A 121,610-nucleotide genomic window follows, 5' to 3' on the forward strand; every position below is an offset into this window, starting at 1 on the left:
TGCCAAAAAACGGGAGGAAGCAGGGTCTTTACAGGTCCTGAGGCCAGACTTACAAGATCATGACTACATCTTTTAAGACCAGAGTTTCTGATAAACAGATTTGGCCTAACATTACAGAGAAGATTCTAGCAGTTAATTCTGTCCAAAACCAGGGCAGGCTGCCTCACACCTTCCTCCAAGGGTGTGGAGGACACAAGCAGGGTATTTAGCCACTGGGATGAAACATTTTTATGGTTTCTTTCAACAGGAAGAGGCACTGAAACTTTGTTGCACGAAACTACTCAAGGCAGAGTCACCGCTCAAGGTGGAGCAGGTGGGAACACTCATCAGGTTCCACTTCCAGACCTGAATTCCAGAAATGAAGTGAGGACCCTTCCAGTTGTCCATTGGCACCCTTACTGAGAGCCTGCAGGAGATGACCCCCATCCCTCCTCTTGCCTCAATATTTTAGGAACTCTTTAGCACCCCATGGGAAACGCAAGAGAACACTTAGCTGAACTTGAAAAGGAATAAAGATAAGCTCTCCTTCTGTCACCTAATTCTGCTGTATTGGGGCTGCCAGAACACAGACAGAAGAGCTAAGGGTTTCACGGCTCTATCTATATCTCCTCTTTTGCATTCCTCTCATCTGAGACTTTCTGTTTAAATCAGCAGTCACGTGTGTCTAAAGCATATCTCACCTGTATCTCCAAATACAGAGCAGCCAGTGTTCGGGAGGCGTATCCTCAGTGTTCTCTCGCTCACCACTTCAGTCGATTAAGCCTTTCCCAGCCTCCTTTTCACTCCATCCTTCCACCAAACATGTCAGGGTGCCTTTAGGAAGACTATCCCTTGGCAAACCTATAAGGAACCCTTGCTGCAAGTGAGGCATCAAACACTGTTATGCTACCTCTGGGACCAAGGTAGCCTCCCTCCAGCCCATTTGTGGCCAGAGTAATCTTTTCATAATTTTTTTTTTTTTATGCTGGGGATGGAACAGGGCCTCATACATGCTAAGCAAGCACTGTAACACTGAATTGCACCCACCTTTTTTGACAGTGTCTTGCTGAGTTGCCCGTGCTGGCCTCAAACTTGCAATCCTCCTGCCTCAGCCTTCCCACTAGCTGGTGGGATTATAGGCGTGTGTCACTCTGCCCAGCTTATAAGACAACTGTGACCACGTCACTCCTAACAACAGCTCTAAGTAGCCTCCAAGGCCCTGCGCTAATTGTCCCTTGCTCACCCCCAACATATCTCCTACCAAGACCCCTTGCACTGAGCTCAGGCCGTATGGGCCTTCCATTTCTTCTAACTTGTCACACTCCTTCCAGACATAGAATCTGCACATATTCTTTCCCCTGCCTGGAAATTTCTACTTGTCCCATCCCTCCTTCCCACACTTCCTTTGGATCTAATGTTATGAGCTGAATCATGCTCTGTCTCCCCTTAAACTCATATGCTGAAGCTCTAATCCTCAGTGTGTCAGAAAGTGACTGCATTTGGAGATGAGGACTTAACAAGGTAATAAATTAAAATGAAATTGTCAAGCACCTGCATCCATAGTCCCAGCTACTCAGAGGATGTCTTGAGCCTAGGAGTTCAACACCAACTTAGGCAACATGGTGAGGCTCGGACTCAACAGAAAAAAGGAGAGATGTCAACAGAGTCTGATCTGACTGGTGTCCTTAGAAGAGATTAGGATACCAGTGAGACACCAAGGGTGTGAGTGCAAACACAGGAAAGACTGTGTGAGGACATGGCAAGAGGGTGGCTGACTGCAAGTCAAGGAGAGAGGCCTCGGGAGAAACCCCGCCTGCTGGCACCTTGATTGTGGACCTCAGCCTTCACACCTGTGAGGAACTAAGGATCTGTTGTTTAATTTGCCCAGTAGGAGGCACTTTGTTATGGTAGCCTGAGCAGAGTTCAGAAATCATTCTCTGAGGGAAGCTCTTCCCTATCCCTGGAGGCACTGTCTGCTTTTCCTTTATTACATGTGTCACAATTCATGAAGAGTCACTGATGCGGAGGACCGTGTGGCTGCAGCTGTCCCTTCCTTGGTGCGCAGACTCCAGGAAGCCAGGAATCAAGTGCACTTGATTATGGCTCCACAGCCATTACTGTGCTTGCTAGCCATGCGGGGAGATGCTCGAAAGAGCTGAACCAAAGGTGGAGGTATTATTTTACCCCTATTAAAAGTGAGGAAATTGAGGTTTGGGAAGGTTAAAAACACTTCTTAAAGTTCACAACTGGTAAAGGGCACTGGAACCCAAGCCCCTGATGCTTCTGCTCTTAACCCATTGATGAACCCCTGAATTTGAAAATGCATCCATTCTCTCTACAGATCCGTGTTGATCTTCTGTGATGTGCCAAGTTCTGGGTAGGAATTGAGGACATGACAATGACAAACCAACTCAGGCCTTCATTTTGAGAGGGAGATCAAATAAAATAAAGAAATAAATTGTATAGTATTCATATATGTAACACATTAAATATGTTATATTATATATAAATTATAACAATTAAAACACATTATATGTTTATATATAAAGTTACATATATATATATATATATATATATATATATATATATATATATATAAAATGATGGTCCCCTGAGACTTCGTCTAGTGGTGCCATAGCTGTCTTTGTGTAAGCACATTTTATGATGTTTGCTCACTGACAAAGTTGCTTAATGGTGCATTTTTCAGAACACATACCTTTTGTTTACTGACACAACTGTCTATATTATGCACAACATGTATAAAGCATATTTATGTGCAGGTGATAAACACAATGGAGCAAAAACGAAACAAATAGGCATATTGGCTTGAGGGAGTCAAATTTGCAACTTAAAAGCAAGAAATGTTTGAGCCAAGCCTTGAACTCAGTGATGGAAGGAGCCTGGGGGATACCAGAGAGTGAGTTCTATGCAGAGGTAAGAGTAAGTTCAGTGTCCTGGAGGCAGAAGAGAGTTTGGCAAATGGTCAGTGTGTCTGGACATTGATATTAGACAATCAAGGGAGCCAAGAATAGGAGAGGCTCAGCAAGGTTCTAGGAGCCTGGTCCTGTAGGACATTTCTAGATATGGTAAAATTTTGGCTTTTGGGGCTGGGGTTGTGGCTCAGCCGTAGAGTGCTCAGCTAGCACATACGAGGCCCTGGGTTTGATCCTCAGCACCACATATAAAATAAATAAAATAAAGATATTAAAAAAAAATTGGCTTTTACTTGAATAAGGTGGGAATCTTTGGAAGGTTTTTCTGAATAGGCACGTGATATAAACTGACTGAATTACTTAGGTTGTTATGTGAACACAAACTGAGGGGGTGTGAGGATGGCCTTGGGCCTAAGCCTAAGCAACTCCATTTTAAAAACTCCAGTTTGAAACCTGCAATCTCACCAGGCACACCTACCGGAGCCATCCAGTATGGCCCTCAGATACAAACAAGTCATTGGCTGTCCTCACCTGATAAGAGGGAAAGGCAAAAAGATCAGAGTGGGGACCACCAGACCAGATGTTTTAACCCCAGGGTAAATGATGTCACTGAGAAAGATGGTGGTAGCTGATAAGGACTGAAAGGGGGGGAGGCTGTCAAAAGACCCAAAACTTAGTATAAATAATAGGGCAAATAAATAGACATTCAGCAGCCGACACTGATGCACACAAGCCTGAGAGCCTGATGAGGACCTGGAATGACATCCCAGCTCTTCTCATCTGCCTAAACCTCTGTGTTGTTCTCACAGATCTCAAACTCTACAGCCACATCTTGGCCCTGGTGAGCACCGCAACTTCTCCCTAAGACCACCTCCTCAGCTGGCCGTCAGCTCCACCCCAGGAGAAACCTACCTTGGTTTCTGATCTATCACCACAGTCTGAGTGAATGTTTATCTGCTGGACTTAGAGCCTAAGGCTTAAGATTTTTGATGTGACACTTGAACTTGACATGTAGAGGGAATGTTTGTCATGATCCTGTCATGATTAAATGTGTTTGCAGTGCTTAGAATTAATCTAGAGTTTTTTGCAATGAATTGATTATGTCTATTGCAGTGCCTAGCAAAAAGGATTGTCATTTCCTTGATTAAGAACCTATAGAGTGAAATTGTATTGAGTGATTAAGTAAATAAAACTTGAAAAGGGCAGAAGCACATGGACATTCTTTTTATTTCTCCCCCTCGACTGCCTAAGTTGCACCTTTTGTGACAGGGGGAGAGGGTCAAGTGTAGAAGCAGGGAAACCAGTTAGGAGGCAATTACAATCACCTGGGTGAGAGATGATGTGGGCTTGTTCTAAGATGCTGTCAGGTGAGGCTGGCAGTGCTGGTGATCCAACCCAGGGTCTCATGCATGCTAGGAAAACACTCTACTGCTGAGCTACCCCCAACCTCTGGACAGCTTTTCAGAAAAAGCCAATAGGATTTGCTGACAGACTGGATATGGGACCAAGGAGCAGTCAAAGTTTGGAAGCTGAGAAGCTGGAAACATGGAAGAACCACTCTCAGAGGAAGCATTCCAAGCTGGAGGTAGACAGATGGGAACCATCAGCATATAGATATTGTCTTTAGAGCCACAAAGCAGGATGAGATTATCAGGAGATTAAGTGAAAAGAAAGAAAAGTCCAAGAAGCCAGTGCTGGGGGCATTGCTACATTTAGAGGTCAGGGGAAAGAGAGCAGTACATTAGACAGAGAAGCAGGGACCAGAGGTGGAAGAAGAAATCCAGAGCGTGCAACTCCAAAAACGAAGTGAAGAAAAGTTTAATGGAGGAGAGGATAAGAAACCGTATTAAATGTCGCTAATAGAGCAGGCAAGACCAGGATTGGGAACAGGCTGAAAGTGTGCCAGGAGCGGGTCAACACAGTGGGAAGGGAGAACTGGACAGGGAGTGCACTTTCAAGGACATTCAGGAAGAGAGAGATGGGTGGGGATGGAGTCATGAAAAGGGTCTCTTGGGAACACAAATAACATTTATATGCTGACAGGAATGATCATGAAGAAAATCGGACTCAAAAAAGTGAAGTTACCTCTGGCACTAGTCTGCTCTTCCTTCTTACCCCGGCGTTACCCAAGTGGTCAACTCAGTCTTATTGGGGCCTCCCGCCTCACACGGAATCCATCCTAGGGCTGTCTGAATTTTTATTTTAACGGAGTCTTGCGATATTCAGTACTTCAGGTCAGGAAGGCCCTCGCAATGACTCTGGGCTCTGACTTGGTTCTGGGGACTCACGCATCCCCGCAACAGCGCACGCCCCGCTCCCAGGGAAACCTCCCCGGACTACGCCGCCGCAGCGTCTCCCGCGCGCCTTGGAAAGCCACCGCGTCAGCTGACCAGTTCTTCTCCAATCCCGTGTCAAGGGCGGGGCTCGACGCGCCGTCTCCACAGCAACGTCTACGCCTGTCTGGGCTCGGGGTTTCTGCACCGCCGGAGGCGCTCACGGATGACGTCACGACCCGCTCCGTGGGCGTGAAGCAAGCCCCGCCCCAGCCGAGGCAGGTGTGAAGGGGCGCACGGCCTCCGACACCGCGCATGTGCACCCCCGGGCTGGCGCACGCGTGCACCTTCGGCTTGCAGTCTGCGGCGGGCGCCTTGTCGCCTGGGGTCGGGTGGGAAGCTGGCGGTAGCCCAGAGTCAGGTTACCCTCCCGTCCCTTTAGTAATGCCAGAGCTTATCCGAGAGGCGGCGGTTTCTGCCTGGTTCTCGGAGCAGTGGAGGAGCTGGAGCAGGCATTCGTTCCCTTCCGCCTGGCACATTCCCGCCTGCGCCCGAAAGGCCGCAAACCAGTCCGAACGTGCCCGTCGGGCTTACAGATCGCTGTGGCCCACGAGCTTCGTCTCGCAGGCTGTCTCCTTTCTGAACTGGTGCGCCTGGGTGCTGTATGCGGGAGAGATCAGTGACCATGCTTTTTAGCCCAGGTTGTGGAGTAGGTAACCAGACTCCGGCTGAGGACCTGAGTTCTGCTCCGAGCGTGCCAGGACCTGAGACTTCTGTTGGTTGCCTGTGGTGCTTTCTCCCCTATTTAAGATTTTGAGCTCGGATCCAGACAGTTGATCCTGCTAAGCAAAGGACCTGCAAAAAAAAAAAATGAGGTGGCTCTTCTAAAACTCAGAATTCCTTGGCTCAGTTGGTATTCATTCACTAACACTGAGCATCCATTCCTTGCCGGGCACTTGGTAGATTCCTGGGGCTGCTGCAATGAGAATGGCACAGTGTGCCACCAATGCCAAATACCACATTTCACTGAGTAATCCAAGAAGCATTTATTTAACACCAACAGCGTTCTGAGCACGGGTTATTACCGTTTATTGAAAGACTAGAGTGTGATTTAGGGCCTAGCAGGAATCAATTTTAATCTGAACCTTGGCCCTGCTTCTTACTTGCTGGGTGAGTTATAACTCCCTCTGTGTATCAATTTCATGATTCTTAACAATGGGCGTAATGCCTACCTCTTAAGAGTAATATGAGAGTTAAACCTCATGCCTTTTCTTTCCACTTCCTTATATTTCTTCCTGTTAGAAGATAGGGGGTTGGATGGAAAAATAAGCAGTCATCAAACTGTGTCTCACCGCTTGCATAGAGGACAGCATCACTAATGGTGCTCAGCCCCCCGACCAGCACAGGACCCCAGTGGTCACTCAGATTCTCTTGCAAATTGGTGTAAAAGCAGCTTTCATTCAGACACTGCTTTTTGGTATACATGCTGAGGCCATATTATGTTGAAGCAGAGCCCTCTCACTACATCCCCAGACAGCTCCTCTAAAACCACTGAAATCCAAAAGGAGAAGATCCCCCTTCTTCCAACTGCTCGGTGACTGGACTCTAACCATAGGCCTGATGTCGTGGAGCAGCCTGGATCAGATCCTGCCTGGGTTACTGTCTGGGGAGCTGGGCGTGCGGTGAGGGTTGGGGAGCCAGCATCTGACTTCCTTGTCACCACAAGGTCTGTGGTTTCTAACCCTGTCTGCATCCGAGTCCCACTAACCAACAGCAGGAGAGAAAACAGACGTGTACACAGGCAGCCACACACGCACCCAGACTTGCATAGCCTTCAGAGGAAGTGGAGCGCCAGATGTTCTGGGTTTCCTGTTCGATGCTTCCACAGCTGGTCGAGTCTGTGGCTGTGGTTTGTCTGTCTGGGGCTCATGTGAAAGACAAAAGCTGGGCTGACGGGAAACCTCCCAGCCCCCCCACCCGCCCCCCTCAGCTCTGACTGATCAGTTACATGGAAACCTGGCAGGTCAGATATTTCCTGAAACACTCAGAGCTGAATTCTCCCAGGAAGAGGCTGAATTCCCCTGTCCCCAAGGAGCATCTCCTAGACTGATGATTGACCCACATAGAACCTGGGGCTGATGGAAACCTCTTTAATATGCCATATATCTAGACTGCTGTCTCCAGTGAATGGAAGGATGCTGAGGCCAGTTTGCAATAGTGTAATTCAGAGGCTGACACTTGGAAACCCTCAAGGAGGCCAGGTGCAGTGGCATGCACTTGTAGTCCCAGCACTTGGGAGGCTGAGGTGGGAAGATCACTGGGGCCCCGGATCAAGGCCAGCTTGGGCAACACAGTGAGACCCTGTCTCAAACTCACACACACACACACACGAAGGAATGATAGGGAACTGTGTCTTTGGGAATTGGATGTAGAAGTCCCAGCTGAGCCTTGGATTCTAAGAGACAAGGGTTGGAAGCAGCACTATGCTGCTGATTTGCAATGTGCAAGTAATTTAACTTCTCTGGTCCTGGTTTCCTCATCTGTGAAACACAATAGCATCAACTTCACATGAAGGTCCCTTGAGACACAGTGCATAGATTTGCTTGATGGAGTCTCTTGCCCATAGTAACTGCACAGTAAATGGCTGGCTTCCATTTTCTCCATGCAACACTGAAGTCTATTGAGTGAGAAGCAAGACAAAGCAAAGGAGATCAAACAAGCATCAGCCAACACCCTGATCCAGGACAATTGCCTGCGACATGATACAGCAAGAGTGCTATATTCATGGTGGTGTCCAGAATGGGGTATGGGAAGAAGGGCCTGTGGTCATCCCTGGGTGTGGAGTAGGGTTTAGTGTCTTGGGGCGGAGGGGAGAACAGGCAGAATGGTCTCCTCTTTGCTCAGTGGTGGTCATAATAATTATGGCTCTCGTTCAGTCTGCATTGGGACCCACCCAGGTCACAGGTCACAGGGACCCCTGCCCAGGGCCCCATCCTCTAGCAAGCTCCACTTTGGTCCTTTTCTAGCTGCATCCCTTCTTATAAAGCGAGGCATCCGCAGGCACGAGCAAGCATTAGGGTCACTGTCTCTGATGTTCACATTGTCAGCTCTGTGCAACCTTGGGCAAGTTACTTTACCTTTCTGTGCCTCTTTTTTTTCATCGGTAAAACTGATAATAACCACATCCTATGGTGGCTGTGAAGATGATTTAATACTTGTAAAGCACTTAGAGCCTCTGCTGGCACGTAGTAGAAGATCAATAAGTGCTATTTCCAATATGAATGTGTTTGATTCTTACGGCAACCTACTTCTAGCTGTATTGAATGATGAGCTCTATTGAACAGATGAGAAAACTGAGGCACAGAGAGGCAATGTAATGCTTCAGGGTTGCACAGGAGGCTGAGACTTTACTGCAGTTCTGACTCTTTCTGGTGCATGAAGTCTGAGCTACAGTTCTGACTCTGGTGCATAAAGTCTGAGCTGCACTTCTTTCTGTCACCCGGGCGGCCTCCACCCCTACCCTGCTCTCTGCTCTACGATGCTTGGTTTCTTCCTCTGTCCAGGATCTCACCACCTGCAGCCCCAGCTGGACTCACTCGTCCAAATCCAGGTCTTGATTTTTGACTGTTTTCCCGACAAACCTTCCCTTACAGTTGTTCCTCACTGGGAAGAGCCCTAGTTAATTCACAAGAAGTCTCGAATATTCTGGGACTATTTGCAGTCTAACCAAAAGACGTGTCTCTTGTGGGGAATTTCAGCCACAAAGAGCAGTCTGGCCAGGGGGACATTTTTGTGTGCTGTATTCCACAAACACCCCCACCCTGGCTCTGGGGGTGGCTTCCTCTCCCCTGCTGTATGAAGCTGGCTGGTAGAAAGAAGAAGCAGGGTACGAGGTCCTCAAATTTAGCCTGATTATTGCCTGAGAAGCTTTAAAATGAGCACCTGAGGTGCTGGCCAGGTGTGTGCACTCCCTTTTGAGAATACTGAAACACAAGACTAAGTTCAAGCACTTGTATTAGCCATGTGACCTTGGACTTAGTCCTTCTGAGCCTCCATGCTCTTGTCTTTAACTAGAATCAAGCCTCTCTCCTGACCTATGAGGGCATCAGTGACAGCGCTTCCTGGCCTGTCGGTGCTGGGTGGGAGTGAGTGCCATGTTCAGGTTAGGGCTCCAGTACGTCAGGAACACCAAGGATGGCCCAGACCAGGCCTAGCCTCGGAGAAGTTCCTTAAATCTTTTGGGCTCTTGAACTTAAGCTGATGTCTTACTCTCCCTGTCTGTCCCAGCAGGTCGGCGGGCAATCCTCCTGCACAGACTCATGCAGGGACCCAGGCTGAGAGTTTGCCCATCTTGCGTCTGCACCTTCTGGAACACACACCTCCATAATTGCAGCACGTAGGAAAGAGCCCCTAGAGGACAGGACAGGGGCTTTTGTGGCTCAGTTCCATTGGTCAGCACGTGCCTCACGGCCCAGCGGGGACTGTGGGGGAGCACTGCTGTTTCTGCCATGGGAAGTGTCCAGGAGTCAGGAGGACTGAAAACTCTTGGTCCAGATTCCCAGCTTGGGCACACAGACATGGCTCATGAGAGAACGGGAAGCAGCGCTCTTTGCTTGCGTTGTTTTTTTGCCTCCTGCGTCCTGGGAGGCTCCGCTTTGCTCTCTCCTGTGAAGTGCAGTTTAATTTGTCTGGGCGTGTGTTTGCGTTTTCCTTTTTCTCCTTCTTGCCTACTCTTGAGACACAGGAAGAAAAGCAGTCTGCCTCAAACAGCCAACTGTCTGGCCCAGGCCCCCCCACGATGGACAGGAGCATTTCCCAGGAGGCCAAGGGCCCTCCCGGTTCCAAGGGACCCAGGAGCCTGGGCCCGGGAGGCTGCTGGACCCAGAGGGCCCTGGATAGGATGAGCAGAGGCGGAGGCCACGTTCCTGGTGCCCACACCACCGCTGGTCTAGGCACTTGGAGTAGAGCACAGCCAAGTGCAACCCAGATGTCTTTGGCAATGGAGAACACTAGACTGGAACCTGCCATCTGGGGCAGCAGTTTTTCTGGAGCACGCAGCTTGGGGATTTGCCCTGGGAAATCTTTTGTTCCTCGAGCTTCAGTGGAGAAATGGCACTTATTTGTTTAACCTCGAATCAAGCCGCAGCCCCCATTTCTGGGCTGTTTGGAGAGGGATTGTTTTAAATTAGCTGAACAAGCTGGAAAGCATGGGTCTAGGCTGCTGGAAGGCTCCGCACAGAGCAGCAGAGCTCAGGGAGTCCTTGTGACTGGCCGGGTCCGGAGTCGTGGGGGAAAGGCTGTGGCAGGAGCAGTGCCGGGCGCTTCTTCTGGAAGACTCCATATGGGCTGGGCTGCCTCTGCAGGGGTTCAGCCTTGTCTGATCAGGGTACCTTGGGCTCGGGGTAGAGGATATCCCGGTGGATTCTATTCTGAGATCCACTCTGGGCCATGTGCTCTCCAAGGGGTGCTTCTCTCAGTTGCTGTCAGCCTCCACCCCCCATTTTGGTAGAGAAATCTCTCCCCTGTTCATAGGTCCAGGCAGGGCCGACTCAGGGGTGTTTCACAGATGGCCCTTGGGGGGTGGGTGGAGAAGCCTGAATTAGCCTTTGTCTGTTTAGGAGACAGCTCAGAACATGGAGTTGGAAAGGAGATGGGCAAGCTAAGCCCTCCAGCACACCCCTGGCGTGGATCCTCCCTCATCCAGGAAGAGCATGACCGACAGGTGCCCTCCCAGGCTCTCAGGCTGGCAGAGAGGACTGCTTTAACTCCTTTGGTGTGGCTACCCAGGCAGGATGTCCGTTTCTGGCTGCTAGTGGCCATCTTGTTGGCCGTGAGGGGAGGATTTGTTTAAGTGAAGGGAAAAGGACACCCGCAACATCATTTGAGCCCCAGAATCCAGCTGTACCTAAATATTCCTAGACTTCCTGGTTACACAATACCAGGCCTAGCTGGAAGTTGAATTTCTGCCACCTGGGCATGGCTGGAATATGCCACAGATAGAATAAGTGGGTCACCATAGGATGCTGGTGGCATGGACCTGGCTTTGGCTTTGTTCTCATAGCTTCATGGTCCTCTGGGTCAATCATTGAAACTCTTTGCGTGTACCCAGTAAGTGGGTGAAGCTTATTATGTCTCAGTTAAGGTATTAAAATATACAGTAAATAGCCAGGCACTGTGGTGCACACCTGTAATCCCAGGAGCTCTGGAGGCTGAGGCAGGAGGCTGTCAAGTTCAAAACCAGCTTCAGCAAGTTAGTGAGGCCCTAAGCAACTTAGTAAGACCTTGTCTTAAAAGCAAATATAAAGAGGGCTGGGGATGTGGCTCAGTGGTGGAGCACCCCTGAGCTCAATCCCTGCTACCTAAATAGATAAATAAATAAAACAAATAGATTCGGGGTGTGTGGTTTGGGGGATTTTTTTTTCCCTATCTAATTCTGCTGAGCAAAGACGCAGACACAGGTTGGAAAACCACCTGAAAATAGAAGGATTGTTCTACCACCGACAGCCACTGGTACCTGCTTCAGCCTGCACCGGGTGTCTGTCCACCCACACATTTACTGCCAGGACTTCTTGGAGAAGACGGGGAGGAAGGAAGGCGGCTTCCTTGGAGGTGGGAGAAGCAGAGTCCTCAGCTGCAGGTGGGTGTCGTCTCCTCTGGGCAAGCCCTGGAAAGCAGCCAGAGCTGTTCATCCAGGAAAGATGGGCTTGCAGAGGGCTGATGCTCAGCCGGCATCAGGGCCAGGCCTCCTTGGGCAGGGCCCTGAAGTGCCCCTGCTGTGAACCCCATCTCCCTTCCTACCTCTGGGGTCTGGGGAATGAGACAGGGCAAGTCTGCCTCTGGCAAGGCCTCCTTTTCCCCGTTTAGCCCTGGCTCAGCGCTCCAAGGCTCTGGCCTCCATATTCCTCCCCTTAGCTTTGCTGAGGAGCAAGCCGGGTTCCCAGGGTGACACCTCGTCCCCTACACTGCCAACTTAGTTCCAGATGGAGCTGTGAAATAATACAGATGACAACAGCTATCCTTCCTGCTTTCCCAGGGGACCATTTAAGTGCCACTCTGTGCCTGGCTTATCAGCACGGGCTTGTATAATTTTCACAGTCCTGGAGGTGTGCTCTCTGATAATCTCTATCCTAAGAGAAAAATGAAGCTCAGAGAAGCTAAGTCACTTGTCCAAGGTCACACAGTGAAGGAGAGGCCTGGCTGGACCTCCGACTCAGTTCTCTCTGGCCCCAAACCTGGTTTTCCTGTTTGTATACTATATAAAGCAGACAGAGTTGCATTTATGGTTCTCACCCAGAGGCGCTGAGTTCATAATAAGCAGTCCCAAACAGGTGAGCTAATCTTGGCAAAGTGAATTTTAAATGCCTGATGCTAATATAGGAAGGCTCTGAGCACCGTGGCCAGGGGGAGACTTTCCCAACTGTGTTCTGATCTCCAGTGCTGGTAGGTGAACATGGTGAGGGGTCCCATGAGGCTGCCCCGGGCCGAGGACAAATGTCCAGGTGTGTCTGTGACCCAGGGAGCCGGGCAGGCCTTGGCCTGGTGTGTTTGGGCTTCAGTGTCCCTGGGGCACAGAGAACAGTGCAGGTCACTCAGCCTCCTTGGAGTCCCAGAGGCTGGAGCAAGGCAGGGTGGGGTGGCAGCTTGTCTGTGAGGGAGCTCTCTGCGGGTGACTCAGGAACAAGAATAGACTCCATCACTCTGGGACAAGCCCAAAGGTACCCCAGCCGTCTGAGGAACACTGGCAACCCTGCGCCCGAAGTTCTTCTGCTTGCCGGGCACTTACTCTCTGGGTGAACTGCTGGGCGTCAGCAGGGTCAGCGCTCAGAATGGTTCACATCTCACATCGTTTCGTTGCCAGTGCTCCTGTGAGGGAGGCGCTGTGCCTCAGACATGGACACCAAGGCTCAGGGTCTAGACTCATGGTAGGTAGCAGGGGGTGGGGATCTGGGACTCAGTGCTCCTCTGGGTGGAGCTAAGATATGAGAGTTAGGGGGTCTGGATCTCATTCAGATCCTGTCCCAGCCATCACAGAGGGGAGTAACAACTGTCAGGGGGTCTGCGGCCACGGGGGAGAAGGGAGGGAATGGCCAGGACCCTTGTATTGACACCGGGCCCCAGCTATCCCTCTGGTGAGGCCCTTGACCCTTTGCCAACCAGATTCTCCCTCTGGGTCACTGAGGGTGGGGCTGCCCTGAGCAAGTGCAGGTGAGTGTGAGTGTGTGAGTGTGAGCATGAGTGTGTGAGAGAAGCAAGTGTGAGTGTGCATATGCGAGTGGGTGCAGGTGTGTGTGGAGGTGTGCATGTGCGAGTATGTGTGCAGTTGTGAGTGTGTATGGGTGCGTGTGCGGGTGTGCAGGTATGAGTGTGTGCAAGTGTGTGTTTGAGTGTGTGCGGGTGTGTGAGTGTGTTTAGATGTGTGTGAGTGTGTATGGGTGTGTGGGTGTGTGCAGGTGTGTGGGTGTGTGCAGTTGTGCGAGTGTATGTAGGTGTGTGTGTGCAGGTGTGTGAGTGTGTGCGCAGGTGTGTGTGTGTGCTCCCAAGAGGGCACATCTCCCTGCAATGTCTGGTGGTCCTGACAGGAAGTCCTCCAGCCGTGGGTGCAAGGCAGCCTTCCCCATCTGGGACAGGACGCTGTGGTCGCCACAGAAAAACAGGAACCAGCAGGGAGTGGAAGGGAGGCCCAGGAAGGGTCGGGAAGGAGGAGACAGGTGTGGAACAGTGAAGGGCCCTTGAGTCCTTGGGGGTGAGGAGTGACCCAAGGGACTGGACGAGCAAAAGGTGAAGAAACCCAGGAGATGTTCCAAGATGATGACAGAGCATAGGGGGACTTTGCCTCCCGTTCCTGGGGACATTCTGGGGAGTAGGCAAATGTGTGCCCACCTGGAACTCACAGGACCCACCTGCAGCCTGGGGTCTTGTGGTTGTCCTCTCCTGGCTTCCTCTGGATGGACCCTAACTGCCCATCCAGGACCTGGTGCCCCTGTCCTGCTCTGTGGGACAAACCCCACCCATCTCTGAAGACACAGCTCAGCTGCACCTTCCCTGAGGGGCCTCCCAGCCCACGGTGCAGGGGCTTCTGTCCCTACTGATCCTGTTGCTCATTTGTGTAGGCCTTAGCTGGCCAACTGCACCTCCCGCCTCTTTCCCCTCAGGCCACTGGCCAGGGCTGGGCTCGCAGACAGAACTAGGGCAGATAGTAGGACTCTTCTCCATGCGGATGTTCACAGCTGTGTTACTTACAAAGGTGAAGAGCTAGAAATCACAGTGTCTACATACCCTAAAGTGGAAGAATGCCCAAACAAATAATGACATTATCTACTGAATAAATACCAGAAAGACACTTATGAAAAACAGTTGTGGCAACATAGAAAGTTGTGTAATAACACAAAATGCAGCACAATGATCGTGATGTTCAAAAACAACAAGCTCACAGCCAAGAGTATGCATAGGAGAAACAACGGCAGGAAACCCGGCAAAGTGTTCCTGGTCACCAGGACCATGGCTGATTTCTAACTCTCTTTCTACTTTTCTATAACAAGTGTGAATAACTCACATCAAGATTAATTATACTTTAAAATATCTTTTTTTTCCCTTATCTTGAAAGTCATATTTTTTGGTAAGACAAGATGAATAAGGAAAAGGAGAAAATAAACATGTTAACATTTCATGCATTTCCTTCCAGGCCTTTCTCCACGCATGTTTCCACATCTGTAATTAGGTACTCTTGGACTAGGGAAGAAAAACCCCAAGGAATTTTGGAGGCATTCTCCCTGGCTCAGAGGCCCCAGTTCCCTGGAAGTTCCCTGCAGCTCTGGGAAGAGCCGGGCTGCTGCCCAAGCTGGTGGGACTGGAGTGGTGGTCTGCTCAGGGTCCTGGGCCAGAGTGAATCCATCGCCTCACCATCCTCCAAGGGGACACTGCCCTCAGGCCCAGCTTCCCAGCCCAGCCTCCAGGCCCCATCCTGCCGCCCACAGCCTCTTTCCAGGGACCTCTGTGCAACCAGTTCGCTAACTCCTCTTGACCTTTCCAAAGTCCTCGCCTCCAACCAGTAGGACATGATCCTTTCAAGTGGTTTTGGCCCTTCTTGGTCCCGGTGGGGATTTTCTGGCTGGATGCTTTGGATTGGCCAATCAACAGCAGGCTGGGCCCTGAGGATGGTGGGCCTCCTGGCCTGGCCCTGTCTTGCCCTATTCAGATGAGGACATCTGCCCCAGGGCTCTGCCAAGACCGGGCAGCAGTGGCCCCTGAGAACCTGCTGGCACTATTCACCTTGTGTGGCCCTGCAGGGCCGATGACTCATTTGCCCCCCGTAGGCCTGGCCGGCTCACCCCCGGCTCTTCTAGGAAACGCCATGCACTTTAGGGGTGAGGTGGGGGTGGGGGACAGGGAAGACCTGGTCTGTGTGGCCTGTCCTCGGCCTGAGACTTCCTCTTCCCACCCCAGCCCCATCCCACCCTGTGGCCGCATCTGCCCCACGAGTAAGATTCGGTGATTCAGAGCTCCTCTGCCTCCGGGAATCCCTGCCCACCCGACAGCCTCCTGCTCTGGCTGGCCCTGGCCCCCAGCAGCTCTCTGATAACCACAGCTGATAACCACCTCCGTCAGAGGCGATGTGAATCAGGCGCCACGGGGTCTGCCCAGAGCTGGCGCTCTGTGGCAGCCTGTTTCTACTTCAGAGGCAGGACAGACCAGGCTGAGTCAGGAGGACCTGACTGAGGTGACAGAGGTGGAGGAGGCTGAGCTCCAGGCCAGCCAGGAGTGGGCCAGGATGAGAGTCTGCTCCAGTGCCCAGCACTGTGCAGGCCACACAGGCCGTGCTTGCAGCATTTGGTGGCTAGATGCTCTTCTCCAGGGCCCCAGGGAGATGGTGCAGAAGGATGGCCATGTTTTTATTTTGTGATGATGGAAAAACTTACTTCTAATCTCTACAAGCCTAAATCCATCCAAAATGTATCTGCTAAGCATTCACTATGTGCAAGGTACATGCTTTTATTTTTATTTATTTATTAAGTTTGTCTGTTTGTTTATTTATTTATTTATTTTTTATGTGGTGCTGAGGATCCAACCCAGGGCCTTGCATGTGCGAGGCGAGCGCTTTGCCGCTGAGCCATAACCCCACCCCTATTTTTATTTTTTAAAAGTGAGATATTTGTCACCCTAGCTCTCACATCTTAGCTCCACCCAGAGGAGCACTGCTGTGCACACCCAGCCTTGCAGCTGTGCCTGGTTGCTGGGGTGTAAGTGGCCCTTCTTTAGCAACTTTCTTTTCCATCAATTCAGCATTTATTTTAGGTTGGGATGGTACTTTTAAGGTCTTTAATGGTATGGAAGGCCTCCAGACACCAAGGTGCCCTGGAGTTAATGGCTGGAGCCACGGGGTCACTGTGTGTCAATAAAGCTGGAGGCTCCGGGGAGTGGGAAGGGCCTGAACCGTGTCCTGTGTTATAGTTGGACTCCTGACCTCAGGGACAGACAGGTGCACTCACAGCTTTGCAGAGAGGAGGATCCACAGGAGGAATAAATGTGGAGCTAAAGCCAAGTGGCCTCAGCCAGGGGACATGGCTGTTTCTGTGGGTCCAGCATCCCTCCCTGAGGGTCCCTCTTTCCAGCATTGCCAAGTCGGGCCTCCCTGTCCTTGGGGAGCGGGCCCCGGAGGCAGGGCTTGCCATGACAGTACCCAGCTACACTTCAGACTGCAGTGACTGGCTTAGGAGTCAGCTCATGACCCAAGCCGGCCATCAGGGCATCCCTGGGCACTTCTAGCCAGAGCTGCTGAGCACCTGCTCTCCGGGGGGTTGCTGAGGTGGGAGGTGGGGAAGCTTCAGATTTCAGATGCTGCTGCTGCTCTGCTGACGGAAAGGCTTTACCTTGAAGTTTTAGAGGAAGGCAGAAACCTGACGGCATCAAGGGAACTGCTGGGCCGTCTTGTTCCTGAGGCTGAAGCCCAGGGACAGAAGTCTGTGAACTTCTCTGGTCTAAGCTAGTAGATTTTCCCCATCATGCTGGATTGATTTTGGTATTTGAACTAAGTAAATACAATCTTTGGAGTTTATTGCTGTTGTATCTTGCTCATTCTGCCCCCAGGTGATTTTGGCTTGAGTGTCCTCGTGGGGGGAATCAGTTGAAACTGAGTTTTAAAAACTAAGCACAATGTACAAGGTACCATGATCTCAGAATCTTTGTATATCACATGCCCCCAGCTCCACCCAAGGCCCCAACACATTAACACCAACATACACAAGCCTCTCTTTGGCTGGACTCCGTGTGGCAGGAAGAATAACGGCACTCCAAAGATGCCCTTGGTGTAGTCCCAGAACCTGTCAATACACCAGAAACTTCATGGCTAAAGGGAGTTTGCAGGTGAAGTTCAAGTTAAGGACTTGGAGGTGGAGATTTCCCTGGATCACTGGGCAGGCTCAATGGAACTTCAAGGATCCTTCTAAGAGTTGAGGAGGGAAGGTTAGAGTCAGGGAGGAGATGTGACAGCCGGAGCAGGGGCCGAGGAGTGCAGTGGAGACAGAGGATTCTCCCCGAGGACCTCAGAGGGAACATTGTCCCCTGGTGTCATGGTTTGGATCTGGAATGTCTCCCAAAGACTCATGTACTTAAAAGCTTGGTCCCCAAGGCAGCAATGTCCTGAGGTGGGGCTTTTAGGCAATGATTGAATCATGGGGCTCTGACTTCATTAGTGGATTAATCCATCCAAGTGGGTCAATGGATTAATCCACTTAGAGCTGAGTGGACCATTGGGAAATAGGACGTAGTTGGTAGAAGCAAGTCACTTGGGGCCTTCCCTGGGAGGGTATCTTTGTGCTGACCCCTTCCTCCCAACATGACTGTGGTGAGCTGAGCAGATCTCCTCCACCATGTCCTTCTGCCATGATGTTCTTCTGGTCTCCGACCCAAAGTGACGGAGCCTGCTGACCATGGACTGAAACTTCTAAAGCCGTGAACCAAATCTCTCCTCCTCTAAGTTGTTTATGTTGGTCATTTTGGTCACAGTAATGAGAAGTTGACAAGGTAACACAGACTGTCACCTTGATCTTAACCTAGTGGGATGGATCTTTAACTTCCAGAATGACAAGACAGCAAACGTGTGTGTCATGCCACTTGGTTTGTGATGACTCATTGCAGTTGCGAGAGGAAGCTCAGTCGCTCGCGCAGCAGTGCCGGCTCACCTGAGCACCACCACAGTGCCCTGCTGGCCTGAGCTTTGTCATGCTCTCAGCCATCTGACTCCTGGCAGTCCTCCAGGGTTCAGCCCAGGTGTGCAGGGTGCCTTCCTCCGCCCGTACAAACACATGCGTTTCTCCTCCCCGTGCCCCCGCCAGGCTGGAAACTCCTATTATCCCGTTACTCCATTCGACGTGCTTATGGTCTATATTGAGCACTTCCTGGGGCTGTGCAAGACCCAGAATTCTTGCCCTCCCAGAGCTTTTGGTCCTTCAGGGTGGACAGAGGGCAGGATCTCCACCTTGCTCGCCCGGGTAAACCCAGCACCTGGCAGCATCAGGACATGGTGGACTCAGTATCCGCTAAATGCAAGAAAGGGAGAGAACGGGCGCTGGCCCGAAAGTGGTCCCAGTCCCAGGCCCTGCCCCACACAAATCCATGGGACTGCGGTTCCAGAGGCAGCCCTGACTTCGGGTCTCAGGCTGGAGAGTCAATCAGAGCGGCTTTGCAGCTCCTCCTGCATGTGCCGCAGCACTTGGCTCAACAGCATCCAAGGCCAATGTGGGGCCAAGGGCACGTGGAGCCCCGCTGCAGCCTGTGCCCCCCATGCATCTGCTCTGAGCTGTGCTCTTCCCTGTCCCTCTTTTCCTTGGCTCCACTGATCTCAACTGGGGTGACTTTGCACCTCTCCCCGCTGCAAGGGACATTTCACAATGTCCGGAGGCATTTCTGGTTGTCAAAACTCAGGTGGGAAGGGTGCTACTGGCGTCCTGTGGGAGGAGGCCAGGGAGCTGCTCAAGGTCCCGCAGAGCACAGGTGAGCCTCCCCTCCCCCAGCACGACGAAGAATGACCTGGCCCTATGTGTCCACAGTCCTGATGCTGAGAGCCCCTAGGCCTAGCCCCCACTGGTCAATGAATTTTCATCTGTAAAGTTTCAGGGTTCGGGTTGTGGCGGTTGAGGCCCTGTTTTAAGAAATCGATGGGCAGGTCTGCCCTGTACTTTGTTACTGTGGGGTCCCTGCCACTGTGTCACCACCTCCTTTTGCAGCCCTTTGTTGTCATTTTGCTCTGGTGTGACTGAGGCCAGTCTGGCAGAGAGGTGACCGTTTCCTGACCCAGATCCCCAAGCCTGCTGAAGCTCCGTCCTTACACACCGCTGCCCAGCTCAAGTGGCTGGAGCAGGACCCATGTCTCCCAGCACCAGACCCTCCTGGGCCCCAGCCTTGCTGCGTGGCCCGTGAGCCCCAGCTTCCTGGCTTAGAAAAAAGGGGAAATAAGTCCTCTCCTTTGGGGTTGTAGGAGAATGAGATGTGACTTTCCCTCCACACTTAAGGACGTCACATTGGTACCTTAAGATCAGCCTCGTTCCGAGTATTGACACCAAGAAACTGGCAAATGCTGCCAGTCAGGGATTGTCATTTTGCTGATTTTCTAGATTTAAGAAAATGAAAGAGAAAATATAAATGATGCAGAGTCTGTTTGAAAGCGAGTGGTAGTATTAGCCATTACATTGTGAGCAGAACAAAAAAAATAAGGAAATATTCTCCAAGTACTCAAAAAACTGTTGCCCAGTTAAGCAAAAAGGTGAATCTCCAATATTCACCTTCATCATTTTACTTTTCCTTGCTCATTAATATAAATGGAAATGTCTGCCGACTCTCACATCATCAGTCACATGAACGATCTTTCGCTGAGTCAGGTAGGAATCAAGCACTTACTTGTAGGATCGATGCTCCTATTTATGGACCCATATTTGTGGGTATTTTCCCCCTGCCCTGCCAAGAAAGCTGGTGGTGAAACATTTACCAGCAAGGCACAGAATGTGGCCTTGGATGTGAAAAATTCTTAAGCCAGTCAATTGACAATATCAGTTCACACAGTGGCCCTGCGGCCGGGGCCTTTGGGGAGGTGAGAACTGGTTCTTGTAATCCTGGCCTGTGGTGTCCCTGCCCATGAAGACACCTCAGATGGGCATCCTTGGGGATGTGGCACACACAGACCACATTCTGGGCACAGGTGAGAGGTTTGGAGCCCAAAGTGGGAGCCACCTGGTTGGTTCAGTGTCCACCCATCTCGAGAGATGATTCAGGACCCCGAGGTTGGCTGGGCTGGACAAGAGGGAAGGACTGGAGCAGGCCAAGGTGATTGCCTGGGGGTGGGGCAGGGCAGACTGAGGGGGCACAGAGTGAGTCCAGCCTCCAAGGCAGAGCACGGGGCACTGAGACACTCACTCACTCAAAAGCACTCCGTCCGTGTTATTGCTGGTGGGTGCTAGGCACCCAGCACTTTGTCTTTCTTAATAAATATGTATTGTTTATTTTCATCTTTACTGATCATTTATTGATATTAGAATTGATAATTCTTAATAAACACTACATACCAGGACCTACCCTGTGCTGAACGAGGTCCTCATGGAGTTGGTAGTCTAGTGAGAGACAATGAAGTAACCAAGACGTGACAATAATCTGGGGTCTATACATGGCCTGGGCGTGGGGGATGTCAGTAAATCCCTCGATCTGTGTGTGTGTGTGTGTGTGTGTGTGAGAGAGAGAGAGAGAGAGAGAGAGAGGAGGGGGCTCCAGACCATGACCCTCTCAACGCCCAGGCACAATGAGAAAACAATTCTTTAAAAATTCTAATTAGCTATACATGACGGTAGAATGCACTTTGACACATCATGCATAAATGGAGTTAACTTATTCTTCTGGTTGTACCTGATGTAGAATCATACTGGTCATGTATGTGCACATAGGGTAATAATGTCCGATTCATTCTACCACGCTTCCTACCTCCAAATCCCCTCCCTTCACTCCCCTCTGCATAATCCAAAGTAACTCTATTCTTCCCCCAGTATGAATTAGCATTCACATATCTGAGAAAACACTCAGCCTTTTGTTTTTTGGGATTGGCTTATTTCGCTTAGCATGATGTTCTCCAGCTCCATCCATTTACTGGCAAATGTCAAGATTTAATTTTTTTTAAGGCTGAGTAATATTCCATTGTGTATATATACCACATTTAAAAAATTATTTTGTATTAGTTTTATTCAGTTATACATGACAGCAGAAAGCTTTTTGATTCATTGTACACAAATGGAGCACAACTCTTCATTTCTCTGGTTGTTCAAGATGTAGAGTTGCACCACATGTGCAGTCATATACATGTACCTAGGGTAATGATGTTTGTCTCATTCTGCCATTTTTTCTACCCCCATGCCCCCTCCCCTTCTGTCCCTCCCCTTTGCCCAATCAAAGTTCCTCCACTCCCCACCCCCTGTTAAGGATCAGCATCCACTTATCAGAGAGAACATTTGGCTTTTGGTCTTTTGGGATTGGCTTACTTCACTTAGTATGATATTCTCCAACTCCATCCATTTACCTGCAAATGCCATAATTTCATTCTCTTTTAATGCTGAGTAATATTCCACTGTGTATATACCACAGTTTCTTTATCCACTCATCCATTGAAGGGCATCTAGGTTGGTTCCATAGTTTAGCTATTGTGAGTTGAGCTGCCATAAACATTGATGTGGTGTGTCCCTGTAGTGTGCTGATTTTAAGTCCTTTGGGTATAAACTGAGGAGTGGGAGAGCTGGGTCAAAGGGTGGTTCCATTCCAAGTTTCCTGAGGAAGGCATTTAAGAGGTGCAATGACAGAGGACATTCAGGGTGTACTGGGTGTCAGGGAGTTTCACCAGCAGAGTGGAGAGCAAGCAGGTCCTGGAAGCCCCAGAGCATGGCTGGAATTAGTGATGGTGGTGGTGGTGATGGCAGGGGTGACCACAGGTTTGGGGACAGACAAGTCCCTCTGGGAAGAGAGGTTCCAGGACAATTGTGGATAGTGCACCGGGAGCCCGGCTCACTAGTAAGTCATACAGGCAAGTGCTTGGTGGAGGGAAGATGGTCAGGAGTGGCATGTGGCCTTCTAGGGAGGAGGAATGAGATTCTGGGACATCCGAAAACCTGCATGAGCATAGTGTGTCTGAGGCCAGGACAGGCTGGGGGTTCAAAGCCGCACAAAGCAGAACTTACAGCTCTGCTCTGAGACCAAACTTCCTGGTCGATGACTGGTCCTAGAACATGTGCTTAGGACACAGTGACTGAGCTCTGATTCCCTGAGGGTGAGGCTTCCCCCGAGGGACGGGGCTCCAAACCCCCTGACTACCACCCACTGCAGGGTGGACTGGGACACAGGGCGGCTACAAGCCAAGAACTCAGGAGCATCGTCTCCAGGCCTGAGTCCACATCCTGACCCTGACCTTGCTATGACTTTGGGCAGGCACTTAGCTTCCTTCTCTGAGCCCTTGCCGTCCTCTGTCAAATAGGGATTAGTGTTACACAGGGGTGACTGTGAAGGGTATAGGGGACATAGGCACCCGGCACAGTGCCCATGCCTACCAAATGCTCAACAAATTGTTGGCACGATCGCACACTGACATATTACTGTACATCATTACATAATAGTTGGTTACCACAACAATAAGGTGCTTTTGTTTTGTTTTGTTTTTGGTACTGAGAATTGAACCAGGGCACTTAACCACTGAGCCAACCCTTTTTATGTTTTATTTTGAGACAGGTTCTTGCTAAGTTGCTGAGGCTGACCTCAAATTTGCAATCCTCCTGTCTCAGCCTCCCAAGTCACTGGGATTACAGGCATGAGCCTCTGTGCCCAGCAACAATTAGTTATAATTACTATATTTTTTTGTTTCCTGTTCCCTCTCCAGCATCAAGGACAGTGCCTGGACCACGGTAGCTCATTAATTAGGTGCCGAATGACTAAATAATGGCAGAGTGGGCTTAGACTGAAGGTAGCTGGTGATGGACCAGGTGTCCAGCAGCCCCAAGGCTGGCCCTCCCTCTGCAGCCTGACCAAGACACCTGACTGCCCTCGAGATAAATAAACACACATGGGGACTTAGAAATTCCAGGATGAAACGCATGGCTTCCTTTCAATCAAGTTCTGGGAAATTAGCCCCTTTCCAACCTGTGACTGGTGTCTTGGGTCAGCTCCAAAACCCGACTTCCATCAAGAGCTTATGAGGACAATGTCCTGATGGACGCACTGGGTCACATGGAGAGGAACCCAGGAAAACCAGTTCAGGGTGAGCAGAGACACGAGTTCAGGTGTGGATGTCACCTGGTCTGCCCTCACTGGGCTCACCTCTGCAGCGTCCAGCATGCCAGGCTGGCGTTGCCAAAGAACACCGTCCCCACGACCATGCCTGAGCTCAGAGTTCTGTTCCGCAGACGTTTGGGCAAATGCACTTTCCAATTCCTGGGACTCTGGGATGTCCCACTGCACAGCTCCTGAACTTCTAGCACTTCGAATCTGCTTCTCCGGTGGCCTTTTACCTAAGATGGTGTCCCCACTGTCCCCTAGATCTCAAGCAGAAGTCAGGATTCTCTCCTCCCACACCTTTTCTCCCACCTGAGATCCTGCACCGAGCCCTGCAACTTCTGTCTCCCAAGAACCTCTTGATCCTTTCCACACTCACCGTCACCCTCCTGGCCCCCAGGGGTGCCATCGCTGCCTGCTGGCTACCGACTGCCCAACTCCTCCTGCCCTCTTCCTCTGCTCCATTCTCTCTGCTTCTGTCTCAGCCCGCGGGTGCGGCCTCCTCCACCAAAGGCATCTGCAGACACGAGGTACCTTCTAGGACCCAGCACAGTGTCCTGCAGGACCTGAAGTCCACTTTCCTACCCGAGAATTTTACTTTGATGCAGGAATAGGAGCTGATATTCGGTCCATAATTACTTCTCCGAGACCCTGAAATGCGACACTGTCCTTATTCTGCTTTCACATGGGTTCCAGCTGGGACTCACTCGTGCAGTTGGTGGCTTGTGCTTTTAGTCTTTGTTAATCCCTCCAGCAGCCCCCAACTTCCCCAGGGGCACCCCAGTCCTGCTCTGTGGCGTGGCTTGTTGAGGGATCTGCTTTCCCTCTTGACTGCAGACTCCTGGAGAAGGGACCAACCTCCCTGAGCACGGTCACATCCCCAGAGTGCCTGGCGCAGAGGAAGCATGCAAAAGGCATTTGGTGGACGTGGAATGGAGGAGATGACACAAATCCTGTGGGCTCCTAGCCGTCCTTCCCTTCCATGATAAACTCTGTCGTCAGGCAAGGAGGGTGCAGTGGAGGAAATCCTAACTCCAGCTCCCCGACTCCCCCCGCACACAATGGCAAGCTTGCAGCTCGAAGGAGAGAAGTTAGTCTGTGACACGCTCCTGCAGGGGGAAGGGCAGGGCCAGTGCTGGGCACCTTTCTGGCTCTTTTCCAGTCAGGGCACCCCAGTGTTCTGCACTAGGGGTCGGGAGTTTGGCTAAAGCTGAACGCAGTCTAGATAAAGCAGCCGCTTTCTGGGTTATCAGCCTGCCGGGTGGTTCCGTTCCCCCAGGCCCTCTCTCTGGTTTAGGGACTCTCACGCTGGCTAGAATAACAACCGCCCGGGCAGGGTTTTGGAGGGGCAGGAAGGCCCAAATGGCCCTGCGAGACGGAGAGGTCACTCTGTGTCACCCATATTTATTGACACAGCCGTGACTGTTCCTGGGACAGCTGTGAATCAGAGGAACTGCCGGGAAAAGCATTCAAAGGCCAGACACGCACTGTCTGACCCGTGCCTGCCGTCTCTGCCTTGCCCGGCCCCTGCGCCAGTGGGGACCCCAGCGGTCAGGGTCTTCAGGGCTGTGCAGTCCTGGGGCCTGCGTGAGGCCTGGCGGGTACGAGTGAGAAGGCGGGCTGTCTGCTGGTTGTCACTTCTGCATGGAACAGAAGATACACTTCAGTCCTTTGTGCGCCAGACAGGGCCCTACTCGGTGACTTTGGTTATTCAGTCTACACTGAGCACCGACTGTGGGCGAGGCTTTATCCAGTGCTGCTGAATTCTTCACTCTTCTCTGGTTTCAGTACACTCACCCAGGGTCCCCCAGAACCCCCCAAGGCCACCCAGGGCCACCCAGAGTAGGGAGCACACAGTCTCATTCTGGCCTCAGTCCCTTTGTTCCTTGTAGTGCTGCCATGGGATGGGGGAGAGCAATGTGCCCTCCAGTCCCAGTAGGACCTGTGTCCCCCATGGTCAGCCTGGTGGAGGGGTCAGCCAGCAGGAATGAGCTGCCCTGCTCCAGCTCAGGATGGGCATTGGAGCCTGGCCGTTTGCAGGCCTTGTGGTAGGACTGGCTGTGGCTCTCCCTGGCTCTGGGATGCCCTTCCCATGAGAGGGGCCCTGTGCACAGTGTGGGAGACAAAACGTTGCTGGCTGCTTGGCAAACCTGGTGCAGCCCCCAGCCCCTTCGGCTATGCAAGGAGCCCAATGCCCCGATTAAACCCGGCCAGCACGGCCCCCACCCTCCCGGGCCCGAGCCTGACTTCAGTGGCCATAAAACTTGCAAACTCTTTCCTGTGGGCTCCCCCAGGATGCGGCCTGCAGGAGCCTTGAGAGCAAGTCACTTCCCCCCCGTCCAAGGCTGAGCAGGTGCAGCCGGGACTGTGGCCTCCAGAGCCACGGAGATGGGGGGGGAACTCGCTGCAGGACTGGCCCTGCTGGGGCCTGGCACCCCGTGGGCACGATGAAGGCACCCCAGTTCCACAGGGCGGCTGTCTGCCTCTGGGCTCTCCAGCATCCTCTGCTTCCTACAAGTCAGTTGGCCACACCCAGCTTGTCTCCTGCCGTTCCTGCCCCCAGGAGCCCTCCCAGTGACTCAGGGGCTGCTTCTCTGGACCTCTGCTGAACTGGCTCAGGTGCACCTTGGAGCTGGTGTTTCACCTGTCTGTTGGAACTGCTCCAAAGTGGGGCCTGCATTTCGTCTGTCTCTGTATCTCTGCACCCATCATGGGCTCGGCACAGAGCAGGGTTCAGGGAGGTGGCTGAGTCAGAGGTGCCAAAAGCTCTGGCAGGATGTACCCCGTCTCTCCCCTTCGGGAGCCTGAGATATGGAAGCCAAACTCCTTGTCCCTGTAGACCCCAGAGGCTGACGTGGCCTGGGCCATCCATGTCTCTGGTCAGGTGGGCTGAGCTGACTCCAGTGCAGACAGCAACTCCGGCCAAGCAGGGCAGAGGTTCCACTTGGAGAAGGGTTGGGCTGGCTGGGGACTCACTTGGAATCTCTGACGGATCCCAGTTGTCCAACATCCAGGTCCCCAGGTTCTCCTCAGCCCTGCCTGGGGAGGGTGGCTGGGGCCTGGGTTCTGAACTAGGCACCCTGAAGTTTTCTGGCCCCCTGCTGTACCCTAAAGGCCACATGGGTGTGCAGGAAGCAACAGTCCCAGTCCCAGAACTGTGTTCCGTGGCTTTCACAAGGGCAGGCCTGCTGAAAGATGGCTCCTCCTTGCTGGGTTTCACCCAGAGGCAGAGGGATTCCCTGGTGGGAGCCAGAGGGAAGGGCTGTCAGCTGAGACAGGGACTTCAGAGGGCTCCCGGGCTCCCTGCTTGGGCCTCCAACTCCAGGGTGGGTTGGGCTGCTAGGGGCAAAACGTGGCTTCGCTTCTCAAAGCAAGGAACAGCGAACGAGGAAGACTGGGAGCCACGGCAGCCCCCAGGTCCAGAGGAGCAATGACTGGAAGTGGGGGTCTGGGGGCGGTCTCAGGTGTAGGCACAGGCAGAGCCTGCCACAGCCCCTCCCGGGACAGAGCAGGATGGGCTCCCTGCACGATGAGGCCCTGGCCGTGTCTCAGTGGCCTCCTTGGGGGCAGGAAGCCAGCTTCTGCAGATGATGTAGTTCCTGGTTTGTGGGTGTCCTGCCCTGGGCCTACGGGGCAAGGTGGAGGCCCAGATAGGCCCTGTACAGTGATGCTGAGGAGAGGAAATGGGTATTTATTAAAGTCCGACTGTATACCTCTCTTGGTGCGGACGTTGGGGATGGCAGGAAGGAGGTTGCCACCCAGAAGCTGCAGGTGGGAGCAGCAGCGCCCAGGGGCAGGGTAGAGTTGGGGGATGTGAGTCCGGGCCGTGGCCTGCTCTGGGATGAGATGGGAATGAGGAGCCCAAGGGCCCCTGTCCTTGTGGGAGGGGCTGCCTAGTGTTTCCAGAGAGCGAGGTCTTTGGTGGGAGAGAGGAAGTGGTGTCTGGTCTGAGGCTGCAGCTGTATCCTCCCGCTGCCTCTCTCCAGCCTCCCCTGGCCCCGCGCGGCCCAGCTCCCCCCGTGCCCCAACTGTGACCCTGGCAGAGCTGTGCAAAGTCCCCCGCAGCCTCCCCACCTGCCTCCTGGTCTCAAACATTCCCAGGGGACTCAGGAGGGTGAGAAGCAGCCTGGATACTTCCTCCGTCGTCCCAGCTGGTGGCCACAATCCCCGCTTTCCTACGGGGCCCGGATGGGCTGCTGGGCTCCTTGGGCCTGTGGGGTGCCCAGGGCTTGAACTTGCTTCCACTCAGGAAAAACCTGGCTTGCCCAGGGTGTGGCTGCCCGGCCGTGGCCAGGGGCTCTGTGCCAACTGATTAGCTGCTGCAGAGGCCGGCCTGTAAACTGTGTCCAGGGGCCACTCTGAGCCCTCCCCGACTTAACCGACAAGTATTTTTAAATCTCTCCTGTGGCCGGGTCTTCAAGGCCAGGAGAGGGGACTGGGCTCTGGAATCCACCTCAGGGACAGACCTGCAGCAGACCCACCTCCAACCCCCAGACTCCCGGATTCTCATTTCTCCTGGAGGAAGTGGACCACAGTGACCGATTTGGGCAGAGGCCTCAGTTCACTGGGGTCTGGTTCAACAGGACTCAGGGAGACCTGGGCTTTTGTGGGGTGGCCGTTGAGGATGGCAAGCGGTAGACAGCCGCTGACCTTGGTTCCTACTGCACTGTGGGGCACACCCCTGTCTTCCTTGCCCCCCTGTCCATGTCTCCTTCCTGGGGGTTGCTGAGGCCATCCCAGGACGTGTGTGGCAGAACCAGCCCCTTGTCAGCGGAAGCCTCCTCTAGGGCCCACAAGGTGTTGGGCACTCCCCGGGTGCCAGCTCTGGAGGGGAAACCTGGGTCAGGATCCATGGTTCTTCTATCGTAAATCACTTATACTTTTTAATCTTTTAAAAAATATTTTTTAGTTGTTGTTGGACCTTGGTTTTATTCATTGATTTTTATGTGGTGCTGAGAATCAAACCCAGTGCCTCACACATGCCAGGCAAACGCTCGACCACTGAGCCCCAGCCCCAGCCCTATTTTTCTTTTTTAATCTTTTTTTTTAAATTTTTTTATTAGTTGCTCTTCTTTTTTAATCTTAAAGCTCTTTATTGGTTTGGAATATGTCAGTGCAAACTCTGCCGAGGGCCTGGTGAGGCTGTCTCTCAACTCGCGTCAGATCCTGACCCCAGTTGGATTTTGCTGTGACTTCCTGGTACTCTGAAACTATGAACAGTGACGGCATGATGTCCCCTTGTGTCTGGCCACTGAACCTCTGCTCTGCCATGTCCTGGTGCCTTTGGTGGGCTCTCTGTCTGCCACTGGCCTGAGTGCTGGGCCCTGTGTGCACAGGGAAGGTCAGGGGCAGCATTTGTGATGACAGGAGGCTAACTTTCTGGTGACCACGGAGGCAGGGCTGACCATTTCCCATCAGTCAGAGCGAGGGCTTGACTATAAGCCCATTTGTCTGATTATGAGAGGATGTGGTGGACAGAACATGGCCCCCTGAAGACACCCCCATCCTCATCACCAGAACCTGTGGGTCCTTCAAGAGACAGGCAGGAGGAGCAGAGACAAGGAGAGAGACAGACAGAGACCCACAGAGACAGATGCATAGAAAGGCACACAGAGAGAGAAAGGAAGAGACTTGAGACTCTGCCTTCTTCTGGCGTTGCAGATGGAGGAGGGGCAGCCAGCCCAGGAATGCAGGTGGCCTCTAGACTCTCCCTGGAGCCTCCAGAAAGAACCAGCACCGGCCTCTAGAACCAAGAGTAGCCCCTGTGTTGTCTTAAGCCACTGAGCCTGGCCGTTGGCCATGGCATCCGCAGGAAACCCGCCAGGGCCGTCTCTGGTCCTGTCCACTGCCTGGTGTCCCTCCCCTTCTCCTGGCAGAAGCTCCTGGATCTTCCTTTGCCCCCTCCCCTCTCAGTGCTGGGTCTGGGTAGAGCTGACCCCTCTCCGGCTCCTGGCTGGACCGTGTGACCAGAAAATTCAAACAAGCACAAGAGCTTCTCCTTGGCCTCAGGGCAGGAGGCCGTGTCCACAGGGCTCTGCTTTGGCTTGTGTGTGGACGTCGTGGGGAAGAGAGAGTCACCCTCCCTCTGAGGTGGCTGAGGGTCCAGGTAAGCCTGGAATGGCTGCAGCCATCAGGCCACTCAGGTGACAACTCACCTACCTCAAGATGGGGCTGTGTGGGAAATCCAGGGACCCTGTGCCTGGGAGGTGACAGGGTGCTCCCTGAGGACCCTGTCAAGACCCAATTCATCTGGTCCTGAACTTTTCTGATACAGGAGCCAATAAATCCCATTTTGCTCAAATCTGCGTGAGATGGGATTCAGTCCCTGAGAATGCCACTCCTGACCCTAGTATTGAGATGTTCCCTTGGGTGGGACAGAAGTGGGAGGAGTCCCAGCTGCAGTGCCTCGGCCCACTTTGTCTGCAGCCTGGTAAGTGTTTCCTGGGTGCTTATGAATTTCTGTGCAGTTTCACTGGGGAGCATCCATGAGACTCTGAGCATCGCCCGCGTGAGTGTCCTCCATCTGTGACGTGCAGTGTGTGTGTGTGTGTGTGTGTGTGTGTGTGTGTCGGGGTGCTGGAAGCCTGAGAGCCCTGAGCACAGTCTTTCCCTGGCACTTTGTGGTTAGGAAACGTGTGGGGACTCACTTTGGTCACTCAGTCCGGGGGCCTTGAAGCCAGTTTGGGGTGTGTGAGGGCTTCTGGGACCTGGAGCCTGGGGGTTAGGGGGCTGCTGTTTTCTCTGGGTGGAGGAGCTGGGGAAAGATGGAAGCGAAGCTCTCGAAACTCCTTTGGCCTTGCCCTTCTGCAGGGGACACCTGCCTGGGCCCCCTGCTGTGGATGGAAACCCTCTTTTCTGTCTTCTTCCCGGATGGTCCAGGGCAGAGGGCAGGTGGGCATGGGAGGGGAAGTGCAGCTGGATCTCTGGAGAAACTTCCTGGATGCCCATGTGACAAGCAGAGGGAGGAAATGGGCCCAGAGGCCAACACCACTCCTGACCCGGGGAGGTGGGTAGGCCTCCATCAAGGCCCCACCTCAGTGGGAACGGGAGAGCCACAGGTGTCTGGCGGGCATCTGGGTGGGGTGTCACTGGAACAGTAACTATCCCTGTCATCTTCTGGGCCCGGCCCCACCCTGGTCCTGCTTCCCGCCTCAGGCTGAGCTCTGTAGGCCCCACCTGGGCTCCCCTGACCTCCACCTTCTAGTTGGGAAGCCCCAGGACAGGCTAGAGAGAGGGAGGGGGCCGAGGACAGGGTACTCACCCACCTGGTCCCCTCCCCTGAGGTCTGCACTCCTGGAGCTGCCCTTATCACCAAGTGGAGCGGCTTAAGACAAGGCCCACTCACTCAGCCCAGGAGGCCAGCGGTCTCCAAAGTAGGGCCACACCCCTCCTGGGCTCTTCCAGCTTCGTGGCCCCAGCTCCCCTGGTTTGTGTCACATCACTGCCATCTCTGCCCCTGTCCTCACATGGCCGTCTGCTCTTCTTCTCTCAGTGTCCTCTCTTCTCGTAGGGCCAGCAGGGGTAACTTCAGCCTGGTCCCCACCGAGGCTCTCGTGTGCCGAACGAGCAGATTGGAACCCCGTCGAGCACATTCGGAGTCTTACCTAGTTGCATCTGCAAAGAGCCTATTTCTGAATAAGGTCACCTTCCAGAGTTTTGGGTGGACGAGACTCTCTGGGGTGTAGTTCAGCTCACTGAAAGGCCCTCTTGGGCTGGCCCTGTCCCTCGAGCACAGGTTGCTGCTGCCCTCGGGGCGTCCTCTGGCTCTGGATTTGGGTTATGGCTCTCCTCTGCCATTACCATCCCCAGGGTCCTTCTTTCTCCTGTGCCGGTTCCCCTCCACCCCCACCTTCAATAGACTCTTCTGGAATTGTCCCAAAGGTGCCATGCCTTTTTGTTGGGACACCAGTGGATACAGTGGCCACCACTGAGCACTCTCTCCATCTCCTTCCATCCACTGTCCTTGTCCCCATGTGCCATGAAGCAGTGGACCTCACTGCCAAAGCCATGCCACTGAGCTCCAGGACTATGCTCCTGGCCATAGGCAGTGTCCCCTCTTCAGGGTCCCAGGAAAAGCCAGCTCTGTCATGGAGGGAGGGACTTTGGGGTGTGACATAGGGAGAGTGGGCTCCAAACTCCTGAGCCACAGGTGACAGAACAGCCCCACTCAGCTTCTGCTGTACTGGCTCTGGTGCCCAGCATCTTGGGATGGCCTGGCCTGAGGTACCTCTGAATTCAGGTGTGCCGGTGACGGCTCAGGTGGGCAGGGTCCTCCTCTCTCAGGTACGGGCTTCTCTGGGCTGGGTTGTCCTCTGGCAGCTGGGCAGGGCAAGACCAAGATGGCGCCCAGCAGCTCCAAGCCCTGTCTGCTGGCTTCAGACCCCCAGCAGAGAGAGCGCTTCTCTCCCAGGGGGCCTGCAGAGTCTCAGGGAAGATGTTGGTGAGTTGGGTCACAGGCCTGGCAGGTGACGCAGATGGACCTCTGGCAGAGCCAGTGGCTACTTCCAAGTCTGCTCTTGTGGCCTCAGGAACGGTGGCCCCCGCACCCCCTGGGTCCCCTCCCAGGCTGGGTGTAGTGAATGAGTAGAAAGAAACCCCATCTAGCACATTCTTGGACATGGCCTGGGCCACCCTGTTCCCTCTGGGGGCCTCAACTTCTTCTCCTATGAAGAGGGAGCCTGCCCCTTTTTCTGAGTGGCTGTACTGGGGTTCAGGGTACCAGATGCTGTCCAGGCTCTGGAGACATCAGCAAGGGTTGTGTCCCAGCCTGGAATCCCAGCCTTGGGGTCTTGGCCCCAGGTGGCTATGGAGCTGGGAGCTCCACAATTAGGTCTTGTCCTTGGATGCCTCCCTTTTGTCTCCTCTGTGGTCAGCTTGTGCCCAGCCAGACTGGAGGCCCTGGAAGCCTGAGCGCTGGCCTGAGGCCACCTTGTCCTCCCCACCCCCCACAGACACTTGTTTGAGAGGCTGATGTGCAAGATGGAGAGCTGAGCCCGAGCCAGGCAGGGAGGGCTCTGCTCTCTCGGGTCCAGCACTGAGTAAACACGGCTGGTGCCAACACGGTGCCAGGCGGTACAGGACACAGAGGGGCTGAGGGGACGGGGCCGCTGGGAGTCAGAGCCACCTCTGTCTGGAGCGCTGGCCCTGCCCCCGACAGCTGCAGGGCCCGCTGAGGTCAGGCCTCCCCCACTCAGTGCCTCTGTTACCTCTTCTGTAAAACGCAGACAGGAGCCCGACGCCCTGGAAGCCCTCTGAGGCCAGAGGATGGACGGTTCCGCACAGGGTTGGGGCGCAGACAGGCCACTTGGTCCTAGCTTCAGTTGGTGGTTTATTGAGGAGCCGGGAGTGGCTGGACTTTGCCCCAGTCACTGTCTCCTCCCCAGTTGTGCTGGTCAAACCCCTCTTCCCTGGCTTTGGACACCCAGATTTTCCGTCACTTGTAGATTTAAAGGCACAGGCCTGTGTGTTCCAATGTCCTGGTCTCTGCTTGTCTCTTCCCTTCTGCTTCTGTGTAGCACCTCTGGTGTATTTGGGGACAGGAATGTGACAAGTCACGAGATGTGTGCATGGGCCTCACCCACCCTGGCCTTGATCTTCCCTAGGTGGCCATCTTCCCCACAGCCCCTGTCCCTGCGGAGGTGCCGCTGCGCCTGCTGCTGGCCCACCCTTACCCCACGGACCCTTCCCTGGGTCAGGACCAGAATGACACCAGCCACATCCTGTGGCATTTGTGTGTCCCTGGTGGGCCCCATCCCACCCACCATCTCCTCCTGACTCCCTTCTCCACCTTCAACAAGTCAAGCATGTGAGCAAATGTCCACCAAGGGACGTGTGGCTTCCTGCCACCTCCTCCCTCGTCCATAGCAGTCTGGGGACTCCCAACACTCCTGACTGTCTGGCCTGCAGACGGGTCAGGACACCCCTGGGTGGGGCAGGGGGTGGAGCAAAGCCAGCTCAGCTGCCCCAGGCAGGTGGGGGGACACTTGGCCTGATGATTGAGTCTTCTTTGTCACGAGGTGAACTTGTCCCAGGTCGGGACAGGATGTTTTCTCCTTTTGTGAATCTGACGGTGTAGGGAAGGGGGAGAAGGGGAGGAGGAAGGAACCTCAAGCATGTGCAGCCCCTTCCATGAGGCGGGAGCCCCTTGGCCAGGACGGCCGTGGCCGAGGCCAGTCTGCAGCCGGGGGTGCCTGGTGGGCAGTGGGGTGTGTCGTGCCTGGCAGTGGCCCTCCTGCCACCTGTGCTGCGTTTCCTCAGGCTTGGCTCTCGAGGGCCCTGCCCCATGCAGATGTGGGGGCAGGATTTGGGGACCCCATGGGAACAGTGAGCGAGTGGGGGGATTTACCAAGTCCCATGTGGCCGGGTGGCCGTGCTCTCCAGATTGAGCTGGAGCCCCGGGTTAGGAGCCCGAGGACTGCGATCTACTCTTGGCCTCCAGTAATGAAAACAGAAGCTCCACCCTATACGCAGGGCATGGGCCGTGTGCTGGGCACCATGCTGGCCCTTACACTTGTGTCCTCTCTGAACCTGGCTCATAGTCTCCCTTTCCACCACAAGCTGCAACCACGTTCCATCTTAAAGAATGTTCTTTGTTCTTTGTAAATCTTCTTTTGCTCTCTCACTGGGCCCCATGGCTCCCCCAGCCCATATTAGAGGCTAAAATGAAGACTCCACTGTCCACAAAGGAGCCAGGGTTTATTGCAGAGACTTGATCTGACTGGACCTAGGGGTGGGGGGAGGAGAAGTGGCATAGGGCTGCTTTATAGAGGCGTTCAGGTTGTGTATGCACAAGGGCACCTCACCTCTGAAGGTGCTGACATAAACTACTCTCTGTGAGAACATGTGGGGAAGCAGGGGACTTGGCTATGGCGGATCCCGGAGCAGCAAGCTTCTTTTACCTGACCCCACCCTACCCGGAGACACTCAGGGAGGCTCCTGCACACTCCAGGCACACCACAGTGTGTCAGCAGTGCCTGCCCACTGGGCTCAGGTGGCACCCTGAGCTCCCTCTGCCTGCCTGTTGCTCTCAGAGCTCAGCCCAGCCTCTCCTGGCTCCTGGAAAGCAGGCCCTGAACTGACGCTCTAGGAGACAGTGGGGAACAAGGCAGTAAGTGAGGGGCAGGGGGAGCCAGGGACCCACCATGTCCTTCTGTGGACAGGGACGGAAGGACATGTGACTGAAAATCCTGACCACGTGCCTTGGCCTCCAGTCTGGGCCTCTCTCATCCCAGGCCCGAGAGCAGTGGACAGAGCACTGACTGAGTCCAAGTTGAAGTCCTAACTGGCCACAGGGTCCAACTGCCCAGGTTGCCCCTGGGGGTCAGGTGGAGGGGAAGTGCCAAGGGGGGTGAGGTGCTTCGCCACCTTGGTCCTGTGAGGGCCACTCAGGACGACTAGGCCTCCTCCCTCACCGCCTCTGCGGACCACATGGGCTCTGCAGGGAGGTGGGCACGGGGCAGAACCAGGGCCTGCCAGGGGCTGGGAGAGGCCAGGCGCAGCCAGCCTGCGGGAGCTGCCCACCCCTCCCTGCTCTTTCCAAGGCCTGGGACACGGAGCTATTTTTATTTACGGCAGTGTCAGGGCGGCCTCTGTCTAGACAGCTGGTGTTACCGTCCGAGGCCATCCTGGAGTGCGCAGAGAAAGGGTACAGATTAAACAGCTCATAAAACTGAGCTGGCAACCGAAGCCGAGCCCCGAAGACCAAGGTAACCCCGGCTGGTGGGTTGTCCTCAGTGACTTGAGAACAGCTGGACTCGGGGATGTGTTCAGAGAAAACAGGGGTGTGCGGCCCTGGGGAGGCCAGCGTGATCCTGTTGACCCCCCTCGGCAGAGCAGCCCTCAGGGACTCCACAGAGCTTGCCCTCCTGGATGAGGCTGGCACAGGAAGGACGGAGGGACCTCCTTGCCTGGGTCAGGCCTTGCAGGACAGCTGGGACCCAATCTGCAAAAATCTGGGCCTCCTGGGGCCTGGGGGCCAGGGCTAGCAGCCAAGTCACACCTCTCTGTGGTCCCACCCTCATCAGGGTCACCTGATTCCCTGGGGGAGCCGGACCCTGGGGATCAACCAGCCAGGGTGGGGGCACACCCTGGTGGATGATTTATCCCTTGCTTGTTTGTCCATCCACTTGTGGGTTCACTGCTCCCTGAGGCTGCCAGCACTCACCAAGCGCTCACAGGTGCCAGGCAGGGGCTCCCATCGTGCCTGGGAGGCTTCCAGATGGAGACAGGGAAAAGGGACCTGGAAACGCAATGGACCAGAGTGAAACGTGGAGACCCTGCGACCTGCTCTGATCCCTCTCTCAGAGGACCGCGGGGCCCCCAGAGCACAGTGCACGAGGCCTCACGGCCACCCAGTTCCTGTCTCTGTGCGGGTCTGCATCTCCAGCCCCAGGAACACCTCTCTTTCCCCAGGGCCGGCTGTTACTCGCCCAAGCCTCCCCTTGGCCTCCTCCTGCTCCACAGCCTCTCTCCCCTGTCCCCACCTGGGACACTAGCCCAGACGTCCTGCTCCTGAAGCCCTGATGGCTGGTGCCCCAGCTGAAGCCTGCCGGCCGTGGAGACTCAGGGTTTCCGCCGTCCCTGGAGGTACTGGCAGGCAGGGCGGGGAGGCTCCTGGGCACGTGCCAGCCGGACGGACCTGCCGCTCTGGTCCAAGTGCCCCTGGATGATGCCCCCCAGCTGCCCGAGCCTCAGTGTCCTCTTCTTAAGGTGGGATGGCGGAGGACCCTCTGCCTGGGGAGGAGCAGAGAAGGACGGGAGTAAACAAGAGTGAAAAGCATGGCACATAGTAGGGCGTCACCAGTCACCCAGGTGGTGACTCCTTAGCTCCGTGGTTACTGTTTTTCTCTCTTCTACCTTCAGAGCCACGCGCCCTGCCTGACCCAAACCATGAGCTGAAAATGGTCACCGTGGCTGGCACAGAGCGCTGGGGGGGGGGCTGGCCGGGAAGTCCCCTCCCCACGGGCAAGCTCCAAACAGGAATGTCCATCCTGGAAAAGGGAAGGGATGGGAAGCAAAGCTTGAGCCAGGAGGAGCCTAAGACGTGTGGAGTGCTCGCTGGCCCCGTCAGGGCTGCGCCAGCGGAAGGGGGCGGCCCTAGGACACGCTGGCTTGGGAGGGTGGCTTGGAGGTGCCAGAGCTGGGGCTATTTTCCTGGGACCACATGAGTGGCAGGGTGGCAGTCGGGGCCCAGGTCTTCCACCTCAGTCCTTTTTGAATCCGTGGCCTGAGGAGGAGTCAGCCCCAGCGCCTGCTGGGCCTGGCCCAGGACGTGACTGTGGGAGGAAGTGGCTGCACCTACTTGTGGCTGTTCTGGAGCCTGGGGGTGCTGGGCCCTGACTCCCACCCCATCGAGGAGTGGTAGCATCACTGGGCTGGCCCACAGAACCCCACAGAGCACCCAGGTCCTGGTCACCAGGTGCAGAAAAGAGACCTTCCCAGGACAGTCCCAGCTGCCCAGCTGCACTGCGCCGAGAGGCTTCTCCCAGAAAACCCAGACCCCAAAACAGGGCTCAGGGAGCGGCACAGGCAGCCCTTCTCCCAGGAGGCTGGGCCCGACGCTCTGGGGAAACTGTCAGAACAGAGAGGGCCGTAGGGTTTGTAGCTGGAGCCCCCAGGGGGAATCCGGAGTAGACCTGGACCAGGGGCTGCTGGGAAGCAGAAAAATCCGGAATAAATGATCCCGAGTCCCTCAAGTTCTGGGTTTAGGGTTCCTTTGGGGGGGCTGTTGGTGGGAGGCAGAAAGGCTGGGAGCATGGTCTGCATATTATTATCACTGTGTCCACAAACCCTTAAATGGTGCTAATAGGCCAGATGCTGTCCCAGTAGCTCATGAAGAGCCACTCAGCAATGTCCCCATTTTACAGAGCAAGGTACACAAATGGGATCACTGTCCTCTCCTGGAAAACTCCTATTTATCCTTCAAAACCCTGCTAGGCCAGCCCTGCCCTGATTGCCCCGCAGAGCCCATGGCTCCTCCTTCTGCACCACTTGAGGCCCTGTCTCCTGTGTCTGCTGGTCTGTGCCCCCTGCCCCCTGCCCCCTGCTCCTCACTCAGGTTTCTGGCCCAGGGGTCAAGTCCTGTTTGCCAAAGGAGATGAGGGGGCCTCTGTTTCCAACCCCAGCAGGTTCTCCTGCACCTCACAGGTGGCCACGATGGCTGTCTCCACCTCCTGGCTTCTGCTGAGGGATGACATCCTCAACCCATCCTTCCAGGAAGCCAGGGTCAGGGCTACTCAGAGGGACCCCGGCTTCCAGGGATGGCTGCTGCGGACCCAGGAGAAGCGGACCCAGCCAGGTACAGAGCAAAGGGCTCTCTGGGCGGGGTTGGCACCCTAGGTGGCTCCCTTTGCTCTGTCCCATGGAGAAACGTCAGGATAACAGGCCTGGGGCAAGCGTGGGCTTTTCAGTGTTGGAGGGCTGCCCCACCCCCCGGCCTCATCCGACCTGGCGCACGAGGGCTTGGCTGGAAGCCGTCCCTGTTCCCAGTTGGTGGAGGAGGCGGTGACTGGTCCAGAGTCGTGGGCCTGGCCCTGGCTGGTGTTCTGAGTCCCAAGCCCAGACGCCCTCACCCCGGGCCTGGGCTGCTGCCCTTCCCCAGCGGCTTCACCCTGGCAGGGGCCCAGCCCAGGAACCTCCTAAATCCTGCCCTGGTCTCTGGGCTGCTAACTCTTGGGACAGGGCGAGCTGCGAGGACATGTTCCCTGATTCTCTGGAGGATTCGGAAGCAAAAGAGCAGGAGCAAAGTCGGAGGCGGGGGCGGAGGTGGAGCTCCTCAGGGCCCCCAAAATGCAGGCTGCAGGGGTCTCAGCCCTCAAGAGAGACAGGGTCCCCCCAGCCCCCGGGGCACGGAGCTCCATCCTCCCAACCCGGGCCCTCCGAGGCATCTCTGGCAAGGGAGAGGCGAACCCTCGCCTGCAGGCAAAGGGTGTTTTCCTTCCCAGAGGACAAGACACTTCTGGCCCGTTCAGGAGGGGACTGAACACTCTGTCCACTCTGGCGGCGTTGGGATTCCTGGACAACGCGAGTGTGCTTCCTCACGCAGCCAGACTGACCAGGGCCTCCGCCCGCAGCCCCGCCCTCCTCCCCAGCCCTTTCCCTGTCGCCTGTTCTGCTCCAAGCCAGGCTTTCTGAGGAGTCCATTCCAAGTGGCCTCAGGAAGTGACCATGGGCCCCGAGTCAGGCGCCTCCCTGACAGGCCTCCCCTGCAGGGGGAGGGGGCTGAGAAACACCCCTGGCTTCAAGTGAACCCCAACAATCAAGTGCTGAGGAAACCAGACCACTTGAAGGGGTGGCCTGGCCTAGGACAGTGGCCTTCATCCTCAGGTTGGTCCCACCGCTGCCTCCTACTGAGACTTCTTGAAGCCCCTCGCTGCGCTGTGGTCCCAGCCTTGGTCCCCTGTGGCCCCCCATAGTCCATTTTAAGAGGTTGGCAACAGCGGGCCAAAGTGAAGTGAGTGGGCAGGGCCACCCTCGGTTACATCCTCCAGGCCATGCCCAAGTACTTGGGGACAGCCCTGGAGAGTCATCCTGCTTTAGAGGTGCCTCATTGCCAAAGCTGTCTTGGGAGTTGGAGGGGTCCTGCCTCTCCCAGAGGGCCCGGCTGTGAACTCAGGATATTCCAGAGCATTCTCGGGGTGCCTGAAAGACATCCGAAGTCAGGGCTGTACTGACTCCGGGAAGATAAGAAGCTTTGGCAACTGGGCTCCCACGCTGGCTCCGCTTGAGGCTGAACAGGCCTGGGCTGAGAGGAGGGCCCACGAGGCTGCCGAGGAAAGGCCCATGGGCCCGTGCCAGGGCCCTGAACCCGCTGGGGCAAGCTGAACCCCAGTGGGAGGCAGGCTGCTAACCAGTAAGCAAGTTGTAAAAACCCAGCTCAGACACAACATCTGGCAGCTGCTTCAAATACTTCTCTGTCTGCAGTCGGAGCTGCTCGCGGCCTCCTGTAAATCAAACCATGTGCACAGAGGGCTCCTGGGCCGACCTAGGCACCCGGCCTGGCCCGGCCCCAGCTGCACCTATGGCCTCCGAGAGCTTTAAACAGCCTGGGACTCACATTCCACCTCCCTGTAGGATGAATTCAGAGCAGCTTGGCAGGAGAAGCTTCGGGTATCCGAGCTGCATCCCTCCATCCCAAAGTGAGAGGCAGAGAGATGACCTTGAACCTCCATGGCGAACTTGGCAGTTAGACTAAGCCTCAGCCCGGCCTCTCTTTCCAGTGTCCCCCAAGGCAAGGTCACTCTTCCAAGACCCAGGGACACACTCAGCTGGTCAGAGGGAAGACAGAGGCCAAGATCTATATCCAAAACAAATTCCTGGCCTGAGCCCACCCCTGTGGCTTCCTAGCCAACCCTAAGCACCCAACTGGTAGAACATCCATGGATCCTCCAGCAGATCTGGTGCTGTGGGACTGGCTGCAAGAGCCAGGGCAGGAGGCAGGTGGCTAATAATGGTGGGAGTCTGGTCTGTTGGCGGTACCTCCCTCAGGCCTGGCGCTGGACGGTGACTTGCTCCTCTATAGACTGGTCAATCCTCATGGCCACCCCAGGAGTGCCTACTGTTAGGAGCTCTATCCTGAAGATATGGGTAGAGGGTTGTGTGTCCACGTTCTCATCCTGGAACCCGTGGATGTGACACGACTCAGGAACAAGGTCTTAGTTGATGCCATTGAGTTGTGGACCCTGAAAGGAGATCATCTTAAGTCCAGTGGCAAGTGTCCTTTCAGGGCAGTCACAGAGCAGAGGAGGGAAGGCCATGGGGAGACAGACCCAGAAGTCAGGGGATTCCAGAAACTGGAAGAGGGCAGGAAATTTCCTCTCCGAGAACCCCAGAGGGGACACAGCCCTGCCTGGATCTTGATGTTGGATTTGTGACCTCCAGGGCTGTCAGAGAATAAACACATGGCATCTGTTTGAAGCCACCCAGTTTGTGGTATGTTGGCACAGCAGCCTCAGGAAGTGAACGCAATGGAGAGTCGGGGTCGGAGAGGCCGACGGGGACACAGCTCTTCCCGACACTGCGCTCCGCTGCCTGCTTATCAGATTGACTTGTAAAAGCGGGATCTCATTTCAAGCTCCAGGGCCCATGAAATTTCCCTGAAACTGCCCTCTTAGGAAAGGGCTGATTTGGGACACCCTGAGGGTACCTGGGCATCCCAGGGGGTGGGCAGAGAATCTTCCTATTGCTCTGCAGCCAGGGTTCTAAGTGCTTGGCCGACAATGGCTCACAAATTCTCAAACAACCCTCTGTGGGAATATTCTCCCCATTGGACAAGAGAGGAAGCCAAGGGAAGCCATGGGGGGTTGGTATCAGGAAATGTCCCCCTCAAATGCGAATCAGAAGTGAAAGAAGCCAGAAACAAAAGGCCACCTGACGCCTGATTCACTGGAAGGAAATGTCCAGAACAGACAAATTCACTGAGGCAGAAAGTAGATTCCTGGTTGTCACGGGCTGCAGGCAGGGGAAGTGGAGGGTGATTGTGTCAGGGGCGGGGGTGGGGGGGCAAAATGTTTTGGACCTAGATTGGGTTGGCCACAAGCATGCACTTGAAATGGTGAATTAAAAAAATTTTTTTTTTCTGTTTTAGTTTTGATACTGGGGATTGAACCCAGGGGTGCTTAACCACTGAGCCACATCCCCAGCCTTTCTTTATCTTTTATTTTGAGACAGGGTCTCTCTGAGTTGCTTAGGGCCTCTAAGTTGCTGAGGCTGGCTTTGAACTTGCGATCCTCCTGAGCCGCTGGGAAGATAGGGGTGTAGGGCCTCAGTGCTCCACCTGAAATGGTGAATTTGATGTCGTATGAATTTTATCCTCATTACAAATAAAAGGGCAGCTCCTGGGTGGACAGTCCTGCTAGACAGTCTGCTTGGGCAGCAGCTTGGAGACCTTATGGTGTCTCCCTGCTCCTGGTTTGGCTTCCTTGGACCATTTCCTGTGGTAAACGGGCTCAGGGGAAGAGTTCCTCACAGAGGCTTCTCTGCCTCTACCTCCCTGTGGACCTGCTTGGTTCATTTGAGAGCCAGCACTTCATGCTTGGGTTTGCTGTGTCGACCCCCCACTCCTGGGGCTCTGCTGCATGTTCTGAGACTCAGGGCAGACGGAGCCGGGTAAACCACACTAACCAACCGGTGGAATCTCTTGCACCAGAGGTTGCCAAGGTCTCTGGGCCTCAGCCCCATGCAGATCTGAAAGGACTGTGGAGGAATCTCAGAGGGATCTTTAGGGGCTCAACTCTGCAAATAATTCCAGACCCTCGGGGATCCTTGGGGCGATGTCATCAGAATCACCAGGTTTGGAAAGATGTAGATCTCCAGGCCCCACCTATGGTGTATCAAGCTTCCTGGGATTTTGCTTGGTCCCCAAATTTCCCTGTTGTTTCCAGTATGAGGGGTGTCTGGGAACTTCAGGCTGAAACCTCAAATAGGTCCCGTTACTTGTGTGTGTGTGTGTACAAAACACATGTTAAGCAATAACCGTGGGCCCACCCTCAAAAGCTGTCAGGGGAAGGGAGGAGGCTGAAGGAGGCTGTTCTGTCTCCAGAGTACATCCAGAAAAATCTGTAGGCAGGGCCAGGTGGAAAGACAGACCTAGGGCCCAGTCAGAGAGGTCACCTGCCCCCAGCCAGCTGCCCTCAGCCTGGACTTGTCCACTGAGAATATCCTAACTGTCCATTCATCCCTGGCCCAGGAAGAAGGATTCCCCAGAAGAGCTGGTTTTCTCTTTTCTTTAAATAAAAAAAAAAAAAAAAATCTGAGCTCAAAAGAGGACACCGAGGTCCAAGTGCACCAGGGGATCCAGGGGATGATCAGACCGAGTCCCGCCTGCCAGCATCCAAGTCCTGAGAAACCCCAGGAGAGCCATGAGCGGCTTCCTCAGGATTGCTGGGCCAGGATATCAGTTGTTGCTCCTCCAGCCCAATCCAAGCTCATGATTTCCTCCCCGGTTGCCATGGCCGCGGACAGAAAACACAGCAAACTCCTGGCCCTGGGCAGCTCATTTATTTCAAATATTCTTTGCAGCTGGAATCCAACCATGTTTGGGTGTCTGGACTGGAGCATGAACTAATTGCTTTGCCTTCGGCCCCCTCCCCAGCTCCCCCGGAATAGTTTATGGTTCAGTAAAGTCCACATTCCTCATCCCGCCGAGGAGCAGGAGGGAGGCTGTGGGCAGATGATAGAGACAGGAGTCTTCCCATCTATGGCCAAGCCCTGAGAGTCAGCTACCTGCGCGAAGGCAGGGGATTAATTGCAACCACATGGGCCAAGTCTGCACAGATGGTTTTATTAATACCGCTCCCTTCAGTGCAAAACTCTGCTCCCCAGAAGTCTCCCGGCAGCACAAACGCCCTTATTCCCCTTGTGCTCCCCCACCCCCATGCCTGACCCCACTCCTCCCCTGCCACCCCCTTCAAAGGAAGCCGGAGTTCTAACTGCAACCCAGACATGAACTCCGACCTAAAAATAATTCGAAACCACCTCTTTCCTCCACCCATAGCTGGGGCAGGCTTGTGGGGTTCCTTTCCCCAATACTCACCTTGATCTTTGGAGTCTTTACCTAGGAAAAAGAAGATTTATCAGGAATTTGGCTCAGGAGTGCTCGGTCCATCCTCGACGTCAAAGTCCCCATGCAGGAAGTGACATTTTTCCAGGACAGCATGAGCTTTTAAAACACTTGCTGGTGAATTTTCCAGCATCCTGGGTCCTGTTCACATCCCCCTTGTTACTTGCCTAGGAGACTGGGACACTGACAACTGCCATTTTTGTAGGAGGCTTGTCCAAGGCCACATAGCCAGTGTTTGAACCCAGGTCTGACTCAAGAGTTCATGTGCTTGTCCCTGAGCCAAGCCACCACCACACTGAAATAATTTCCCTTTACCCAGCAACTTTGCAAGAGAAAGAGCTGACACAGACACAAAGTGTGGTGTCCTGACAGTCTTGGGCAAGGTCACCTGGGGAGTTTGGGGACAGCACAGATTCCTGGGCCTGGCCCCAGAAACACTGAATCTGCCTGTCTCGGGTGGTGCCCTGGAATCTGCATTCTGACAACTTCCAGGCGGGCCTGAGGCCAGGGTTCTGAGGAAGGAGGCGCTCAGAGGAAGGGACAGAGCACTTTGGTCCTAGGGACCTTGGGCCCTTAGCCAGGCACTTCTCACAGCAGGTGAGAAGTCCCTGCAGTGAGTCCCTGCAGTGAGCTGAGGGGCTCTTGCTGGTTTTTTTTTGAAACAGTGACAACATGAGATCACATCTAGTACATTTTTTGACTGTTCACATATCACTCATTGAGCCTCCAAATAAGCCAGATTTCCTGACCTTCTAGAGAGGGCCCTGCCCACAGCATTGGCAGGATGGCTTCAACAGGCAAGAGCTTGGCGAGGGAGCGTCACTACACCTGACCCTGGGGACAGAGACAAGTAAGGATCCGCAGTTCTGCAGAGTGCTGAGCCTGGGTCTGAGGATGCCACACCGGGTCCCACTGGGGTCGTGACAGCTTCTCCCACGGGTGAGCTTCAGAACTGGGCAGCTGAGCCAGAGGCGCTTGCAGTGCATGGAATCGCTTTGTGGGCTCAGCAAGTGCCCTTCTGTTTGGCTGCCGGGCTACACACTCCTGAAAGGGGCTGGTGTGTCCTAGGGCTGTCGTCCAGGGCTCTCCTCCACCTGAGGCTCTGGTTGGCATCCCTCTCTTGCAGGTGGCAGGGAAAACCATGGGCAGCGTTGCGGGCTGGACCCGGGCGGGCTCTGCCATGCCTCTTTCCCCTCCCGCAAAGCACAAAGGAGGGATTCAGAAGTGGTTTCTTATTTTAACAAACTTTCTTTTATTAGGTTACTGGCTATTATGAACCATCATAAAATAGAACGGGAGTTTCAAAACTATACACGCCACAAGGCTCTGGGCTGAGAGGAGAGAAAGGTGGGTGGAGGGAGTGAAGGCCAGGGAGGCAGAGAGCCCGCATCCATCAGCACCCACGGGGGACACTGGTCAAGGAAGCAAGCTGGAGCCTGTACAAGTGAACCTCTGTCATGTGCAAGAGTGTCAGAATGTGACCCACCCTGAAACGAGAGCAATCTTCAAGAGCCCGACAGCTAAGGTCCCCTTCCCCAAAAGGAAAAAAAAAAAACCCTCAAATATTCAGGGGGTAATTTACATTCCTCACCCAGTCTTGGCACCAGTTTTGTGCTTTAAAAAATAAACTCCACTGGAAGAATTTTATTTTTTTAAAAAAAGGTACCCTACAGCAGCTGCTTAAAACATAATTCGTATGGACAAATATATATGCATATATATTAAACATTTAAAACAAATAAAGTCATCTATTGTACCTGTGCAGAAAGAACAGAGCTCAGACTCCCAGGGAGTTGGTTTCAAGACAAAAGGTGCTGGGACACCACACGGGGGCGTTGCTGGGGACAGGCACCCTGCTGCTGGCCACCCTTCACCACCCCTGGGGTCATGGGGGAGAGGAGCTCCTGCATGTGGGCCTGGAGCCCAGGCAGGTGCTGAGCAGAGGTTCACACTGGCTTCGTGAGGTGGACCCCGCGCCTGCTCTCCCCACCCTGCCCTGCCTGTGGCTTCTAAGGGGTGGGGACCCTCTCACTCCTTTTCTTTATTCTGGGGTCCTCTGGGACACAGAGCTTCTGAGGATGCACTTGGGAAATCTCATCTAGAAAAGCAGATGCAAAATCAAACCCACACCAAAAAAAAAAAAAAAAAAATCATAGACAACAAGAGAAATCCAAACATGTGCAACGATATATGAACTCAAGAGGTAAGTGGCTACCTGGGGACCTGGGGACCGGCACGGCCCTCTCAGGTGGGCTCCCTAAGACACTCCTATTGCACGTGAGGCTAAGTCTCTCTGAGGGGCCTGCTTGAGGACTCAGCGCGGAGCTTCAGGAAACGAGGGAACTACAACAGAGACACTCTGTGCCTGAGCACCAGGGCACCACGCCACGGGCACGGCCCAGGAAGGACAGGTGCGACACACACATCCTGGGGAGGCAGCAGCTGGGGGAAAGGCAACAGAACGCGCCAGAGAGGTGACCGAAACGAGGTTTCCTTTCCAAATGGAATAAATAAACGACCTTTGTTATGGTTAAAAGAATAAATACAGGGGACGGGTGCTGACAGGGATGGGTGCTGGGTGCTTATCTGCCTGTGGCAGGTCCGACCTCGGCTTCTGCCTCGGGTCCATGGCGTCTGGTATCCTGAGCTGCATGTGCAAGCCTGGCCCTGCCCTTCCCACTCCTGCTATCTGCCCTCGAGCCCTGGCACTTCCTGCCAGCTCCGCCACCTGGGACCCCCGGGGGCTGCAGCCTTTCCCCAGAGGTGTGGACAGCAAACCACGCCCCCCCAGCAGACAGGTGCTCCACGTGGCTTTCGTAGAGTTTATTCTCTGCGTCTGGATTCAAGGAGGGGCTGCGATCCTGCCTGCCGGGACGCTGCCCCCTGCCAGCCCCGGGGACGGGGAGAGGAGCCCCAGCTGGCATCTGTCCAGGTCTGGCAGAGGCAGCCAGGACGAGGAGGAAGAGTAGGCACTTCTGTCCGTGGCCGCAGGCTGCGGTCTCAGGCGCAGGGTGCGGTGGCCCCGGTGGCTCAGTGAGTTGGCACCAGGTGGCGGTCGGGCAGCAGTCCTGGGGCAGAGCGTCACTGGTAGAGGAGGTAGGCCTTGAGGGCGGCAGGCAGCGGCAGCGCAGGGATGGCACCCAGGCGCTCCTTCCCCAGGGCCAGGCGCACCGAGCGACGGCAGAGATCCATGAGCGGCAGGGGCTCGGCTGGGAAAAGCCAGAGAGAGAACCGGAGGTCAGTGACAGCGTCCACACGCACAAGGCCACCTTGGCTCACAGCATTGCAATGAGTGAATAGCAAGGCTGATTTCTAAGTGCATAGAAGCTTCCAAAGTCCTCTGCCCACACTGACTCATTCAGTGCCCTTGATGACTGCCATGAGTGATGCGATCAGAGATGCCATGATGATCATCCCCATTTTAGAGAAGAGGAAATGGACAGAGTCTAAATACCTTGCCTGGGTTGTCCAATACGGAGCTGGGACTTGAACCCAGGCCATCCCGGGGCTCCCCACTGGGTACTGTTCCTGTCTTTGATTTATGGCAGAGAACCACTGAGGTCTAGAAAGGGTCCCTAACATGCTAGGATACAGGCTGAACCTGAATTGGGTCAGACTGCTTCCAGCATCCACATTTGTAGCCACCAAACTGTAGCCCGTTAAGACATAAGAAACACCAGCCCAGAGCCACATTACAGGTGGTGGCGCTGAGGAGCCTTTCCAGCCAGCTGCCCCCACAGCCTGATAGCACAGGGTTTGGCCACTCCCACTGGCAGGTTGGAACCAGAGAAACTTCTTTCTGCCCTACAGAGTGGCTCAGGGAACCTGTAAATGCCCCAAGGACAGCGGGGGCCACTTCCCTGCACCGTCCCAGGCAGAGGCGCTACAGACACTCAGAAGAAAGGGAACCTACCCCTAAAGCCTTCGGAATCTTCTCCATTCAGTTCCCAAAGGGCCCAGGCCCTGCCTTGCTACAGAGGAGGACCTGGCCAGCTGGCATCTCAGGAGTTTGAAAATCACCCTTTCTCAGGCTTTGCAGCCCGCCCCCCCCCCCCCCCCACCGAGGCTGCTGAGACCGAACACAGCTCGGCTCACCCAGCCTCCCCAAGGCAGCCCCTCTCTGCTCTCTGCCCCAGAGCAACCACAGGTGAGCACACCTGGAACTGCTCGGCACCTGCTGGGTTCTGAGCGTGGAAAGAGCAGAAATGAATGGATTGAGCCTTCTTTGGGAGTAAAATAAAGTTCAGACCAAAAAAACTGGAAAAAAATTTCAATTCCATCGATTAAAAAGTGTATTCTGATTTTTAAAAGTCCTTTGATATTCACCAATGTGCCTCAAAAATATTAAGAAATAATATTAAAAGGGCTGGGGTGTAGCTCAGAACAGCATGTGCTTATTAGCATGTGCCAGGCTCTGGGTTCAGATCCCAGCTCTTCAAACAATAAATAAATGCAATTCAATTCAATTTTAAAGTGACATTAAAAGCCTTGAATGTTGAAAGGCAAATCTTATGGCTAGGGAAATGGGAGTAGTCTAGTGATGGGTAGGAGCTTCTTTTTGGGGTGAAGAGAATGTTCTGGAGCTGACTGTGGTCATGTTTGTACCCCTAGACACCATGATCGGAACACTCCAGTAGCCGGACTAGATGGCACCCAAATTATATCTCAATGAGGCTTTTATGGAAACAGAGTAAATCTTAGGCTGGATAATGCACTTACTAAATTCCAGACTTTGAAGGAAAGCCCTAGTTGCTCTTCTCCTTCCTGTAGCTACCGCTACAGCTAGACAGAAGAACCGAGATGGTAAACATTGTTGATGGAAAGCTTTGAACTGGGGCTTTTCCCGGACAGCTCAGGATGAAATCCGGGAGCCCTGCCCATACCAGGAGGTTGAACTAAGTGACCCTCTATCTTTCAGGACCAAGGACCCCTCCAACCTCACCTGCCTACTCAGTCTACACCAGGACACTCTGGACCTGGCTTCTCATTCCCCCCTGCACACAACATGACTTTCCCTGTCCCAGGACAGGGAATCCAGAGCAAAGCCTTGTCCAGCCAAGACCTTGAAAACCTGAAGTGCTTCGCGGCAGCTCTTGGCTGGGGCATGGCCATTGAGAGGAAGCCCTTCTGCATGGTGCAGGGTGCAACTCAAGAGTGCATACCCATGGCTGCCCAGAGCCTTCCATCTGCCCCTCGTGAGGTCCAAAGAGCCTGAGTCCCCTCCCTGGAGGATGCAGATTGGCTCCCACCCTTGATGCTCTGCTCAGTGTCCTAGGGACTGACCATGTACGTCTATGTTCCCATTTGGATCCTCCAGTCAACTGTGCCCAGACAGGATGGGGGAAGACAGGAAGCCAAAGGCCCTGGCAGTGCCTCAGTTTGCATCTGCATATGGGTAGGGGAGGCCTCCTCATCATTGACCAAGAGGGTCCTGGTGTGACGGTTGGAGTCTCCATGCAGATTCCAGCTCACAGGTATAGTACCCAACTACACATTCCCATCTCTCCTTCCCCCAATCCCTAGAATTTTTCAAACAAGAAAAATTACAAACATTTTCAACTTCCCAATAGATGCAGGATAAGCATCTCCTAGTCAGAGAACATGTGTCTGGGCCTCGGGGACTGTGTCAGCAGAACTCTGAGCTGTGCCTATATCACCAGGACTCATCGGCCCAGACCCCTCCCGGTGCTCCAGGTCTGTATTCTGTACTAATGCAAGGACACACAGACAGCAAAGCTGTGTGGCTCACAGGACTTGTGACAGTGTCGGCAGGCCTGTTTCCAGAGGGACCAATAGTCTTGGTGGCCAGGCTGTGATGGTAGGCTCATCAGTCCCCTCATCTGGTACAGAATGGACCTTAACCTCACTAGCTCCATGGCACCTCTCTGCTTGGAGGATGGAGACTGACCCAAGGGCCAGGGATCCCCAAGATCTTAGGTGCTGGCAGCATATGCCCAGGGCTCCCAATCCCTGCCCATCTCGGCTCCTGTACCGACACTCAGGGGACAAATTTGGTTGTGAACTTATGCTACTCATTTCTATCACCTGGGGAGATGGACTCACAGAACTCGCTCTCTTGGTTCCCTAGTGCAGGTCTCAGGTGAATTCCTCAGGAGCCACCTGCTGGATGCACACCTGGCCCCCCTGCTGGGAATGCCATGACCTCAGGGCACTGCCCAGGTGAGGATGGAGCAACTGGGAGCCTGCACGCAGACATGCTGCCCCATTTGGCTGTCAGCTCCCTGTCACTCCTCAGACAAAGCCAGAAGGGAGGATCCAGAGACAGAGCAGAGGGGAGGCTTTCAAAGAGAAAGCCTTCAGAGTTAGTTCACGCCTGACCACCCTCCATGTTTCAGTATTTTCCAAAGATTGGTGGCAGAGGGGGAGGAGGAGGACGATCAGGAGAACCTGCAGTTTTGGAGTCTGTGAGACGGTCAAGCAAATGCCCTTAACCTCAGGGGGGCCTTGCCCACTGCCCACTTGGCTTGTAGGGCAGGGCTAGGATTCAGGGTGTCAGACCAAACCTGCTCTTAAAGACAGTCAGCCCACGGGGCGGATGGAGCTTCCTGACCCACTCCTTTCCAGAGGTGGGATAGGCAGGCAGAAGGGACCTGTGAGGCAAAGAGCCCAGCGTGGGGCCCAGCAAGGGGCAGACAGTTCTGGAATGCCAGGACCTCCCGCTAGCCCAGGCACCTCGCCAGGCAGACACAGAGCCCTCCGCCTCCCAGCACACACAAACTATTTTCACACAGTCCAACAAAAGCCACTCCCCTTTCCAAAAGAGCAGGCAGAACTTGCTGTTGCTGCTGCCTGTTTCTAATCCACACACTCCTCCCCCAGTCTGCTGACACCGTGAATGAACACGCCACTCTTGGGACAGTGTCTGAAAGGAGCCTCTAGCAACAGGAGAGAAAAACCCAAAATTTGTCTGAAGAGTGACAGAGGCCAGTGGTTTTCATTTATCTGAGAGGGCCTAGCACCCCCAAGGCTGCAAATCCCAACTCAATAATATGCTGGCTACCATGCTGGAGTTTGGTCAACTGCAGGTCAAACCTGGAGGCAGGATAATCAGAGATAAACAAAGATCATTCATCCATCTATTTGTTCATCCATCACCCATCTATCTAGTCATCATCCATTCAACCAACCACCATCCATCCATCCATCCACGCATCCCATCCATTCACCTAACTATCTATACATCCCTTCATCCATCCATCCATCCACCCATTCATTCCATCCATCCATTTGTTCATGGACCCATCCATTCAGCCACTCATTCTATCTGTCCGTCCACCCATCCATCCATCCACCCACTCTTCATTCATTCATCCATCCAGCCATCCATCAAGCAATGCCAAATGATTTAGCAAACTCAGGCTAGAGTTTCTCATGGAACCAGATGCAGGTAAGAGCGGCCTTTGAGGGTCTGAATACATGAGGACATCTACTTAAAAACACTTTAGGTCCAACAGCTGCATAAACTTTAGCCCAAGCCCAGATGGGACCACAGGGACCCGGGGAGGGTACTGCCTCCTACAAAGCAGGCAACACTTACGATCGAGTCCGTTCAAGTAGCGCATACGGATCTCACAGTGGCCCCAGACGGCGCTCACTACGGGATACAGTTTTTTGCCCTTGAGTCCCCGAAAAGCCACTCCCATGTATTGTCCATCCACAATGAAGCTCAGGGTCCCGTCATCCATGTCCAAGGCCACAAGGAAGGAGTCAGGGACAATGAACGTCTCGTCCGGCTCCAGAAAGGCCGGGTACGTTTTGCTCGGCTGGTTCTTGCCATCATGGTAGAGCCGGTTCCGCCCCAAGTCCCAGCCCCAGGACTCGTGGTTATTCCCCACGAGGGTCGTGTACCCCACGGAGTGCAGGGGGGCGTCTGCTGTGGCCACCCCCACTACGGCATGTGTGCCCCGCTGTCTCATGGCCCACGTGATCTGCCACACGTGCAGCCCGCGCGTGTACCCGACTTTGCCCCTGATGGCATCTGTGCTCTGGGCCACCGGATGCCGGTGAAAGATCAGCTTGTCGTCCTCCTTCACAAAGACGTTGAGTGAGCGGTCGTTGTTGTTCCAGGAGTGGAGCAGCTGGACGTCGTAGGACACGGGGGGCATGTCCAGCAGCAGGTCCAGCCGGGTGGGCTTGCAGTAATCCAGGCCCTGGAGCTCCTGCTTCAGGGGCCGGTATGTGGGGTCCCGCATGTCCACAGTCTTGATCCCTCCGGTGACCTTCTGACCCATGTTCGCCTGGTTTCACCTTCTCGCTGGCTCCCAGGGCAAACTCATCAATCTCCGGGCCTCAGCTCACTCTCTAACCGGGGCCAGGCAGAATTCCTAAGGAAGGCTGCTAGGAGACCTCCGCACGTTGTGGAGCATTCCGTGGCGTCTAATGGATGGAAAGAAAAACAGGAGGCCGGGTGAGCAGCAGCACGGGGTGGAGGGAAAGCTACCTAGGAGAGCAGGGCTGCCCGTGCCAACGTGTCCCAGGGCCTGGCGCCGGGCTCCCCTCACACCTGACAAGGGGCAGCCTGGAGCCTTGGCACAAAATGAAATGTCCCCTGTTCCCCTGTTCCCCTGTTCCCGTGGCTATGCTGTCACAAAGGGAAGCGGCTCCGTGCCCTGCGGTCTGCATGGAGACTGGACTTGAAGGCCGACACCATTCTCAATGTGTTGGATCAGTCTGAGACAATCAGGGGACAGCAGAGCCCAAGGAGCAGCAGAGACTGTGGAAGACACCAGATCCCCGCCTTCCCCTCTCTCCTCCAATACAGCCAGCTGCCTTGGACGGACAGCCTGGGAAGGAACCAGGACGGAGACCGGAAACTCAACCTGGGGCCTGTGTGTGCACTGGGTGGGAAGGGCCCCAGAGGCTCCTGGCACCCCTAAGGTTGCAGCAACTCCCCCAACGGGTCTTGTCCCACCCAGAATGAGGAGCCAGCGATGCCCTTCTCAAGGGCCTGGGGCAGGTCCCCATTCAGCTGAGGGGCGGCCTTACTTCACCCCCCTCCCCCGAGTCTGGGGCTAACACCTGGAAGACCAGCTGCCTCTCTTGTCCGCCCGCCTGCCCTTCAGCTAGAAGCCAACAGGTCACACTTCAGGTCTCAATGGCCTACTGGGAGGAAGTCCGACCCCAGGGGCTCTCCTCCCTCTCGGGCTTCACTGTCCCTGGATTCCTGAGGGGACACAGAGATCTCACTGCATCTGTTCCTGTCATCCCCCCCACCCCGCAGCCCAGGAAGAGCAGCAGGAGGGCAGAATGTCCCCACCTCTCGGTGTCCGGCCTCAGATGAGGGCAGATCACCTGCGCTGCTGGGCTCCTGGGCCTCACTCGAGAACAAAGTTCTTTCTACCATCAAAACCGTCCTTGAGTTGAGGAGCATTCTGCTGCCAGGTATAACTGATTAGAATGAATGAATAAATGGATAAATAAGACCTCCCTGGCCTCTGGGAGGGACGTTTGCCACTGGGTTTGGGAGATGACCACAGAGGCACGGTCATCTCTTCAGGAGCCTAGGATCAACCGGACAAGGTGGGGAGGGAGGCTTCTGGATAAATAAACTTAACAACAAGAGTTCAAGGAAGCTGGGTGGAGGCCATTGAACTTGGCCCCTGGGGACAGGGTCACACTGGGTCATTTGTCCCAAGAAGCACTAAGGTTCCTGAAGATAGGGGACAAAGAGAACACAAAAGGTCTATGTCAAGGAGGCTGGCAGACACAGGGACATCTGGGTACCATACAGTAATGGCCTCCTGTTTAGCCCCAGAACGGCAGGGCCAGCAGGTGGGCAGGCTCTGTGGTGGGACCAAACTGAGCCGCCTTCCTCTCAGCTGGGGAGAGACGGGGTGGGGCCACAGCCTCAGGGTGGCCGGGCCTCCTGTAGACTCCCTCTCTGTAGAACATTCCATGTGAATGCTGGGTGCTCAGGGGCCCTTATCCTGTGAGCAGGTGGCATTTGTCACCTTCCTTTCTGGGTGTGAGACAGAGGGCTCCCTCCATGCTAGAGGCATGGTCATCTCTTCAGAGACAGGCTAGGGCCTGTGTCCAATATTGGCCAGGCCAGTACAGAGCTGAGATGTCCCTCTCTGCAGCCGGGGGACTGCCCTGTTCCAAAAGATCTGTGGACACTATGACTCTGCCTACTGAGTCTCCAAAGACAATCCCCATTCGAGCTTTCAGGGGGGAGACACTGGGTTTGGGTGCAGAAATGGGATTTTGCTGCCTAACACCTTGCTAGCTCCATCGTCACAGCAGGAAGGAACTTTCCGGCCAATCTCACTGATGGAGGACCCTGCAACACATACTCAGGGACAGGAGGGATTGAAGATGAGGCTGGGGGCAGCAAACTAGACCTCAGCCTTCCCTGAGTGCCCCCCACCCAACTCCTCCCCAGTCCCCACTGGAACAGGGTGCAGAGCTGGGGAGGCCATCAGAGGTGGCCTCAATAAGAGTCAGAGCTCAATAAGAAGGGCCCAGAGGTACCGCCCTAAAACTCTGTCTGGACAACTCTCTGATGGGTGGCCAGTGACCTCCATGTCCTTGGGTCAGCTCACCACGGAGGTCAGCTCCCTGGGAGGCGGCGGGGGAGGGAACTGATGTCCTAAGAGAGTGGATTTCACCACTTCTTGCAGCCAAGCAGCCCATGGCCTCTGCCAGCTCCATCGTCACAGCAGGAAGGAACTTTCTGGCAAATCTCATTGATGGGGACCCCGTCCCCCAACACCTACACAGGGACAGTGGGAGTGAAGAGGAGGCTGGGGTGTGGAGATGCTGGGAGAGGAAGTGAAGGGGAGAGGCCTCCCAACATGGCAGGGAAGTGGGTGGGGGGACGACCCGGGCCTGGGCGCACAGGGAACCCGGGTTTAGCTAGACCGGAGGCCAGCGAGTTTTCTCTGTCGGGCGAGATGTGCTCTCTGTGGGCCAGACCCTCTCCATGAGCTACCAGCTCTGCCACTGGAGCATGGAAGGGTCTGTGGAAGGTGTGGAAGTCAGAGCCTGGCCCAGCCCAATACAACTTGGACGCCCCCTTCCTGGGAGTCCCCAGGAGCGCAGCTCACCACTTGCCCCTCTCCCAGGACTGCAGGCTGGCAGGGCACCTCCCTGGCCCTGCCTCCCGAGGCTCCCAAAGCCATGCAGCACAATGGTGGTGGTCGCCAACTAGAATTCGCCTTTGACTTTTTTGAGCGTCCACTGGTTCACCTGTACTTTGGATGTCACCTGTAGGTCACAGGCTTGCCTAAAACTCAGCAGAGACAATGTTCCAGAGAGGGCCTGGTGCATTTTGCTTTTGTTCTTATTTTCTAGAATGTGCTCCATTCACTGAACAAAGACCACTGCTAACCGGTGTTCCTGGTCACCACACCTGGCCCAGCAGGCAGACACTGCCTTTTGGCCATGACCCAAGGCATGGAGTGCTGGGCTGGAACAGATCACGGTTAAGGTCTCTTCTAAATCAAGGCTCAGCAGACTCCCTCTGTGCATGGCCAGATTGCAACTATTTTGGGCTTTCCAGACAACATGTAAATAATGGTGTGGCCAGGTCCTAATAAAACTTTAAGAAAACACACAGCAGGCTGGATTTGGCCCAACGCTGTTCGCTGACTCCTGTTCTAAACCTGTGCTTAGCTTCTGACCCCTGCACCAAAACACTTGGATGTGGAGCTCAGGATGGGGGTGGGGTGGCAGCACCCACAGCTGCTGAGTGACAGGGATGTCACTGGGCCTTACAGCTCCTGCTCACACTGGGCCGAGATGGCTCCCCTGGGCCAGGAGAGAGTCCAGTGTGGGGACCAAACTGCTGTCAGGAAGGGGGCAACTCAGCCCTGGGATCACCTGTTTCCTGCTGTTCTGAGAAGCAAATGCAGAAGCACAAGCCTCACAGAACCTAGAGGTTCCAGAGGAGTGCCAGGACCTGGTCACCGAGCGAACCCATGACAAGTCTCCGAGAGGTGGGAGGACTCAGCCTCGTCCCCACCCTGGAGAAGCCAAACCACAAAGGGTGTGCAGTGTGCAGGGCTGGAATGTGAGAGCAGAGGACAGAGATGGCTGTGCTGTCACCTGACCTATGAGCTTTGTGCAACTGTGCATGCCTTCATGTACACACACACGCCGTGTGCCTGCACGTGCACCTGGTGGGCACATGTGTGCCACACAGACAGTGATGGGCAGTGGCTGTGGGGGCTGCTGGCCAGTGGCTCCTGCTCCTCACTCCCTTAGCAGAAGTTTTAAATCCCAGAAGGCACTCTCTCACAGTGACCAGCTGTCCCCTCAGAGGACACCTGCCCACTCCCCCTCTTTGCTGTCTCAGACCAAGATGATCAGATTCCCGGTGGGGTGTGTGTGAGTGTGAGTGTGTGTGTGTGTGTGAATGTGTGAGTGTGTGTGAGTGTGTGTGTGTGTGAGCGTGCAGGAGCTCTGACGGCAGGTCCGTCACACTTACGGGGTGGCAGGAAGATGGGCAGACATTCTGGGCCAGGAACTCCTACCAGCACTTTTCTACAGGTAAAATCAGATTAGAGCACAGATCAAAAGGGTCAGGGTAGAAAAATAGCCATCAAAGGATGGGCTGGAGCCTGAGAGAAAGGACACAATGGGCTGTCAGCCGTGAGTCATGACCCAGAGCTGCCTCTCCCTGGGGTCTACGTTCCGAAGCCAACGCCCGTCGTGGGACTGTGCTTCGGGAGAGTCACTCAGGCGATCCTTGGGGAGCCGGGGGCTGGCCGGCTTCCCCAATGAACCCGTGCGCCCTCTCCCCCTTGGCAATGCTGTGGGGTCGAGTTAGCGCACCTTGACGAGGGGCTGGGGGTGACCCCGGTCTACAGGTGGGATGTGCATGGGGCCTCTGCCTCTCACCCTCCCTGTCCCTCTGCTCTCTGGTCACAGCTCCCCCTTGACACCGGCTGCTGTGCCTGCCACCACAGCTGGGGGTGAAGAGGGGAGACAGGTCCCGTGTCGAAGGCGGGCACGGAGGGTGGGGCGGGGCAGGCGGGGGGCATGCACAATGGAATCGAGCTGGCTGCTTTCACCGGCCCACCTAGGCCCTGTGGCTGGCCTGCCCACACCCCCTGCCCCGGCCCCACACACTGTCTTTACTGGGGTCACAGGTGAGTTCATGATTTCGTGAAAGGGGTGCCTCTCAGGAGCAAAAGCCTTCAACCCATGTCCCCAGTGGTTGTCAGGGGTGGGGGTGGCGAGGTGCTAAGAACCCAGCAGAGCCACAAGCCCACAGTGGTAGACAGCCTGGCTTCTAAGGACGTGAGCTCCCCAGGGCCTTGTCCCCCCACTGCCGGCTGCAACAGCCACTTAAGATGGTCTCGGCCCGGGGGGCCCAGCACTGCTACCCAGGGGAGGCCTGCTTCAGAGAGGTTTGCTGGCCACAGCTCTCAGTGGGAAGGGAGAAGAGAAGGTCACAAGCCAACTCCTTCCAGTCTCTTGGGCTCCTCCAGGTGGGCTCCTCTTCCCCCAGGATGGGGGGGGGGTGCGACGAGCAAGTGACAGGTGAAAAGGAAGGAGGTGTGGAGGGCCAGGGGCACAAACATACCCAGAGAGCACTGTTGGGGGGTCCTAGACCTGCGCAGGCCAAGGGCACCGGTCCTACCCACAGCCTGGGATGGTCTAAGCCAGCCATCACATTGCAGAGGGAGGGGGCTGGGGACAGGAAAGACCACCTGGACATACGGTGGGGTACACTGGCTGGCTGCTTCACCCCAAGTTAGAGGGGGACGCGGAGCTTGGCATGGGACCACTGAGGGGTGAGCACACAGGGGGTGCTGTGAGTTAAACACCTGAGAGTCACAGGCTGTGGGGGAGCCTTCCTGCACAGGGGTAAGGAGCAGCCGTCTGGAACAAGCTTCTTGGTGCCCTGGTGCCCTGTGTCCAGATGTTGAATACCCAGCAGTCACTTTTCCCAGGATCTTGTCTACAAACCCCACAGGTCCGCACAAGGACACGTGGAGGAGGATGCTCAGAGCAGCGTGAGTCCCACCTCATCCACAGCGGGAACTGCACAGCCCAGGGGGACAACGAGGCAGCCCCTCATTCTCACCACTCAGGAGGCTGAGGCAGGAGGCTCTCAAGTTTGAGGCCAGCCTCAGCAACTAGTGAGATCCTGTCTCAAAATAAAAAATAAAAAGGACTGGGGGTGTAGCTCAGTGATAGAGCATCCCAGGGTCAATCCCCAGTGTAAATAAACAAATAAATAAGTGCATGCATTACTTTTGTCACAAAAATGATATTTCAGCAGAGGCTGAAAACGTTGACTTAATCCACTTTCTTTATAACAACAAGTTGTCCCCAAAGCAACTCCTAGACCCTCCATCTACGTCACCTCTTACAAAGCTAGCACAGGGTAGATGCTTAAGTGACCACCTTGCATGCTTCCCCAAGACCACACACAGCAGAGCCTGCCATGGGCAGAAGGGCATTTAAAGTAAAGGGGCAGAACCTTTGGAAAGCTGTGAGGCCAACCGAAGAGGAATGTTATTTCTACAATGATTTCTCCAAAGACTGAGGGTTGCACCATCTCAAAATGACAAACCTCATTTGTCCAGTACAGAGGGGGCAGCTGTCTGTCTCCATGGGCCCTAAACATAGCTGTTAGTCCCAGAGCCCAGCCAGGTGGCTGTACCTCAGCTTGGCACTGGGCGAAGGCCTGCCCAGGCTGCTCTGGCAGGGATGCCCGCTGCTCAGGTGCCACAGAAGATTGAGGGCCTGGAGAGAGGCTGGAGGGGGCCAGGCTTTCAACTTGCTCAGATAGGACAGTCTCCCAGCACCTGCTTCCACGAGGCCACAACCCTAGGACCTCAAGGTCCCCGATGGGTTTGTAGATCAACCGTCCCGGGAGCCCCACCTCTGCTGAAGATCACCCTTTCCTTTTGTCATTTGACGACTTGGTTGGAGACACCCAGGGTGAGGGGAAGCACTAGGCGGGGTAGGCAGGGGGTGCCCAGGAGGGCCACCAGAGAGCCGCAGACACATATCCACCTCCTGAACTCAGTTCCCCCTCGGTGCACCTGACCCCAGAACAGTGAAACCATTGTTTTGACACAAGAGGGGAAAGAATGAAATTCAGGATGTGGGACAAGGTGACCTACATAAGGCCTCCTTTCACCTGAAGATCAAAGACACTTCTCCGCCTCGCCTCTCGCAGCCGCGGTCGCAGCCAGGATTTTGCAAGAGAAACGTCCAGAGCAATCTGTTATTAGATCAGAGCGTAGCCCAGGCTCCGCCTGCTGATCAGGTCTCAGCACTCTCTCCGGCCTTCCTGGGAGTGCTCGGGGCTGCTCCATGCAAGCCAGAGCCCTGGCAAAGGGACCACCACCAGCAGGACTCTGCCACCTGGTTGCAAACCTCACTCGGCCCCAGCCACCCAGGAGATAAGTCTCTGCTCCCAGAATTAATGAAAAAAACAAAACAAAACAAAACAAAAACCTTGGACCCTTCTGGAAAGTTCTGACAAACGATTTTGGAGAGAAAATTCCACACGGTCCACAGCTCTAGCCTCTGACCTCAAAAGACCAAAAATGCACCTGCCACAAACACCTACAGAAGGACCCAGATTACTCACCGAACTTTCAGAAAGGGCTCGAATCGGTTGAGCCATGCCCATGGGAAACCAGCGTGAAATTCATACAGAGACTGATATTGAAATAAGACGCCACGGTGGCAACCTAGTTAGAGCCGGGGGGACACAGGCTGTGGCTCCTGCAGGCGAGAAGCCCATTCCTGAGGCCTCCCACCCTGCAGGAAGTTCACCTAGACAGCCGCAGGTGTGCCTCGAGGCTCAGGGAAGAGTCTAGACTGAGGACCACCTACCCCACCTGGCCAGGAGGCGGGTAGGTGTCTGTCACAGATTGGGCCTTCCTGGTCCACACGGGACCTGGACACCCCAAAGAGCAGAAGCAGGAAAGCTGGGAGCAGGTAGCTGACCTCCAGGAGCTGCTGGGGGTGGCTCCCTGGGGAAGCAGGTGCCCAGGAGACTTGGCCTCACTCCTGCCTGGCCTCCTGCCTGGCCTCCTGCAGGCCTTACTCTCAGAGCTGCCTGGCCAGAGAGGAGGAGGCCTGGGCAGGTGCCAGGTCAGCCACAGCCCCACATGAAGGCAGCCCCTGGCAAACAAGGTGCCTGACCAGTCCCAAGCTTTGGGCAGCTAAGCCTCTCACCATGATGAAGGTCACTTTTGGAAGTGGACTCTTGGATTACCCCACTCCAGGGAGAAGGAGCAGGAGAGAGAGGAGGAGGACACGGGGAGGACCAAAGCCCTTGGGAGCAACTAGCCCACACCTGGCTCTGAGGTGCACCTCACCCTCTGCACGCCCAGGCGGATACCCTCAAACCACCTGGGGGGCGCTAGAGGGAAGAAGCTTGGCATTCATGATTTCAGCACAGAGTTCGTAGCTAAAGCTCCTGACACAGGGTCAGGCATACAGCTGGAGCATAATGCATGCAGCTCCCTGCCCCCCTCCTCCCCCTTCATACCAGGGGTCACCTGAAAGCGTAGAACTTGAAAGCCAAGTGCCAGAGCACACTCAGCCGGGAAACACCAAGGCCCGCGTGGTCCTGTGATCTCAGGGGCAGCGGGAGTCACTCAGCCCCTCCGACGGCAGCTGGGAGGCAGTGGGCACAGTGGGCACGGGCAGGCGTCCCTCCACAGGGAAAAAGCCCCTGAAGCCACACACGCTCGAAACTCAAGATTCCATCAGGCTGACCCCTTAGGTTAGCGCAGGGGCAGGGGTCCCCTAACGCAGCCATGGTGGGAAGGGGCGCGGGCTGCTCCCCGGAGATCACACTTCCGGGAGCCGTTCTCAAAGTGAGGTCCTCAGACAGCAGCCGCCTCGCCTGGGAAGCAGCCAGAGAGGCAGACTCCCAGCCCCACCAGACCTCTGAACCAGAACCTGGGGCAGGGTGGGGCCGTCTGCAATCCGACAAGCCCTCCGGGGACTGGGAGACGGCTTCCATTGAGAATCACTGGTTTAAAGGAATCAGATCTCAGCATTTGGGGATGGCAAATCCATACTAAACGAGAACTACCAGGCTTGGACGTAATCCACGTTTTTTCTTTAAACTCCTTTTTTTATCTGGATATGAACTATTTCAGTGTCCTGCATGCTCATAAGAAATCTCAGTTCCCAAATGTACAAAGTGTCAATGAAAGTGCTCCCTCCCCCGCTCCCGCTGCCTACAGGGGAGACCAAGACAGGTGCAGGTGTCTCCCAGACCCTTCTGGCATGAATCCAAGTGCAGACCCAGGACAGCTGTCCCTTCATGGGCAGGGGCACAGCATGCCCAGCTCTTCTGTGTCATAATATATTGGTCACTTTTAAGCATGGTTAGTGGTTGCCTAGAAGTCCACCGTGGCTATTGGGCTCTTGGTAGTGTGCCTTCACAGAGGGACACCTGAGCTGTTAGACTCCAGGTGCAGGGAGTTAAGGATTTCCTGGTAACAGGAGGGCCTCGGAACTGTGTCTTTTATACAGCTCACAGCCACCCTCAAAATCTCAGACCTCAGGACTTCCACCCGCTGCCCACTTTAGTAGAATAAAATCAAACGTGCAGGGGACCTCCCTCCAAGCCTCCTGATCTTTGCAACTGAACGTGGCAGCCCCAAGGTTTTGGCAGCGCTAGTTGGACTGAAGTTGGTCAACTGGACCTGGACTGGACCACTGCCAATGACCTTGGAAAGGGTCCTAAAAGGAATCGGGCAGCCCGTTGGCTGGTGCTACCTGATCGCCACCCCCGGGATGGGGTTTCACGGAACTGAACCAGATGCCAAGGGAGAGGTCGATTCTGGGGCCTCACAGGCAGCTGGTAGAAGAAAGCACTTTAACTTACTCCTCAGCCACGACAGCATTCAGAACTTCTCCTGCTGTGTTCCTGGTCTTCCTCCTCCAACCCCATCAGCTTGGAAAGTCCTGAACACTCTAGGGGGGAGAGCCCCAGCAAGTCCAAAGGCAGCAAATAAGTTAATCCTAAACTTCCAGGCAAGATAAAGGGTGTTGGGGCACCAGCTTGTCATTTGCAGGATAAAGAAAGGAGAGAGCAGCTCATCAACAGAGTGTCACTCAGCTGTCAAAAATGCTAAAGAGACCGGGGTGGTGGTGGTGCATGACTGCCATCCCGGCAGCTCCAGAGGCCGAGGCAGGAGGATCCCAAATTCAAAGCCAGCCTCAGCAATTTAGTGAGGCTCTAAACAACTCAGCCAGACCCTGTCTTTAAATAAAAAATAAAAAGGGCTTAGGATGTGGCTCAGTGGTTAATTAAGCATCCCTGGGTTCAATCCCTGGTACCAAAAAAAAAAGATAGAAAGAAAAGAATCCTAAGGAGAAGGCTCACAGTAGAATAGGCCAGGGCAGAGGTTTGCTATGTCAGGTGACACAAAGGCACAACCTTACCTGTGCCAAGATTAAAGCCTAGAAAAAACACGCATCATGTGCAGGCAAAGAGGTAGAAAGGAACCCAGAAAAGAGCAAGTGCCCGCTTGTTTACAAACCCGAGTTTATGAGCTTCCCTTCCTTTTAAAATTTCTTCACTGTCATTTTTTATTGTTGCAAAAAAATAAATGGATGGACCCAAGTGTCCCTCAACGGATGAACGGGTCAGCGAGTTGTGGTCTACACACCGAGTGGGGTATCATGCAGCCACCAAGAGGGGAATAATCTGCCGGCACAGCAGGCAATGCGGGCCTTGCGAACGTTGGAGGTGAGAGGACCAGTCGTGGAAGGTCAGTACCCACGATTCCATTTCTGTGAAACAGGCAAATCCACAGAGACCGAACACAGGGCCAGGGGAGGGAGAGGAGCGACCGCCAAAGGACCGGGCCTCTTCTGGGGTGATGGAGTGTTTAGGACGGGACGGGTGGCGTTGCACAGAACTGGAGGCATGAAACGCCATTCCACAGGAATTTCACCTCAATAAATAAGAAAACATAAGTGGGTGAAAAATGTCCACCCTCCAAAACTCACGCGGACGGGAGGGTGTGGCCCGGGGTGCGGAGCTGAGAGAAGCACGGAGCTGGCTTCCAGAGACCTGGCCAGCCGCACGAGCTTGTTGGCCAGGGCTGCACCCAGGGACGGGGCTAACGATGTTCAGATGTGGAGAGCACAGAGCCTTCTAGAGTTGCTGCAATCCAGACCCCTCCTTCCACCTTCTCTCCAAAAGGAAGAGCCCAGAGCTCGGGTCTGGAGACTCTGGCGGCCTGGAGCCGGCACCTGTAGATCAGGTTTCTCCAGAGGAATCTGGTCGTGTGACTCAACCTGGGCTCAGAACGTGGTCTCTGGAGGGGGGGCAACGCATGCCAAGCCCCGAGTCTGGGGATGAGGATGGACACAAGGCCATGGGGAGGGGGCCCCCGGGGAGGAGGCCGGCTGGACCTCCTATGGAGCCTGCCAACACCTGGAGGCCACTGGCTTTGGCAAAGGCCCTGCTGTTTGGTATCAGGAAATAGTTCCAGCCACTGAGATCCCACTCACTGCCCCTGCCCATGTGTCAGGGCCTGGCTGCCAGCTCCGAGGCCACACCGTGGAGCTCCTGCCCACAGCTAGAGGCCCCAGGCTGACGCATAGGTGGCCTGGACTTGTTGCCACATGAAAGGCTGCCCAGCGGATGAGCCGAGACATTCCCAAGAGGATTATCACTCGTGGCCCTGGCGCAACCTGAGCGCCTCATGTCAGGTGCCACCGTTTCCCACACACCCCTCCAGGGCTGGCTCATGGGAACCTTGGAAAGCTGGCCTGGGGACCTGGCTCCGGGCCTGTGCTCCAAGCCCCCTCCTGGGCCACCACACCAGAAGGCCAGCGTGGGCTCCTGGAGACCCACATGCTCCCTAGTCCCAGAGCCCCTCCACAGGTGGGCCGTGCAGACATGCAGGCCGCAGAGGGTCCGCTCAGGAGAGGTGGACGGCGCTTCCCCACGTGACGGGAAGGCCAAAGCAGACCAGGCAGCCCACCCCAGAGACGACCGGCCACCACGTAGCTGATGAACACAGAAAATACCCACGTCCCAAAGTGGGGGCCTGGGGCGGCAGGCACACCCAAAGCATTTATTAGCTACCTACTATATACACAGACCTGGTAGAAATCTTGGGGGGTGGCAGATGACACAATCAAGTGAGCAATGGACGCAGCTTCAGGGAAGGGACTTCCCTCTGTGGGCTCAGAGGGTCGCCCCAGTTCCCAGAATATGGCAGGTGCCCAGAGGCAAGGGCTGAACGAATGAACAGCAAGTAAACAGGCGTCAAAGAGAAATAAATCCACGTGGGGAGGACAGGGCAAGTGTCAGGGGAGGGTGGGACGCTCGCGGACACCAGCAGAGACCCAGATGACGGAAGAGAGAGGGATGGGCCAGGCAACGGAGGACTGGACCTCATATAGGAGGGACCTAGGAGTGTACAGCAATGCTGCAGCAAGCAAGCCACGTGCTGCCAGCCATAGAGCACACGCCTGGGACTGGGCACAGCACCTGGGACTGTGCATAGCACCTGGGACTGTGCACAGCACTTAGGACTCAACAATGGTAATAAACAACCGTTACCTACTGGTGTACCTAGTGCACTGTTTATCGTTGCCACAGAGTGTGCTTCTTTTGCTAATAAAGCAAAGTTTTCTGTAAAGGGTTGTGCCAGGTTCTGCCAGAGACAACTCGCACTTCTGGTGTTCACGAGGTCTCAGAGAGGTCATGTGGCCTACCTGCCCTGCGTCATCTAGGTCTGGATCAGTGCACTCTCTGATGTTCCCATCATGACTAAACTGCCTAATGATGCATTTCTCAAAATGTGTCCTGTTGCTAAGAGCTGAATTTCCCCAGCAGAGTAGAGGGGGCAGGATATGCAAAGGCCCTGAGGCAAAATTATGCTTGGCACAATGGGAGAATACCAGCAAAGCCATGTGGCTGGAGCAAAGGGAGGGGGGCTGTGGAGGGGACAGGGTAAGAGACGGGCAGAAGGTAGGGGCCTGGTGAGCAACAATATGGACTTTGGATTTTATATTCAGTGTGTTGAGAAAGCAGGCATTTTTTAGCATCCATGGCCAGAGGCCACAGGCTGACTTTGTTGTAAGAGGATCCCTCTGTGTTGAGGATGGGCTTTTGGCAGCCAGGGTGGAGGCAGGGAGACCAGCAAGGAGGCAACGCAAGGATGAAGCTTGGACCCGGGCTGGCAGACAAAGCGGGATACAGGACGTAACCCAATCTAGCGCTCACCCTCTCGCTGACGTCACAACCCGCCCACGCAGAGTGCTGCTTAATCAAGGCGCTGGTGAGTGGGGCCTAGTAAAGGGGCCAGCAGGACGGTGGCTCAGGGAGATGGCAGCCCCATCCAGGAGGCTGGGGACTCAGCTCTTGTCAGGGCTACCCTGTGGGTACGGCGGAGACGTTGGGTTGCAAAACTCGAGGCACCTGTCATGACAGCCACTTGTTGGTACCCCTGAGACCTCATTCTGCACTGCCACCTTGAGCGGGGACATACATCTTCAGCACACCTGATTCTTCTACTCCTTGCTGCATGAGAACAAAGTGCCTCAGGTTTGTATGTCAGTCTCTTGTGAGTTTGGTCAATACCTCGAAGTTGCATCAACATTCCACACACCACGGGGGGGGGAAAAGCCTCCAGTCTCTCAATCTGCAAAATGTGGGTGGGTCATAATGTCCCCAGGGATCTAGATCACCTCCTTGGGATCCTTATCTAAGAATTCTTGAACCTGAAACAGGGTGAATTCAGGGAGACTCACTTAACAGGGTCTGCAGTCCGGAGTGGGGCGAGTTTCCTGGCTGAGCCTCAGGGCCCCCTCCCCTGAGATGTGGGTGGGTTGTGGATCGGTCTCACTGGTCTGCTTTAAGGGTGCGATGAAGATCCGTGGCGACCTCAGCCAGCAACACTGATGGTGCATGATTTAGTGGTGTGAAGAGAGGGAAAGCGGGGGTGGGGGGTTTCCTGAGATGGGGTTTCTGGGTGTCCCCCAGGGGGGAAGGCAGCTGGACCCCCTCCCTGCCCCAGACTCAGCCATCACTGCAAAGGACAGCTACCCCAAGGCGCTGTGACTTAGCGCTAGGCCCCCTCTTGCCATCTGCTGAGGGCGGGTCTGCAGCCGGCATGGTTTCCACCTCTGCCGGACTCTCCCACGGAACCTCCCCTGGTAACCACGTTCGCCAGGAAAGGGGGTGGCCCTGGGGACAGTGGGTCCGCAGCCTCCTGGGCAGGGACAGGGACGTGTTCCCCACTTGTCTGCTCTCTGAGGCCGGGTGGCCAGGGCCTGGGCATCAGAAGGGTTCCCCGGGAGAGCAGCCTGGATCGAGAGAGTCTGTTCCATTTCTCCGTCTTGAGAATCAGAAGGAAAACAGGGGAAGTGGAAAAAAGGGAAACTGGCCCAATGTCCATGTAATGGACTCACTGAGCGTGGCCATGGGCTGGGGGAAGGAGGAGCGGGGCCGGGGGAGCTGTCAGCCCAGCTTTGGAAACAGAAGCACACACCCCGGTGCCCCCCCAGGTACACAGAGAACAACCACTGGGCCTTCCTGTGCCCCCCACATGGCAGAGCTGCTCTGTGACATTAGACTGGTGCCTTCAGGTAGGCGCTCCCTCTGCCAGGGAGACCTTCCATAAAACAAGAGAGGTAGCACGTCACCTTCACAGACACGGCCTGCCCTGGGGACCGAGGACCTGCCACATCACAGCACAGAGGCTCAGGCCACAGGTCCAGGCGCAGGGACCCTTCCCCAGCCCCACGAGCTGCAGCCTCCCCCGGGCTGCAGTGTCCACAGCGGGAGGAGGACCAGGCGCTGTCCCGGGTTTCCGTTCCCATATCAAAAGCACCTCTGTTCCGCTGAGGCAGCAGGACCCGCCGGTAAAGCCAGCGGCCAGGACCACGTTCTCCTAACATGGTGCCGGCCTCACCTGGCGCGCGGGTGAATCACTGAGGTCCAAGGGGATCGCGGCTGGGCTGGTGGCAGGAAGCTGTCCAAAGTCCCCACACCCGCCTCTCCTGATTGACGCCCCCTCTCCAGGCCCCCAAACTGAAAACCAGATGGGACGGAGATGCCGCATGGGCAGCGGTCCCTGCGTGTCCCTCTCCTTCACAGTCCTCTAGGGCAAGGGACCAGTCACCCAGCGCCCCTGGGACAGCCCGCAGGAGCTGGTCAGAAGGGCAGAGCTTCAGGCCCCACCCCACTGCTGGACAGATCCCAGGTGACCTGCAGGTCCAGGAGACCCCGGGCTCTCAGTGTGGGTCATCTGCAAGCAGGAGGCTCAGAGGACACCCGTGCCAAGAAGATGGCAGATGAAGGGCTCGGCTCCCTGCAGCAGGCTGGTCCCGAAACCCCACAAACTTGCACAAGCCAAGCCAAGAGGCTGACCTGTGTGGCGAAAGTGGCAGGCAGGGTCCCCTGTCGGGATCAGGGCCCCGTCCTTCTATTAGACCCACTGGGGGGGAGGGGGGGCACAGGAACCAGCCGTGGCCTCCCTGGTGCAGTCCTTCAAGAAGCCCGGGCTCACTGGGCTCTGGGGAGAGGGTCACGGTCACACGGTCCTGAGTGCACCCCCTTCCCAACGCTCACGGCTCATCACGGCACCCCCTCTGCCAGCCCTTCAAGCTCTGACAAGCCCTCTTGGACACCAGCTAGCCAGGTCAGCCTTGCGGGCCCTAAGAGCCACACCGGCCCTGTCCTTTGCACTTCAAGCGACCCCACCCAGGTGGATCTGTCCGGATCTGCCGGGGGCTCCCTCCTCCACGGAGCCTTCCCTGCTTGGCCCCCCAAGGGCCTGCCTCTGCGCATGTCTCCTTCTCCCACCCCTGCCCCCGATTTCCTCCGGGCCCCAGGTCCTGCCAAAACCTAGGCTGGTGGTCACTCACAGACCCAAGTCCTGGCTGAAGTCCACAAGCCCGCCGAGACCCGCCCACACGCGGCTGGCCAGCGAGTGGCCTCACGCTCTCCCCAGTACCTACCAGAGGATCTGAAGTTCTGGAATGTTCCAGGCAAGTGCTGGGGAACAAGCCAGGAGGAGTCTGTGGGTCCCCACCACGGGGGCGGGGGATTAAGGAGTGAAGGCGGCAGCCGGTGCCCAGGACCAGGTGTCCTCCCCACCGAGGCCGCCCGCAGGGTCCCTGGGCCTGCCGAGCTGGGCTGGACCAGCCCTGGCCCGAGCGAGCTGCGCCGTCACCAAGGGGAAGCGGCCCTTGGTTACCACTGGCCTAACACAGGCAAAACAAACACTGGAGCCGCGGCCTGCTCCTCACTGCTGGGAACAATTACAGGGAGAAGCCCTCTGCGTGGGGGCTGCAGGCCCCACGGAAGGCCAGTCTGCAACTCGTTCCCGTCCTGCACTGCTGCTGTACCCCCAAACCCAGGGACCCCCCACCCCATTCAGGAAAGCAAGGGAAGCAAGTCTGGATCCCCAGAGACTGGGCCGGGGCAGACTCCCAGCCCCAGCCCAGCTTCCCCAACTACCCACCATCCCACCTGGAGGTGCAGAGGGGACACCCCCAGGAGACCTCTAAGGGGGTCACTGAAGGCCCAGCCCAGGGCGCTCAGGGACTCAGGGAGGGCACTACTCCCACAGCCCCTTTGCAGCCTCCCTGTCAGCAATGACCAACAACTGCCTGTCCCCAAGCAACTTGTCCTCAGCCAACAGGACTCACCAGCAAGGGGAATGCCCTCACTGTGGGCTGCAGCTGGGGCCGGCAGGACAGCGGCCAGGACCACACCACGCCGTGCCCCTCAAGAGCTCACGGGGGCTCAGGCACAGCTGGCACAGCCTGGGCACTGGTCCCCGGTCACCTTCTGTCCCAGCACACCTGGGACCCTCAGAGAGTCAGGCCCCTCCTCCTCTAGGTCAGGGCTTCTCCCACTCAGGGGACCCCATGACCAAGTCTTAAGGTCTCCATAAGCAGAGGGTAGGGAAAGAGCTGTGTCTCCAGGTGTGCCCCAGGCTATGGAGTGGGGACCGAGTGGCACATACAGGGGAGGCGTCTGCCCCCTCCCCACCTGGGCCCTCAATGTCTTCCAGGCACCCCTATGGGCACGGGGGTCCCTTGCCCCTCATCCTCGCTGCAGCCATGCTGGTCCAGGCTTCAAGGACCTGCTCAGGTGAGAGGGCAGGAGGGAGGCAGAATGAAGTCAGCTCAAGGCCCTTGGTGGCAGAGGAGAGGCCCGGTCAGGAGGGCGAGGCTGAGGTTCTGAGCACCCCAGAGCGGCTGTAGGCTAGGGATCTGGAGAGGAGGGAGCCAGTCGAGGGCTGGAGTCTGAGGCCAGCTGGGGCCAGTTGGGGTGTGTCTCCCCCCCCAGGAAGGATTCCTGTCCCAAACCAGGGAGGCCTTAGAGTTAAGGCAGGCAGGCTGGTAGCTGGCAGGGGAGATGCCTGCTCAGATCATACTCTGTGGGCACAGGGGTGTGCACGGGACCCTTCCTCCACTTTTAAAAACAAATCAGCTTCTTTGGAAGTAGAGGCCTGACCTCTCTGCAGTGTCAGGAGTCCATTCCTCAGGCCTCTGGCCTCAGCCCTGTCCTGGCCTCAGAGGGGCTCGAGGGCCCACCCCACCCAGCGCCCTGCCCGCCACGGGGAGGGGAAGGCTGAGCGGCTGGAGTTAACAGTGGGGTAGAGTCCTGACATGCTGGGACTCCAAAGAGCACGTTTCTAAGACAACGAGACAGAAACTACCAAAGCTCCCTGCCCCTTATATTTGCACCCCGCCCTCGAGTCGATGGAGAAGTTTCCAGAAGACCAGGACCATTGAGGGTAATAGTATGAGAGAGCTTGAAACATGGTCTGGAGCCAGACCCAGCCGGGGAGTTGAGACTGGGCACTGGGGGGACCGGTAGGGACCAGATGGGGAGGTGACACTGGAAGGTTTCCTGCACTGGGTCATCCACCTGCTAGGCTTCCAGATGGAACCAGAAAGAACTATAAATAGCAAGCAATGTCCTCCTGTTCCCAAGGAGCAAGCACAGTGTCACCACCTGACAAACCACAAGGCCACCAGCAGTGGTTCCACACACAGCAATGGATGCCCTCTTGATGTCCCAAACTGGGAGACCTGCCAGAGGCTGCCATGAGGGTCACATGGGAGGGGTCCCCAAACACGTCTCCTGAATGCTATCAGGACACCCAGGCTGACGGCCCGTACCCCTCCTCCTTCCTGCCCACCCTCCCTCCTTCCTTTCTTTCTCTTTCCCTTTAGGGGAGGCAGGAGAAGAACCAGGAAGAATTAGGAAATATCTCTTTTTTTTTTTTTTTTTGGTACTGGGGATTAAACTCAGGGGCACTCAACCACTGAGCCACATCCCCAGCCCTATTTTTTTTTTTTTAATTTAGAGACAGGGACTCACTGAGTTGTTTAGCACCTCACTTTTGCGGAGGCTGGCTTTGAACTTGTAATCCTCCTGCCTTCAGCCTCCCAAGCCGCTGGGATTACAGGTGTGAGCCACCGCACCCAGCTAGAAAAATATCTTTTAGGTACACAGAAAATTAAAAGTGGGTTAACAACCCAAGAAGTGACATTTTGGAGCAACAGCATGGGAAAGCCCTGCTCATTTTTCACCTGCAAAGATAAATGCCAACTCAGGGAGACTGCAGAGAGAATCCCAGAAGATAATGAGTACGTACAGTTCCCAGCTCTAGGTCCTGCTGGGATGCACATGCCTGTCCAGCCGCACCTGTGGGACCCTCCTGAGTATTAATACGTGACGCGTATTGACGCATTAGGGGTAATTGTCATTATTGCTGTTCACGTGACATTCTGGTGGTCAAATCTTAACACAAAATACCATCTTCCAGCTGCTGACCAAGGGACCCAAGAACTTCACTGCTGCCCTGCAGCACAAAGATGCTTTAACGAACAAAATGCTTGGTTCTGTCAAATGGTACAGCTGCTGTGGGAGACAGGATGGTGGTTTCTCAAAACTCTCAGAAGGAGAGAAGGACCACTGATTGACCCAGTAACTCCACTTTGGGGTAGACATCCAAGAGAATGGAAAGCAGGATCCCCGACAGACACTCGGCATCCACGTCCACGGCATCATTACTCACAAAAGCCAGAGGGAGGAAGCCACCCAGGAGTCCACAAATGAATGGACGGATAAACAAAGCGTGGCGTCCACATGCGATGGGATACAAGGCAGACTTAAAAGGAGATTCTGACACTTGCTCCTGTAACCCCGAGCAGGTTTTGTGAAGGGAAATAAGTCATCATAGAAGACAGAACCTGTGTGATCCCACTTACGTGAGGGCCCAAGAGCTGTCAGGTTCCTAGAACAGACACCTGGGTGGGGGCGGGGAGGAATGGGGAGTCGGCCTCTGACAGAGACAGAGTTTCTGCTGGGGAAGATGGAAAGATCTGCAGATGGTGGCGGGTGTGCATGTACTTAGTGCCAACTCTTAAAATGGTCCCAATGGTGAATTTGATGTTAGGTGTTTTTGCCACAATAATAATAATAATTAATCTTCATTTTACATGAACGTGAAAGAAATAAAAACAGGAGGTACATAGAAATTCAGTAGGAGGGCTTTATGCAGATGCTTCTGGGAGAAACTGCTGAGCTATGTGGCCTCATCATGCCTGGCCTTGCCCTGCTGCCTCTCCAGGCTGACCAGCCTCGGAGCTGTCCATGCATCGAGCTATTTTTCCAGGAGCCACCAGGAGGACAGAATCAGCCTGGTGCAGACAGGATGTCAGCACTTGTTTGGCTGAGCTTCCGTGGGCTACTCTGCAACCTTCTTCCCTTTCAGCTGGAATAAGAGAGGCCGTCGCTGTGCCCAGGCTGTGCCTGGGTCACGTCTGCACCATGCGAGGCCAGTCAAGGCAGGGCGAGTTCACACTGCCGGCACTTCACCAAACTGACCAGGAGACTGAACTGGCTGGAAATGGAAGTGGACTTGAGAGAGCAGATACTTGCAGAAGGCCAAGCCTCAGATGACTAAGAAGCTGAGACAGGCCACTGTCCTGGAAGTGAGTCAGGTCTCCCCTGGCCCCTCTGGGCTCCTCAGTAGGGTTTCACTGAGAAAGGTGATTTCTGCATTTGTGGCTCTTTCTCCTGTGGACCAGGAACCGGTGAGGTCAGCTCTGGGACACCTGCGGATTGATGGTGTCCACAGGACGGAGGCTCAGCCAGCACTTGCTGGTGTCGAGCACTAAAATCAAGTGTGAGGACGGGGATCACCAGGACCACCCCATTCCCCAATGCCCTCTCCTGCTGCCACCTGCCCCTCTTGAAGGCTGGGTCCCCACCCAGCAAGCTGAGTCAGGCCCAGCCTCAAGGGCAAGTGCTCTTCCAAGGTCATGAACTCCTAATCGATAAATTGAACTGACCTAAGAAGCATCCTCTGTACTTCTCAACCGCATCTGAAAATACTGCCCACGTCCTTGGCACAAAGCGCCCTTCAGTCTCTGTGATTGGACGCTCCTCCCTCTCTGCGGCTCTGCCAGCCTCCTCTGCCCATTCCTGTGCTGCCCGTCACGCACAGCCCTTCTGAGCCTTCCAGAGGCTCTCTGCCCTCATGGCTCCAGGGAGCTCCTCTTCTCTCGTTTGCTGTGTCCCCCAAACAGCACCTCTCTCGTGGTGACCCAAATAGGCCCTCTCGGCCCCTACATGACTGCCAGCCTATATCCTCTACCTCTGGGTCACCCAGACCCAAACCCGCATCTCCCTGGGCCTCTCCTCTTTTTGGCTTCTCTCATGAGCACCGAGTGTTGGAAGTTCCTTATCCCACAATTATGCAAACTTGTCCCCGCTCCCCCCGCCCGACTCCACTTGCAAGCCAACTGCAGGAGTCTTCAAGTCAGTCCGCCTCTCTGACCCCAGCCTGGCCGCCAACCAAGCCTCCTAGAGCATTCTCCCTGAACACCTGTCAACCTGCTGGAGGACATGAACCACGGATTCAGAGAAAAAGTCAATGCCAACGGCACATAAGCTTGTATGAAACGATGCTCGGCCTCCCAAGCAGACAGAGAAACACAAATTAAAGCAATAATGAGACATTGCTTTGCATCCCCAGATTCCTGCAGTGTCAATACTGAGCTCACCCCTTCCTGCCGGGGGACGGGTGAGGCAAGCGCCCACATGGTTTGTTTTGGGAAACAACTGGCTGGTGGCCCAGCAGTTCCACTCCTGTGCGGAACCCGTGAGAAGAAAAGCACCACAGCACAGAGGCGCCCTGGAGGAGGGTGTTGGTGCCAAGGTCCTGACTTTTCCCGCCATTACAGCCATACCTCACCTGCACCATGAACCATTCGCCAGCAGTGAGCCAGACGAGCAGGACCACACCTTGAGCCAGAGACACCTCCCCAGGTGTTCCGTGGGGAAAGCGGGGTAGAAAATGAAAGTTGAGCCCTCTGATAGATTAATGGCACCCCCACAGATCCATACCACAGGCTCGGGAGAGAGGATGGCGATGAGCTAATCGGGGTGTCGTCCGTCAATACAGATCCAAACGCAGTCACCAAAGGACAAATCCTGCACCATTCCACTCCTATGTGTTTCTAGAGTCGCCAAATTCAGACAGACGACAGAGGCTACCAGGGGCCCAAGGGAGGGAGTTGAAAGTTGTTTAATGGGCAGAGAAGCCCTGAGGCTGGGTGAGCTGCAGGTCAGGGCACCAGGGCACACCTGGGAAAGCCACCTTCATGGGCCGGAAGCACAGCCTGGGACTCAACACCCAGGAGTCCACCAGCTCCCCAGCTCCCCGGCCAAGAGGGAGGCGGCTGAGTGGGAACCAGTTCATGCCATCACTGTCACCAGCCTTCTGTGTGCCCTGGAAGAGACACCTGCCTCTCTGGGACTTAGGTTCCCTGTCTTGGAAACTGAGGGTCAAGGGAGCTCGGCTCTTTCTTCCCCAGAGTGGGTTCCAGATTCTTAGGCACCTGAAAAACCGCTTCTGAGTTTGGGGAAATATTTGATCCCTCCCTAGAGAGCCACAGCCCAGCAGCACTGGCCCCTTTGGTGTCGGGGATGGAACCCAGGGCTTGGCACACGCCAGGCAGATGCTGTACCCTGAGCTACGTCCCCAGCCCTCAGCAGCATCTTAGAGGTTCGGAGACGTCCCACACGCAGGAACTCATGGTTCCACTTAACTCCCGCGGTCCCAAGACTGGAAGAGAAGGGGACGTCCTTTCCAAAGCACACCCTTTCACAATGTCGAGGGGACGCCTGTTATAAGGGGACTCAGACTCTGGGCTCCATTGTTTTGAGGTTCTATGGAAGCGGCCCCTGCCCCTCCCTGGCTCCCGTACATCACCCTCTGCCGTGGCCACTTCACCTGGCTCTGAGGTGCAGCGAGCCCAGAGGGCCCTGAGTGTGGTGGGGCTGGCTCTCTGCCCACCTCTGTGCAGCCCACACTGTGCCCGGCCTCCCAGAGTGCAGGTCTGACTGGACCTCGCTGTTCATGAATCCAGATTCAGAGGCGGGCACTGGGGTGAGACAGGCTGGTTCTGAGCCTCGTTGGGGCCCATCTTCCTAACCTAGACCCGGGCTGGGCAAATCACAGCCCCTGGGCCCAAGCCAGCCACCGTCGGTAACCCAGCCACCGTGTGTCTTTGTAAATAAAGCTTTATTGGCCCACAGCCAGGCTGTGTTTACGTATCGTCTGGGCCCTTTCCCACTCCAGTGGCAGAGTCGAGTGGTCTCGACAGACTCCATATGGCCCCTGAAACCTACATATTTACTCTCTGGCCTGTGCAGTTTGCTGACCCTTGACTGAGCTCTTAGGAAATGGCCAGATCTCTTCCAAACTCCTCCTGGGCTCAGGTTCCTGCGGGATGGCAAGCTACCCCTGAAGAACCCGGAGCCTGCCGTCGGCCCAGCTTCCCAGGACCCTCAGGGACCTCCCAGCGCACGCGTCACAGACCACGTCCCAATAGCAGCGGAGTTCGCCAGCCTTTTCTGGTTTTGCCCCTGACTGGAGCAGGTAGGTGTCCACTCACACGCATCAGGTTCACACGTTCACGATGACGACCGTGACGGACCACACACATCACGAAACACACACCCCAAGACCCAGCAACTAAACAGGAGGACGTGAAAAGTCAACCTCTCATCTCTTCGCACACCCCGGTGGGGCACCCTGAGAGTGGCCCCCGCAGGCCCATGGCTCGGGGAACCCTCAGCGGCACTGCACACAGGGGTCACACTCGCCCTTTCCCCAAGACACAGCAGAGCTCTCGTCTCCAAAGGGGCTGTGCTGGCACCCGGCCTGAGCATGGCCCCAGGAGGCAGGGGTCCCAGGACCCAGATGCCTCCTGGATGGGGGAGCTGGGCCAGGGCTACGGGCGGGACAAGGAGGACGCGCCCCCCCCACACACACACAGAAAAGGTGACAGCTGCTCTCCCCACAGCGAGCTTCGCCGCGCACCAGGGGGATTTTAGTGTTTTGACTCAGAGGCAATCAGACTTTCAAACTAAACCAACGCAGACTAAACTACAGGCGCGAGGAAAGCCCCTCGAGTGGCTGGGCCCAGCTCTGCCCGGCTGGGGACCAGACGATCTGTCTCCAGGGACAGCTGAGCCAGGACCCATCGCCCCCACCGTTCCCTTCTGGAAAGTGGGCACAGCCGCTGCAGTGGGACCTGGGGTGTCCCAGTTTCTCAGTGTTCTCAGACCTGCCTCCTGCCCTGGTTCCTGTGCCCACTCAGCACATGCACACTCGGCCACATGCACACAGCCACCCAGGGACACCCTGGCCAAACTGCCACCTGTGTCCACTAAGATCATACCTTCCACCCCTGCTCAAGGGTGCGCAAGGTGACTGCTCAGACACCACCCGACTCTTCTCTGGGCCCTTCAGGAGGGTCCGAGTGCTTCCGCAGGGTCAAGTGTGAGTGGCCATGGGCATCTCTGCCTCCACCACACGATGAGACTGAGGCTCAGCAAAGCAACATGACTGGCTCTCAGACTGTCCCCAACAGTCCATGGGGTGCTCTTCATGACTGGAGAAGCTGTCCACCCAACAGAGGGCAGAGCAGCACAGACCCTGCTGCGGGGGAGCATTCCTCCTGACCCCCTCCATGCCAGCAGCTGTCCCCCCACTCCTGGGGACAGAATGAAGGAGGTGCAGGAACGGGGCCAGGGATGTGACCTCATGGAGCCTGGACTCCTCTGACCAGGCCCCAGGACAGGTTCCCTCCTCTACCCCAGCCACAGATGACACTCCCGACAGCAAGAACTGGGGGTCACGCAGGACTATGTCCCTCTGGGCGGCCGGAAGGGCCTCCTCTCTACTCCTGGGGGGAGGCCAGGAGAGCCGAGGGCACCTGGTGGCATCTGCCCTCCAGGTTTTATGGAGATGGAATTCAAGTGCCAGGGAGGAGGACCACCCAACGAGCAGGCAGCGTCGCGGACAACCGGCTGCTTTTAGAAACAAGCCCTGCTCACCCGCCAGGAGCCCCGGCCAGCGGCTACAGTGGGGAGATGAGTGAGCAGGCCTCTGGAGCCGGGCAGGGCTGGGAGGACGCTGGGGACCAGCTAATGACAGGTTCACTCTGCCACCCAAATGTGAGCAGGCAGCCTCACACGAGAGGGCAGGCAGCGGGCACTGACCACGGGCCGGCTGCAGCAGGAGCGGAGGGGCTCCAGGCCAGGTTCTGTGCTCGGCCCTCTCCTGGGTCCTCACGGCCACCTCGGTCCAGCCTGGCAGCCACGTGGTGTCCTCTCACATGCTCACTGGATTGTGCCAGCTCCCTGATCAAAACCATTCAGTGACCATCTATGAAACCCTCCGGTCACCCCAGCAAGTCTGCCAGGTGCCCACTACGCACCAGGCACAGGCCACCTCAAGGAAGGGGCCAAATGCTTGTGCTTTGTGACCTGGTTCTACCTTTCTAGCTTAGTTTCCACCCCTCCCATGTCATTGCCCTCCCCCCAAAACACACTATGACCCCAGGAAAACGCCCACAGTGTCCAGCAAATGTTCTGGGGTCATACCTTCCACCCCTGTTCAAGGGTGCGTGAGGTGACTGGGCATGGGGGAGCAAATTATCCAAACTCTTGGCTCAGCACTGGCTGGTGTTGTCCTGGTGATGAACCTGCGCTTTCTCCAGCTCTCAGAGAAGGCCTTGTTCTACCACAGGACGGGGACATGACTAATCTCCTGTAGCAGAGTATGAGATGCCCCCGGGACAATACATACAGAATCAATCCAAGCCACCCCAGGACTTCTGCTTCAACGACCTTCTGAGAAAGGGACCAAAAAGAAGGAAAGCAGATGCTTAGCAATTCATAATTACTGTACCAGATAGTTTCGAACAGGGAGCTGGCAGAATCCAATCTGGATCAGACTGTGCCTGAAACCCCCTGGCTTTTGAGCAATTTACAGTTTAAACAGTCCAGATTCTTTTTTTTTTTTTTTCAAATGCCCATTTGGATTGGATTATCTAGGCTTGGGAAAGTTCTAACCAACTAACAAACCAACATTTTTAAGAGTCCTTTTTCCCCGCTGCATGCTATTTCTTCTACCTGGAGTGTCCTTGCTTCCTGATCAGGCTTTGTCCTACCGAGCCTTTGTAACTGGGCTGAGGTTCCCACTAGAAAGTCCTCTGCTCTCTCCCCAGTCTCCTCTAGATGCCCTTCCCTGTGTCCTTTCAGGACTGGTGTATCCTCTTTGTTCATTCATCTATTCCTCAAATATGTGCAAATCGCCCCCGGCCTTGGTCAGCTCTGTCCAGCCAGGGAGGCTGTGGAGCCTGCTGGTGTTTTACCTCCTTGAAGGCAGAGACCAGGTGCTCTGGCTCCTGGCCTGGACCTGGCACACAGCAGTTGCCATATAATGTCTGGATAGAGCAACCTGCTTCCCGGTGGCCCTCATCTAAGGTCACACCGTGTGCAGGTTATGGGGCAGAACTCCACACCTGTCTGGGGGCAGGGCTGCACCTAACTTCAGTCTCCCCAGAACCTGGCCACCCTCCAGGCCTCCCTGCTCCTCCAGGCCCTCAGTGATGCTCACTGGGTCACTGGCTGCTCCCCTACAACAGTAGGGACAGCAGGGACTTCGTCTTCCCCACCCCCGTGTCTTAGGACCTAGAACAGTGCCTGCCACATGGGGAGTGGTAAAGAAATGCCTGTTGAAGCCTGAGTTGCTCTCCCGCCCCACACCACCGTGCTCCCCAGAAGCCTGGTGGACCCACGTCCCCAGGGGCCTCAGGCAGCTCTACACAAGCCTCCCCTCAGTGGGCAGCCCCCAGCAGGGCACTGTGCTTCCAGATGGACAGCCACCAGCACCATCCGCTCCTGGGCACCTCCGCCTGCCAGCCCAGAGCAGTGCCCCTGCCTCCCCCCGTCTGGTTTTCTAAGAATGTGTCTGGTCTGGATCCGACCACGCTGGCCCCACGGCACAGGGAGCAGACTTGTCCCCATGCCACTGTCTGGCCCAGTGTCAGCTCTGAGATGCTCACGAGGGTCACAGTCACAGCAAGTTGTGGCTCGGAGGCCATCACACCCTTCCCAGAGTGCCTGGGCGCTAGGAGACACTGGCCAGCCGCCGCCTCCCGCCAGGAGCCACACACAAAGTTCCCTTTATGGAACACACACAGGCCGGGCACCGCAGTCTCAGCGTCAGGGAAACCCAGGTTTGGGTTTTCTCCAAGGGCACAACAGGCTTTTGTCCTGACTCCTGCCCGTCCCCACCTGGCTGGCCTCTTCAGTGGGGAGAGTCCAGGACCCCCTGCTCTGCCACGCCTTCCACGGCTGGCCACCAAGAAGCACCATCTAGGACAGCAAGGACACGCAGCCAGGCACCAGGCGCCTCCACGCTCCACTCCGAAGCTCATGGAGGACCTACTGTGCGCTGGGAAAGACCACCACAGAGCAGGGCCACACGCAGAACAACCCCGAAGCTAACAAGACACCACGCATGACACTGCAGATGGTGCGTGTCCTCCTGGGTGTTGGCATGTGCCAAGGTAGGGCTCATGTTGACGAAGACCAAGTTCGCCCCGTCACCTGCCAACCTGCTGGCTGAGAAGAGTGCGTGTGTGACTGTCCACCAGCAGTCGGTCCCAACACAAAGATATAGACCAGAAAACCTAGGAAAGGAGAGACAGCCCCGAAACCTTAAGAACTGTGACCGAGATGGGCCACCAGGCTGCTTCCCAAGGGGGCTGTGGATGCATCTGTCAGCAAGTAAGGCCCCCATTGGGGTCTGTACTCCAGTTTTGCTTCCTACAGGAAAGACCCCCTGGATTTCCCACTGCCCCCTGCGAGGAAGAGGGAACACTCTGAGCACAGCCCCTGCCACCGGGGGCAATGGTGACCGACACAGTCCTCCTTGCCCGGGAAACCCAGCAGTGGCGTCGGCATAGAAGCCTTGGGATCTGCAAAGGCCATTTCCCCAGAATCTGCCCAACTTGGCACTTGGTGCCCAAAGACACAGAACGGCCCTGGGTAAGAGAGAGACCGTCTCCTTGGAGCGAGATGGGCTGTGCTTTCCTTTTCTGCTACTTCCAAGTCTGGGTTCCGAGACGCCCCACTTAAGCCTCCCCTGCAGACAGGGTTCCAGGCCCAGGCGAGGGACGAGGTGGCCCACCACCAGCTTCTGACCTTCAGGGTCTTCCTTGGCCCAGGCTCCAGGGCAAGCCTCTCCCGAGGTCCACTGAGATCTCTGCCTCCAGGCCCTGAGTGATGGCTGGGGAAGAAATGGAAACCCCAGTGATCCTGCAGAGGGCAAAGGGGCTGGGGGCCTGAGAGGGGCCAAGTCAAGCCACCAGCACCCTCAGCAGTGGCCCAGAAGGAGCTCCTCTGTTTCATCTGACTCTTGAAGCCACCAGGGCACTTCGTGACAGCGGAAAAGGTGGGATACTCCGACACAAGGCCCGGAGGATGGATTTCCCCTCCCGCCACAGCGGGGGAGGAGGGGAGGGGGAGGCCCAGCCGGTGGGCAGCAGCCGAGGCAGCGAGGTCCACGGAGGCCAGACCTGGGAAGAGGTGGCTGCCTGGCCCATTCACTGCCAGCATCAAAGAGTGACAGCCAGACACGGTCACCACGGGGAAGGTCACATCTGGGTCAGTGCTGGCGGCACGGGAAGGGAGTGACCTATTTCCAAGGCCCATTCAGGAACCTCCCTGCGAGCCCAGACGTCTGACATGGGGAGACAAGTAAGGGAAGTGGTGTTGGGAAGAGCATCAGGAAGGGCGGTGCGCGGGGGCCAAGGCTGTCTGGTGACCTAACAGCGCTTCCTTCTGTGACGGGGGTTCCCGCCTCCTGCTGACCATCAGAGTGGCCAAAGGAAGACCCCACGTATAAACCAGGGTCCCACATAACACCTGCCACCTGTATGCTGGCTCTCCCGACCCTGCTAAACAACTGCCAATCTTCAGTCACAGGGGAACCTGCCTCCTCAGAGTCTGGCCCACAACCCCTTAGGCACGACCCTCCCGAGCCCATCTCCACCTCTTCCTGGCAGGGACACCATTGCTCAACAGGCTTTGAAGAAAAGCGTCGTGTGCGAACTCTGATCCCTCTTCGTAGATGTCCCTTCTTGATCGCCATCAAGTTGGGTTTTCAAATCCCACTTGCTAAGAGCTCAGGGCATGATACCGATGGATGCAACCAAGGCAGATCTGCTGAAAACTTGCAAAAATGAGGGGTGGGCATGAGCTTTAAACTCACGACCCTGGGTTCAAATCCCAGCTCTGACCCTCATCCAGCTAAGACCTCAGATTAAGCCCCTTCCAGGACGGGGGTGGAGACAGAGCTGGTATTTCCATCACCTTCTCCATGTGACTCCAGGCTTGCATCACCTGGGCACGGCTCTGGCCTTGTGTAAAACAGACGCCGTGGCTGCACCTCCCCAGGGTCACAGGCTGCACTGAGAGCCCAGAGCAGGGTCCTTTCTCAATGGTACCACGGGGACAGACCCTGCTGCTGCCGTCCTCCCCAGCCCAGTTCTCAACTGCATTCTCAAAATGAGTGTGAAATAAAGAACCAAACTGTGGGAACACCTCCAGGGCACCCCGGTGACCAAGAACAGGTCCGGGCGGGTTGAACCCTGGTGCCCAGAGGCTGCCCCACGCCATCCAGGATATTTGGAATTCCACCACACACACGCTTTCTTGGTAAGGAGTTCCTGCTTGGCCCTCTCTGGACCACTAACCCAGAAATCAGCTCACTGAACCCCAGGAATGCAAATGTGGAAGGCCCTCCGCCAGGACGCCGCTGCAGACTAAACCAGGGAGGTTAAGAGCTCTCTTCAGCTTAGTGCTTTTGGAGGAACTTTCCTTTTGTTTTGTTTTCTTTTTCTAAGGAGGGGGGGGGGGAGAGAAGGAGGTGGAAAGGAAATAGGTCTATTTCCAGCACCTGTAATTACGACACTGCCTCTTTCACCGAAATCCCAGGCAGAGTCACTCCCGCTGCCTTGGCCTAGAGGGCGGGAGTCAGGGGCTCAGGAATTCAGAGCTAGGCATGCCGCAGCACAGAAGCAGAAATCTTGCTTCTGTTCTGCAGCATGCATAGCTCACTCAGAGCCCAGTAAACCAGCCACCCGGACGCCTCCATCAGATTTCCCCGTGGCCCTTGCGTTTCTCTCTCCTCTCTACAGTGGACACCTGGGGCTGCTCCAGTTCAGGCCTGAGGTTGTGGATCTGGCATGTCAGGGGCTGAGAGGCTCCGTCTTCCGTACAGGACCCCTGAAACCGCACCACAGTGACACTGGAACTCACGCAGGCCAGGGGGTCCCCACCTCCTTCTCAACTCCACCTCAGAGGGGTACAGCAGTGACCCAGGGGCCCTGAGGAGGGCACAGGAGTGGCAGGTCCTGTGGGCCTGTCAGGGTCCTGCCCCTGTCCTCAGATCCCAGTCAAGGAGGAACACAGGGCGAAGCCCTGATCTGACGGGGTTCACGTGTTCCCTGACCATGGTGAGCCACGTGCGTGGCCTAGGGGACGCAGGCGCATCCACACACTGCTCCTCCTGCAGGCTCCCCACCTCTCCAGCTCCGAACTCCTCTGTAGGACTCACTGCAAGTGACCGCACACACCAAGTCAGGCACCCCGAGGGCCCCTCCTGCCCCAGTCACACTGTATTACAGTCACCCACTCGTGTGACTCTCCCAGGAGAAGGGACCCTGCCTTGTCCAGCTGTGTATCAGAGCCTGGGAGAGGCCCTGATCTGCATGAGCTGCCCAAACCATTGACTGTGCAGAACAGCAGTTCTCTGAATGATGGCCAGCAGCGGCTCACAGGCACCAGCTGTGGGGTCTGTACTCAGCTAGTCCTGCTGCCATCAGCAAGGTGGCCCCACGCCCATGTTGACAGATGTGGAAACTGAGTCTTAACGTGGCCAAGGAACTTGTCCAGGGTCCAGGGTGGAAGCCAGAATCACAATTCATGGCATTCCCCAGGCCCTGGGGCAGAGGAGGAGGGTGGCCCTGGGACAAAGAAGAGCACAGCAGGAGAGCTCCCTCCCAGGCCAGGCAGGGTGCTGCTCCCACTCCCCGTGGCCTCAGGCAGGGTGCTGCTCCCACTCCCCAGGCCTGTTCCCCAGGCAGCCTGAGGAGGCCGCAGACCAGGGAAGACAGCAAAGCGACCAGGGCTGCAGCCCTGCGTGGGAAGGGACAGGAACCTGGGGAGGACCCTCGCCACCTTGCCTCCAGCTGTCATAGGCCTCCAGGTGCCCTCACCACCTCCGCCCCCTGCCCGCCATCCACGCTGACCCCACAGCCCTGCTCTCACGGAGCCACAGGAAGCACCACGGCTCCTCAAGCCACACCATCTGTAACAATCCGGTCCCCAACCTGGAAAGGAGGAATTAGCAAGCTGCTTCCTGTCCCCACCTGGCTGTCACAGCCCACAACTACCCACCGCTTCCTCTGGCACAGGGGTCCCTTAACAAACATGTGGAGCAGCTGGAAGATCAGAGAGTAGAAGGTCCCACCCAGCAGCCGCTGATCTGCAGGGGCTAGGAAAAGAAAGCAGTTCTCTAGCCCCGTAAATCAGCTGCGAATGGCTCTTTTCCTACCTGGTGGCCTGAAAGTTTCTCCCCTCCATGTCCCCACACACACACACAAACACACACACACACTCCTCCCAAAAACCTAAACTGAAACCCCAGAGTCACGTGGATTTTAACAAACGACAAAATCACTTATTATAACTGCTGCTGGACCACCTTCACCCCTGATGGACCTCGACCCTTCTTACCTTCCCCCTTCCTCTCCAGTCCTCACCCCTCCCAGGCCCAGCATCAGCATCAGCATCTCCAAAAAGCCTTCCCAGGTTCACTGCTAAGTAAACCCCATCCTCCTAGAATCCTCCAGAACCCTCCAGAGTCAACCTGACCCCACAGAACACTCCAGAACCCTCCAGAGTAACCCTGACCCCACTGAACCCTCCAGAGTCAACCTGACCCCACTGAACCCTCCTGAACCTTCCAGAGTAACCCTGACCCCCATAGAGCTCTCCTGGCCTCCCCTCGGTTTACCAGCCTCTCCCAGGTCGTGGCACTTGGAGGTCATCTGTGACCAGCCATCCTCCCTTCCAGGGAGCACAGGAAGCGAATCCTCAAAGGCCAAGACTGAGGGTCATAAATCCTACAGCATGTTTCCACCTCGGGGTCCGGAGCTCAGCGACTGGAAGGACAGCACCAGGGAGCCCACCCACATCACCTCGTTCTCTCCGTGGGGTACTCACACCCCCACTTCCTAGGGGAAATGGCTCAGAGAGGTGAACAGCACACCCTGGTCACACAGGCAGGAAGAGCCGGCGCAGGACTACAGCCACCTCCCTCGACTCCCAGCCAGGCTTGGAACCGCTTCAGCCCCACACCCAGACTAAACACGGCCTCCTGGAACGGCCTCCCCTGGAGAAGAAGCCGCCCTGCTGCAGAAGGGCCATGTTGCCACAACTACAGCCAGAGATGTCCCCGAATAGGCGCCTGCCTCTTGGTCTGAGGCAGTGGGACACTGTGGGTGCTACCATGCCAGAATTCTCCCACACCTATAGGAGGCCCCGGCTCCCCCTCCCCTGCCCATCAGTCAAGCCATAACCTGTGTCCCCTCACCGCCCAGCAGCTGGTCGCCAGGATCAGCCCGAGACAAGGCCAAAGTCTGCTCTGCTTGGCTAGTTCCCAGGCCCAACCCATGTGCTGTCACCTGGAGGAGGCTTCGGGCTGCGTGGGAACACACATACACACACACACACACACACACACGCCCCTCCCTGTCCCTGGGACGGCTCACCTCGTCCCCAGCAGAATCTAATGTGCCTGGGCACCATTTCCTTGCCAGGTCAGGTCCCCGGGGTGCCTGTCTCACCTGGCACCTTCTTCTTCGCCCAGCTTGCTGCCCCCTGCCTGACCGGGGCAGGGCTGAGCCGGAAAGATCACTGGGCGGCTGTGGTTCCCTGGTCAGGACCGGGCCACTGGGCCTCCACAGCCCCTCCACGTCCCTGACCTCCAGCACCTGGTCAGGTCCTGCTTGTAAGTGACTAAGCGATTTCTCCCTCAGAGCCCGTCTGCCAAGAGGCCCCGCTGGCTGCAGAACCGCACCAGGATGCCCGGAGCCGCACGCGCTAGACCCATAATTAGTGAGTCCTCTTCTTGGGAAAGAAAACCCCTCCATGTTTTGTTTTGTTTTATTTTCCCCTCAAATGAAACAAATCCACCCACGTAGTTACTGGAAACGCGAGCATATGAAACCGAGCCGTTTGCAAAAAGAGAATTAGTCAGCAACCTTGTGAGCAGAGCACTCGTGAAGGTGGGGCTGCCCTGCTCCTGAGGTCCCCACCCAGGAGAGGCCGGGAGGCCCCAGCCTCCCTGCCAGCCCACTCACAGTGCACTTCAGATGGCAGGTGACACCCTGGCAGTGGGTCAGAACTTGAACACAGCCCTGGGCGGAGGGCAAGGTCACGGGAGGCAGGCGCAGGGAGCAGAGTGCTGCTTGCTGCCTACTGCAGAGGGACCCTCTGGAGCCTGGAGGCCTCGGCTCAGGACCTCGCTCAAATCCCACCCCTGAGGTCATTGAGCCCCTCCTGGCCCCAGCTCTCCATCTGTAAACTGGGGATGAAAGACTCCACCAGGTGCAAGCACTGGGGTGCCCAAACTACAAGAGGGGCCTCCAAAGGCAATCACGAAACACTGATGCCCACAGGTAGGGCAGCTGCGGTGGGCAGATGGGGCCACCTCAGGGCTCTGTCCCTCAGAGCCAGCACGCGCCTCCTGTCGCAGTGGGATCTGCTGTTGGACCAGTCCTGTGTTTTACCCACAACACATTCGGTGAGGTGGGCAGTGGCAACACACTGCCAACAGGAACAGCTGGAGTCCTGGTCTCCCTGGGCCCAAGCTGTGTGACCCTGCAGGGCCTGTCAGCCTTGCTGTGCTCACCTTGACTGCTCTTGAGAGCAGATTCACCCCGTGGGCAGTTGATATTAAAGAGTGCCGTGTTATGGCTTTTAAATAAAGAACTCACGGAATTATTTGCCAACGTTTCAAAAAGTCTGGATTCTTGGTGTCTCTGGGCTCCACTCCCAGGGCCTCCCCGCTAGAAGGACATGCATGTCCTGCTTTGCCACAGTCCCCTCCACTGCACCATAGTCTTCCTTCCTGGCCCCCAGAGGCGTGTGAGTTTGTGACCCAGTTTTAAACCCCAATTTTATTTAGGAGCACGACCTCAGCCACTTGCTACTAGAAATATCCACAGGAAGCGTCCCTCGGGAAGGTAATTAAAGTTTATGCTTAAGGCTGATTTTCCTCCTCCGAGAAAAACAAGACGATGGGAGAGGACCCACACCCAGGCTGGTGGAGGGCCCCGGGTGAGGCTGTCACTGTCTGAACTTCTGCACAGGATTTCCTAGACAAAGAGTAGGAGCCGTGTCCTGGGAGCTGCTGCCACTGGCTCCAACCGTTTCCTCTCCTGGTTATGAGGCCCGACAGCTGCCCTCGGCTCAGGTGGAGGTGCTGGTGAGCACCTGCAGCCCAGCACGGAGGCTCTGGGGTGGCTTCCCTCCAGCCAGCTGCTTTGCATATTTGGGAGGGGATGGAAGGATTCACTGGGACACAGCCGCACCTATTAACAGCCCTGCAGAGACACTGAAAATGTCTAGTGGGTGCTGGGGGCATCCTCCAGTTGCCTGAGGGGACAACTGGAGGGGACAGTGCAAGACTCGGCATCTCCAGTTTTCCATCCTCTCCAATGACCCCTTCCTTCATTCACTGAACCAACATGAAGCACCTGCTAAGGGCTGGCCTCCCAAGACACAGCAGTGGACAGGCTGGACACTCCTCAACTCCCCCGCTGCAGCACCCTGTGACCGCTGCTCAGCTCCTACTCCTAGGCACCCACCAGCACCCTCTCCTTTGCCTGGCTAAGGCTTTGTCCATCAGGAAGTCACCCCACCCCAGCACCTGGCACACCCTATCCAGGACTTAAGGCTGCCCAGCACTGCAGTGACCTCTGCCTTTGGACCTGCTCCCAATCTCAGATCCCGAACCCCTTCCAGCTCAGGGGATGTGTGGACAATTGTTGGAAGCACAGATTGCGTCTGTGTCCAGCTTGACTTCTTGGCTATGTGACCTCCGGCAACGCATTTGACTTTTTTTGTTGTTGTTTCAATTTTCCCGTCTATAAAATGGACCTAAGAGTCCCCACTGGACAGGGTTCTTGGCCACAGGACATAAACTAATGATGGCAAGTACCTAGAAGGGGCGCGGTGCATTCCAGCACTCCATGCACATTGCGTAAATCAGTCTTGCTCCTGACGCCAGAGGACAGGGGACCCACTGTGGACACATGTGGTCTTGGGCCTGCCTTCGGATAACTGGTACACACGCTGCCCTGGTCCTCACCTCCGTGGCTTCCACACAACCCCACCCTGTACCGGGGTGGCTTCCCCTAGGAGTTTCCCCAAACCACGCCACTTATGTAAGGAGTCAACACCAGATCGGCCAAAGGTTCCAAAATTCAATTCACGAGCTGCTTGTCCAACACACCTATGATGGGCCACCTGGATCCCTACCAGCACTTATGGAACTTGGGAGAACTGTCCCCCCAGCCACTCCCATCCCCACTGTAGGGCATGCTGCAGCAGAGAGATGAAATAAACCCAAGGCAGGGTCCATGTGGCTGTCTGACTATGCATGTGTCCAAAAATCCTCAACGTGGACACTTACAGCAGGTGAACCACGTGGCATGTAAATTACCCTCAGGGAGACTGGAGAGTGAATCCTGCATTGGCTCCCACTGCGTACACTCTGAGCCCTGAAGAGACGTCGCTGCACTGTTTATCATATCCATGAGATCAGGGGCTCCATGCTTTGTCTTGTGGGACCCAGAGAGAAAGGGAGGGCCAGGGGAGACGGAACAGGGCACCAGGACGGACGCTCCTCCTCTCAAGAGCTCCCGGATCTCGAGACCCAGAGGCTGGCTGAAGGAAGGCAGAAAACCTGCCCGTTTTAAACTTTGTCCAAACACGGCTAGTTTCCGACTTGGGCTGACAGGGCCGCAGCCCCATAGAGAAGGTGCGCTTCCCCCAGGGATGCTCCAAACCCTCTATCCCAGGAGGAAAACAGAGGCCGCACCCCAAAAGCCCTGAACCCCATGTCACATCTGATACCCAGCAACTCAAGAGACATCTGGTGCAGCTGCCTGACCGAGGTGTCCGGGCCTTCTTCTCAGTCCCAGCCAGTTCACTGCAAGTGTTTCTGGGAGAGGGTGGGGGCAGGGTGGAGGGGGAGAAGGCCACACACACACTGGCCCCTGGAGGGGTCTGCAAACTTACCTTCAGTAATTCAGACTGCTTCCCCCAAAGTTAAATCTTATACTGGCCCTCCCAAGATAAAAGCAGGACCCCTCCGGTTCAAATGGCCTCTCTTCCCCACTCCAACATGGCGGCCTGAGCCTCTGCAGGAGACCCGGGACCAAAGGGGCAGGCATTCTGGGGAAGCTCAGTTTTGCCCCCAAAGCACAAGAACCCCATCTGACCGCCTCTAGGACTTCAGTGTTACTCTTAAGCCTGATGGATCTTTCCAGAAGGAAGGATGCCTCCTCCACACTGGAGGGTAGAGGGACTGAGCAGCAAGCCTTGATGCCCAGTGACTGGGGCCTGGGAGTCAAGATACCCGTCTCTGCTCTTGTCTGTGTTTGAAATTTTCCATCATAAAAATACACAAACTGACAGCAGAGCAAAACCTCAGCTGCGGCGAGACACATCAGAGGAAGAAAGAAACCCAGTCATGGGGAGGACTGGGCCCAGACGCAGCCTCCGGGTCGGCCCTGTCTGGGCATCTCACTCAAGGAGGCCCCGTGGCAGCCAGGACAGAGCCGGCATTCAGGGAAAGCGATGAATGATGAAGGAACTTAAGAAAGAAAGAAAGAAAAGGAAAGAAACCCTTTATGCCGAGCCACCCAGCCAGCTCCGAGTGTGGCCTGGAGTCGGGAAGACTGGCTTTGAGGGACCCTGCAGGGCAAGAGGCAGGGGCAAGGGAGGACCCGGTCCTGTGACACTGCCCCAAATCAGCCGACGGATAAAACTGGAAGCAGACATCACACTTCTCCAAAGATGAGGGAGTCTTTTCAGAGGAGCCCGGCACTTCCATGTGATTCATAGATACCCACAGTAAAGTGGGGCCCGCGCTGACCCTCGGGATGGACTCTCGGAGCTTTGCAAACGTCAGGCGACCTTTCTCAACAGCATTTTTTTTTTTTTCAGTCTCCAAACTGAGAAGACCCTGTATAAGGAGAAGCACTCCCGGGTCTCCTCCTGCCCCCGGTCTTCAGAGGAATCAGGAAACATGGTTCTGATTTCCAGAAACCTGGGGAAGACTCTGGAGCACGAGGGAGTAGCACCCGGCCCCTCGTGGGATCTGCCTTTCTGACCTCTGTGCTGAATCTCAGTTGGCATGCGGCTTCCCGGGATCCATTTAACAGGCTGTCTCCTCTGTGGCCTTCCCACGGCAGGTGCAAGAGTGTCCATCAGCACGTCCACCCACCCTCCAGGAAAGATTCAGGGTAACAGAGCAACACCACCAGGTGCCTTGGGTAGACCCAGGCCAAGCCCCCAAGCAGACACCAGTGATCTGCCTGGGGGAGCCCCCTAGGTGGCCAGAGGAAAGGACAGGGAGTAGTCTTGGGTCTCCTAAGGAACACTGACCAGGGCCCTCAGCTACCAAGTTTTAAATGCAAGGAGTGACAGAAAAATAGAGAAATAATTCCAGCTCCTCCACGCCTCTCAGGAACAATTCTGGAGGTAAATGGTGGCAGGGGAAGAAGGCCACCCTGTTCTCATTGACAGCGCCCGCCTGGCATTCGACGCCTCCCCTGCTACACAGCTCCCTGCCTCCCCAAGTGCCCCCATGACAGCCAGGCTCCCAGCCCCCGCTCTGTGACCGCCTAGCCTAGAAGGAACCCTCCTGATAAGTCACACGAGGCTTTGTGCCCAGAAGTGTCTGGGGCCCCCCAGCACCCTGGCAACTAGCTGACACCTCCTGCATACACCTGCTGGGTCACTGTCTCTCCAGGGCCCTGGGCACCTCCCAGCCTGACCCCAGAACACGGGAAGCATCCACTCAGTGATGCCCTTGGGTCCAGTGGTCACAGCAGAAGGAACGCAGGCAGGAGGCCAGGTGGGAGGCCAGGCGGGCCTTCCAGCCTCCACGCACCGCCTCCTGCAGCCTCAGTGTCCCTGAAGCCCACCCTTCTCATCTGCCTCCCAGGGCTTTACAGGGGCGAGAGACCCACTGCCAGGGTCAAACAAGCACCTGGCACACGGCAAGTGTGTGGTAACCGGGGGCCCTGGCAGACACCCCGTCAAGGCTACGACTGTTCCCAGCAGATGGGATGTGGAGCCCCTACACTAGACGCTGACCCTGCCTGGGGGGAAGAAGGCAAGAAAGGGTTGTCAGGCTTCAAGAAGTGAAAAGCATTCTAGTTATCCACACATCTCAGGAAGACTTTGCCAGGGCGCCCTCGCCTCCCACTCTCAGGGCCAGACCTCAGTCCCCTCCATCCCACTCATCAGGCTGCTGCTGATGTGTCTGGCTCACCCATCTCTTTGATCACTTATTTCTTCCTCTTCCTTCTTGTGGCAGGAAATGGTCAAGGTGTCCCCCAGGAGCCAGGCTGCAGCGGTTCCTGGCCCTTACCCTGAGAGGCCAGGTGGTCCTGAATTGGTCCTAAATTTCACATCTGGAAAATGGGGTGACACCTGACCTCTAGGTACCACAGACACCTTGAAGACTTCATGTCCACACAGCATCACCTAGACACCTGCCCAGATGTGCCAACCTTGGGCTGGTGTCTGCTGTGCCCAGCCCCACCAGAGACAGACCCCAGTGTCGTGGCTGGGTGACTGACCAGCCCTTTGATGCGGCCTCTGCTCCCCCTGATCTCCTGTGTGTCTTGTCTTCCTGCGATGGTGACTATCATGTCCTGAGTACCCAGCGTGGCTGACAAGGCGCCCCATGCCCACCTAGCCACCCCTCCCATCTCTGCCTCCCCGGCAGTGGGCCAGGGGGATAAGAGGTGTCCCAGGGGAAGGCTGGCTACCCCCCACCCACCAACTCCACTGGGCCCCAAACCCTCTTCGTGGTAGAAGCCTGACTATTTACAGTAGAGAAGAGTGAAATACACACCTCTGGAGGCGGATCCACCAGAGGGAGGCCAGGACTCGGCAGCCCTGCAGAGCCACAAGGTTCAGAAGGGCAAAGGCAGTTGACAAGAGTGGGCCATCGCCTCAGAGGCCCCTAGCACCGCCTGGTGGAGTCAGGGCAAAGGCCGCCCTCCGAGCCCCCAGGGCCCAGGCCCTCTCCTGCAGGATCACCTCCCTGGGACCAGCCCAAATGCCCAAGGGAGCTTCCTCATGCACTAACCCTTCCTCCATGTCACTTGGATTTGCACAGATGTTCCCGGGGGCTCGGGTCCTCCTGCCTGTGTCCTCCCTTCAGCCATGCATGCAGGTTCATGCTCACCTTTCCCAACGACAGTCCTTCCACCAGGAAGGCTCATCTGCTTCCCCTCTCCCCAGTGTCTCCCTGTCCACGTCCCCAGGACACTCTGGGCACCACTGTCACCATAAATGAGCCTGTCTCTCCTGATACACAGATTGATCTCTGAGAGTAAGGTCCCCCTCCACTCTTTGTATCCACAACCGCAGCAAACTGGCTGCATACAGTAGGTGCTCAGTAAATGTTTGAATGCAAGAATGAATGACAAGGCATCCAAGCACAGCTCACAAGAAAGGAGGCCCCTTTGGAGTCCCTGACCTCCCACAGGGGGTGGAGGAAATTCCAGCTGAGGACTGACAACCTGGCCGTCTGTTCCATGGGCAGCGAGGCCTGGTGAGGGCCAGGACCCCAAACACCTCTGCAGTTGTGCACTGTGGCCAGTGCTGACGCACATCACCCCCCTGAAACCTCCACGCCACCCCAGGAGGTGGCAGACACACCACCCTGGAGGACAGGAAGCCCACATGGGACTCTTCCCAGGCCCTGCTGGGAGCCCCTGTCTATAGGCCCTCTCTGCTCGCCACTGTCCTGCCGGTGTCCACACCCTGCATGGTGCCTGGAGGGGATGAGCATGTGGCTGGGTCACTGACAGCAGGGCACATGCTCACTGTGGGAGAGGATCATAAGAGGGGCTGCAGGAAAAGGGTGAGGAAGCTGGGCTGGTGGGCACAGAAGTTGCTGGGTGGGACATCTGTGCTGGGGACAGATTTGGGGTCAGCAGAACACAGGTGATGATGACTGAGACCACCAGGAGGAGTGGGACCCTCATGAGGAGGCAGCTGGGCTGGGAGCCGTAAGGAGGGGCTGGAGGAGGGGGAGGGGCATGGACAGTAGCACACAGAGGGCACTGGATGAGTGAGGCAGTGTGCAGGGGGCTTCGGTGGCTGCCACTGAGCAGTTCTGGTGTCAGGGGCTGCTGAAGAGGCCTAGCAGAGCCAAGAACTTGAGGAAGCAGAGACCAGATGTGCTGACCACACTCCAGAGACCTGGAATTAGAGGCTGGATGGCGGCTGGATTGGAGGCTGGGTGGTGGGGGTGCTACTCCTCTCATCCTGGTAGTGCATCTGGGGGTCAGTGGCCAAGGGCCATTGGGTGTCCCCCACCAAAACCCTGGCTGTTAGGCCCCCACAAGCCCATTTCCCCACCAGATCCTCAAAAGCACAAGATGAAACCACTCTCCCCTAAAAAAAACAAAGAGACCAAGTGTCCATCAAGAGATGAGCAGCTAAGCAAACACAACACATCCCTACAATGCAATACCACTCAGCCTTCAGCAGGAAATGCTGACCCAGGCTGCCACACGGATGGCACTGAGGACCCTGCGCTATGGACAAGGAGCCATGCACAAGAGGACAGGTACCGCATGACTCCCATATCTGAGAGGGCAGCGTGGATAACCTGTCGACACAGGCAGAGGAGCGGTGGTGTCAGGGGTGGGAGAGTAGGCTGGGGAGTCAGTGTTTAATGGGACAGAGTATCGGTTTGGGAAGATGGAAAGTTCTAGAGATGGTCAGTGGTGGTAGTTACCTAACAATGTGAACATGCTGAACGCCACTGAACCGTACACTTACAAATGGTTAAGATGGCGAAATTCTATACCATTTGTGTTTTACTACAATTTGAGAGAGAGAGAGAAAAGCATAAAATCGTAAACGAAAAGACGCCTTCCCAGATGGCTCTGGGCACCATGGCACCCACCTTAGGAGACCCAGGCACACACTAGGTAACAAATGTCACATGATTTCCAGCTCCTTCCCAGCTCCAGAGGAGAACGCCAAGGACGAGGCTCCATCACTGAGTTGTCTTATCTCATGTCGCGTGCTCTTCCGCTGACAGTACTGACCTCCTAGGAAAGAAGGTCCCAGTGCCTGACTGTAGCCCAGGACTCTCTCCATCAACAGGCCCTAGCTGCCATCGGGACACATCCACTTGGGTCACTTCCACTCAGGACAGGTTCGCAGCACCTCCATGTACCGGTACATAGAGGATTCAAGAATGGACCTTGCCATGTGAAGTCCTCCACCATGTTAGGATGCAGCAGGAAGGCCCTCAGCAGATGTCAGCCCTCTCTCTAGGGTCATCAGACATTAGGACCTTCAAACCAGCTGGGTTCCCCAGTGACCCCTGCAGTGCTTCACCCCTCTCTACCCCTCACATTCAGTTACCCAAGCCTGCCCTTCCTCCTCAACCCGCCTCCACATCCCATCCAGGTCAGGGCTGTGGACTGGCTCCTCCCCTGTTCCTCCAGCTCCAGTCTCCTCACAAGATTCTTAAGGTCTCCATGACAGCTTTTCAGAGAGACCCACGGGACATAGAGACGGGTAAATAAGGATTCAGTGGGGGAATTGGCTCATGAAATGGAGGCCGAGAAGACCCACAAGTGGCTCTCTGCGGCCTGGAGAGCCAGAGAAGCCAGTGTGGGCCCAGGTCAAGTCTGCAAGCCTCAGAATCAGGGAAACCAACAATGTCACCCTCAGTCTAAACCTGAAAACCCAAGAGCTTGAGAGCCAAGGAAGTGCAGGGAGATGGGACTGGTGTGAGCCCCAGAGTCCAAAGGCCAGAGAAGCTGGAGTTCTGATACCCGAGGGCATGAGGGAAAGGGCGTGCTGGCTCCAGAAGACAGAGCAGAATTCACCCTGTGTTGCTGGGGTTTGAATGTGTTTCCCAAAAGGTCACACGTTGGCAACTTAATCCCCAAACTCACGTGAACACTATTTGGAGCCATGGCCTTTGGAGGTCATTGGGATTAGAGGAGGTCATGAGGGTGGAGCCCCATATGACATTAGTGGCTTTATAAAGAGGAAGAGGAGGAGGAAGAAGAGGGATTCAAGATAGGACCTTGCCATGTGATGTCCTCCACCATGTTAGGATGCAGCAGGAAGGCCCTCACCAGATGTCAGCAGAGGCGCCATATTTTTTTATTTTCCAGCTTCCAAAACCATGAGCTAAATAAATCTCTGTTATTTATAAGTTACCCAGTCTTGGGTATTTAGTTATAGCAAATAGATGAAGACACCATTCCTCCAACTTTTTGTTCTATCTGGGCCCCTAGGTGATTGGATGGTGTCCACCCACCCACCTACCCACACTGACGGCTGATCTTGCCCACTCAGTCCTGCACCCACACACCACTCTCCTTTGGGAACACCCTCATAGACACACCTAAGGTAGCCCCATCATTCTAATCAAATGCCAAACTACCTGTATTTATTTCCCTTTCAGGAGAAGAGGGGTGGGTCCGGAGCCCATTGAAGCTTTGAGAATAATTAATACTTTACCAGCCAACTGGGTATCCCTTCATCCAGTCAAGTTGATGCCTCAAATCAACCGTTCTAAGTCCATCCCTGGTCAACGTGCAATCCACCACATCTCCTCAAACACACTTAATCTCCAAATAAACATGAAAGCATGGCCATGGTCCTGCTGAGCATGACATGCCTGTCCCCCACACCACAGGACATGCCTTCCCCAGAGGAGGAGGTAAAGCAGCGTCCACTCCTCTCCTGGTGACCTTAACTAACACTAGGAGGTAAAAGTAACCATGATTGAACAGAATAACCTCCTTATCTTGTGTTCCAGCGTAATGATACGAGAGGAAAGGAAACAAAGACATTTGCTTAATACACGCAAAGCAGCCTTAATGAAGCAGGAGGGACACTCAGGGCCGTGACTGTAACCGGTCACACAGGTATGATGGGACTTACAACCACCTTCTCCTTCTCCTGAATTCCCATTCTGTATTCCTTTTTCTTGCTACTGGTGCCTACACAGGCCATGACTTTGACCTGGCTGGGTACCCCAGATCTTCATTCCTGAAGGGTCTGGGCCCATACAGTGCTGTCTGGATTGGATTGTTATTTCCCGCTAATGGTAATCGTGGGGCGTAGTAGTGCTCAGAGATGCCCAGGAACCTCCCGTATGCCAGACACACTCTTTCTTGCCTCCACTGTGTGCCAGTGACCCAACTCCCCTTGGCGGTCTGGATCGGTTACCACCGCCCACACCCTGACTCTCAGCCTGCTGACTTGGAGGCACAAGGAGCACACAGAGACCGAATAGCTGTCCTAACTTCCACTTCAATGGAATCATTGTTGTGTCTCTTGGTGGAAGCATTCCTCTCTCTGGAAGAGACCTCTGGCCAGCAGAGCACGAAATCATGGGAACAGGAAGCAAAAATGTTGCTAGTGGGTTTCTAGGGGTAATGGCCAGTAGAGCCGCTCCCATCTCCACCCTCACTTCCCGGACCCACGAATCCTGGCTATGGGAGAAACAGCACCACAAGAGGGACACTGACTCAGAGCCCAGGCAGCCTTCTGGACGGCCTGCCTCAGCCCTGCCAGGTATTGCCCCCTACCTGGCACTGTAATTATGTCTTCAAAAAGCCGTTCCCTCATTCTGTCGAGCCAGCTGCTTCAGGATGCTGGGAACATGGGAAGACCCATGAATCCACCAACATCATGAGGCCAATGCCCCACTTCTTGGGCTGCAGAGTGAGGTCCCTGGTCAGAAGCAATGCTATGCAAATACCCTGAGAGTGGACAGGGACTTCCGTGAGTCTGCAGATGGTAGCACTGGCAGGAGCCTTGTGTGCATAGGAAAATCCATTCCCAGGGCAAGTACCTGGTTCAGCAAGGATGAAAGGCTGCCCGCTACATGATGGAAGGGCTTCAGTGTAACCAATCCACCACCAGGTGACTGGCTGACCATTCCAGGGAATGGTGTCCATACTGGGGGCTCAGTGTTGATCTCTTCTACTGGGCACTCAGTAGTTCTCTGACCAGAATGGCCCTGCTGGATAGAAGTGCATGCGACTGAGCCCATGCCCAACGTCTTTCCTGCCACTAAAGCCACTCTGCTCACGAGCCCATTGGGTGATGCCAGGGGTGGCTGGGGAAGGAGGCTCCCTAGGACCCACAGAATGGGTCACTCTATCCACTTGATTATTAAGGCCCTCATCCACTAGGTCACCTTTTTGGTGAGCATTCACATGGGACACAAATATCTTCAGGTCCTTTGACCACTCACAGAGATCTATCCATATATCTCTTCCCCAAACTTCATTGCAATCAATTTTCCAATCATGTTCCCTCCAAGTCAAACCACTGGCTACAGCCCATGAATCAGTGTAGAATCACACACTGGGCCATTTCTCCTGCCAAGCAAGGTGCACGGTTGGGTGAGCTGCCCAGAGTTCTGCTCATTGAGAAGACTTCCCTTCACTCCTGTCCTTCAGGGGCATCCCAACAGAACCATGACCCCCGTAGGTACAGGGTGAGGGCAAAAGGCAGTGTGGCAGGAGAAGGAGCCATGGACATTTGAGCCACTCTTCACCTAACATACTTGTGCCTTCAAGACCGGTCATGTACACAGCACTTCCATTTGAAGGGGGTGTTCTGTGCACACCCAACTATATGGCTTGCTGGGTCAGATAATGCCCCATTCCTAACGAGCAGCTTGGGCTAAAGGGTAACTTGGGCCACGGTCAAAGTTGTTTCTACAAGGCCCAGCAGCATGCCAAGAGCTATTTCTCAAAGAGAAGTTGCCCATGGATGATGGCTGGGCCTTGCTCCAAAATCTCAAAGGCCCGGGCTGTGATTCACCTCCAGGTCCTGACACTCCTGTCTGCTGCTGGCTCTCCAAGCATCACTGGATCTTCTGGATCACGTGGCCCAGGTGGTAGAGCATCCTGGACAGTGGCTCAGGTCTGTTACAGAGCCTTCTCATGTTCTGGGCCCCCCACTCATAACTAGCCACTTTGGGGGTTATTTGGTGGGTGGGCTACAGTAACATCCAAAGGAGGGATGTGCTGGCTTCACAATCAAATAGTTCCACTAGCGCTGTGCCTCGTTCCCAGTTGAGGTGGGAGGTCAAAGGCAACAACTGATCCTTCAGCTCAGAAGGGATCTCTTGATATGCCCTAAACCTCTGGGGCCCTAGAGACTGCACTGAGGTAGAACACCCCCCATCTCAGGAGGACCATCTTCTGACACGAAAATTCCTTACCAATAAGTACAGAGTGGTTTTTATTTCTTCATTAGTAGTTTCAATCAGCAAAATATCACCCACGTAATGGGCCAGTGTGTGTCCTGTGAGGGGGAAGGGGAGCGAGATCCCTGTGGATTCAGTGGGGGCACAGCACTGGAGACCTGAAGTAGCCCTGAAGAAGGCCAGGGCAGGGGTACTGCCAGCCTTGCCAGCCGAAAGCAAACTGCTTCTGGTGAGCATCGTGGACAGGGATGGAGAAAAAGACATCTGCAAGATCCAAACGGCTGCCCACCAGGTACAGGCTATGTGTTCACTGCAACTTCAACAGGAGCTGCCACTTGGCCAGGCCTATGGTAACCCACCGTCCCTCTCCAGGATTCGTCCGTCTTTTGCAAGGGCCAAACGGGAAGGCTGAATGGGGATATGGTGGGAGTCACACCCTACACCTCTCAAGTCCTTGATGGTGGCATTAATTCGTGCAGTCCCTCCAGGCAGGTGATATGGCTTCGGCTTTGCTGTATGGTCTCCCTAGGTGGAAGCAGCTCTAATGGTTTCCAGTTGACCTCTCCCCCATGCATAGCCCCCTGGTCAAAGGTCATCAATTCCTTTGAGGCCTGCTGGGTGGAAGATGAACAATATAAATTTTGCTAGGATGCTGGGTCCCAACCCCAGGGGACCTGGCCTCCCTGACGGTCTGCACTCTGGCTCAGATCTGGGAACTGACTTTGGAGCCACGATTCTCTGTTTTCCTCGCCCTGGACGTTTTCTGCTCATACAGATCAAGTAAGATGGGTCCGTCTGTCTATCTCACTCCCAGGAACACCATGATTAACTCACCAGCGCCACAGGTCTACGGGAGCCAGACTCCTGATTGCTGCCTTGCCTCAGCTGTCCGTGACGGTAATTACCAATTCCGTCCACCTCGCCTGCCGTGGGTGAGTACAGCCACTGGGCCCCGTCACTGCCCGATCCAATCACTCCCACCGCATTTCAGTTTTCTAATTGAATGATGCAGACCTCTAAGGCCTGGCATACAGAGAAGAGAGATCACAGAGCTCTTCAAGAGCACAAGACCTCCCCATATAGATCCATTTCTCAGAGTACCAGTGGACAGGGCTCTTCTGGACCCTCCCAGCGTGGGTTCACAGGGTTTAGTGCCAAATGCACTCTAGCATTCTAAACTCCCTAAGCCTTTGAGGCCAAACCCAGGGAGACCAGGCATCTCCAACATGCTCACGGTGGGCCAGCTTTTGATCCTGTTTCAGCCACCCAAATGGTTGGATTAATTCATTCCTCCCTGGGCTGCAACATTAAATGCAGAATCTCAATATCAATAAATTCAGCCTGACCCAACTTTATGTTCCTCCCACTGTCATCTCACACACTCCTGGGTTCCTGTTTATATAAACTAGAAAACTAGAGTAGAGTAAGCAATCAGGGGGACGGGGAATGAGACGGATCTCACTGTTATGTGCCTACGCAGATATGGCACAATAAATCCCACTCTTATGGATAATTGTAATGCACCAATAAAAAGTAAAAAAATGAAAGCTCATGAAGTTCTTTTGAAGTGCAGTACACCTACCCCTGGGTCACACTTTGTGCCTCACCTTTAAGGTACAGTGACCCAAGGGAAAGCCACTTTGTTCCCTGGAGAGGGATGACCGAAAGCAAGTGGAAGATGCAGATGCTCTCAACGCAAGGGCGTGTACTGAACAACCAGAGGAGCCCAAAGTAGAGCCAGCAGCTGCAGGTGGCCACACAGGACCAGTAGGTCCTTCCAACCCTGGGACGCTAAATTCCTACTCAGCTGTCCTTACCCAAGTGTCCCAGTTCCCTTCATCATGGGCCCAAATCACCCACTGTGTCCTTTCTTTCCCCAGACATGTCCTCAGGGGACAGGGGTTCCCAAACCCCTTCAGAGAACCTGTCATCTGCACAGAAAATTCAAGAGGTCAAGCTTGAGTTGAGGTCCAGCTTGTTGACAAATCATTCCTCCCACATCCCCGGACGCCCAGGCCTGCCATGAACCCCATGCCACACTGCACAAGGCTCAGCGTCCAGGGCAGGCCCCCAGGTTGTGCCTTGACAGATTGTCCCAACCATCTCTCCAGAGAGCTCCAGACAGCTTGAGCTGATTGCTGATGGGGTCCGCCTCATGGTCCTCAGACTATTTTTCATGTTGGGCAACGCGCAGAACGTTGACAACACACGACAAGCAAGGAGTTGCCGAAGGCTCTGGGGAGTGGCAATGAGACAGACTCCCCCCCCCCACCCCGTGAGCTATTGGGTCACACAGCCCTCTTTCTGTGAGGCACGGTGTCAACCTCACCTTCAAGGCAGAAGGCAGGGCCCCACCACTCAGCAGCAGTGAGACCTTGACCAGGTCACTTGCTGTCTTGGGAAAGGTAGATGGAAGGAGAACTCAGAGCTCAGGGTTCTTAGTTAACGTGCAAGGATTGTGATCAGAGCCCTTAGCAGCACATGCCCGGCACCTGGCTGTGAGCAGAACCCTTAGATTGGGAAGGATGCTATCAGAGAACTAGGGAAGGGGACGGCACTGCCTTGAGAACCTGAAATGAAAGTCCCCTTAAATCTGGATTTGGCCACTCTGGCTCGGAGGAGGATGAAAGGCCTACGTACCCCTAGGCAGATGGAGGCCCACCTGTACCTGCCCTGGCGCTTCTGCCTTACAACTTCTCAGAACAGACATGTAAATCAATTCCCACATACATCGGTCACCTCCTAGGTCTTGAGGAGAATTGGTGCAAAAATCCCCAAATGAAACAGATTCAGCAGCTTTGCTAAATTTATATTTTAAAATAATAAAATATCTGCAAGCAAGTTTCCGCCTACCCTAGACAAGTACTAGGTGCAAGAAGAGAGCAGGCACAGGGCGAGGGCCGAGCACGCAGGGTCCCTGTGAGCTGCCAGTGGCAGCGTTGGCCTCCAGGAGCAGGGAGAATTCAACACTGTGCGGATTCCAAGGGGCGAGTTTTATGCAGCAGCCCTGAGGAACCACTGAAGGGTTGGCCCAGCCTTGCTGGAGCAGCCGGAGAAGTGCAGCCTCACCCAGTTCCAAAGTGACACCCCCCAGGTGCAGAGGAACACTCCTTCCTAAGACCCAGAAGCCCACAACTTCTCCCCCAGGACTCCCTGAAGCCAGCCCAGGGCTTGCTCCCTGCTGGGGGCCAATGTGCAACTGCTTTTATTTGCTGTGTTCCTCCGGTGTTAGCAAAGCTAAGCAAGAAAAGGAAGACTGTAAAGACCTGCATTAGGAGATTGCACGCCTCTGGGTCTGCAGTCTCCCCCCTTCTCTCTCTCCCTCCATCTACTGGATGAAGTGCTCCCTGCAGAAGCAGTAAAAGTAGAGGAGGAGTGCCTCAAATGATCTAATCCAGCCCATCACTTTGCAGCTGCCTGGCCCATGACCTCAGTGCTGGGGACAGTAACCAATAGCAACAGCCAGAACTTGGGAGTCTTGGTCCATAGCCCTGCCTGGGCAATTTGGTTAAGTCAGTCACCTTCTCTGGGCTTCTGCTAGGAAAGGAAGAGTTGACCTAGCTGGATGCCCTGTAAGTAATGCAGGGCTTCCCGAACTCAATGATTCCTTGCCACCTATACCACTAATGCTTCATCTAGAACCTTCTGCCTCCCCAAGGTGGAGGTTAGGAAGGTGTGGGCCAGAGAAGGGAGAAGCGGCCCCCACTCCCTCCTTCCTTCCTTGCTGCTCTCCTCACACCCAACCACCCGGGATGAACCCCCCTTTTACGCACACACACACACACACACACAATGTCACACACCCAGCCATCCTAGCCCTGGACAGAAAATTCTTCCAAGGACACCAAACCTTAGTCATGTGGGATGGCACTCTTACCATGAACACCTGTTAAAACTCAACTCCTGACCGGTTTCTGATGCTACCGGCTGGAGTGTTTAATTAAATATTACTCACTCAGGAAGCGCTCCCTGCCAACTCACCACCAACTGAACACTTCATTTGCAGAGAAAAAGAGAAAGGAAGAGAAAAAGAGCCTGAGGCCTTCTTGGTTGGCACCAGCAGGGGCTTCCCTTGTGGGGGGCCTGCCGGTGGTCTAGCACGGCCAACTTTCAAGAATCAAGCAAGGAGAGTCAAGCTAAACAGCTCTCAGGAACAATGGCATCATTGCAAGATCACCATAGCTCTCTCTCTCTCTCACACACACACACACACTCACAGTCCCTCACTCATACACACATGGAGCATGGTGGCACACACCTGACTACTCGTAGGCTGAGGCAGTAGGATCACAAGTTCAGTGCCAGCCTCAGTAACTCATGGAGAGTACCTCAGTGGCAGTGTCACAGAAGAGGTGTCTGTGGAGAAGGATCCCTGAGAGAAAGGGGAACTCAACTCAGGATGTGTGTGTAAGGGGGGTGGTCTTTGCCTTACATGGTGGGTAAGAATTTCAGCACACCCAGTCAGGGGCATAGACAGAGGTCTATTTAGGAAAGCAGATACACATTCAAGGGTGAATACAGGATCCCAAGAGGGATGCCTTTGGGGGTAAAGCATTTGGGGGAAAATGCATTCAAGGAAGAAGGAGGGCATCTATAGGGCGAGAGACGTTTTAGGGGTCCCTCGCTCAGCTTCTAAGGACAACTTGGCAAGAGAGGGCAAGGGAAGGTGTGTAGGACTGTTATCAGCCTGGTGACCCAAAGATGATTTACAGTGGGCTGGTCAGTCTCGATATCCTCAGGATGGTGTGGTCTTCAATATCTCATCAGTGGATAGCACAGGAAAGTCCCCTAAATTAGATGTTTCTCAACAAAATATTGCATCTCTCTTAATCTATTGGGGGGTTACTTGTTTAGGAAGATTTGCAGATTTTCCAGGAATTTGGGAGAAACAGGCCTGGGAGAGACGCTGGTTTGGGGAGTGATAGATCTGGAAAAATATGTGGAAGTTTGGAATTAAAATTTTATTCCCTTGCCAGGCATGGTGGTGCACGCCTGTAATCCCAGCAACTTGGAAGGCTGAGGCAGGAGGACCGCAAGTTCAAGATCAGCCTCAGCAATTTAGAGATCCTGTCTCAAAATTAAAAAAAAAAATAAAAAGGGCTGGGGATATGGCTCAATGGTAGAGCACCCCTAAGTTCAATCCCCAATAGTAAAAATTCATTCATTTCCTATCCATGTCCTTCCTTTATGTCACATTTTTAGCTATTTTTTAAAATTTCTTAGATCCTTCTTCAGTAGAGTCCTCCCTACACACACACACACACACACACACACACACACACTTCAATCCCCAATACTGAAAGGGGGAAAAAGATACACAGTCATGCCACACACACTCACAGAAACACAACAGACACAGAGACACAGACACAACATACTCCCAGGCACATATTATGCCACAGAAATAGACTCTCGACGGCCCACACAGACACAAACTCACTTAGAGCCACTCAGGAAAACGCAGAGACTCACATCCGCAAAGATACACAGAGGCACTCACATACCTACGCTGGTCCACTCAGACACACTCAGGGAGGGACACACACACACACACACAACTTCCTAGGAGACCAGCAGCCTCACGGGCACCATTTGCAGTCATCACGTCTGGCCTCTGCCATCCTCCATCACTTGAACTTGAACAGGTCAAGTAACAAGTCCCCGCACGCGCCCCAGGCGCTGGGGTGACCCATCTCCGAGGTTCCACCCGCCGACTGCTTTGGACTTTCTGTTTTCATCGATTTCCTGACAAAACCCTTTGGCTCTCCCTTGGTTGCCGGGAGAAGCCGCGCGGCTCCACCGCGGCGGGGCGGGTGGCGCCGTCCCGGGTGTCGCCCCGCGGGCTTCCCCGGGTAGGCGCTTGCAGGCCGGGCGGGGAGCCTGGAGGGGCCAGCTGGTCCGCGAAGCAAATCCCTAGCGGGGAAGGAAATACTGGCGGGAAAACCGAAACTAACAGCGGAGCGGGGTCGCGTCGCCCCCGACCCCGTGCTGGAGGGCCCAGGTGCATGCCCCCGCCTTGGCTCAGGGACAGTCTCAGGAGCACAGTCCTGGGGCGCCCCGACACAGAAGTCCGCGCGCCCCAGACCACTTGTCTGTCGGCAGCCGCCGAGGCTCAACCCGGGACGCGACGGTTCCCGATGCCGCCTGGACCCCCTCCCTGTCTCGGTGGGACCTGGGCTCCACCACGACCCGCCTGTGCCTGCAGCCGCAGCGGCACTGGGCGGCGCCCGGCCCCTCTCCCGGGACCCGCGGCAAGAGTAGGGCTCCCGGAGCCAGCGCGGCAGTGGTCATGCTCCCCGGACGCCCACCCGGTCCTCGGTGCTCGGCTCCGCGCCTACCCAGTGGGTCCCCGAGTGTCGCGATCCCCAAGTGCACCCCCACCCGTCCCCAGTGCCCGGGCCGCGCGCCCACCCACCTCGGTGTCGGGCGCTGCCTACCGCGCACCGGAGGCCGCCGCCGCTCTCCTGGACCCAGGAGGCTCGGGGCGCCCGGGCCGCGCCCGCCGCAGGGAGCGAAGTCGCCTCCTCCCCGCGGCCCCGGCGCCAGCGCCTGGAGCCTGTTCCTGCTGCGAGTGCACTGGCTGCCCGATCGCGACTTCTGTGCTGCGAAGAAAAAGCAACGGACGGCTTTAAAGCGAAAAAAGGAAAGCGCCGTGGGCGGGGCCGAGGGCGGGGTCGTGGGCGGGGCCTCCCCTGCCGCCCCGCCCCGTCCCCCGCCCCGGGCTGAGCGCTGCGGGGCGGTCTAGGCGCCCGGGCGCGGCGGTCCGCCCAGCCCGGGACGGAGGGCGTCACGTGCCCGGCGCTCGCTGGACCGCCCCCTCTCCGAGGCCGCCCGGGACGCCCGAGGCCGCGGCCCTGCCCCCCACCCCCGGCCTTGGCGTCTGGAGCGGAGGCCTTGGTGTTCCCCGCGCGGCGCTTCGGTCCCTCTGGAGGCGTCTTTGGGAAACGCCTGGAGAGAGGCCTGGGTTGCAACAGCAGGAGGGCTGCGGCTGTGCCAGGCCCTGAAATCGGGGCTCACGAATTAAAAAAAAAATGTGGGGGAAGCGGGGGTTGTTTCCATAACTTCGAGAACAAGGCCTTACTTGCCTCATCTGACATCTCACTGTTTAAATTCCGTAATGCCGGCACAGGGGAGCGAGCTGTGGGGAGCTAACGCATAATCCCACTGTACCCGGTGCCATGGCCAAGAGACCAGGGCCCAGGACCTGGAGACCCCAGGACCCAGGCACCTGCGCATCTGCTCCGGGCTTAGGGCAAGCTGTGCTCCCTGAATGAGTGAGCCTGGGGGTTCCGCATCCAGAAGGACCTCAGGAAGGTTATCCTGTGGCTCTAGATCATCAAAAAAATTTTCCTCCACTTTTCCCCAACCGAGCAGTTATTTAGGACTGGGAAGATTTTAAATGAAGCACTGTTTTAAGAGCCAAATCTTAGATTTCCTTCACTGATCCATCGAGGAAGCGTGGCAAAGAGACGCTGCTCTAAGTGATGAGATTTCCTGAGTTATTTAACCTTTGTCATAAATCTATGAGGGTGGGGCTGTTGATATCCTCATTGTAAAGGTGAGAACAGTGACCACCCAAAGTCTGCTGTAGCAGAGGTTGGGACCCAACTGGACACTGTTAGATTCCAAAGTTTGATGTCTTTTCACCTTACTGTGTTGCAAATCAGTCTTTGTTTGGGATCCAGAATTTAAAAACAAAATAAACAAAACAGATACTCTACTGACTGCTGTGGACAGGGTGGGCCTGAATGGGTAGTCCGGCTTCTTTGGTGACATTCTAGGTTCAAGTTCCCAATCTAGTCAGGTGGGCAGCCACTATCAACAACTCAGGGGTCCTTCCAATTTAAGCATGACTCCCAAATCCCTTTAGCAATTGGAAAACTGCTGTTCATGTCAAGGCACTGGGAGGAAATTACAGCTACCATGTGGTTGGTGTGCTGTGCAGGAAGTGTGTGTATTTTAGTGGGTGCTGACGTCTCTGTAGCCACATACCAGGATTATGGTGCCTCCAGCTTCCCAAGGGGTGACTTCCTCAGACCTTGCCCCTTATTCCAAGGGAGAACTTCTGAGGCAGGCTTGGGCACATTTCATGTGATTGGAGCAGCGGGGTCATTTGGGGCTGAAAATCCCACCTTAGATATGTGGGCCCTGAAAAGAATAGTTAACACTAAAAGTCTACTAGTCCTGCTCCCTTCAACATCAACCTTGAACTCTCAGCTCTGATCCAGTCAGATAATTAGATTCTTCTGACCTAAATTTCCCAGAGGAACCCCTGGAGAGTGAGTCCTCTCCTGCAGAACACTGGGTAGGGGGGCTGGATGCTAAAGAGCAAGTCATGGGCAGTAATCGCTGTGGCTTAGAGCCCCATTGAGCAACCCTGAAGGACAGGATGTGTGTAAAAGGGGCACCAACTCATCAACTCCTGTATTGGTGCTGATACTCTTGTGTGTTACAAAGATACAAAATAATGTGATACTGTAACATCAGCTGATAAACACAGGAATTTTAAGTCTGATTCAAGTCTTAAACCAAGGGTCTGTGTGTTCTGCAGGGCTGAGTAGTGGTGGACGTGCCTCCCGGATCCCAGAAGTACTGCTCCAGCTCCACCCACTCCCACGTGTATTTCATCACTTTCATCAGTGATGCAATCGGTATGATTTGCTCACTTTAATCTTAGAAAAATAATAAGGGTAAATTGTTAGAATTTATCATAAACTTTTCCAATGATGGTTCTAGGTCTAATCTAGAGATATCTTGTACACCACTGGGGTCCTTACAGCAGAATCCTGCTGCCCTCACAAGTTTAGACGTGTCCATCTTCTCTAGTCCCTTCTACTGATTAGAGTGAATGAGCAAAGGCTTCAGAATTAGACAATCCCATTACAAATCCCAGTTCTGCAATTCACCAGCTGTGTGACCTTGAACTAAGTATTTAACCTGTAGAAGTTCGGTTTCCTTATCTATAAAATTGTTCTACATGTTTCCCAGGATTGGGCAGGGTGGGGGGGGTGTAGTCATTCAACAAACATTAATTGAGCACAGCATGTACAGGGTATTGTGTTAGAATGAAATCAAAGGGTTTTGAAGAATCTCAAAATAAACGCTTCCTAGCATAGCTTGGGATCCATAACACGGAAGTATGGCAAGCTTCACTAGAATACAAAGAACAAAGGAGCCTGCAAAGAAAGAAAAAGAAAGATGCAGTCCCATTATACATCCACACTACAAGACATATTTATCTTATGAAGTGAACTGAAGTAGAGTGGTTTTTGTCTTATATGTCTTGATCTTATAGCTTCACAAATTAATATGTTGATTCAGAGTCAGACTTTGCTGTAGTTTTCACACTGGGTGGCATGTTATTAGATAGTGACACCTGCTGGCAATGTATGATATTGCAGTATAGCTCTATCAGACACTGTTAATTATGAATGAATTCCTATGGCTTTTAGAAAATAAATAAAGAAATGAGTTTGGTTCTTATGACAATAATCATCACAAAGTTATTTAAAAAAAACTTCCAGTAAAATAATAGGGAGTAGTCTGTGACCTTGATATTTATCTTGTCTTATCTTAAATGTCTGCCAGACATTTTTATCAGTCATCTTTCAGTATATATATTTTTTAAGTTTGGAAGAACATCTTGAATGTTATTGTATAACTATTTAAACAATAGAAGGGAAATCCTCCTCTATGTATGTATTCCTTTGGTCCCTCAGTATTTACTTTTTATTACATATTGAGAAGCGTAATGAATAGGTCAGGTACTTTTCTGCATACTGGAGAATGGTAAACAAATGGTAAACAGGTTCCTGGCCTTAGAAGATTTCCATTTGAGTGGGTAAGCAGTGGGTGATACCATTTTAGATAGGAACAGAGAGAAAGAATCACTTTAAATCTATTTGTCATATGGTCTATTTTTCTTTATCTGGGGGTGAGGGAGAGAAGACCTATATTCAGTAGCTTTTGTTCAGAACTTTAAGACTGTACTTTGGGTGGAGAAAGATGACTTTTCTGTCCCATATGGCAGATCAGACACCTCTAATAGTTGTCCAAACCCATAGAATAAATGTAGATTTTTTTTAAAGCCACATTTATTAAGTGCTACGCATACACCAGAGGCCAGGGACTGTGCTCTGTGCTTTGTTGTGTCATCCAGCAGGACTCTCCTAGGCTCTAGGTACTGGGGTCCTCTCCATTTTATGAGGGGGAAGCTTCAGACACAAAGTGGTTAAGTATAATGCCCAAAGTCCCCAAGCCAGTGAGTGGCAGAGCCAGGACTTGAACCCAGAGCTAGTCCAAAGCCCAGGCTACATATTGGCCCAGGTCAGCCTGAGCATAAACCCAGGGTAGCACAGAATAAGCTGAGCACCACCTTCCTTCCAGATCCTGGAGGAACAAGAGCCAAACAGAAGTCTGTGGAAGTCTGGAGCATGACTGGCCATGTGGCTAGGAAATGGGCAGACACCACCCCCAGAGAGTGGCCCTCCAGTTGGATGAGGGGTCAGCAGAGTTGTTGAGAAGAGAGTGGACATTATGAGGCCCTTAGGTAGGCCCATCCCCACATTTCATTTTACCCCTTAAGTAATTTCCAATACTGTCTGCCCTGCCCCCTTCTCTGCCCCTGTCCTGTGCCATATTGTACTGGGTATAAAAGTGTAGCCCCCAAGGATCACAATTTCCACAACCTGGGAATATAACCTTATTTGAAAATAGGGTTTTTGCAGACATAATCAAGTTAAGATGGGGCCTTACTCAATTAGGGCAGGTACCGCCCCGTGACAAGTGTCCTCATAAGGGGAGATAGGTTTGGATACACGGAGGAAAACACCCTGTGAGGAGAGGGGCAGAGAGTGGTTGTTGTATCCACATGTCCAAAAAATGCCAAGATGTCCCACAACCATCATGAGCTATAAGTGGGAAGGAGAGATTCTCTCCTAGTGCCTACTGACAGGCAGTCACTTTGGTCTTGACCTTGATAGCCACAGGGAACCAGTATGCTGCCTGGGTGGTCTTTCTTCTGCTTCTCCCATCCCAGCCCCATGTGGCACCCTGTCCCACCTCTCCTGGCTCCTCCAGCAGCCCCCCCACATTTCAGCTTCTCAAAGTTCTGTGCTTCCTCCTGCTGTGACCATGGCCTCCATGCCTGTCCACTGGGGTAGCTCCCTATGATCATCCCCTGCTCTTAATCGTAGCTCCCATCCTTCCCAGTTAGGTTATCACCCCACCCCACTGTACCTTCTCTCACACGCCCCTCCCTGATGGCACTTGTCACAGGGGAAGTTTCCACACTTAGGCCTCTGATTCTTTGATTCGTCCCCATCATGGCAATTTCAGGAGGGGTTGTGCTGGCTTCCCACCAAATCCTAAAGGCTCATCTCAGACCTTGGCATGTAGCAAGTCCTTGTACCAATCGGTCATAGCCAGGAAACAAACCAGCCCAACACTCAGTGGCTCTAAACCACATCATTTATTCTCAGTCATTTCTGCAAGGTGCCTGGGGCCAGCTGGTCCTCCTGGGCTTGGGGTCTGGACTGCCTAGGCCTGGCTCACAGATGGGCATCAAGTGTGCCTATCCTGAGGCTTGGGATGAAGGGGTTGGTGGAAACCCGAGGAAGCTCTGCCCCTGGCAGTGGTAAAGGAGCCAAGAAGGAAAGCCCGAGGGCACAGTGCACTTCAAGTCTCTGCCTGAGTCTTGCCAGCTCCCTCCCCAGTGACACAAACAAGTCACATGGCTGAGCCCCAGGTCCAGGGGTAGAGAAGGATGCTACTCCAGTAGGTGGAGTTGGGGGACAGTCAATATTTTCTTTATAATCATCTCCTGCTGTCCCTAGTCAATATTTGTTGAATAAACGGAGACATTTGCTTGAGCAAACTTGTCATATGGACACAAAAGAATCTGGTGGTGAGCTGAAGGAGGGTCCTGCATGCCTTGCAAGTTCTACAGGCCACAGGCTCCTGAGTTCTGAGATGGCCTTGGGGACAGTGTCCTCAAGATCCGAATTAAGGCCCTGGGGAAATACATAAAGGTGTCCACCCACGATCACCATGGAGTGAGGAAAACTAGACATTCTGGTGTTCCCAGAGGAGGACTCTGGGTGAAGATTCTCTCTTCTCACTTCCTCATCATCCCCAAGGCCTCTCCCCCTTACAGTGGCCCCACTGATGCTCCAGCCTGAAGTTCTGCCCAGCTAGCCCTGATTGTGGTTCACCCGAAAACCCACAGAAAAGACCTCTGTGTTTTCACCCTGCTCCCTGCTCATCGTAAGAGTACTGCATGCTCCCATGTTCTAGAAGTTACCTTAAAGACCCCCCTCCCCAGAGGCTGGCAAGAGTGGGTCAGCACCTTTCCTACCCCCCTGGAACACAGGCTGAGCAACCCTGAGATCGCAGAATTATCCAGTGTTGGGGGGTAGGGGGCGTGATCCTCAAACGCCCGTGGTGGTCGAGCAGGGAAGTTCAGGCATGCAGAGCTAAGTGGCTTTGCTCAAGACTCAAAACAAACTGGTGACAAATGCTAGAAATTATCCTTTGAGCTTTAGCATTAAATTCCAAGAAGGAAAGCAGAAATGTTTGTAAAATCCTTGTGCCATTAACCCCAAGCAACCTCAGAAGTCACACAGGGCGTCCCTCCTTCTTCCAGAAGTGAGCCCCAGGCCCAGCCCATGGACATCTCTATAGGGATCCGTACTTCCATAACGATTTCTGCTGTGCAGTAGTTCTCAGCAAGGTAGATGATCAAGTGGGTACCCAACAGCAGGGGTCCACGTGGTTAGCTCAGCCTCGACTTTAGGAGAATCCCCTCTTCTGCCTTTGCCTTAGGTTCTTCATCTGTAAGGTGGGGTAGGATGGAGAACAGCTATAGCACACCTTTCCCTGGCCTCTCCCACTTCCAGGCCCAGGGGTCGCTGAGTCTCCAATCTGTCCTGCTCTGTAGGAACCCTGGCTGGCTTCCCACCGGCAGAACCTGAGAGTGACTCATCTAACCTTCCTGTTGCCACGGAGGCCTGGAGCACCCATGTGTGGTCAGCTCAGAGGATGTCCCACAGCAGCAGACAGTTGCTCCTTGCCACTTCTTTCCTTCCCCTGTGATACTAGGATCAAACCCAGGGCCTGGAGCATGCTAGGCAAGTGCTCTACCACTGAGCCACATCCCCAGCCATTTTTATTTCCAGACAGGGTCTCACTAGTTTACCCAGGCTTGTCTGGAACTTGCGATCCTCCTGCCTCAGCTTACAGTCAGTTGCTGGGCAGATGTGCTCCACATGGGTTTGTGTGATACATCCTTGGGATTCTGTTTCCCCTCGGGCAGGATCACTGAGCTGTTGCTGGGTTCTTCTCATTCTCTCCGCCAGATGGCGCTTGATCTTGATTTGTTCCATTGCTGGTGATGTTAACTTTGATCTCTTAATTAAGATGATGTCTGCCAGAATTATAAAGTTACTCCTTTTCCCTTTGTAACAAGCAAGGAAACCATGCTGGGTTGGAGCAGCAGACCAGAGGGCCCCACAATGGAACCAATGGGTGATCTCATATACCTGAAGGCATCGGGAGAGTCACGGTTCTACCAAAGATTTGGAGGGGAGAATTAGTGATAGGAAATTAAAAGACAAGGCAATAGGGCTGGGGATGTGGCTCAAGTGGTAGCGTGCTCGCCTGGCATGCGTGCGGCCCGGGTTCGATCCTCAGCACCACATTCAAACAAAGATGTTGTATCCGCCGAGAACTAAAATAAATAAATAAATTTTTATAAAAAAAGACAAGGCAATAATTAACTACAGGAAAAACAAACAAAAAAAATCCCAGAAAAGGAAAGCAATTGTTCAGTGTTTAAATAATATTCATATAATCATAATAATGACACAATGAATATTGAATTAACCAAAAATTGTTGTACATGCTGAAGCTGGAAGAAGAGAGTATGAGTCTTCATCTCTCATAGGTAGAAGATGATCATTAATATTAATAGTTAATATTAATAATAAGCACCAGCACTTACTGGGAGCTTCTTATGTGCCAGGTACAGAGTCAGTACTTAAAAGTGTCAACCCTTAATCCTCACATGAGCCCTTTGGTGTAGATAAGGAAAATGACCGACTGGTTCAAGATGGGTCAGCTGGTAAGCGGAGAGTCTAGATTTGCACCCAGGTGATCTGTTCCTTCATGACTTTAATATTTATCCTGGGAGATTCTAGACATTTAGGTGAGGTCAAAGATGAAAGCATCATGAAACAATAGTATAAGCAGACTACTGAGAAATGTGACAGCAAATAACAGAACATCTAAAAAGAATTCAAGTAGTCACCTCCTGGTGTAGCAGCTGGGCATGGGCAGGGGTGAGGCAGGAAACTGCTGGGAGTGGGGGTTGCTTTATTTGTGATATTTGTGGCTGGGATATGACTTCATGGCAGAGAGCTGGCCTAGATGCATGAGGCCCTGGTGGGATCCTCCGCACTGCAAAGTAAATAAATTGAACGTGTCTCATTCTGTTTGGGATGCTGTAACCAGAGGCCATAGGCTGGGTAGCTTTTAAAAGCAGAGATGTATTTCTCATGGTTCAGAGGCTGAGATGTCCAGGATGAAGGCATCAGCAGTGTGGGGGAGGGCCTGTTTCCTCCACGGTGTGGCCTATCTTTGGGGGAGTCCTCGCAGGGGAGAAGGGCTAAGGGGTCTTTTTCAGGCCTCTTTTATGAAGACACTAGTCCCATTTGTGGGGAACCACCCCCAGGACCTAACCATCCAAAGGACCCACCTCCTAATGCTGTCACCTTGGGGGCCAGGGCCTCACTGCATAGATTTAGGGAAGACACAAACACTCAGACCACAGCAGCCCATGTTGCCTTCATCCACAGGAAAGGGAGATCCCAACAGTACTCAAGGGCCCCTGGAGCCCCATCAGCTTCCTGTATGTCCTCCAGAGAATTGCCAGACCCATCCCTGCCCTCTACCTCGCGAGCCGCACCCCACACTCGGGTCTCCCTCTCTTCTTCCCCCTTAGCTATCTGCCTTGGCTCCCACGGGGGCACACGGGTGTCTCCCTAGGGTTCCACTGCACTGTGTGGCCCTGTCTGAGCCTTCTCCCAAGTGAAGCCAGCCATAGTGACGTAAAGGCAGAGCCCTTGGGCCCAGGGGCCTCTCCTCCCAGGCAGAGCTTAGCCCTGGCACCTGACCAGAGGGAGGCACTCCTGCCCCACCCACTGTCCACTGACCCTCACCGTCCTAGTGGGTCTGGCAGGTGGCCCTAGGCCAGACCCAGCTGCCAAACATCACTGCCTCCCTGTCAGGTCTTACAGGTCACCTGACCACTCCCCCTACACCCCTCCACCCTCTGATTTACTGGTGCCATGGAATGGAGAAGCCCCGGGCTTTGATGGGAGACTGTCCCTCTCTGGCTATGTGGTGCTTGGGATATTCTGAGGGTCAAATGCCCTGCATCCACCCTCTCTGGGAGGCCTCTTGGCAGTGGGCAAGCCCCCATCCTGAACTGTGCATCCCTTGAGCCACAGCAGCTCGGTGTCGGGGCCACCACATCTGGGTGAGGTCCCAGGGTGCCCACTGGGAACCCAGAAGGTGGAGGCCTGGGGTGGCACAAACTGATGTTCTTTTCTGTTTAAAGAAAAAACACAAATCAATATTTTTCAAGTCCCAGCTAAGAAGCTCCTTCTTTGGCAGAGGGTCTGTGTGCCTGGGTGGTGGCTGGCCCCGTCTACAGTGAGGAGGGGAGAGCAGGAGAGGGAGAGCTGGGCCTTCCGCCTCCCTGGGCTGGATCAGGAGGGCCTCTGGCATCTGGTTTTAAGTGCACAGTCTGTTTTTCCCCCTGCTCGACCAGCAGGTTTGCCTGGAGTTCCAGAAGGAACTTTCAGGAAATTGGTGGCAATTTGAACCCAGTCTCCTTCCGGCCTCTGTGTCTCATCCTGACACCAGACCACCCAGGCGGCTGGCACTCGCCAGGAGGGGCTGAACTCTTTCGGGAGCCGCATCCGGGAGACACTGTAGAGGCGATGCCCAGGCCTGGGCTGGCTTCAGAACTGTTAGTCTGTGGTCTTGGGTCCAGGGCTCACCGGGCCTCTGGGCCCAGCAGGAATGACTACACAAAGATACACAAGGTCTTTAGCTGGACAGGCCACACCTGGCTCCTGGGAAGGACCTGGGGACTCCAGCAAAAATCCAGAGAAGTGGTGTCTCCCCTGAGGGAGCTCCAGTCAAGGAGTGGACATGCTATGGCGGTGAGGCCTTGTCACCTGGCCACACAGGTGCCGAGAAGAGCCGAGCAGACTGCCCTGCTGGGACCCCGGCCTCCGCCAGGCATGGATCCTCCGTCGAAGGCGGCTCTCCAAGAAGGTTCTGAGCTTTCAAAGGCTCCCAGTCACTCCCAATAGATCCTCAGGTGGCCACAGCCTTCTGGGAGCCCGACAGAGGTGTGTGGCAGTGGCCCGCAGAGCCAGGCTGGATGCTGAGCAGCCCCTGGAGAGGAGACATCGGCAGGCAGGGCCACAGGCCAGCGCAGAGACCTGACTTACTGAGTGCCAGCTGTGTACCAGGCAGGGGGCCACAGCGATGAGCAGATGGCCCTTGACCCCAACTGGGGAGGGCTGTCACAGAGAAATCACAGTTTGGTGTGGACAGGACCCTGCCTGCCTTCTGGCCGGGGACCCTTCATCCACCATCATGCCTGCACTCAAGAATGAATGAACCAACAAACAGACTGGGGCTGGTGTGGAGCCCCCCACCGCTGGCCCACGATCATGCCACAGCCACACCCATCCAGACCCCACCCCAGTGACAAACCCTTGGATGATCCCCCAGTGCCGTGAAGTGATTCTCAAACTTCCCCCCAAACCACCGTGCCTCCTCCAATGGAATTATCCTGACGTCCTTATTTATATTTTAAATTTGAGAGTGATGGAGTTTTCCATTCTGTTTCAGAGCAAGAAAAATATTTTTCTCCCATTCTTGGAGACACTTTTGTCTGGGAGATAGAGCCACCCTCATCCTGTGGCTGGACGGGGTCGTCAGTTTGAGAGGCTGGGATGGACCCAAGGCTGCATCCAAGCTCTTTGGCTGAACTTCAAGGCCTTGGACTCCCACCTCCATCAGCCTCAGCCTCCCGAGCCGCCCACCTGGAGCTGTCACATCCTGCGGCCCAGAACTGCGTGTGGCTCCCACCTGAACTGTGCTACTTCAGCCCCTGCCTTGGAATCCCCTCCTGAGGCCCAGCCCTTCTCCCAGCTGGAGTCTACTACTCATCCTTCAAGAAGCACCCAGCTCCCCGGACTTCCCAGTCCCAGGTGGGGTCAGTGCTCTGCCCTGGGCCCCCCTGTCATCAGATTCTAAGGCCTTGTTAGAATTCTATTTCCTGTCTGTGTTATCTGGGCTTTTTCATTGAGGACATCAACAACAAAACAAAAATCAAATCAAAGTGGCTTAAGTTGTGAAAAAAAGGGTGAGATGGATTGGTCACACCCTGGGGAAGGCGCGGATGGAGACGGCCATTGTGGCAGGCAGCTGGACCCTTGGTCTCTTGTTCGCCGCCTCCTTCTCCTGGACGGGCTTCTGGAGAGGAAGGGGCCTGGCTACTGCTCTCCAGGCAGACACCCAGGAACAGCTCCGCATCCAAGCAGAGAAATCTCCTTCCCACCAACTCCAGGTCGAAGAGTCGGGGCAGTGGGTGAGCCTAGGCCCCACATCAAATTAGGACTCTCAGGAGCTTTGAAAGGTCCTTTTACAGAGGAACAGACCCATTAGGGAAGCCCTCAGGAGCCCTCTGGGGCTGCCCTCCAGGCCCGCCAGGGTCAGTGGGAGGTGGGGAGAGTGGAACTCCAAAGCAGAGAGCCAGGCTCTCAGGCCACCTCGTCCCTGCTCCTTGATGGGTCCAACCTGAGTCGGGGCCAAGAGCTCCTGAGGCGATTATGCAGAGCACTTCCCACCAGACCAGGCCGAGGCCAGTGGAGGGGGCTGCTGGGCAGCCAGAAGGCCTCCACCAAGGGCCTGGGCTGCCTGCTCCCAGTCCCTCTCTGCACCTTTCTGTGACCAGGGGCTGGGCCCTCAAGCTTCCAGCCTGGGGCATCCACCCTCCTGTGGTGAAAGGCTGGGAGCTGGATCCACAGGACGGAAGGGGGCCGGGAAGGTCAATGCCATGGTCACTGCACCCCCGAGCCCACTACTGGCCTCTTTCTCTCCGTGTCCAGGGTTAAAGACACAGATGAATGGGGCCGTCACAGAGCTCACCCATGGGCCACGCGAGTGTGTTTTGGGCCCACCTTCCAGGTGTGGACTTAGATTAGGGACAGTGGAAGGAGGTGGGCCTCTGTTCCTTCACACCACACGGGACCTCTTCTGGGGGCCAGAGACAGACACGCCCAGATGTCCTGAAATCTGAGCTCAGGAGAGACCCCCTGGGCTGCCTGCCTGCTGGGTAGAGCCACCAGCCTAGGAGACATCCCAGAAGGGACCTGAGTCAGAGGGCAGAGGGCGGCTGGAGATTGCAAAGAGGAGGAAGGAAAGACTGAGGACCCGTGGAGAAAGAAGCCCAGAGAACCCTGTTTGGTGAGAGTCACAGGGAGCATTCTTCCTTAGGGCCCTCCCACCAGGCGCTGAGCAGGGCAGCTGTGAATGAGCAGAAGGACAGACATGGCCCTGAGACTGGAGGAGCGGATTCAGCCCACCCAGCCGCTCCCAGGTCCACCCTCTGCCATTGTCACCTGAGGTCCAGCGCCCCAGCCTCCCACCTCTCAGCTGGTCCTGGCACCTGGCTGGCTGGGAACATCATTTGCATCCAAGAGTCGGGTGCTGACCTCTGGCTCCCCGACCCCCTGCATTGCATCTTAGGATTTGGGGAAAATCCTCGACTGTAGCATGTGAAGTCATAATATTTACAAGGAATCAGACTTGGTAAGAAGTTAGAGGAATGCAAATCAAAAGTACACGAAGATTTCATCTCACTCCAGTCAGAGAAGCAATTATCAAGAATATAAGCAATAATAAGTGTTGGCAAGGATATAGGGGAAAGGTATACACATATATTGTTGGTGGGACAGCAAATTGGTACAACCACTATGGAAAGCAGTACGGAGATATCTCAGAAAACTTGGAATGGAACCACCATTTGACCCAGCTCTCCCACTCCTTGGTTTATACCCAAAGGACTTAAAATCAACATACAGTGACAAAGCCACATCAATGTTTATAGCTGCTCAATTCACAATAGCTAGACTATGGAACCAACCTAGGTGCCCTTCAACTGATGGATGGATAAAGAAAATATGATATATATACACAATGGAATATAACTCAGTCTTAAAGAAGAATGAAATTATGGCATTTGAAGGTAAATGGATGGAGCTGGAGACTATCATACTAAGCAAAATAAGCCAGTCCCCAAAAACCAAAGGCCAAGTATTTTATCTGATAAACAGATGCTGATCCAAATGGAAGGGGCGAAGGGAAGAATGAAGGAACTTTGGATTGGGCTGAGGGGAGTGAGGGGAGGGGAGGGGAGGGGGTGTGGTGGAGGGAAGGACAGTGGATGAGATGCACATTGTTACCCTAGGTACGTGTGCGACTGCACTACCAGTGTGACTCTGCACCATGGACAGCCGGAGGAAGGAGAAGTTGTGCTCCATTCGTGTACAATGTGTCAAAATGCTTTCTACTGTCGTGTATAACTAATCAGAACAAATTTAAAATAATAAATAATTAAATTAAATTAAAAGAAAACACCTCTAAGAACGGAGAGGCTGTGGTGGCCTTGGAAATTTTGCGGTCTCAGGAGTCATTTCAGCAGCTGGCTGAGGGGGAGCCGAGGGGAGACCCCAGCCTCCTTACTTCTCAGAGCCCACAGATGCCCTGCGCCCCGGCCCTCCTGCCGGTGCTCTGGAGCACAGGGCCGCAGAGCAGGCGGCTGCAAACACACCCCTCCTGAGGGGCTCTTGGGGGAAGGCTGGCTCCCGAAATAACTTGGTGATTAGAAAAGCCCCTTCCCTACAGCACCGAGTAACAGCTGCCGAGCGCTGTTTCTGTGAACGAGCAGCAGGCATTTGGTGAAGGTTCTTCCCTCTCTCCAGGGTCTCACATCAGCCCATGCGGCAGACACAGCTGGGCTCTGCCAGCGTCTTCTCTGGCAGCGACCCACCCAGTTGGCGCAGTGCCCCAGGATGGATGACCAGCCCCGTCACCATCCAGTGACGGATTCCTTGACAGCCCCCCAGAACTCCCATGCAGAGGTGCTCCGGGCGACCCCAGAAGAAGGCGGAGCCTTGAAGCCCCATGGAGCAGCTCTTGATGAAGGCTGAACCCCAACCGCTCACATCAAGAACTGATCACTGAAGGAGGAGGCTGGCAGGGATGGAGGGCGGTGGAAAGCCTTCCCTGGCCGCCTCCCCGGGTGTTAGCACATGACCCAGGCTGGACCCAACGAAGCCTGGAGTCTTGGCCATCAAGATTCGGTGAGCTGCTGGTGATCATCTTCCCTTAGAGGGAAGGCAAGAATGAGACCATTGGGCAGAGTCAGGTTGCCTAACAAAATACAGGTCGCGGGGTAAACTGAATTTCAAATTAGCAACCAGTAATTTTCTTTGAAGAAATAGTGTTTAGTATAAGTATGTCCCAAATGTTGCCTGGGATATACTTATACTAAAATTCCATTGGTTCCTTGTCTGAAATTCAGATTTAACTGGGCATTGTCGAGATATACTCGCTGCATCTGGCAACCCTAGTGCATGGGAGTTGAACTCAAAGTTTCCTGGCACCACAGCCTGACTTCCCCCTGCTCTTCCAAGGAGGGGAGTCAAGGGATAATTTCCTTTTTAAAAAAATCTAGCTTGAGCAGGGTTTCTGTCCCTTACAGCCAGAGGAGTCCTGGTTAACATAGCAACAGATGGTTAACATTCAGAAACAAACATGGAAATCCAGGGGACGGGAAGCCCAAAGTTCAGAGCCCTGGGCTCCAGGACTCTTGAAGGAGGACTTCTGGGCTGAAGGCAGACTCTCCACTTCTCTCGGTGGCGGGTGCCATGCTGTCTGCACAGGGTGTGGCTGGTGCGGACCCCACGCTCACTCCTCTTGCTTCTGAGGCAGAGCTTCCCTGGCCTCCATCCATCCCTGGGGACATGGCCCCTCTGATACCTCCCTTGCTTTCCTCTCTAGGCCACTGTTTTCTACTGAGTTTAAAATGATGGTCATGTCGGTGTTTGTTTTCCATTTGCAACGCAGTCTGTGCCTGCCAGGCCACCAGAAACCTCACGCTGCCAACATTTTAGAACGAAGGTTTCCTTGCACAATAAATACCCTTCGCAGCAGCCCTACTGTCTGCAGTTGGAGTTGGGAATCACCTAAATGGCCAGCCAGGGAGGACTGGGGAGTTCCCAGGATGCTTGCCGTCCCTGGGGTATCGTGCATGGGATGAAACTGTGAGCGTGAAGACCGTGAGGCCGTATGGAGCACGCTCAGGATAGGACAGAATATGGAAACAGAACACTCAACTGCTTGTAGACAGAGCCTGCTGCCTTGTAAGAGGCCCCAGGAGGAGAGTGGGGGCTGCCCGTCACTCCCTTCCTACCAGGTTTTTTATGGTGCTTCTTTTTACATATATAGATTTCCAACGGGAGCAAACCCACCCTTTGCTTCTCCTCCTGGGTAGGAGTGCAGAGTGGCCGACCTTGGCTCTTTGGACCACAACATTAAATGCCTGAAGAGGATAAAGGAAAAGGAGGTGGCAGCCTGTGCGTCTTAGTGACAGTCACTCCTGGCTTACTGGTGTTTCCTGCTGAGACCAGCAGGAACGCACTTCCCAGAAGAGGAGAGAAGCCAGAGTTGGGTAAAGCGGATCCCACTCTTGGCTGGAGCCCTGGTCTGGGACCCGACTGAGGCAGGGGAGGCGCAGATGCCTGGGGTCAGCCTTGAGCTGCAGGTTTGCCCAGCAATTTCTCTCCCCGGAGCAAGTGCTCCAGATGTGACCTAGTGGCTTTGCCACTTGGTAGCTGTGACCTTGGGCAAGTGAAGTGACCTGTCAAGCCTTAGTTTCTTACTTGCAAAATGAGGACCTGAAGGCCTTGGCCATGGCTGAAATCCCAGCCACTGGAGGCTGAGGGGGGAAAAACTGCAAATTCCAGGCCACGTTCAGCAACTTAGTGAGACCCTGTTTCAAAATTAGACAATAAAGAGGATGGGGATGTAGCCCAGGGGCAGAGTGCTTGCCTAGCGTTATGAGGTCCTGGTTTCCATCCCCTAACACTGCAAATAAATAAATAAATAAATAAACAAATAACAAATGAATAAGAAAATAAAACAGGTTCTCCTGCCTGGGCTGTGGTGGCCGTGGTGGCTTTACCTTATAATGGCAGCAGCCTCCATGCTGTGGCCTTCCAGAGAGTGTGCCTCACAGAGCACTGGGGTGGAAGGAGCCAGGGGCACTCAAGAGTCTGCTGTGGGGAGCAGAGGGGAGCCCGGGGAGCCCAGTGAGCCTCCAGGAAGATGACTTTGGTTAAAACCGTGAGCGCAGAGACAGCAAGGGCCAGGACAGCTTCCTGGAAGCCGGGTGGACGACCCCAAAACATGGGAGCAAAGGCCGGATTCCGGGGAACCAGGAGCAGGAGCTCTGCGGCACAGGGGCTCTGGGCCCTGTGCCCCTCTGCGCAGCGCAGGCCTGGGCGGTCAGCCGTGGTGCACAGGCACAGTGGACCCGGGGACTCCTGCCGTGCACGGTGGAGCCCAGCCTCGCGGGAGGACACAGAGGGTGGGTGCACTTCAGGCAGGAGAGAAGGAGATGCAGAGGGAGGTGTCCTCCAGGGCAGAAGAGGTGTCTGGTGTTTGGGCTCCAGGAGAAGTGGGAGGCAGCTGGGACAGAACACCGGTGAACAAGGGAGAAACCATGAAGCACCCTGACTAAGAATAATGGACCCGCTGGACACAGTGGCGCACGCCTGTCATTCCAACTGCTTGGGCGGCTGAGGTAGGAGGATTGAGAGTTCAAAGCCAGCCTTGGCCACTTAGCTTAGCGAGTCCTTGTCTCTAAATAAAATATAAAAAAGGGCTGGGGATATGGCTCAGTGGCTAAGCGCCCCCGGTTCAATCCCTGACACAAAAAATAAAACAAAACAAAAAAAGAATAATATACCTAAAAGAGCAGGGGACAGATGATGGGAAGGTGCTGGAGAGTCGGTGTCGACACTTGGCAAAGTCAACAAACCCCAAGATGGAAACCGAGGCAGGGAGTGAAAAACCACACGAACTAGACTCCTGCTCCCTGATGTCTTCCATATGCTCCTATCGTTCAAGAGAGGTTTTGGAAACAGAATTTATTATGTGACAAACTATTTATTTGCGGTTGAGCAATTCCTTCAGTTTCAAGCGAAATTATTAATGTACTATTAAAATCAGCATTAAGAGAAGGATCCCAGATTTATAAAGGATTTTTGATCCCTTCTTCTCAAATCTATGTCTTAAAGAACATTCACCTAAAGCTACTTTGGCCGATTTCTGGGGACTGGATTGCTGTGACTGTTGCCTTCACACCCATCTGTGTGCTCATCTGCACTGTTCAAATTCATTAATAGCAAGAAGCACGCATGAGTTCTTCAGAAATATTAGTGATTTTTTTTTCTTTAAAAAAAGAAGGTATAGCCAGGTGTGGTGGTGCACACCTGTAATCTCAGACACTCGGGAAGCTGAGGCAAGAGGATTTTGAGTTCAAGGCCAGCCTCAGCAATTCAACAAGGTTCTAAGCAACTTAGTGAGACCCTGTCTCTAAATAAAAAGTAAAAAGGGCTGGGGGTGTGGCTCAGTGGTTAAGTGCCCCTGGGTTCAACCCCTGGTACAACAAGAGTGTGTGTGTGTGTGTGTGTGTGTCTTGTGGTTAATGGTGAGTGAGGAAATCTGCTTGGCTTAGTACCCCCTCTTTGTGCTCTTCTGGTTTTTGTTTGTTTCAGTAAAAATGAGACTAATGGAGCGGCGGGGGAGGGGCCTGACTGTCAGCCTGACTTACTTTATGGTTTTTATCTTCAAAAGTGCTTCTTCAAATAAAATATGGGGGTAAGTGTGGCGTTAGCCAGGGGTTGGGGTGGGCAGAGGAGGCTGGAGTAAACATCACCCCAAAGGGCAGAGTGACCAGCGGAGTGACCAGAGGGCACAGGCTTTGGACCAGCGGAGCTGAGCGGCCCCTTCGTTCCCCGGCAGTGGGTGCTGATCTACTACAGCAGGCAGGAGATGGTTAGGCTTGGGAACGTCAGGCCCTCCAGTCCCCAGAGCCAACAGGGAAACTGGCCCACAATGGTTGCACCACCCTTCCTTGTACCCCAGGCCACTCTGGACAGGAGATCCTCCCCCTCTGGAGATGTCACACGCCAAGCTCTGCTCTGGCACCACCACCTCACCGTCCACCCTGCAGGCCCCCCGGCACCCCCTGCTCCCAGACCCCAGCTCCTGTCTTTCTCCCCACTCTTGGGTGCCTTTCCCCTCCCTCCTGGTGGCAGGGCAGCTGCTGGAGGCCTCCCTGGGTTACTGAGGGACACCCCTGGGCAGCATCTCCCTCAGAAGCAGAGGGCACAGGCTTTGTGTCTGGAGCGAGTGTCCAGCGGTCATGGCGGAGGACACCTGGACCTACCAGGGCTCTCGTGGCTACTGCTCACTCGCATGTTCACAACCGCACAAAGCCAAGACTCTGAAGCACAGGAGTCAGGAAGGCCCGGCCTCTGCAGCCTTGCCTGGGAGGACGGGTGAGTGGGGGAAGGAACGGGGCAGACGGAAGGCACCCCAGAAGCCAGCCTCTGCCCTGGTAGGAGCTGGGCACCAGCCGACCCCATGCTGGAGAGCCGGGCCAGGTGGCTCCTGGGCTCTCCCCCCGTCCCCAGCCCTGCAGCTCCTGCTTCTGTTGTGACAACCTCCTCTCCTGCCCTTTCCTCTGCTCTTGCTTTTTTCAAACTGTGGTTTATCGGGAGAATGGTTCAAACGGGGTGATAAGAAAACAGCTGAGGTTGGACAGCTGGGGACCAAGCAGTTACCGCCCTGGGCTGAGGGACTCTGACCCAGGACAGAGAGCTGCCCTGATTGGCCCAGATCACGTCCGTTCGGGTCAGTGCAGGGTTTCTGCTGGGCTTCCGGAGAGACTGGCCGGAGCTCCCGGGTCTTGTATTACGGGGTCCCGCTGATGTCAGCTGGTTTAAGGTGAACGGTCTGCAGGCAGGCTGCAGGTGAGACAGGTTCTGGGGACGTCCTGAGTGTGCTTTCCTTGGCTCCTGGGCTCCGCTGTCCCCGCTGCTGCCTCACCCTCAGGCCTCCTGTGGTGCTGAGTCAGCTGCCCGGGCTCCTGGCTGCACACCTGTTGGTCTGAGTTCAGAGAACTGGGGGGGCTTGGCCTAAGTCTGCGTGGTCACTCTGATCTGGCCAAGTTGGGCCCTGGGCCCTCTCCACACGGTGGGGAGGGCATCCTGACCAGCCAGGCTCGGGTCACATGCCACATCCCAGCTGTTAGAACTCCCCAGATTGCACATATGAGCTCCCCAAAGGGGGACAGGCACCGGGTGATCCTTCCTCACTGGCCTCGGGGTCACAGGATGGGACCCCAGCCTCCAGGTGGGAGGTAGTGAGCCCACCTTCCCACATCTCTGCGAGGACAGCAGAGCTGATGACTGTCACCACCAAGGAGCAGGAAAGGGACACTGACTTTTCCTCGGCTCTGGGTTACTTTCACCAG

At 55.0% G+C, this 121,610-nt stretch overlaps 1 protein-coding gene across 3 annotated transcripts; it reads right to left on the bottom strand.

Moving 5' to 3' along the window:
- Positions 1-44,259: 44,259 nt before the first annotated feature.
- On the bottom strand, positions 44,260-102,514 carry Spsb1 (splA/ryanodine receptor domain and SOCS box containing 1). Of its 3 annotated transcripts, none has more exons than XM_046424452.2 (3): positions 102,361-102,514; positions 50,590-51,428; positions 44,260-46,240 (listed from the first exon to the last, which is right to left on the bottom strand). In XM_046424452.2, exons 2-3 carry the CDS (start codon positions 51,281-51,283, stop codon positions 46,113-46,115), a joined length of 822 nt encoding a protein of 273 aa, XP_046280408.1. In that variant the 5' UTR covers positions 51,284-51,428; positions 102,361-102,514; the 3' UTR covers positions 44,260-46,112. The 3 variants fall into 3 exon arrangements, with proteins under 3 accessions (XP_046280408.1, XP_046280406.1, XP_046280407.1); XM_046424450.2 differs by having other exon boundaries at positions 102,339-102,514; XM_046424451.2 differs by lacking the exon at positions 102,361-102,514 and adding an exon at positions 66,969-67,156.
- Positions 102,515-121,610: the final 19,096 nt, after the last annotated feature.

Source organism: Marmota monax, unplaced genomic scaffold (assembly GCF_021218885.2).
Source record: "Marmota monax isolate L192 unplaced genomic scaffold, Marmota_monax_Labrador192_F-V1.1 WCK01_AAM20220418_F8-fsc00080, whole genome shotgun sequence".
Taxonomy (NCBI): Eukaryota; Metazoa; Chordata; class Mammalia; order Rodentia; family Sciuridae; genus Marmota; species Marmota monax.

Bases quoted from the DNA above. Each gene is read 5' to 3' on its own strand.
- Spsb1 (XM_046424452.2), bottom strand. From the start codon at position 51,283: ATGGGTCAGAAGGTCACCGGAGGGATCAAGACTGTGGACATGCGGGAC. The intron at 46,241-50,589 runs GTAAGTGTTGCC...GGCTTTTCCCAG, and splicing joins CTACTTGAACGGACTCGATC to CCGAGCCCCTGCCGCTCATG.